This window comes from Apodemus sylvaticus, chromosome 9 (genome assembly GCF_947179515.1).
Source record: "Apodemus sylvaticus chromosome 9, mApoSyl1.1, whole genome shotgun sequence".
Lineage (NCBI taxonomy): Eukaryota > Metazoa > Chordata > Mammalia > Rodentia > Muridae > Apodemus > Apodemus sylvaticus.
In genome coordinates this window covers 18,515,231-18,659,409 of record NC_067480.1, presented here as the reverse complement: position 1 = coordinate 18,659,409, position 144,179 = coordinate 18,515,231, and the positions used below count along the sequence as shown (strand labels likewise).

Here is a 144,179-nt window from a genome sequence, read left to right as displayed (position 1 = left end):
AGAGAACTACCATGGTTTTGAGGTCTGACTTGGTTCACAAGCTACACTTGAAAGAGACACTGAAGCCAGCATGCCTCCTTTAAGTCTGCATTATCTGGAGGTGTGCATGTCGGCTTTTCCAGAAGACAGAGGACAAAAAAGTTCAGAGGTGTTGTATAGGAACCAGAGGAGTGAGTTCTCAGGACACTGTGAGGAGAGAGACCTGACCTGCTCACCGGGCTATCGGAGGCACTGATGCAAGGTCTGTGGCAGTCAGACTCTTTTTCTAGTACTCACTGAAAACTGCAGATTGCGTGCATGTGTATGCACCTGATGTCAACATTCTCACTGCCGGACCACAGCCAGTAGGATAACAGAACCAAGAGAGACACGAATCCTCAGCACACGCACCTTCCAGAGACTTGGCTTTGTTGTCCTAGCAGGATTGAGACACTTGAGAGGATCTGTCAGAACCTGAAAATGATGTATGTGATTTCAAAATCTAGTTCTTGATTTGTTTGTTTGTTTATTCTTATAGAAACCAGTGTAAAATTATAATCTCTTGTTTCTTTTTCTTTGCTTCTTCTCATATGTGTCTCAGACTCCATAACAGAAACAAGAGCTGATTCCGGAGTGGAGAAATGGGGTAGCAAGAAGAAAAAGCAGACAAAAGGGAAAATCTTAGGGAAGACTCTATTCAGCTAGCATTTATAAATACATGTAAACAATACACAGGGGAAGATACAATAATGAGAATTTAATGTCAAAATGATTGTAATTTTATGCCTAAATAGACTCAACATGGTGAAAAAATATGTTCATCTTAATTAAAAAATGATAGAGGCACTTTAGTAGCTTTCCCTAAAACTGTATAGATTCTGAAAATAATCCTTAAGAACAGTATTTAATGAAGAAGCATGATCACCAACTGATACGCTTTAAAACTTGGGTCTAAGGTCTCCTTGAATTCTTCTCTATCCACATTGTAGTAAATAATAAAATTCTGTAATAATTTTATATCACAAGTCTATTATGTGATTTTTGATATAACCGAGACAAGGCACATGGAAAACATGTGATGTTTGGAGGTTTAACCAGGACTCCAGAGAGTGTCAGAGACAGAGTGTGGCTTGCTGGCACAGCTGGGTTTGTAGTTCTTGTGGGTCTTGGTTCTTCCCTGATTGTCCCTTCTCTGAGAAAGGCACTCTTCCCGGTGTTCCTGCTGGTCCCTCCTGCTGACTCAAGCCAAGGCTGAGGCCTGGCTATCTCTGCCTAGGCCAAGTTACCACTGTTGCTAATCTGACTCTACCAAACTTGACTGCTAGTGCATCCATGAGGTGTTTGCGAGTAGGACAAGCTACCACTGCCTGCTAACCTGTGGACTGAACTGCCAATTTCCAGACGACACAGATGGGAGTTGCTCCAAAGAACATTTCTAAACAGGTCCACTTCTCCAGTATCCTTTCTTTCCCACTCCCTCTGGTGGGTGGTGGGTCACAAGGAAGGTTAAAGCATTTAAGAACCATCATAAAAATAGGATTTGAAAAAAAAATAAAGTTACAACTTTTCCCTGCCAACTTCATATGCTGTCTTTTTAAAATAGTCATATTGAAACTATTTTTCAATATTTTTTTTTCAAATTAGAGTACAATCCAATTATATCCTACCCTCTGTTCCGCCCCTTCACATCTTCACTTAAGGCTCAGGGAACACTGCACAGTTCAGGCAGGACAAATTCTAAGAACTAGCATATCTGAAAGTTTTCTGTTACATAGTCTCCCCTAGAACTGTCTGCACAGACAAGGGCAAACAATGGCAATATAAGTGGATGTGCTAACCAGTGGAAAGTGGATGGTTTCAAGAGTTTGTACTTATAGATGAAGAATTATGGGCAGTCAGTGGCTGCTGTGAGATTTTGGTTGGTGTGGGGAGGGGGTCGTTGATGGAGGTGTCCTTAGTAAAGGTGTAGTTTCCCCCAAACTAATCAAATCAGAGCAAATACCTTTTCCTGAGGAGGAGCTTGAGTGAGGCATTAATTGAGCAGCCTGAGGTATTTCTTCCCCCTTGTGGCTCTGGACCCACTTTGAAAAGGTCTTTACCAATCTTAAGCAACATACCAGGCCTCAGTGACTCTTCTTCAGAGAATCATGGACTTAGTTTTTGTATAAACTCAAATCTTGCAAAAGATTGTGCATCTTGACAGCTTTCTTAATTACTTATTTCAAGACTTTCATATACATTTCTCTGCCTTTTTAATTTGCTTGACCCATTTTCCTTATCAAATCTTCACACTGTTATCCAGTTCTATCCCACACAGTGTGTGGGGGGTGAGGTTGAGACACCCTAAGTGAAATCCATCCTAGATCAGAAAATCCGTCAGACAGAATTCGTGGGTTTTTTGATCAAATTCAGAAATCCTGCTAGAAAAACTCTAAAAGAGCCACGGATACTTTCCAAGCAGTTCTCTCTCGGTAACTCTGTTGCAGGCCAAAGACCCATCGTTTATTTACAAATCAATTCAGTCATATGTTCCCATTTCCATTTTGATTATCCTAGGAATCAGCGTCTTATGATCTTAGCCCCTTGATTCTTAGAGACAGAAAATACATTTTCTTAAACATAGCAAATGAATTTAGAGATCTGCCTGCCTACATAATCATAAACAATAAACTTAATGGGGGTGTGGGGGTGATCTTGACCTGAGATCACCACCCCTCAAATCTCTTTATTTCCTTACTTTCTCATAAGCTGGCATATAGTGCAGCTGCCTCTGTTCTCTTAGGTCCATGAAGCCCCTCATATAACTGATATTGCATCCTTATATTTTGCATAGTAGAGAAATTACACATTCTGGAACTCAGTTTTTCAGAGTTCTTTCTCACAGCCTCAAGGGCTAGACTAAAGGTCCCAGGATTTACCATTTTTGCTGAGGACATGAGACACACCCTTGACTCTTGACTTGTGCTGTTTCTAACTATTATGGGGTCATTAATCTTGGCAAGGAGAGTATCTCCCAAAGGAGAAATATAATGTAAAATATGTACATTATTATACAAACAAGCCTTACACCTAGCAACCATCAGCATTCCTGGAGGACCAAGTCCTACTAGCTCTGCTCCAAAGGCATGGAGCAGCTGTCTATGACTTGCCTTGTGTTCTATCAGGGCATGATTTTGCCATGAGTGATGTTTTCAGAGGATATATAAATGCTAGAGCCCTGAGAGGCATGGTGGGTTGTTGGTTCTCAGTTGGTTGCTCTTCGTTGCTCTTTGTTAAGTAGTTATGTGCAAAAAATGAGAAGAAATTTGATATCCTGATCATGAAGATCAATTTTGTCCCAGGGAACTCAACACCCCCAATCCTATAATGCCACCTTTTCCCCTCTGTCCTTTTTCTCTCCTGTCTCAAAAGTATCTTCAACAGTGCCTGTACATCTGCAGGATCATATTACCCTGATCAAATGCAATTTTCCTCTGGTCTTCATCCCAGGAGAAGACCTAAAAATGGGTCATTTATATGTGTAGAATTAGGGAAAAAAGAGAAAATAGAGATGAATATGTTATTTTGAATTATTTGCATTATGATAATCTAAAACTTTGCAAAACCCGGAAAGCTTGTGGCAGATTGCTGTTTCTTTAAAGAGCTTTTTATGATAAGCCAAACCAACTTTCTGGCACCATAAGAGTGCTGAGGATATTGGTAACAGAGGAAACATTTCACAATCCAGCATAAAAGCATTAATATATGGATGAATAATTCAATTATACCTGAAATTTTTCTGATAATTTTGATCATGTGAGAAATTTATGACATAAGAAGCTTGAGTTTTAACTGAAAATTTTTACAAACTTCTGAAGTGAACAATGTTGCAATAAACTCCAGTGAATAAAATTAACAAACCCTAGTCATAAATTGAGGGTTTTCTGAGTTAGAAGTATGATATCTAATTACCATTTCAATGAATTTGTCCATAGCCAGAATTAAGGGCTTGAATATTATAGTAATCATGAATTTTATTTATTTATTTTTCTCTCAGAAACTTTATAATTTGGTGCTTATGATGTGTGATAGATAACTCAAATTCAGTGGGTAGTTTAAAGAATAAACCAGAGCTCTTTCTCCTCTAGTGGAACTAGACACGAGTAACATATTATTCATGTAGCTGTTACAGTAGTGGGTATTAAAGGGAGAGTGCGAACAAATGAGAGAGTGATGATTTAACTTCAGTACAGTACAGATGGTAAGGCTTACTGATACAGATGAAACAGATAGGAGTCATGGAGACCTTCATGGGTAGTGCAAAAGAAGGGAGTAGAAGGCAAAAGACCCTGTTGCAGAACCCTGACCGATGAGTCTGGACTTCTTAGAAGTCATGGCGTTTCAGCATAATGAAAGACAGCAGGCATGAGTGGCTCAGAGTGCTACAGAGCTTGCCTGACGTTGGTTAGGAGAGATGCTGTAGAGTCACTTAAAGTGACTTGAAAAATACCCCAATCCATGAATCTATAGATTTCACATAATGTCAATGTAGCTCATTGGAGAGATTTACCTTTCAGCATGGACTCAAAGTGATGGCACATCCTGGAACTTCACCTTACTTCTTGAACAGTGAAGAAGAATCCAGCTGGATTTTTGTCACCAAACTATCTATTTTGCCAATATTCATGCAGCAGATAACAAGACAATGGAGTAGAAGCTTTGTTGTTGAGGTATAAATTATTCTAAAATGCCTAGATGTGCTTTTCATTCTGAGAAATGTCTCAACGGGCTGATGTGTGCAGAAGGCTGATAAGAAACACAGTTGAAATCAGAGTATGAAGCCCTGTGCCATGTCAGCAGGCCTCTATCTCAGAGTCATATCTGAGGTTGATCGTCTGGCATGTTTATTACTTTTCAGGAAAATCTGCAGACCAAGGGATAAAACAGACCCTTGAGAGTAAGAATTCAGAAGAAGTCGCTAAGTCCTCCCTGCTTGCTAGGTTCCAGGAATGTGGATTTTAGGACCATCCCACATTTCCCATTGCTGACCAAATCAGAATTTTGCTTTAAACAAAATCCACAATAGCAATTTCAAATGCATTGACATGTTCCAAGTCTTTTGCATGCTGTTATGACTCCACATGTATACAAACACAGCACAAATGCACAGTAAAAATTAAAGTAGCTTAGTATAAACTGCACTGTGAAATATTGTGTTCCTTTCAACATCACCTGAGTATCATTCATCCCAATACACAGAACAATTATTTGTAGAATTTGATAATTGAAACTTTAAATGAGTAAACATATTATAAAGACTATTTCAATTATTTTACTACAGAGTAGTATTTATACCTGTCAAAGAAATGTGAGTGAAAATAATACTTACTGATAACTGCTCTAGAAATTTTACTATCGGTCTTGTTAGCATTCACTTGATTTCCTGTCTCAAGATGCAAGATTTTCTGGTTACATTTGCAGATAATCAAGCTGTTTGTATAATATTGATTAAATGTTGGTTGTGAAAGTTGATACTATTGAGAGATACACTGAATGAAATAGTCAGCTCATCTGGCTTGGAGATAGAGATGGGATAGATACAGTTTGACCAATACTACTTCATGACTAACAATTACACATCTTCATGCTGTTATGAAATATTAAATAGACAACATATAATTCAAACTTCAAATATTCACTGTCATTTAAGAACTATCATTTTTCAATAAAATTAAGGGAAATAAAAGCTTCCAATTACTGTGTCATTACCACTGTTAAGTAAGTAGTGCTCTCATTTCAGAGATTTATAATTATTAACATATGTGTGTTTTGGAGATGATGAGTAAAATAATAATTCACTCATCTAAAAGTATCAAGCATTCACCTTATTATACATGGTTTTACAACTGCCAGTTTAGTCACAAAAAATGTGAACTTATCTAATGCAGTTTTTGCCTCTAAACTATCCACAGAGTTGAAAAGCCGACAGACAAATCACTGATAAAAATTGAGTTTGGACAGCATGATGGGAGAGGAAAAATGCTGAGACTGGAATTAAGGTACAATTGACATTATTTGTTGTCCAGATAATGTGTTGTGAGTGGGTATCTGGAAGTGTGTTTTAACTTAAAGAGATTAACCAAAGGCAATAGAAAACCTGTGACATACTCAAGATCTTAAAATAGTGAACCAGAGCCAGATGTGGTAAAGTTCGGGGCACATTATCATGGAGTATCGAGAAAACATCAGAAGCAGGAAGGTTCTCACCTCCCACTTCCTCCTGAAGTGGAACATAAAACTATAAGGTTATATGTCCTATTCTCTCAAGGAGCAGGCCATGAGATATTCATTCAGAAGGTACCTTTTCTATTCCCAGAAGAAGAAATATCTTACTTTTAAAAATTTATGACAAATAAAATAATCTGAAAAAGTGGTCTAGAATAAGTTTCTCCTGGGCTCTTCAAACTTACGTGTAATGACTGAACACTGGCTACCAAACCTAGACATGAAATTAGTTTTTCTCTGGTTCTCTGAGTCATCATTTTTAAGGGCTAACTATGTTGTATGTCACATATATTAAACTCATGCATTTTCCCTTGTTACTCTGTATTTTGTTGCAAGGTTCTCAGTTATATATTCATGGGCCACAAAAAGTAGGTTTTACCTTATAGCCCATAAAGTTTAAGCACCAAGAAACACAAAGAGACCAAAAAGAAGTTTCTGAAAAGTGATTGGCATAGAGTATCATAAAACTACATTTAGATCTATAATAGCTATCATTTACTACAGTCAGGGTTTTCACCTGAATGTATTTTCTCCATAAGATAGCCTGTTTCCTTTGGAGCAAATAGATTTAAATGTTCACAGTGAGGAAAAATGCTTACCTAGAGAACCAACCTATAATTAACAGAACTTTTTTTTACTTGAGATGTGCAGGTGTGCATGGGAGCACATTTTGACCCATGCAGAGAGACTGGTGTTGCATCTGGAAAGGTGTTATGAGGATGTCACCAGAGAAGAATGTTTTTTTAAAAAAAATCTGAGCATTTCCACAGAAACATACTTTGAAAATGGTTGTTCATGAACTAGAATATCAAATAAAAATTTTAAAATGGAAGTATTTGTGGGAATAGAACCCCCATGCAAAATAAGAGAAATATCCAACAGTATATGATGAGTCATGATTCAGCTTTCATTCTTGCTAAACATCGTGCAGCATAAGCCACATGTAATTGAAAAATATAAACATGCTTTAAATTATCAAGGAAAATGAATGGCTCTAAATTCTAGAGTGTTTTAATTACATGGCAATATTGCTACAATCTGTGGGATTTGGGCAGCTAGCTTTTTATATTTTCACATCTAGTCCTACTGGTGCATCATAATACTTTTCTCAACAGTAAAAATTATATTCTAGCAATTACTGAATCTTAACTGTATCAGATATTAGAGTCTCTGACAGTATTATAACTTTCCACAGTTAACAGTTTAAGCACTTTTGGTAAAGAATTCCTACATAGATTCAGACATTTCAGCACTTGGTCTTCAGTTGCTGCTGCTCTGTGGAGGATATGGAACCTTTAGGAAGTAGCCTTGCTACATTCCTAAAGCACTACATTAGTAGTAAGTACTCATTGGAGAGGTTTGGGGGGTTTGCAGTTTTGATGTGCTTCTCGTTCCTTCTCTCAACTCCTAGTCTGTCAATGAGCTTTCTTCTCTGGCTGCCAGAAGAAATTTCATCTTTGCCATTATGAACTGTTGGATAGAACTATAATCCCAAATCAGTCCTTATTTCTATAGGTAGCATTTGTCAGGTTGTTTTTACCAGAAGCAGATAGACAATTAACAAAACAGGAAAGAATTTTTAAAACATAGATTTTGTAGCAAATGAGTGAGAAAGACAAATTCACATTAGGCCTGTTGCTCTCCCTCTAACCCTGGCGTATACACATTCTGATTCTGTATTAGGAAAGTCCCCCAAAATAAACAAAGAAGGCATGTGCAATCCTTAAAATGTGCTGCCGTTAACTAAATGAATGTACTCCAGAAAAAAAATCAGAAATATTTGGGAAGATATTTCCTTATGTATTGTTACCAACTTTTTCCCCTTTCAGGGATTTGATGAAGCAATCTCCTAATCTGGCGGTTCCTCCGAAAACTGGGCACCTCACTTCCAGAAGATCCTGCTATACCACTCCTGGGCATATACCCAGAGGATTCCCCACCATGTAATAAGGATACATGCTCTACTATGTTCATAGCAGCCCTATTTATAATTGCCAGATGCTGGAAAGAACCCAGGTATCCCTCAACAGAAGAGTGGATACAAAAAATGTGGTATATCTACACAATGGAGTACTATTCAGCCATTAGAAACAATGAATTCATGAAATTCTTAGGCAAATGGATGGAGCTAGAGAACATCATAGTAAGTGAGGTAACCCAGACTCAAAAGGTGAACCATGGTATGCACTCACTAATAAATGGATATTAACCTAGAAAACTGGATTACCCAAAACATAATCCACACATCAAATGAGGTACAAGAAGAAAGGAGGAGTGGCCCCTGGTTCTGGAAAGACTCAGTGAAGCAGTATTCGACAAAACCAGAACGGGGAAGTGGGAAGGGGTGGGTGGGAGGACAGGGAAAGAGAAGGGGGCTTACGGGACTTTCGGGGAGTGGGGGGCTAGAAAAGGGGAAATCATTTGAAATGTAAATAAATTATATCAAATAAAAAAATTAAAAAAAAAAGAAAAGAAAAAGGGAAACTGAAAAAAAGAAAAGGAAAAAAAAAAGAAAGTTTTGTCTTTCTAAAGGATTGTTCTGTCCCACTCTCTGGGCTAGTAGCTGATTAGCTCAATCCAGGCATGTCCTTGCCTTCTCAGTACAGAAGTAGAAGAGTGTGAGCTGTATGAATAGACTAATATCTGCCTCCCTACTTTTTGTCACGTGTTAGCTAGCAATATGTTTTAATTAGTTTTCTAGTTCCACCACTTATTTTACTTAAGAGTGACCTTTAAGATTATTATAACTATTTCCTCTGTACTTGTCACCCTGTGCCATCTAAATCCAGTCAGCTACCCAAGCGAGACAATGGTATTACATTCTTTCTTTTGAAATTATAAGATAATTACAGGATTTATGCTTCCATTTTCTATTGACAAACCCTGTCATAGAAGTCCCCTATTCTTTCTCAAATTTGAGATGTTGAGAGTACAATTGAGTGATTGAGCATTTGATTGCATATTGGTGACCCTTTGTTTTTTCATTGATTTTTGTTATACTCTCTCTCTCTCTCTCTCTCTCTCTCTCTCACACACACACACACACACACACACACACACACACAGAGAGAGAGAGAGAGAGAGAGAGAGAGATCTAATTCTGTTTATTATTACTTATGTATAATTTCAGAGCTGTCTATTTGCCATAGATAACAAATTGGTGTGCTCTTCCCTGAAGATGACTACTTCTCCCACTCTTGGATTTCCTCAGTTGCCCACAATTGTGGAGAATTGAGACTTTGGGAGTTTTCCCTAATCTACTTTCATATGTTTCCTATTGTTATCTTTGTTTACCTCAGGTTAGGTAGACATATTGATGAGACTTTATGGGATGTACCTTCTGATAGTAACAGAAGATTCTATCTCATGGCAAATGCCCCAATTCTCTGCCTCTTCCAATACTTCTAACGCCTCTTGAAGAATTGTTTTCAAGACTTATGTGCAAGATGTGTTTTGTAGATCTATCCAGTGGGACTGGGTTTCATAGCTCTGCACTTTGATTGGTTGTGATTTTTGTAATGGTTTCCATCTGCTGCAATGAGAACGTTCCCTAATAAGGGACAAGGACTACACTTATCTCTGGACATAGGTACAAATATTTAGAATGTAATGAGAGATAGTACTGATTTATTAAGTGATGGTTGTAGGTTCCTCTACATGATTTATATCTGCACTATTCCTGAATAATTGGCTAGGGCTATCATACCAGGAATAGTTACCTTACACAAAAATAGTTTTGTGTAAGGCTTATATTTAATTAGAGTGCTATTTGTTATCACTGGGGAATGCATGCACTATTATATATACTCTTAGGGCTAATGTGCTGTGCTTGCTGTGTTGTTTGTACTGATGATTCACAAGCTTCATACCTCTGTAGGCCTGTTGGTTATTTCCCCTCTGTGGAACCTTGGATGGTGATTTCTGGTAGCATGAAAGATAGTCTTCAGGGAGGAAGAGTTCATGTTTGGTCTATATCAGTGACCTCTAGTTCTTGTGCCTGAAGTCCATGGTGCAATTAGCAATAGAATCTTATCTTCCGCAACATATGGGATGGTAACTAAGAGCAATAACAAAGGTTGTATATCTTAGTAGTCTTTTGAATAGTTTTGACAAAATAACTTTAAAGATGGCTTCCCATGTTTTTTGGATCTTGGTAGATGGTTTGTCTCTTGGAGATGGTACTGTTAGCATGGATGAGAAAATTTTATTTAAACTATTTATATATAAAGGGTCTAGTGTATTACAGGATCATTTTTAGGCAGGTTGTTAATAGAGAGGTTGGCTTGAGAAGTTTTTCAACATCTTTTCTGTTATTTCAGCTCCTTTTCTTCTGAATTGATCTTCCTCCTTCTCCCTAATTAAAGGCTCAGGCTTTCCTCATTGCTCAATCAGATCACTTATACCCCGTCTTCCCTACTGTGTCTCTTTCCCCCACAAACTGTCTTCACGAAATGGTCTCTTTTAACATTCCCGCTTTCCATTTTTACCCAAGAATTTTTACTCACATCTGAAGATTGAGAGCTAGGAGCCTCCAGTTAGAAAGACTACAGTGCACTGGAGTTTCTGGATCTGGGTTACCTCAATCAATATGATCTTTCCTAGTTCTATCCATTTACCTGAAAAGTTCATGATTTCATTTTCTTTATAGCTAAATAGTTCTCTAAATTATAAATGTACATTATATATTCATTGGTGGTAGAACATTTAAGTTACATAATCTCCTAACTATTATAAATATAGCAGCAATGATCATGGCCAAGCAACTTTCATTGGAGTAGGATTTTCAGCCCTTTTAGTATATATATATATATATATATATATATATATATATATATATATATATATATTCAAATATATATATGTGTGTATATGTGAATGTATATATAATATATGTATGAATGTATATACATATATATATGTCATATATGCACATATATTGTGTATATATAGTCTGATATGGATTGATCATATCACACATATATATGTGTGTGTGTGTGTGTATAAATGTATATATATATATATACATATACATATACATGTATATATGTCATATATACATATATATTATGTATATATAGTTTGGATTGATCAGGTTGGGGTAGAAGATAGGATTTTTAGAGAAGTTGAGACTAGGGGTTGTAAATAAATAGAGGGATAAAGTCATTTGTATAGGAGAGACTTGATTACTATTGCAGATGCGTGTCCTTGTCCAGACCTGGAAAGTGAGAGTAGAACTGGCGTTGTGGAGAATTTAGATGTTTCAGGAAGCTGTCTTCTGGGTACAGACAGTATTCATCCTGGTGGAAGACTATAGAGGCTGGTTGCTATGCAAACAAGGGTGGCCAGACTAGGTCTAGGCACTGGATATAAGACTAAGGTTAGATCTGGATTACTGAGGAGGTGGATGAAAGGGGTCTTTGGCAGACTTACCTGGCTTGACCTAGAATGATAGGATTTGGGTGGATGGAAAGGTTGAATATAGGGTGGTAGGGGTTATTGACATGGTCAGGTAGGATGAATTCTGGGGGAAGCCTAGAAATTTCCTTGCAGGACAGGAAAGGGTGACCAAACTAGACAAAGGGACCCATGCTAGATCTAGTGAGTTGAGGAGGGTGCATGGACAACAGGGTTAGGCAGACTCACAGTCTAGACTTTGGAGAATAAGTACAGAACGTGGCTTTGTGGTGAGGTTGGATAGACCATCAGAGAGGCCCATGGATGAGATATTTTAACAACTCAATTCCAGTTTATATCCATTTGTGCTTTACTTATTAAGGACAATGAAACAGATCATCTTTTCTGCTAAAAAACATTTTTAAAATTTTATTTCTCATCATCTTCATCACCAACCATAATCTAGATTCTCTTGAAACAGGTCCTTCAATAGACCTGTTAGTTTTATTAGACAATGATGCCGGTGAACTACAAAAGGAATTATAATGAAAAAAGAGAAATACTACACACTAATGGAGCTCTTGGCAATCACATAAAGTGTATATAGGTGCTCCAAACGTATGGAGTGTATCTTAATTATCTTATGTTGATAATTGTTATCACATATTCATAGCTCAAACTATCACTGAGTATGGAAGGCCCTGATATTTAGTAAGAACTCTTTTCCAGGTGAGGCAAATCATACATCACTGACAGCAGCACCAATCCTCTACTATGACAGTTAAGTGGTCCTACCTTTCTCCTAAGTTTCACATATCTCTACTTATCACTTTAATTTCCTTCTTCCAGGTGCTCAGTACAAAGCTGAAGCATCATCCTTGATTCTGTTCCTCTCTAAAATTACATTGAAATATCTATCAAAAACAATTGACTTTGAAATTCTACAAATATGTCTCTATTATCCCACCACATCTCTCAAACGCTGACAGTACTAACTTCTATGCCAACATCACCTCTAAGTGAGTACAATGGTTTTCAAGAGGTCTTGCTGATTTCAGACTTCCTCAATGGTGTCTGGTGTCAACATTTGTATCTTGGTTGTCAACTAGACACATGTGGAAAGAGGATGCTTTGGTTGAAGGATTGCCTCCATCATATTGGCCTATAGGTGTGTGTGCATTCCATTTTATTTATTTGCATTTGATATATGAGACCTCAGTCCACTCTGGGCAGTACTGTCCATAGATATGTGAACCTGAGCCGTGAGGAGATACAGGCAGATTAATATATCTCAAGGAATAAGCAGTAATCTGTGTATCTCTATTATTTCTGCTTTCATATAATGCTTGAGTTCCTCCCTTGGTTTTCCTTGATGATGAGCTGTTACTTGAGAGTATATGATTGCCTAAGCATTTTCATTTTAAACTTTCTTAGACTATAGTGTTTTATCACTGAAACTGGGCACAATCTATAACAATATTGAGGCCAATGTCATTAATGTGCATATGTTACTATTTTATATTATTTATGTATTTATTATTTTATATATTATATATACATATATATGCACTTTTTGCTTCACAAGAAAGAAAAGAAGAAAGGAAGGAAGAAAGGAAGAAAGAAAGAAAGAAAGAAAGAAAGAAAGAAAGAAGGAAAGAAGGAAAGAAGTAGGTTTCCTGTAGCACAAATGGCAGAGCATCCTCTTCCACCTCTATGTAAACACTAGGGGTTGTGCAGCTGCAGAAGCATCTCCTGCAGGAGGATCTAATTGAGGACTGCCTACAACACCAGAATTTCTACAGGAGGACCTAATTGAGGACTACCTGAAAGAACAAGGATTGCTGGTGCAAATAATGCTGGCCAATCGGGAACTGCTGTTTAGAATAGATACTTTCTTGGAACCAATGGGGGAATGGGTGGAGGGTCTTAAAGGAGCTTGAGGCAGCGTTCAGATGAGGTTGCTGCAGCATTCTCACCTGCTCCTGGAGTCCGTGTTGTTGACTCTGTGTCAACTCGCCCCCAACCTCTAAGGGCAGATAGGTTCGGGCAGAGAGCTGTCCAGGGCACAGGCAACAGTTTCCTACTGTAACCTAATTATTTTCACGACTTATGGATAATACCAGCTTTCTCTCTATCTTCCCATCCAATTGCCACGTCCTTACTTCATCTCTCATTATTGCTGACATTTTTCATTCTACTCTTACTGCTCCACCCTGTTGGCCTCCTACTGACTCGTCCTTTCCCCAATATTCCATCATTCACTGTTCTCTCTCTCTTTCTCTCTCTTGTTGGTTGGGTAAACTGCCAATGGCTCGAACCTATGCCAGGCTCCCCAGGATGACAGCAAGATAAGTTGGACCACTTTAGAGGCATGTGGAAATGAGAGGAATGGTATTATATTAGATCAGTTCATGTTGGAGGAGACAATAATCTAACCTTATCAGAATTCATAATTCCAAATGCAAATTTTATATGTAGATAAAAGGCAATTTGCTATGCTTGCCATATAGGTTGAAGGTACTTGCAATTAATTCTACAGATCATTAGAAAAAGATACTATATTTCATTTTTTTCTGAGACAAATGGACAGTGTCTTAAAAACTAAAAAGAGGCAAGGGATACATTAGTGTTGCCGTGGGATACATTTCTTTCACTATGTACTTTCTCAGCAAAAAGTGTGATAGCGTAATTAATAGAATAGCATCAAATCTTAACTACTCAGCAGAATGACGGGGCATGGTCAAAACATACATGTTTACAAGGATGTGCTTTTCAGATTAAATAAGGATGAGATGAACAGCCTCCATTTCTAGTTTCAGCCCTTATAAGCATGGAATAAAAGCAGTATTAAGTATATTCTTATTACTTTAAATAATGCATTTTTTTGAAACTTGTTTCTATTCTTCATGATTCAAACTCCATTAAATTAGATGCGCTGATTTCTTCCAGGATACATAAATATCTCTCTGAAGTTAAAGCTAACACTGCAGCTTCATTAAACTGGGATTTCTCTCGACACTGTGTCAATAGTCAAAGAAGAAGAGTTCTCATTCTGGCACAGGTGACTGACAGTGATGTTAACAAGAAGGCAGTTTATTTGTACAATACGTAGAAAGGAGAGAGAGTCTAAAACTCAGAGGATTCATTTAATATCTCTGGGTGATTAATTTCTGGAATGAACATTAATCTACAACTGTGTCTGTCAATGTCTAGCAAATAAATCCTGGTAAATGTTCAGACTCGTGAAGAACTATGAGGGCTAAAATAAGAACATGAATACCAACAGATGAGGTTGTCTACAGGTAATGGGATTCTGGTTTTCAACCAACCATCTTTAGTCTTCTGTAATTTAGCAAGCTTGTACCAAATCATAAAACTGGTCCTTGGATTAGATTTGGTAGAAAGAACAGTGCTAATCCAAACAATACCTTGGATTTAGCATCCAGGCTCTCAAATACTTTTTCCTTTTCCCTGAAACATCTGGGATTCAGAAACTGTGGTAACAAACACAATAAATAAGTGGCATATCTTGACGTCTATATTTGTAGACCAAGTGAGATATTTAGAGTTTTATTTTAAAAATAAAAAAGAATACGTGGGAAGGGCAGGATCTGATGAACAATTTGTTTATTGTTTTTTCCTTGAATCAAGACCTTATCACAAAGCCCCTCAATTATTTTTTTAATTTATTGATATATTTATTTACATTTCAAATGATTTCCCCTTTTCTGGACCCCCACTCCCCGAAAGTCCCATCAGTCCCCTTCCCTCCCCCTGTTTTCCCACTTAACCCTTCCCACTTCCCTGTTCTAATTTTGTTCTATACTGCTTCACTAAGTCTTTCCAGAACAAGGGGCCACTCCTCCATTCTTCTTGTACCTCATTTGATGTGTGGATTATGTTTTGGGTATTCCAAGCCCCTCAATTATTAAAGTATGATTGAATACCAGCATAGAGAGTCAATTTACAACATGTCTTTATGTGTACTTTATCCCACACACTGTCAGAGTTTGCCTGGCTCCTCACTTCATATTCCAAGGAATATTTGTCAACTAAACTATCTCTTATAAAAACCCTTCCTGCTACATATTAAGTGAAACCTAAAAATAAGGAGGTTTATTTTTTGACATTCCTTACTATATATTTAACTGGATAGATAATTTGATTTTACTCTGGGTGTTCTTTAATCTATTAAGCTTTATAAATACTCAAAATTGATAAGAACATTAAATGAATTCATATAGAAAACAGGAAAAAAGATTCAAGTAGTCTTCTAGAAACACAGTTCAGAAAACATGTTGGGAATCCCACGTAGGAGAAAGTAGATGTGACTGCTAAGACAAAATTAGCATTACCATGCTCTTATTCTGCAGTCTGAGAGTTGGGAATGGTGGATTTTCAGGTTATGAGTATTAGTCTATTAATACCTTAAAAATCACAGTAAAATGGCTAGAAAATTAGTTAAAATTTTGTTGCTTAGAACCCAGACATTTTCTTTTATGGCACATTGCTTCAAGTTGCTAACATAAAATATATACTAAAATGGTCAAATTGAAACTTTTATTATGGAACATTTCAGAAATATTAATTTATTTTGATGGTAACTCCTCGTTTTAGGTTGGACTTGATGTTTTCATTATTTTTAACTGTTTTTATTATTTGTTTTATTTATTTACAGTCTAAGTATGGCTCCTGGTTCCCCCCTCAGAGTTCTTCACCCCATTCCCCTTCCCCTTTGCTGCCGAAGGATGCTCCCTCCACCCCACTCCTGGTACCCCCCTTCCCTAGGGCATCAAGTCTCTACGGGATTAGGAGCATCCTCTCCCACTGAGGCCAGACAAGACAGTCCTCTACTACATATGTGCTAGGGGCCTCCGACCAGCCTGTGCATGCTCTGTATGCTCTTTCTTAGGTAGCTTCGTCTCAGGCCGCTCCCAGGGGTCCTGGTTAGTTTGCATTGTTGGGCATCCGATGGGGTTGGCATTCCCTCCTTCAGTTCTTCTCCTAACTCTTCCAAAACGGTCCCTGGCCTAAGTCCAATAGTTAACTGTAAGTATCTACATCTGTCTCAGTCAGGTGCTGGTAGAGTCTCTCAGAGACCAGCTAAGTTAGGCTCCTGTCTGCAAGCACAACATAGTAACAGTAATAGTGTCAAGGTTTGGTGCCCTCCCATTGGCCTTTCCTTCAGTCTCTGCTCCATTTTTGTGCCTGAATTACTTGTAGACAGGAACAATGATGGGCCAAAAATTTTGAAGGTGGAGTGGTGAGCCCATCCCTCCACTGGGAGCCTTCTTTATATGTTAGAGGTGGTTCTCTTCAGGTTCGTTATCCCCGCTGTTTCAGCTAAGGTCACCACCATTGAGTCCTGAGAGCCTCTCACATCCCAGGTCTCTGGGACTTTCTAGAGGTTCCCCTCATCCCCAGCCCCAGAAACTGCATATTTCTATTCATTCTCCTGGCCTCTGGGTTTCTCTCCTCTCTCTCCCAAACTTGAATCTGCCCCCTTTATCCTTCCCCTTCCCCTCTCCCACCCAAGTTCCTTCCTCCCTCTGACTTTTATTTTATTTAAAGGTAAAATTAAAAAATGAATCCAGGAAAGTAATGTAAGGACAGAATCTATAATTTTTATAAAGAAGGATTTGACAGGATTCTAATTCTCTAGGCTAATAGCTCTTTCTTTTTATAACTGTACCATTTATAATAATGGAAGAACAATGAAGGGAGAAACTACTTCTTGTCATCTGTGTTTACACAACATTTTTTGGTTTTGTTCTTTCTTTAGAATGCAGACTTCTGCCCTTGGTATCTCAAACTTCAGAGGACAGGTCCTGGTCTATTAATCTTAGATCACTTCTGAAGGTTCTTTGTTTCATGTCCTGCCAAATCAACTATAGATAATCTGTACTCTATGTTCCTTCTTATTACAACAACTAAAACACAGATACACATATAAAACTATTATTACATCTTTATTGATATAATCAACAGTTAATGAATGCTTGTCAAATTGACTTAACAGGGAAGCAGCCACTGCTCAGAAGATATAACTAATGCTTACTAGACTATCTCATGGATTTATTTTCATAAACAAGCTGTAAATATAATCATTTAATAAAGTGTTTTTTAAATTTTTATATGGAATCAAGATTTGCATACATATACATTGAAAACAAGTTGATAAACTGTGAAGAAATATATAAACATAATCTGTAGAATAAATTTATGCCAAGAAAAATACCTAGCTTTTTTTATATTCTGAGAGAAACAAAAATTAAAGTGATGAATATAAATAATTTTTAAGACTATCACTGAAAATCACCAACTTAAATTGTATTGCTAGTGTAGATATTTATCTTTCTTTTCTTTTTTCCAGGCTTTATATTTTTGAAAGTATATCTCCATAAGTTCTTAAAGTTAACATAAAGGTTTATTAATACAACCCAGCGACAGAAGACATCAACCTACAAGGTTATTCTTTATTCATATTTCTACATACCTGTGCCTGACAAAATCCAGTGAATGAACCTACATTAATTCTGTTACTGTTCTAGATGTGAGAGTCAAGCGATCCATTTGGACAAAAAGGCCTATGGCCAAGCATGAAGCATTAACTAACATAGAAGCCAGAGCCGAGCAGCTCTGATGGTAGTGACCTTTCCTGGAGAACATCTGCTCCCAGCTGAGAGTGTTTACATCTTGGCAACAGTGGCAGATGTGCTTAGATTCAACCCATCTGTGTGGTGTTGGGAGCCTGGGGCTGAGAAAACAGTGATGGGCAGAAGGTGGAGAGTGAAAAAACTGCAAGATCCTAAGGTGCAGAAAATGCAAATTAGCACCTAATCCTTCCTGTGACACTATGTTTTCTGTATATAGGGGAGCATGAGGAGTAGTTGGGCAATATTGCTTAATGGTGAGATTCCTCATAAATGGCCTTAAATCAGAATCAATTTTTCTTTTATTAAAAATAGCTTTTTCCCCCTTATACAAAGTATCCTGGTTGTAGTTTCCCCTTCTATGTCCCCCTAGATCTTCTCCCAAACAGCTCTTCTCTAGATACACTCCCTTTCTCTTTCTCATTAGAAAAGAACAGGCTTCTGAGAGATAATAACTAAGTATGACAATATAATATATAATAAGATGAAGAAAAACACTAATGGGTTAATAGTTGGATGTCATGACCAAAAATGAGGAGAAGCGTTCAAAGAGCAGATGTGAGAGTCAGAGACCGACTCCTTCTCACAGTTAGAAGTCCCATAAAGATACTAAGCGAGTAGCTATAATGCATATGCAAAGGCCCTGGTGCAGACCCATTTAGGCTCAGTGTTTGCTCTTTCAGTCTCGGTGAGCTATACACACTGTGCTTAGTTGATTCAGAGAGCTGTGTTCTCCATCACCTCTGGCTCTTAGACTCTTCCTCCTCTTCTATGGGATTCCCTAAGTTCTGAGTGAAGAGGTTTGATGGAGACCTCCTACTTAGTCTGTCTCTCAGAAAATGTCTCACTGTTGGTCTCTACGTCTGTTCTTATCTGCTGCTGGAAGAAGGCTTTCTGAAGATGACTGGGTTAGATATTGATACAGAAGAATATCACTGGGAGTTATTTCATTGTTATACTTTGTTTTGTTGTTGTTGTTGTTTGATGAGTAATGTTTAATTTCACCCTAGCTCTCTGGGCTATTTAGTCTCTGGATCTTGGTTATACAAGCAGTGTCTGGCTGGGGTTCCCTCTCAGGGAGTGTGCCTTAAGTCAAATTAGACAATGATTTGATATTCCCACAAGTTCTGTGCCATTTTTGGACCAATATATTTCGCAGGCAAGAAAGATTGTTGGTTGGTCAAAAATTTTGTAGCTGGGTTGGTGCTCATATTTCAGTAATGAGGGAGAATGTAAAATTAGGGAATTTTTTTTGAGGGGAGGGATTATTTGTTTATTTCCACCTTCCAAGTCTAGCCTATGGATAGTTAGAACAGAAAAGGAAACTCTCTAAGCTTAGCCCAAGTCACATATTCCCACAGCTTGGGTCTGGCTCTTATCTCACCACATCAACCGAGGAAATAAAAATGACATTTACAAGAGACTATCTCAAAGTCAGGATATCGTACATGAGAAACCACACCAGGAGTTCCCTACATATATGTACGCACACAAGTGTATTTACACTCTCCTAAGGCCTGGGAAACTGGCGCCTGTCTAGCCAGGCATTTTGAGCTGTTACTAATGCTACAAGGAAAGTTTCTTATATACTGTTACTAGGAAACTTTCTCATGCCCTAGTTGATTGCATATCTGTTACATTCTGTGCTTTGGTGTTCTCGGAAACCAATTACGATAAAGTCAGTTAGAACTGCTTTGTGTAGTTAGCCACAATAAACTTAGACTCCAGCCACCCTGAAGCATTTCTCACATCTATGTATAAATTTTTATGATTTCCTGCCTTTATAAACTGCTCTTGAGGTGGACCCCAACATAGGGAAAACACCTGTGACAATAGAAAAACCACTGGGAGTAAAATTTTCATTTTGAGAAGGGGTAGAATAAAGTTTAAATTCCCAAGACCTCCCTTGGAATTGACATCCTGCTCAACAAAAAGGACCATCTTGGTTGGCAAGGCAAGTCCCCAGCCATGCTTCAAGACTCCAACCAATGAGAACAGGTTAAACATTCACTGACATGTTCCTAAGGAAATCCTTTATTCCCAAATTCTGATTGGTGGAACAGCTTTTCACAGATGTCTGTGGGTTTCAGGCTTAAATACTCTAGAGGATTCTAGCGGGGTGTCACAGTTCAGCTCCTGAGTCTGCAATGCATCCCAGATCAATCATTCTTGGAGTGCTCATTGAATAAACCAAACCTGTTTGACCGAGGTTGGTGTCTGAGTGGTTTCTCTAGCAATTACTAGACCCCTACACACACATGTAATTTTATGCAAAGTAAGACAGGTACACACATATTTTATTAATCTATTTTTCAAAGTATAAGAGCAGAATTTATTTACTCTCTTCTTGTAATTTTTCTTCTTATGTTAAAATTACTTTGAGAGATCTGAGGGGTCCAAATTAATTGAGACTACTGGTCCTCCTGTGGGTTGCCTTTCTCCTCAGCTTCTTTTAGCTTTCCTTAGTTCAACAACAGGGGTTAGCTTTTTCTGACCATTGGTTCAGTGCAAATATCTGCATCTGACTCTTTGAGCGGCTTGTTAGGTCTTCTGGAGTGTGGTCATGCTAGGTCCCTTTTTGTGAGTGCTCCACAGCCTTAGTAATAGTGTCAGGCCTTGGGACTGCACCTTGAGCTGGATCCCGCTTTGGGCCTATTGCTGGACCTACTTTTCCTCAGGCTTCTCTGCATTTCAATACCTGTAATTCTTTCAGACAGGAACACTTATGGGTCAGAGTTGTGTCTGTGAGATGACCCCGATCTCCCTCATTTGGTGTCCTGCATTCCTGCTGGAGGTGAGCTCTATAAGTTCCATCTCCCTACTTTTGGGCATTTCATCTAAGTTACCCCCCACCCCTTGAGTCCTGAGAGTCTCTCATCTTCTAGGTCTCTGGTGCATTCTGGAGGGTCCCTCCAACATCCTATCCTCTGATGTTGACTGTTTCTATTCTTTCTGCTGGTGCATGTTTGGTGGACTGAAGCCCTGAGGTCCCCAACACACACACACACACACACACACACACACACACACACACACACACACACACAGTAGAGGACTGCTGGATCTGTATTCATTCAAAGATGATGCACCTAACCCTCAAGAGACTGGAGGCCCCAAAGAGTTTAGAAATCAGGGAGGGTGAAGGGTGTGGACATCTACTTGGAGACAGGGGGTGGGGGAATAGATATGGGATGTAGAACAGTTGGAGGGCAGTCAGGGGTGGGGGAGAATAAAATATAGAGCGTAAAAAATTAACTAATTAAAAATATCACCTAAAATTACTTTTCAGAATGTGGTGCTACAAAAATAATACAGCTAATACAACTTATTTAAAATTATCTGACTTCTGAAATTAAAGAAAGAGCTCCTGCTATTGCCAGATATCAGCTCTTTCATTGTGTTAATAAATTTTCCGAATTTTCTTTGAGAACTATAATGCTATTATTCATAGAATAGGATATGGGGGAAATTCATTGATTATTATACTTCCATATCTACTTTGGAAATTTGCCTTTGGTGACTGTATCAAAAGTCATTGTACTGCCTGGTTTTCTGTGACAACCTGACACAGCCTGGAGTTATCACAAAGGAGCTTCAGTTGGGGAAGTGCCTCCATGAGATCCATCTGTGGGGCATTTTCTCAATTGTTAATCTAGGGAGTTAGGCCCAGTGTGGGTGGTCCCATCTCTGGTCTGGTAGTAGTCTTGGGTTGTATAAGAGAGCAAGCTGAGCAAGCCAGGGGAAGCAGGCCAGTAAGTCACATCTCTCTATGGCTTCTGCATCAGCTCCTGTTTCCTGCCCTATGTGAGTTCCAGTCCTGCCTTCCTTTGGAGATGAACAGCAATGTAAATATGTAAGCTGAATAAAGCCTATCCTCCTCAACTTGCTTCTTGATCAGGATGTTTGTGCAGGAATAGAGACCCTGACTACTAAGACAGTCAGTAAGCAATAATAAATCTGTAATGTGGAAGAAAAATAAACAATTAACTGTATGCATACTGGTATTCAACACTTTTATTGAATCTTGCTTTTGGAATTTCAGGTATTGAACATTTAACTGTTTATTATTGGAAATATCTATAAAGTGAAAATAGCCTAGATATCCATCAGCTGATGAATGCCAAATCAAACATATATTGGCATAACTCAATATTATTGAAGTATTAATGAAAATAAAATTATGAAATGCAGAATTAGAGGAATGAAGTAGAAAGAATGATTCCGAGGGAGTTAGCCCAGAACTTAAAGGATGCATATTTATTTCTCATTTGTTGATGTCAGCCTTGAATCTTTGGATGTGTTGCTTCATTTGGAACACTCAGAGATGTCAGGAAATTAGTAAGGAGTCATGGAAGCAAGAATTTTTCAAGGGATGGAAAATAGAATTCGCTGGTTTAAACAAAGCAAAGGAAAGGGTGGAAGGGGAAGGGTTGAACTGGGATGTAGGAGGGAAGGCAAATTTATAAGAGGAATACAAAGAATGACAGCACTAATGACTTTTCAAAAAAGTCATGGCTTAACCTACTGCAGTAGAGTCTCCAAAAATACTCATGGGGGGGGGGAGTGTTGTTGGCTTAAATGTTGCCTCCCTCTACTGGGTGATATGCTCTCAGTAAATACTAGAAGCTAGCAAATAAAAACCCCAGTACACACAAAATGCCTCAGTGCCATGTATGTGCTACCTCTTCTGAGTTGTCCAGTGATGACCCACAGACTCAAAATATCGTACATTATAGACTTTTGATCAAATAGTCAGAACTTGACAGTAAGACCATCATGGTGAACATTTCTAAATATTTGAGTCATGGAACATGGAGAACAAAAGCTTGTACTCATCTGAGAGATTCCTATTAACCCTTTTCTTTGCTATCTATCACACATAATGTACTTTTATTCACTTACCCCTCAAGTCTAATTTGTGCTGCTGAAGTTAGCTTGGAGAGGTGGTTTTAACTCTGGAGAATACTGGAAACTGACTAGAGAAAACTGACAAAAGCATAAAGAATAAATGAAAATGTCATATAGACTTATCAGCCATCCCTAGTAGTCTCAATAGTGTCCAGTAGGCATTTGACTCATGATTGTATAATATTGAAAGGTACCTCATTAAATGACTTTTAAAGTGTTTTCTCAAAGAGAGGTTATGACTAAAAATATAGATTTGTATATTATCAAAAGGTCTGGAAAATGATTTAAGTAAATAGTCCTTCTAAATCATCTTCTGGGAGGCAAAGAGCAAACGGCAGCAATTTGTAGATGAAGTCACATGATAACAGGCAGCCCTAGGAAATGCTATGTGTAAAGAGTCAGCAGTGCTCTGGCCAAGGAGGGCAAATGACTCAGCTATAATACTTAGAGGAAGTATGAATTAGAAACAAATTGCAGTAACCTATGTAGTGAATGCCCCAGACTCCAAAGCACGCGAAAGAATATTCCATCCCCAAACTCTTGAGTCCTTCCTGATATTCATGATGGTATTGAAATGACTCATATATCCATGAATGCATTTAAAATAAATGTTTAAACCAATTGCCCATCAGTGAGGCTGAAATTGGAAGACTCAAACAGTAATAAAACCTTCATAAATGCAGTCACCTAATATTGACATGTGCCGTGAAATCGAAGTCGTAGATACAGAAGGTAAGAGAAAAATTGAAAAACAAGTAATTTAATTTATTATACAATTGTACAAATGATAAAGCAGAAATAGCCCATTGCTATGCACAGACAACAGAAGACATTATTGAACAGAATGAACCTACAGAGTAAGCGGCATCCTTCCTTTCCACGGATGGTATAAGAAAGACTCAGTAGCAATTATCCTATGCAGCAAAGCTATCTGTAAACTTTTTTTTCTTCTTGCTATATACATTAAAAATAGTTGTGCTTTCACCCACACACAAAAAACCAGTATTTCTTAAAAGGTGCTACATAGAGGAGAAACACACAGCCTAGACCCACAATCAGAAAACTGCAATTTAAATACATTGCCAGCTTGAAGATACTTTTTTCTTTACTTTTGTTCTGAAAGATTTGAACATACTAGTTGTTTGCTATTACTCTAGGAAAGAACACATAATCCAGCTACAAAGTAGGTCTTTCTTAAAGCAGAGCGGTAAATGAAGTTTCAAAAGAACTTCTATTTTTAAAGTGGTCATGATCTCCAGGGCAGTTCACAGTGCAGACCCTGAAGATATCAATATAACACACATCTACTTGTGCACATATGACAGAATCAGTGTGTACACACAGATATACATATATAACATGGTATATATGCATCACACATGTCTATTTGTACTATATAGATATATTTATAGCACATATATAATAAAATATCTATTTCTAGATGGGTTGTATTTGGAGTTTATTTATCAAATACAAATAGTTACCCTTACTTGCTTTTTTTTAAAACCTTGGTATATCGATAACATTTAATGGGGAAACTCTCAAACTTGTAGAGACACCAGCTAACTATACACAACTTTTTCCATCCCCCTTCCACAACTATAGATAGGCCTTAGAATAATCACATGAAAACAATTCTGTGAACCAAATATCATATGATATGTATTATGACTAATTGGCACAACTATAAATAAATTACTTTGCTTACCCTTTCTTGAATAGTAACTGAGTAACTCACTTGTCTGTACACTACCCTTAGCATTTCTTAAATAAAGCATTTCTGTAAGGACATATGTGGAGATTTTCATTAACAATCAATATACAGTTCATATGATATACAACACATGAAGACATTTGAATGCCCAGCACCTTCTCCCAGTGAGAAAAACTTCCACAGCACTTTCATTGTTTCTGTGGGCTGAATCACTAGATTTGCTCTGAAAATCTATTATTGATTCATATTTTCTTTCACCAACTTATATGTGGAGTAGCAATAACGAATATATTCCCATGGTCTGTTTGTGTCAAAAGCACAGTAGCAATCATGTTGGCTCAGTGACTGGAATATTTCAGTCAGCTGCCTGGGCATTCCCAGGTGCATGATTAAATAATACAAAAGGGGAAATAAAACAAGTAAAGCTGTTAGTATAGCATATTAAGGAAAATACAGATAGTTCAAGTATACGCTTATAATTTGATTTCATTATGATCCCTTATGCCACCATGTGTGGTTAAATCCTCTTTTCCCTACTCTTAGTCTTTAATTCTCTCCATGCCTTCTTCCTATAAGAAAGCCATGCTAGGGATTGAGCTGTAATGACAAATGAAAGGGTGTGTGTTCGAGAATGAAATAACCTCACAATATTTCCTCTTTGAGTACTAAATGTCTTTAATTGAATTCATTCTTATGTACTGAAAGTTCCCTGAGATGAACAAAAGTAGTTATCTCCCAAATCTGAAGCCCTTTTGATACTGAACTTTTCCCTAACTGGGCAAGCATCTAGGAAACACAAAACAGAGGGCAAAGAATCAATGTGAAGACATTAAAAGGCACTACCCCATGCACGAACAGTGGATGGCTGAGCTGTGCTTGCTGTGGTCAAAATGTTGCTTAAACACATGGTTTTTTTTTTCTTCTTAAAATTTCAGTCAAAATGGTATACTTCTGCTTTCCAATACATACTCTGAATGAGTGCCAAGATAGTATTTACTTGTCAGAATTTACTTGTGACTTCTGGGTTTCTAAGGAATGCATGTTAGCTGTTGGTGGGAAAAATGAGCTGCACAGAGTTCAAATAAGTATTATACATTATCCAATGCTCGCCTAACCAGTGTAGAAAACTTCTAACCTCACATTTATATAACGTGTACTTAACACTTTCAAATTTTGATTGAAAAGGAATTTGTTGATAAAGGTATATTGAGATAATTTATGCTAATTATGAAACTCCCGTACTCATTCTCTTTTCCTTTCTGATAGATACATGGATTCTCAGGGAAAAAAAAATGTTATTTTTATCCTGAGATTCCATCACCATTTTAAAAAATATTGCAACTATTATTAAAAATTTGGTAACTGTACTACGTGACTATCCTTGTCTATAAGAAGAATACATATATAATATATATGTATACCTTTGCTGTGCTCTTCATTCATTTTAGACTGCCTGACTTAGAAAAACAAAGCACACTCATTTTTCATGCTGTTTCTGCTTTCTTCTGATTGTCTTCCCCAAGAAACAGGAAGTCATGTTAAGTTGCTGTAGGCAAAAGCAGAAGTGAGAATATAGTTCTGCTTTCAAAAGAAACAGAAAGTCTGGCCACCAGTCAGGTTAGTCACGTATATAAGTTGGTAAGCCACTCTATGAGTAAGTTCATGTTCCTTTAAAAAATGCAGTCAGAATGGAACTGCACTTAACTGCAGAAAAATCATTGGCAACTGAATTCACTTTAAATGTACAATGTTGATGTATTACTGTTAAACTGCTTTGAATTAATCATCCATGAAAATAATGCTCTGCTAATCATCTTATTTTGTAGGGAGAAATTTTAAAATAATATGAAGTGGTTCATATTGGTCTCTGCACCGGAATAGCCAAGATGATTTTACGGAATGAGAAGTCCCACTTCAGTTGTATCAATCCAAAATTTACTCTAACATGCCATGTGTTTCTGCAAAATTATAATGAAATGTGAAAGAAACAAATTAAAAATAATGTTTGATTTTGAAACACGTTAACTGCGTAAAGCTAAGTTTCATATTAACAGCATATGGATGTGTTCATGTAAATGATATATTCTTTTTATGACAGGAGAGTGGCTTACTGTGTAGGAACATGATATAATCTTTGGTACCAAGAGTGAAACTTTTCTGCTATTTTTTTTTTTACCATTTTTCAAATATCACTCCTTCATAATAGTTTAAATACTACCAACTGGTATAGTTTGGCTGGTACCTGCTACATCACTGATCAATAATCCGGAGATTTAGATTGTGCAAAGTAAAAGAAACAAACAAGCAAATTTGGTGTGATGGCTGTTTAAATATATAAGAACTTTAGAAAGGACTGATTGATGTTTATTTTTCTTGTTCATATATGTTTCCCATTTCTGTATCTCAAATGGTTTTCTAAGCACCCCAAACCCAAACCAAAATAAATGTCAGAAGACAAACAAGAATATAAACAAAAGGTAAACATGATCATTCTCAGTGTCCTGACTGAAAGCATTCCTTCAAGTGGCTTCATGTCATAGGTTTCACTGCTTGAACTCTCTTCTTCTTCTTCATTTCTACCATTAAGGATGTTTTAACTTCCCCAGGGCTGAGTTATGCTCCTGGGTTCCTCTTCCAGTGTGCTTGGCATTACAGTGGCTGCCCCACGGTGATGAACACATCTGCTTTGCTAACTGATGATGAGTGCACTGTTGGATCTTGTAAACACTACTGATAATACATTCAAACTGTATTCTTCATGGAAGTGGCACTTACTAGGACCCTTGAAGTCAGAATATTTTAGAGTTAGAGCACTTTGCAGGTTTTTCATCAGCTGGTGGTGGATTCACATAGACTTCCATTTCAGCTACTCAGTCAAGTGGTGGATGCTGAAACCCAGCCTTGTTTTGGATCCTGTTTCTAAATCTCCAGAAGCATCTTTAAAAAAAAGTTTGTGTTCGGTTTTTAAATCCTTCAACGTGAGCCTTATTGCTTCATGCACTTTCCTGTGGTCAGTTTTAGAGCTCCTCTGTTATGTAGCACATTCAGTGTTTTAAATTCTAATGGCATCCTGTGAGGACTTGCGTTGGAAAAGTATCTATATTTTAAATCATCATAGTAATGATATTTGACAGCTTTTCCATTCAGATCTTTAGGAAATGGCCAGAATCCATAAAGGTGAATTTCATCACAGAATCTGGTAGCAAGTGTATACATGAGGAGACCTGTGCTGGGTCTTTTGATAGGAACTTTGTTGGTCAGCCAGTAACTAGAAGAAACAAAAACAAAAGTAAAACAGAGAAAATTCATAGTAATATACACCAATACATTCTATAGGAATCATATCATGTAACAAACATAATGCATAAATACAAATAAACTTTTCAGTGGTTACTGAAAAATAGCGTTTATGTAGGTAGAAAATTTTATTCTTCCACATTTTGTTTTATGTTTATTTCCTTACGTATTCGTTACCCCATAAGAAACAACCAGAGGACATGAAAGCATAGGTTAATTCTATTCTAGAATATGCAGTTCCAAATTAATTAGGAATAAACATATATCTGTTATTCAGAGTAGAATATTTGCATAATGGTGTAAATGTCATTGAGATTTCACATCCATGACCCAGATTTAATTGTCAGAAGTCACATGACAGCCTTGGCGTGGTATGCAAAGGAAGAGGGATTCTTGAGTCTCACTGATCGCCTTGTTTGTAGTAGCTGCACCCAGCACTACAACCTCCAGCCTCAAGCCTACACCAAAACATTCTCAAACACACAAAAAGAGCCAAATGAATGCTTAGCTTGAATTATGATAGCTGACCTTTACAACTCTAATCATAAAACCGTATTTTAATGGAGAAAATTTAAAGCAATACCTCAACAAGCCAAAGCAATAACAACATAAATAAAATCTATTTTTATAATAAATTAATAAAGAGTTCACTATATAATTTGATATTTTAAAATTCTTTATTGGTAAAGTGTTCCCTGACAGCTTCATACATATGTACTGCTTTCTGTGTTCTCTTACCTCTTCCTTCTTTTCTTCATTCTCCTATGTCACCTATTAATCCTCCATTCAGGTCTTTACTCACATTCCTGTCTTTTTTCTTTTTGTGATTCATTGTTTTTTAACCAGGACCATCTGTGACCATGGATTTCTGCTTAAGTATGTAAGATGTAATCTCATAGTGAAATATATTTCATAATATTAACTTGTAACAACAATAAAATACTTCAAAACACTCAGGTCCATGTTACTTGCCAAATTTTGCTGGCCTGAATAGTATGCAAATCCACAGATAATAATCACCCTTAGAGGAAAGGGAGTTTCTAATACTTTTGGACACATCATTTCCTTAAGGAAAATGATGTCATGTGAAAACAAGTAAAAGAGGAGGTGTGTGAATTTCCTGTGACTATAAATGTGTCTTGATCAAATACAGTACACGTAATATATGAAAATTTTAAAATTATTATTATTGCTTTTACTATCATCTCAAAAGTTTAGAAATATGTTCTGCCTTCCAAATATGAAGAGGTAGTTCCCATGGTTTCTTTAACGTGTTACCTTATATTTTATGTGTGATTTTCTATTTATATTTTTTAAAGTTTTTATTTAATTTAAAATATGTGTTTTGCTTGTATGTATATCTAGATGCTAATTCTCTGTCAGATGTATAAGTGGTAATGTTTTTTCCCATTCACTCAATTGATGGTATTCAAAAATAATAGAGCTGAAAAGGTTAAAGTATATATGGAATGGGAGTTTAAGACAATGGAAGAAATATGGGATAGATAAACTAACACTAAAGGCTTATTTAAGTGATATAAAAATCTAATATTTCATAAGATTGCTAGACTACATACATGAAACACATAAAAAGAGATAATATAAATCATTTTATACTGTGGTGATATCAACCTCCAACTAGACACAATAGTCTAAGAAACAAAATGTCCAAGTACAAGTGCCGGGGTATGTTTTAGAGTTGCTGGACCGCTGTGGTCTCTCCAGCCCCTAAACACTACAGGCTGTTGCTATTCTTGATTATCCGCCATAAGTTTACAACAAAACAGTCTTTCTAAAGTTGAATGATGGAGGATGGAATTATCAAGATGGCACTATCTCCAAGCTAAGCTCTGCAGGCTAGCATTCATAGTGCTGAACTGAAAGGTAATCTGCATACTAGCATAAGACAATACTAAGTATCATTTTACTTAGCTACGAACCTTGTGAATTACACAATGACTGCCCTTGGAAGACATGACCAACAAGGCAATAATGACACAATTGTCATGGAATAAAGATCCTTACATGGGGTCCAGAACACAAGACTAGACAAAGGGTAGGCCCTATGAACACATGCTCCACTATGTTCATAGCAGCCTTATTTATAATAGCCAGAAGCTGGAAAGAACACAGATGTCCCTCAGTGGAGGGATGGATACAGAAAATATGGTATATTTACACAATGGAATACTACTCAGCAAGTAAAAGCAATGAATTCATGAAATTTGTAGGCAAATGGTTGGAACTGGAAAATATCATCCTAAGTGAGGTAACCAAATCACAAAAGAATATACATGGAATGCAATCACTGATAAGTGGATATTAACTAGCCCAGAAGCTCTGAATACCCAAAACACAAGTATCATATCAAATGACTCCCGTGAAGAAGCAAGGAGAGGGCTCTGATCCTGGAAAGGCCTGATCCAGCCTTTGGGATTGTAGGGGAGTACCAGGACAGAGAAAAAGGAGGGAGGTGATTGGAGAATGGGTGTAGAGAAGGCTTATGAGACTTATGGGGTTGGGGGGTGGAACTGGGAAAGGGGAAAGTGTTTGAAATGTAAACAAAGAATTTAGAAAATAAATTATATATATATATATAATCGCATCTATGAACTTGATAAAGTGTGGTTAGAGGGAAGTGAGGAGCAGTTTATAGTATAAGGTACATATGTTGGAAACTTTAATTATAAAGATGATACAGTAAAATCTTGCTGAAAAGTGAGAGAAATTTAAACAAAAATATCCAGAAGGACAATCTGCCTATATATGTATATATATATATATATATATATACATATATATATATATATATATATGTGTATATATATATGTGTGTGTGTGTATCCCAGATATATCTATACCTATACCTATACCAATATATACATATATATAATTTCTATATCTATCTATATAGAGATAAGTACATATATCTATCTATTGATATAGATACAGATTCTGAGAAGGATTAAATTGAATTTATACAAGCAGCATGGATGGCTTAGATCATCACTAGGATAGATATTGATGAAGGGGGTATTTTTAAAGCCATCATCTATAGACAGTTTCTAATTGTACTTAACAAAATGTTTAAAAAATAATAATTGAAATTTGAAACCAGCAAATGGAATCAATAGTGATATTTGTAAAGATGTCCTATCATACCACAAGTTCTATGAACTCTTTAACTCAATTTACATCAGAGAGAAAATTGAGTACATAACTAAATGTGTGAAATGAAGAAGTGTTAACATAAAAAAAAATCAATCTACAGATTCAATTCAATCCCCATCAAAATTCTAACACAATTTCTCAAATACATGGAAAGAGCAATTCTCAATTTCATATTGAAAAACAAAAAATCCAGGCCAGAGAAAACAATTCTTAACAATAAAAGAACTTCTTAGGAAATGACCATTCCTGAACTCAAGTTGTACTACAGAGCAATAGTGATTTTTAAAAAAGTGTATGGTATTGGTACAGAGATAGAAAGGTTCATCAATGGAATAAAATTGAAGACAAAGAAATAAAACCCATACACTTATGGACACTTGATCTTTGACAAAAAGTTTAAAAAGTTACCATGGCCGGGCAGTGGTGGTGCATGCCTGTAATCCCAGCACTCTGGGAGGCAGAGTAAGGCGGATTTCTGAGTGCGAGGCCAGCATAGTCTACAGAGTGAGTTCTAGGACAGCCAGAGCTATACAGAGAAACCCTTTCTCGAAAAAAACAAATCGAGAGAGAGAGAGAGAGAGAGAGAGAGAGAGAGAGAGAATATACAATGGAAAAATGAAAACAGCTTCAATAAATGAGGCTGGTCTAACTGGCAATCCATATATAGAAAAAGGAAAATATTTGTTGCCATGCACAAAGCTCAAGTCTAAGTGGATCAAGGACTGCAACATAAAAGCACATACACTGAATCTAATAGAAGAGAAAAATGAGAAAGGGACTTGGACTCAGTGGAACAGGGGAAAAATTCCTAAACAGAACTCCAGTGTCTCATACTCTAAGATCAAGAACCAATAAGTAGGACCTCATGAAACTGGAAGGCTTCTGTAAGGCAAAGGACATAGTTGATAGGACAAACCAGCAACCTATATAGATAGGGGAAAATCTTCACTCACCCAACATCTAATAGAGGCCTAATATTCAAAATATATAAAGAACTTAAGAAACTAACCACCAAAACATCCATTCACCCCAATCAAAAATGGGGTATAGAGGCAAATAGAGAATTCACAACAGAAGAATCTTGAATGACCAAGGAGCACTCAAAGAAATGTTCAAAGTCCTTAGTCATCAGGGAAATGCAAATCAAAAGAATACTGAGATTCCTCCTTATACCAATCATAAGGGCTAAGATCAAAAATTCAGGTAAAAGCACATGTTGGCAAGGGATGTGGAAAAAGAGGAATGCTCTTCCATTGCTGGTGGGATTGAAAACTGCTACAACCACTCTGGAAATAAATCTGGAGCTTTCTCAGAAAATTAGAAATAGATCTACCTGAAGACACAGCTATTTGACTCTTGGGCCTATAAAAGATGCCCCACCATACCACAGGGTCACATGCTCTACTATGTTTATAGTGCCCTTATTTGTGATAGCCAGAAGCTGAAAACAACCCAGATGTCTCATAACAAAAGAATAGATACAGAAAATGTGGTTCATTTACACAATGAAATATTATTCAGCTATTAAAAACAAGGACATCCTGAGTTTTGCAGGCAATGGATGGAACAAGAAAATATTATCCTGACTGAGGTAACTCAGACCCCAAAGTACATGCATGCTATGTGCTCACTAATAAGGAAATATTAGCCAAAAACTGCATAATACCCAGGATGCACGCCACAGAACTCAAGAAGTTTACCAAGCAGAAGGGGCCAATTGAGGATGTTTCAATTCCCCTTGTTAGGGAGAAGAAAGCAATCATGGGAGTAGAGGAAGGGAGGGAGGGACGGAGGGATGGGTGAGGGAGTGGTAGAGGAAAAGGGGAATATGATCAGGTGTTGGCGAGGGGACAGGGAGAAGCCCTGAGAGCCAGCCTAATAAATGGAAGTATTTAATCTTGGGGAAGGTGGGCAAATCCTTTTGAACGTACTGGAGACCTGGGAGGTGAGAGACTCTAAGGAATCAAAGGGAAAGATCTGAGATGAAATGCCCAACAGAGGGGAGCGGGAACTTGTAGTGTCCATTTCCAGTAGAAAGACTAGGAATCAAGTGGAGGGATGGGGTTGCCATCCCACAGTCAAAACTCTGACACAGATTTGTACCTGTCTAAAACAACAGGTACAATTCTGCAGGGATAAAAATGAAGAAGAGTCTGAGAAAAAGATACAATGACAGGCCCAACTTGGAATCCAGATCTCAAGGGGACGCTCCAAGGCCTGTCACTATTACTAATGCTATGGTGTGCTTACAGATAAGAGCCTAGCATGGCTGCCCTCTGAAAGGCCCAACAAGCAGCTGACTGTGACAGAAGCAAATACTTACATGCAACCAATGGACTGAAGTCAGGGACCCCTGTGTTGAATTAAGGAAAGGTTGGAAGAAGCTGAGGAGGAGGTCTACCCTATAGGAAGACCAGCAGTCTCAACAATCTGCAACCCCTAGATCTCTCAGACACTGAACCACAAACAAGGCAACATAGGAGAACTGGTCTGAGGCCTCCAATACATATACAGCAGAAAACTGCTTTGTCTGACATCAGTGAGAGAAGAGGCACCTAATCCTTGAGGTTCCAGGGAATGTGTGTGTGTGGCGGGGAGTTGGCAAGGTGGGGTGGGATGGGGGTGGGGACATCCTCTTGGGGAGAGGAGGAGGGGGATTGGGATGAGGAAATGTGGGAAGGAGAACCAGTAGGGAGGTTATTGACTAGACTGTAAAGGAATAAAAGTTAGAAAGAAAGAAAGAAAGAAAGAAAGAAAGAAAGAAAGAAAGAAAGAAAGAAAGAAAGAAAGAAAGAAAGAAAGAAAGAAAGAAAGAAAGAAAGAAAGAAAGAAAGAAAGAAAGAAAGAAAGAAGCAAGGAAGGAAAGAAAGAAAGAAAGAAGGAAGGAAGGAAGGAAGGAAGGAAAGAATGAAAGAGAAAGAAAGAAAGAATAAAAAAGAAAGAAAGAATGAATGAAAAGAAAGAAAGAAAGAAAGAAAGAAAGAAAGAAAGAAAGAAAGAAAGAAAGAAAGAAAGAAAGAAAGAAAGAAAGAAAGAAAGAAAGAAAGAATGAGAAGTGAAATACTGGACCCATCCTTTGAGACAAATGGGGTTAAGTCTAAAGTATTTCCTCAGTGACATTTATGTAATGTCCTTTTGATACACACAAAAAAATCATGAAATGTGTGACAAACCATGCATTTTTCCTCCCAAGACTGAAAGGAAGTAAAAACACAACCACTTTTATTGAGACATGGATTCCTATATAGAAAAAGGAAGGGAACTGTGGCAGTTAAACCACCCAAAGATTTACCAACAAGAGGTTAGTATGGGGGGAAATGGACAAAGTACTTATCCATGTGAATGTTTCTTTCTCATAAACATTTCGTCCAAGAAGCCACTTTGAGGTCATAATTGCAGTCATGAGAAGGAGGCTTTCCCCACAAGTGTCAGTCAGACTTACTCTGGAAGCAGGGTGTAAATGACTTTTAAAAACCGATGGTTTCAATTTGATGTAATAATACTGTTTACAAATGACAGACCACAGCTCAGTTCAGTAGGTCAGGTTACCTTAAGCTCAAAGCCCAGAGCTCTGCTGAAATCTATTTCAAGAGGAACAGGGACCAACAAAAGTGATCCTTAAACCTTTTCAAATTTGCAAAGTTCTGACCAGCAAGCGCCACAAGTTCTGCAAACTTTTCCCAACTTTAAAGTTTCCTGTCTGAGGGGGCTCACTTTAGGCATAATGCTCTGTGTTTATACTTTCCATAAAGGATTAGAAGATGACAGAAATGCTCACTTAGACCACTCTGCTGTCCTCTGAATTAATTTATTTCTCAATAAAGGACTACTCATGAGGATGTAAATGGAGATGAGCATTTTGGTTGGGTGAAAGGCCCATGTATTTTGCAAAGATATGTAAGTCTCTAGGCATGCTGCTGCTGCTTATTCTATCCCACAAGGTGACTGGAGGGAATCATTGATTTGTGTTTGAGTACTGAAATCTGCCAGGCTACAAGAGAGCATATAAGAGTTTGTAATATCGTATGTGAATTAAATAATTTTTTATGCCACGTCCAGGTCTTTATTGTTCCCATGCTAGTTTCGTGGGCTCAATCTTAGTTTCCCTCTCTTTTCACCTTTTCAGACCAAGTCACATAATATACAAACCACATCTATAAAATAGCTGGGGAGTAGTCAAACATCGCCATGCATTTAAAAATATAATGTTCCCGTAAAGAAAGGAAGCAATCAGTATTCTGACTGAAAAGATAACTGCATTATAGCATATTCTGCTTTTGGTTATGGAAAACTGCAAAGTGAAAATAGTTTTGTGTGACCAACTGTTCACTTGACAGACATTATGAGGTAAGTTTCCCTTAGTAATTTCCATTGATCGATCTGTTCCTTTGATCCGAATCTCCATTTGTGCCTTGCTATATTCAGAAGTCAGCTTGACTACGTTTGGATTTAGCTTCCATCAGTGTTAAAACATTCTGAATTAGGTCCTATTTACTGTTATTTTGAATCTTCTCTTACAAGACTCCAAGAATTTAAAAACTGTGTATCCGGGATACAAATTTTATTTAACATTCTGAAAAATGGAAGCAATTTACATTTTTTATGAATAGATGAGGTGTAATATATACCACAGGAGAATGTTATCTGCCATTTAAAATACAACATGCTGGTCTGTGCCATGACACATTCCAATTCTTATAAAGAATAGTCAGTGAAAGACAGATGTTATACCAAAGGTACACAGCATGTGATTCCATTTATATGAAATATGTAGGGGGCTCTAGTTTCTTTAAACAAAAAGTTAATTACACATGGCCAGGAACTGGAGTGAAAGACACAGAGGATTCTGGGGAATGGCTGATGACACACAAAGACTTCCTTTATGATGATAAAATCACCCAAAATTGATTGTGATGATGGTTAAGTGATCTTATCAATAAATGAATATCATCTGATTTTTTTAACTTAAATGTGTGAGTAAAATCAATCCAGAAAAAAAAAAAACTGTTATAATAAAAAGGTAGCCTTGGGTGTTCATGCCTAAACTTTCTGTATGGGACACAGTACTTTCTTAAAATGTCACAAAATAGCCTACAGCACTCAAGAACTACTTGGGAGGGAAATATGAATATAATTATAAATATAATATAGTCCTAAACTTACAGAACAGTAATATTTGTATAATTGCTATCAATCAGCCATCTATATATCTGTCTATAAACTGTATTCACAGTTTTATGAGTCCTATTTTTCAAAGTGAGAGTTAAAAATCAAATACTTCGAAGAGCACATACCTGGCATCCTAGAACCGGGGAGGTGAAATTGAGAGGATCTTAAGTTCAAGGCCTCCCTTCACTACAAAGAAATACTTAATAACAAGAGAGAGGGGATGCAGGAGAGGGAGATTTTAAGGGGGTGAGGGGTGAAAGAAAATTTTTTCTAGTGTCTTAATTAAGTGGGAAGCTTTGTTTTGTTTTGCTCTTTTAATGGTGTCTCACCAAGTGTCCCTGACTAGCCTTGAACCTGTGATCCTCCTGTCTACTCATTCCTGGTATGATAGGTCGGCCTCACATTCGAATTTAGCAACTTTGTTGCAATGAAAATCAACTTTGAGTGAGGGCCTTATTACTGTGCTCCAAATTCCTGACTGTATCAAGTTAAATATCTTACTTCAGGAATGTAGAAAGAACTGAATCATACAATAGAAGCAATAGTTCACTGAATTATAAAGTAACAGACATGTGAATTTCAATACACCACATTGTGTTGTAGCAATTGCATTATGAAGATTTAAAACAACAGTATTACACACATGTATACATAACACATAACTATGAGTCTAAGTTGAGTTTAGCTTGGTTTTTTTTTTTTTGATATTTAACAGATTCTTGCCTATAATATCCAGCTAGAGTTTGAAAATTATCTGGCAAAATAAAACAAAACTAATGATAAAATAAAAAAATCCAATACTTGCTTCTTTGAGATTTGGGAAATTTCAACAAGCCAGAAAAACAATCATGAGATATCCATCCATCTTCACTGTGAACTATGTAGTTCACAACTTAATATACCAATCATAAAATTCATGGGAATTTAAAGTACACACTCTTCAAACAATTTGATTTCCTTTAGCTATGCAGATAGAGTAAAAACTCAGCAATGAGAGTCACAAACATCTATTCAATAGACACTTTGGAAAAGAATATAAGCTGATGGAGAAAATTAGCTCAGATTTCATAACAATAAAACTTGAAAAGAGTGAAACAAAGCTCTATTCACAAAGACAATGTGATTGAAATGGCTTTTTGTTGTGATTACTCAAGAGGAATATTTCCATGATAAAGAATCTCTACTCCTTTGTTTGGTGATTGGTTTACATGGGAAAATTTCTGAAGACAGGCAATATGGGGGTGTTGCTTTACAAAGAACGTGCACAGTATTTGTGACCATCTTTCTATTGGTAGATTTATGGACTATTATTTTATATTTTGTGACAAGTTCCTTGCATAAAATCCTATAATCACAGAATATATGTAACATATAAAATATAATAGATGAATCTGGGTTGAAGAAGGGGTCAAAAATTCATATTGGTTCCCCCTTAATATTAAAACAAAAATATTTAAAATTTTGTTAAACCACACATTAAAACTTTAACAATTCAGATAATAAATATATCTTAGTGGTTATTGTAATATTTGTTCTCTGAAAGAAATTATAAATTTAATTCAGTTATAATGAAAAGCTCTAAAATGTGTGGGAACATCAAGAATTGTGCAGAGTCTGAGTTATGAATGGATAACATGGGTATGGCTCTGGTTAAACTCAGTGGGTCATAGTATACATAAAATGATACAATAATAAAAACAGAAGGGATGCTGGCAGGAAAGATAAGGAAGGCACAGGAAAGAGTAAAGGAGAACATAGGATAAAGAGTAACCAAAGGCATGTATGAAATCCTGAAGGAATATTATAATCATTTTAAAGGTGTTTGCCATATCTCATATAACACTTGTGGATTAGATCAAATTCAAGATCTCAGTTTGAAAAGTGTTTTGGCTATATAGAATTGAAGAATTTAAGAGATAAAAGACCACAAGATAAACAATTTCTTTGTCTGATATTAATGTGAAAAAACACACAAAAATGTATTTATTAAAGTAGCTATATTCACAAATGAACTGGGGCCTGGCAGATATACTATTGAAGGAGAGAGCAGGTCTAACAGATTCAAGACCCTAAGCTCAACCCTTAGTTAACCCTACAGGAAAAAAGACACTAGCTGGTCCCCTATCAAACTGTTATTTCTCTTATACTATGTTATCAAAACTGCCTACGCTTTCAGAGTTGCAGTATATCTGAAGGACACTCTGCCTAGAGAAGATAAATTTGGAGTTTTGATGGGTCTAGAAAAATCTAATGTTTGTGTGTAGACTTACATAAGGTAAAGGGTAGGGAACCGCAGTGCAACACTGCATGACACTCAGTCACCTTTGGCTATGGTAGTCAACCCTAGCCAGTCTTCCTGACTTTTGACTCTGGTATACATTTTAGAATTGACTATGGGTCCCAGTGTTGGAAACAATGCTGGACCACAAATAAGATCTCTATATCCGTTTCAATCTCTAGGTGATTCATCAACACAAAGCTAGCATATAAAGAAGAAAAATTGCAAGTTGCTTAAATATGTTTAATATAAAATATGATTCATGATCTGCCAGGGTTGATGTTTAAGTCTTTGGGGGGATATGTGTATGTCCAAGCAAAGTCAGTCATTGTGCAATAAGGAAAGTTTCAAGGGTATTTCATAGTTGGATGCCAGCTTTCCCCTATTTTGAGATACATAATTTCTATATTTATATACATGAAAAATATAAGGACTTATCTCTGAACATAGTTGATGGCAAAGTTGAATAAGCTGTTAAGTTGATAAATCTATTGTTGAATTCAATAGTTTCCAGGATAGATAATAAAATAAACCTTTATAGGTTAACATGTAATAAGACACAGCATTCTAAATAATAAAATTATTGAAAACAAAATACATATTTCAATGTATTCAAGTGTCTTCTCAGTGCAACAGGACTGATGCACATGTGAACTCACTGAGACTGGCAACATGAACAGGACCATACAGGTCTAAAAAAACAGGATCGAAGCACTGAGAAGGGAAGTGGACATATATCCCCATCCCTAATGAAGAAGGTATCTCCGATTTTAAATTGTTCACAAAGGAAGAGCAAAACTTCTCCAATGGAGTATCACCGGGTAGAAGAATTTTAGCAACATGGCTACTCTGATCGCATCCAAAGTCCTAGGTCTTTGTGATCTGCCTACCAAGCAGACATGCCATTAGTACAGTCCTTTAATACTTCTGGGTATTTAGTATACACCTTTAATCTGAAGCAACAATATCTAATCGAGGGTCAGACAAAGTGATGAATTAGAGAAAGATCTGACAGAATGAGTCAGAGATAGGATACACTCAACTCTCCTGAGGACATCACAGGCAAGAGAAGCTATTTAAGAGCAGCACTAGGAGAGAGACAGAGTCAGTTGTGAGTCTGTTCAGTGAGTGCAGTGCAGTGGAGTTGGGTTCTTTCATGAGTTTATGCACTTCAGTGCAGGTCAACAGGGGAGTTGAAACCAGAGAATAAAAAAGAGCCAGAAGATAAGAAAAATTGCTAGAGTTAGTTTGAGGCCAAGCAGGGCAATTTGGTGAAAAACTGAGAGCAACCAGATTGAGTTTTTTTTTTTTTAAGAGTTTTAAAATATTAAATCCAAAGAGTAAAACCCTCTCCTTTTCAAATGTTCCACTGAAATGCATCACATATCCTATATTTATTTTGCCTACATTGAGGAAAAAGCACTATAACTTCAGAGTTTAAAAATGAACAACATGCAAATGTTCCCTTTTCCTCTCAAACGAGGACTAAGAACAATCTACTTCCATAAAGTATTTGGCAGTCGATAAGCTTAAAACATCCTGGGGTCAGCTCTCTGCCACTCTGCATGTCTAATAAACTCCACGACGTAGGAGGAAATGTCACAGTCAAATCATCTTGTTCTGCGCCATTGTATTCATCTCATGATGGAGGCAGTTTGAGGATTTTCCTCAGGAGATGTATGTATCCCTGTGACAGCTGAGTTGCCACAATATGCCAAAGTGGCTGGAGTTGACAGGCCACATCCTGGATCTCACATTCTAAGTGACAGCTGGGAGATGCCAGACGTACTTTCTCACAGTGCATCGGCTCAGCATCAAGTATCCATCTATTACGGCTCTCTTGGCCTCAGAAACAAAATGTGCTTGTACACACGACTGCTAAGAAGCTCAGGTCATATCCATATTACTCTAGTTCAGCTTGCTCCAAGTAGCAGTGACATTCCAGGTCCAAATATCTACGACTCTACAAGAACAGCCCAGTGCCTTTCAGGATATCCATGTCCTGTGCTTTATTCCCTTTTTATGTGACCGCCTTTGACAAAGGACAGCTCCAGTGTTAGCACTATGAACGTGGCAGATATGGTGAATAAATGCTGCTTAGTAGCACAAGCTTTAGACTGAAACTTCTGAGTATAGTAATGAGTGTGTTTGTGTGTGTGTGTGTGTGTGTGTGTGTGTGTGTGTGTGTGTGTGCGTGAGAGAGAGAGAGAGAGAGAGAGAGAGAGAGAGAGAGAGAGAGAGAGAGCAAGAGCCAGAGAGAGAGAGAGAGAGAGAGCGAGAGCCAGAGCGAGAGCAAGAGAGAGCGAGCGAGAGCGAGAGAGAGAAAGAGAGAGAGAGAGAGAGAGAGAGAGAGAGAGAGAGAGAGAGAGAGAGAGAGAGAGCACAAACTTAAGATACAGTCTAAGACTATTACTGTGGCTACAACTGAAAAACGTGAACCCACTCTCACCAGTAGAAAATAATTCCCTATCTTAGTCTTGTGTCTCTTGTATAATACCAACTGGGACCATGTAAGCCAAACACCTTACTAACTATAATTGGTCAATGGATCATAACTTGTTATGTGTTAACACAACGGCCATTTCAGCTCTTCAGTTTGTGCCAGGCATGCAACGTTTTAGTCCACTGCAAGGTTTCTGCTATTCCTCGCTGGCAGTATGATTTTTGCAGGATCCAAAGCCCTACTTTTCTTTAACAAGACCTTAAGTAACAGCATTTCTTTGAGGATTTCTCTAAAAGTTGTTCTTAAGAGAAACAAATATTTTAGCATAGCTGTAAAACCGTGTTGAGTTTAGAATTTCCAAGCAAAAGTTTGCAAAAATATTCTCTCAGGCAAAAGTCCTAGATTAAGTCCTAAATTCCATCCCTTGCAGGATTCTAGAGGTCTTGAGCCATTTCACTTGGATAAATATGAACTCGATTTCTTGAGATTTTAGTTACGTGGGTTATTGAATTAGTCAGATAGACCAACAGACTGCAAAAGTGCATGGCAGATTCATTACCTACAACTGTAGTATCGGATCTAGAGAAGTGTGACTTTACTGTCTCTTAGGAAAAGTTTCAGAGCTGAGGTAGAGTTCTTAGTGAAAATTCCTCATGAGGAATTGTGGAGACTTTCAATTATCTTAACTGTAATAGGACAGGAATAAAGCCCTGCCAACGATTCCTAAACAGCTGCAAATATTGATGCAGGTAGAATTTAGACAAAAAACAGAATAAAGGCTTTGAAAACTGGATAGCCATTTGTAGGCATAGGATACTTCCACATTGTGCTTTTGGCTATGACATCTGATCAACATCCTCTACACAAGAATCTCCATGTCCTACATATTTAGTCTCACTCCAATGCTACGCTCTGACATATGGCCAATCTCTCAAAAGTCTCAAGACCCTGAAGAGCCCAGGAAGATCTTTGTGAATGGGAAACTGTTCTTCAGCCTCCTAATTTAAAACAATTTTCTTTAAGCTTGATAGTCTAGATTATGTGCTGTCTCTCCCATACTGATTATAAACATAAACTCAGTCATTTCCCTAATATAAACACATGCATTGTCTTATCAATTCTTTCCTTGGCTTTGCCCAACTAAATGTGTAAAAATTACTCATCATCAGATACACCTTAGTTGAATTCTATTTTAACATAATAATGAAAAGGCAGAAAAACAAAGATGGATAATAGTGAAACATCTATAATAGAAGAATAAAAATTCATAAGTGAATAAGAAAGTAGACAGTGCTTTCTTAACCCTTAAAGTCCTTGACATTCTACTATACCCTATAGAATGGCAGCATTTCTACTTAGGTATCCTTTTGTTATTTAAGGGGACCCAACATTTCTAAAGCATAGTTCAATAAGATGAAGCTACAGAATCTATTTATTATTGGTTTCATATTACTGAGAGCATAGTCGTGATAGTCATAGGTGACAGCCACAGATATACAACACTGAAGTAAATTATTTATATGGTCCAGCTTTGAAATGCAGTTTAGCCATTCCTACAATTATTGTAATAAAACCATCCTCAGAAGACAATACATCAAAGGCGTTAGATTTTAGCCTGGCCCATTGTTTTTGCAAGTGATGAGCACTATCAGGCTAATGGTGTTGAACACCCAGATACATCTGTTGTGCCAGTGTTTTCAAGATATCTACATCAACCCTTCATTCCATTATTATAATTAGAATGATATTAATTTTATAAATTGTTATGATGATTAAATTTATCAGCTGTACAGTGTTTTTAATACTACTTGGAACAGAGATAGCGTGAAGTTGGGTATGTTTGCCCTCATCTGTAATTTCAGCCATTCAGAACCTGAGGGAGGAAGAGAAAGAACTTGAAATCAACCTGTGCTACATAGAGAGACCTTGGATAAAAGAAGCCAAGAATGTGATGCAACAGTTCAGTATAGCAACATTCAGACAGATGTCCTTCAATATCTGTATTATAGGTGTCTCTGTTTGTACAAGGAGATTCATAAGAATGCAAATATGACAGACACATACAAAGGCAAGTATATAATAATTAAACGTCAAGACCATCAACTTTACAGATAATTCGACACATTATCATTCATAAATTATCTGAACATTGCAAGTTTTCCAATATAATGATTGTTGATTTTGTTTATCGAGGTCATCACTAGATGCAATGTTTCAATAACATCTTATAAAAATAAGGCCTGAGGATAGATTGCATCTTAACATTTAAATTTATAGTTTTCCAAAATAAATCTATATAAATGTTGTTCTCTTATTTAATATTCACCGACAATTTTCATTATAAGTTATCATTAAGACTTATTGCTGAATTAGCCTTGACAAGACACTCAGCAGATATAGGCATTACCTCATGAGCCTGTCAACCTGGACTGGATGATCAAACATCACACTGAAGTGGAAAAAGAGAATCAACTATATGATGTTCTCCTTTGATCTCTACATGTGTGCTAAGGACACATATACAACAATAATAAACATATTTATTTTTAAAAAGATTACTGATTTGCCACAGAACTTATAGTAACAATATTCTATTTATCTACCTAAATTAGTTTTGCAGTTATTTTTATTTTTACTTATCTATCAACCACTCCATTTTGAGGATCTATATTCACCAAGTACTCTTCTGGCAAACAAAGAACAGAGTTTATATCCAGCGCAATCTGATTTCTGTAAGCTGTCAGTCACGTGCAGAGAAAGGATTTTACTGAGTGCTTATATGTGCTAACCAGAACACCTCCCAGAATGTAAGACAGAAAATATTAGGATTACAACTTAAGAAACAAAGCACCTTTTAAGGCTACGCACTCTCTTGTCTTGAGCCTTCATTCTTGGTTCTGGCCCTGAGTTCTTCTCATCTTAATGGGAGACTCATAAAACCTATTGGTTATAACCCATTAATGACAAATGCCTGTTCTGTGTTTGAGTTAGTCCTATTCATGCATACAGACCGCTCTTCACCATTTCTAATCGTCCTGATCCGAAGCCATCATCCATCCTTATCCCATTCTCCTCCAGTTTTTCTCCTCTGTTTTCATTTCCCACTGCAGCTGCAGTCTAATCTAGCTAATTAGACCTTAGAAAGTCGTGTTTGATCACGACTCAGGAAGGTCCAAATATTTAAACAATTTGCCTCATGAAACTCTTGGTTTAATTTGTCCACCTTATCTTTTTGAGCAGTTTGGAACAGATAAAATAATGTAGGTAAAAGTGTGATTAGAATGTACTATAATCATGTATAAAATTGCCTATGTGGACATGTTATTACATCACTTGTAAAGAAGACAGGGTATATACATATACATATATATATATACATATACATATATATACATGTATATATATATATATATATTTCTTAATTGACTACTGATGATAGGAAAGACTGTTTGAATAAAATTAGATATCCATAATAAAAAACAACACATGAAGAATCCATGTATTTATGTCAAAAATACTTGACACTATTACTAGAATCCAGAATTAAAACTATAATTAAAACACTGACCCTGTGAAGTACTTTGATGAACTCCAGGACATTTTTATGTTAATTCTACAGAGGATCTTGCCTAGTCAAAATAATTAAATAATTAAATATTGTAGTACAGTTTAAATAGATATGGAATGCAAACAATTAATTGAATGTTTTGTGCTTATTCACACTTAATGCAGGAGTTTTGACAAAGAAAATATTTTATAGTTTAGGTTTCATCTATTTTCTTGCTAATTCTCTATGACCCAGTCTTTATTTGGAGGGGATTGTAATACATCACTGTCTTTGCAATTATCACTAATATATAAAGAGCGTTATCTAGGGCATATGCCCAAGGGAAGTCTTCCCAAAACCTACAAAAAAAAAAGATTGAAGATATTTCAGTATCACAGTTGCTTCCTTTTGAAGATATTTCTGTATCACAGATGTTTCATTTTCAAACATGCTTTAGACAACAGACACTGAAATAAAAATTACAAAGATTTCCTGTTGCCATCCATGACATGAAGGAAATAGTTATTTTCACAATTTTATAATCTTTTTCAGTTTCCTATGTTCTGCACTAAAATATATATTCTGAAATTCTAATTACTCAATAAACCATTAACTAACCTTGCTCTGGTCTTTTCCTCCTATTTATCTCTTTATTGTTCAGATCTAGATCATCAATGATTTCTAAAATGTTAAACACATCACCCAGTAAATACTTTTGTAGGATCCAGTTACCCGATAAATCAGATTTAAAAAAAAAAATAAAACTACAGCTTTGATGGTATCACTAGCTCAAAAATGTCTAAGAGTTAGTTATCCATTTTTACTAAGAATGATAGTCTCTGATTAGTAAATGGAAAATTTACAGCAGATGAACTTGTAGGATGTTGTCATTGTTCTTACTCGAATTTCTAAATGTTCCGATGCTTTTCTTCCCCTCATGCACACGCCAAGGCTCGCTCACTCTATCATCTTGTGTTAGGGAATTACAACCTGCTCTCCAGGGTCTTAAATGCCACCTTTCAATGTAAGACTCTTGATTTGCCCTAATGAAACTAATTCTTCCCTTTAGATCGTGTTGTTGTATTTAGCTACACACCACATTCTTAAGCAGGTTTCAGATTTGTACTGTGAATTCAAGTGACTAACACAAAACCTTTGCATCCTTACTGTATGCATGTACTAGTCTTTGTTTTTGTTAATTTTTATGTATTTTTAGTTATGTACATAGCACTGACTATAAAAATGATCAATAATTTGAAGACAGAGTTAAAAACAATCTTTCTTTATTTCCCTGGACTCTAGCACAGATCCTTGCATATAGAAGACCAAGTTGCTAAAGTCAACTAAATTCCTAGGTTTTTGCTGATTTCTGATTTGTGATTAACAGCACACAGGATTTTACTGATTCTCTTTTTGCTAATTTAATTATTTCAACTAATAAAATCTGGTAGCTATCATAATTTTAAATACCATATTGAGGTAGAAAAGAAAACCTAGTATAATGAATAGTTTTGTACCTTAATGCCTTTCTAGTACTTTTTATACTGGAAACTATCATAGCTAGCAATATCTGCTATTATGCTACAAAATTATTACAGGTTTCATATATATCCTTTTCTTTGCCTAGAAATAAAAATTTTCAGTTATTAATTATGACATAACTATAAAAGTTAATATGGATTTAGTAAATAAACTATTATTAAGGATATAAACATTATTTTCCTTAGGTTTTATTGTGTTTCTAGTCACTTGCTCACAGAACTATAAGAAAGGCTATTAATATTTTTAAATATTCAAATAAATGTGGTTACTTGAAATTTGAAAACATCCAAGTCTGTAAAGCTAACTGTTGAACAATCAGCTTGCTGTAGTATATAGCCCTTTTGCTGGTAGTTGACGTTAGTTTTTCACAAAATGCACATTAAGTCATGGCAAATTCCACATAGAAAGTTGTGTCTACCACTCATTTTAAAGGTTAATGCTCAATTTCAAGGTAGAGTCAAAATGAGAGAAAGTGATTGACAATTAGAATTCCAAAGACAACCTATGAAGATACAGCCATGGCTTCCCAAACACCACAGTCATCGTGTCTACCAAGCTTGAGCTGGATGTGATCCTTTGGGAAGCACACTAGGCCTCTGTATGTTTTATTTGCAGTCACCAGCATGGAAAGAGAAACATGAGCTGTATTCAGTCCCAATTAAGAGAGTTACAGAAGCAGAAAGTCAAACAAACACAGATCTCCACACTTCTTTCTGAAATCAAGGAAGAACAACACATCTCATTCCTAAGCCTTCCATCTGTTCTCCAATCAAAATCCCTTCTATTTATTTCAAGAGAGTGCTAGAAATAAGCCATTGGACTTACTGAATCCATTTCACTGACATTTTAATTTGAGCTAGGCTTTCTTTAGAAGTCAAAAATTCTTCCAAGTAACTTAGCATCTAATACAAATGCTGATGTCAGCAAGTCCTTGTTGTAGGGAATCTTAATAACTAGAAGACGGAAGACTGATGAAAAGAAGCAAGAGGATTGAAGTCACAGAGCTTAAGTCTGTGTCCCAAACAGCTGTGGAACTGGAGCGCTGCATTTATCTTAATGTAGCCACATTGTTTTAGGTGCATTATATTATGTCCAAAATAAATATTTAATTCTTAAAATGTTATTACCGGGATTACTTAGCAAATATATTGATATGTGGTAAGTAATATATTGATTAAGTAATAAGTAATAATATCAAAATTATCTTTGAAATTCTAATTGCCAATCACTTTCTCTCATGGGATATATAGGATTACTTATCAAATATATTGATGTAAGAAACAATGAATTCATGAAATTCTTAGGCAAATGGATGGAGCTAGAGACCATCATACTAAGTGAGGTAACCCAGACTCAAAAGGTGAATCATGGTATGCACTCACTAATAAGTGGTTATTAACCTAGAAAACTGGAATACCCTAAACATAATCCACACATCAAATGAGATACAAGAAGAAAGGAGGAGTGGTCCCTGGTTCTGGAAAGACTCAGTGAAACAGTATTCGGCAAAACCAGAACGGGGAACTGGGAAGGGGTGGGAGGGAGGACAGGGGAAGAGAAGGGGGCTTACGGGACTTTCGGGGAGTGGGGGGGGCTAGAAAAGGGGAAATCATTTGAAATGTAAATAAATTATATCGAATAAAAAAATTAAAAAAAAAACAAATATATTGATGTACTGATAGACAAATATACTGATAAAATTAAGGGCAATAGATATACTTCTAAACACCTAAAACAATGAAAAGTTAACGTATTTTCAGTTAAGCAAATGTTTTTCCTTAGTAAATGTAGTGTGAACTTTAGTAAATTTCACATTTCTATGATAAATGTCAAATCTGATATTTACATACAAATTAGCCCAATCAAAATTTCTTTTTTTTGGATCTTCAAGGGGAATAAATAATAATTATAAATAAAAATAATTTAAACTATTACTTTGAAATACATATAATTAAAACAATTTCTAAGAAGGTGTCATTTTTAAATTATATTTTTACTTATATTTGACAGTACACACCTCTATTCTGAAAAGAATTAAGTCTGTCAGAGTAAACTGCTACTGTATTGCATGCAGTTATTAAAGGGAAAACTATGGATACTCTTTTCACAAATTACAGGTGAAAATACCCCCATTACTCTCAGTATCAGCTGTTGGCTTTGTTCATAGGAGCAAAATCTTTGAATTTTCTCATTAGTTATCACACCACACACACACACACACACACACACACACACACACACACACACTCACACACACACACACACACACACACACACACACACACACGCCCACATGCACAGTGACCTGACAGGAATCAAGGTTCAGAGTGTTAATTCTTCTAGCCTCTTAGATGATGAGAGGAATAGGTAAGGAACTATTTTATAAAGAAGCATGGTGTAGGGAAGAGGAAACAGAGAGGGAAGGAAAACCAGTAATCAGCATTAATCTTGCTGCTTCATTTTATATATCATATTCTTTATACATTTTTTCTAGAAAATGCAACAAAATATTAGTCTAGTTTATACCTTATTTTTGCTCTCATAGAGGAGTTCCAAATTCTGCTTCCTAGACAAATCTAGAACACCAGAATGTAGACTCCCATTATTTAGTCAGAAATGCTTTAGAAGTAAGGGTCCAGTATTATACAAATGGGAGGATGAGTTTAGTACATGTTAGGTGAAACAGCCAACATTATTGTTAGTATATCTATGTAAAATCATAGTTTGAACAAAATCAATAAATTCATCATATCTTTTGACTTATGATTGCTAACGACAAATTTAGAAGGGTGTTGAGGTCATTGTAGGAGCTAGAAAATTGAGGGCAGCAATTAAGGAATACAGTGTATTAATGGATAAAATTCTCTCAAATATTACATTAAATGGATGATAAAATAGGAATGAAGAATAAAGAAAGTGACGGTGAGCTGTGTTTTATTTTACATATAAGAGTAATCAATATGATTCTAACTCATTGGCATTGCAATTTAATTGTAGAATGATGAAAATTCTTATTGCCAATATAACTCAAAAGCCTATAAGCAGATGAGAACCTTAATTAAACACGACAGTAAAACTGTTTACACTTTAAACTGTTAAGCATCTGCATTGGGCAAAAATATCACTACTTTCTGAAAATTAATCTTATAAACTTATTATTAGAGCTCTTGAATTAAAAAAAATAGAATTAGATGTGTATTCACTAATATGTATAAAACTGTAATATCTGTCTGCAAGCTACAAATGTATACACTAGTAAGAGCTACTATATGTTATGCAGTAGATATCTGCCATGTTTAAAAGCATTATCATTAATTTAAACTTACAGTTTTTGTATAGAAATATATCAAAGATAGTTTTCCTTCCAAAACTGTTTTACTTCTTTCTAAGTGAAGTAAACAATAATTTTATCTTTTCAAGAAATCTTGAACCATATTTACTACTGTATCTGATTTCAGGCTAATTCCTTAAGAAATTAAAAGTTTTAAATTATGCATGTAAATTTACATCTTATGAAGGCTGATAATGTCACAACAATCATGTTTCTAGAGCAAAATCAAAAATCATATCAACAAATCATTTCAAGTATTTATAATATAATAATTAGTGTCTGAAATCTGTGTTTAAGAGTGATGATGAATCCTTGAGATTTTATAGATTGTAAAATATAATAGGATTAGATGAAATAACCCTTTCTCAAAATCACTATAAAATTTAAAAGCTATTCAAAAGCATGTACCTAGGACAAGTACACTAGCAGAGGGAACAATTTAAGTACTTCTTCTTTGGTCAATAACACTTAAAGAATCCTTATTAAGGATCAGTATATGCATTTTCCATTATGCATCTTATATTCAATTAGCATAATAAGCCAAAGGCGGGGATTAAATAAAAAAGACTGGCTTTTCATTCCCAGACATCAGTTGGCCCAGGTTTTCTGCTAGCCAATCTAAGGTATAATAACAGATGTAATAAAAAAAGTTCTACTAAGTGAAATAGATATTTCTGATAGAGTGTCAAGCGCTAGAAATATTTTTTTCTATAACAATACATTAGTGGCTTTATTTTGGTTTCACCAATCCCATTCAAGTCTCTCCTTAATATGCACATCTATTCTAGTCCTGGTACTTGCCTTCAGTCATTCACAAAGTAGCTGTCATTTTTTTTTTTTTTTTGGAAATTAGCAGACTATTTTGTATTTTGTCTTTAATATGAAGTCAGACAGGTTAGGTGCATTTGAAGTATGAATATGAACTGATATTATAAGTCCAGATTTTTCTTTTTCTCCAGAGAGCTCATCGGCAAACCGTCACTGTCACATGTTGTCTTACAGGGAGAGGGAACTTACAGAGCTCACCTCCAGCAGGAAGACAGGGCATCAAATGAGGGAGGGGGCTGCTATCCCACAGTCATAATTGTTCCTGTCTGAAAGAACTGCAGGGATGGAAATGGAGAGGAGCCTGAGGAAAAGAAGGACCAGTGACAGTCCCAAAGAACAATTCAGCTCAAGGGGAGGATCCAAATCCTGACACTATTATGGAGGCTGTGGAGTACTCACAAAATTGGACCTAGCATGATCACACTCCAGAAGACCCAACAGGCAACTGAAGAGTCCTATACAGATATTTGCACCCAATCAATGGACAGAAGCTGATGACTTCTGTGGTTGAATTAGGGAAAAGCTGAAAGAAGCTGAGGAGGAGGGTGATCCTGTAGAAGGAGAAGCAGTCTCAATTTAGACCTCCAAGATCTCTCAAACACTGGACCACGAACCAGGCAGCACACACCAGCTGATATGAGGCCCCCAACACACATATGGAAGCAGACTGCCGGGTCTGTGTTCCTTCAGAGATGATGCACCTAACACTCAAGAGACTAGAGGCCCCAGGGTGTGTAGAGGTCAAGTGGGGTGGGGGTAGGGACATCCCCATGGAGACAGGGGGAGGGGAGGAGGTATGGATGTGGAACAGTCAGAGGGTGGACAGGGAGTGAAATAAAGTCTGGTGTGTAAAATAAATAAATAAATAAATAAATAAATAAATAAATAAATAATTTAAAAAAATTCCATTGATGATATAGATGCTGCCTAACCTTCTATAACTCATTAACAGCATGTTTTCTACATTTGTGTAAAAATAGGTGTATAGTAGACAAAAATCTTTCATACTTAATAATTAACTAACCACCCCCAGGACTATGTGATGCCACTAAATAAATTTTTAAAAATCCCCAAAAATGCAGAAATAAATGAATGCGTGTTTACAGAACTTGGAAATACAGAGACCTGGATAAAAGACTCATCTGGTATAATGACGGGCTAGGGAGGTGTTTAAACCAACATGTAAAACTTTGTGTTTTAACTCTGCCTCTTTTCCGAATATCTCACAAAGATATTCTGATTTTATTAGAGTAACTAGAAACTGACATTTCTATTTAAAACCATGGGATTCTCTAATGTTGTCAATTAGTTCATTTAAAAATATCTGTGTTGTTAAATATGTCAGCAGACTGAAATTATATTGTGAATGATTGATCTGTTACTCTTGTTCCATAAGTGGAAAAAGGAACACAAATGTGAGTAGAGGGTTTCTGGAGAATCAATCAGGGAGAGAATTGACAATCAACATTATATGCTTTAAATTGCTACCAAGTAAAAAAATATATATAATATACCTATTATATATATAAATATATATATATATATACATATTGAGTTTCAATGATAACATATTTTAAAGTCTTTCTTGATCATGAATAATACCTAGACATTACATTGATCATTCAAGTGCAAACAACATTTTATCATACTGACAAGAACAAGAGCATTCAAATTAAGCATTGAGCTAAAAGGCACGCCACTGCAAGTATTTTCTCATAGACTTGCAACTGAACTTAGATAAATACAAATTTCTGTTTGTTTGTTTGTTTGTTTGTTTGCTTTTTGAGACAGGGTTTCTCTGTGTAGCCCTGGCTGTTCTGGAACTTTGTAGAGCAGGCTGGTCTTGAACTCAGAAATCCGCCTGCCTCTGCCTCCCAAGTGCTGGGATTAAAGGTGTGCGCCACCATGGCCCCACAAATTTTTAATACAAATTAAAAATCAAGATTACTTTTTGCTATTGCAGAAACTCAGTTCAAAGTCACCAACTTAGAAATTCAGATGTAAGGTGTTTAGGAGACATTCTCTAGACATTTCCTCAAATGTCATCATGAATATTTGTTTCTGACATAATTCTATATATTTACAAGAGAAAACAAATTTGCCACAGTGCATTTCAACAAATCAAAAAAATCTGGGTTTTCTTATACTATATCATAATTATTAAACTTCCTAGACATAAAATCAATCATTAAAATAATTTAAATCATGCTAAGGTATATTCTATATACATAAAATTTTATATAAATTTTAACTGACTTAAAAAGTGTAAAAATGGCTATTTAGTTCTTATATAAAATTTACTTGCTCTCTGACCAAATACACACCATAAACTTCTTACTTTGTTTTTAATTTCATTTAGAGAAAATTACTTCAAAAGAGAGTGGGTTGAGTTCTGTGAATAGCACAGTACACTATCCATCAGTTCTCCAAAAGAGAGCTTGATTTTGCTCTGCAGACGTCAGCTGAATGTCTAAGCAGATAAATGAACTTGGATTTAATGAAATGCTTCGGAACGCAGTGATCGAAATTGTGCTATTTCTTTTTTTAGTTGGAAAAAATAACCATTCAAATTCTATTTTTGAATTATTTGAAAACTTGGGCTTGTAGTTTGGGTAATAAATCCTTAGTGAGGAAGACAGCTCTTTTTAGTTACTTCTACTTGTCCGTAAAAAAACAAAAACAAAAACAAAATCAAAAAACAACAACAACAAAAAAACTTTTTAGGAGATGGTGGCCTGCACCTCTAATCCCAGCAGTTGGGGGACAGAGTAAGCTGGAAGATAGCCAGGGCTACACAAAGAAACCCTCACTCGAACCCCCCATGCACCCCAAAAAGAAAATGTCTCTTTATTTTTTTCTCCAAGAAACAAACACAAGCCAGAAATTGATCAAGATCTGGTAAACCTCCTAAAATAGAGATGGATTCACCTTTAAATATTATTTTGGCATGATAAAAGGTATTTGAATCAATAGTATTATATGGAAAACTTAAAGAGGAATAATGGAATGGATAAAGAGTAATATGAAGTTCTATTGTTCTGAAAGGGATTGGTAGATATAGACCTAATCCTTAAATCATAACTCTGCATTTCCCATTAAATGAGGATATATTGCTGGTAAGTAAGGCTTCAAAATACCCGGTAAAAAATAAAAGATGTAATTAGATTATCTCACAACTTATTTAAAAGTTCTGTATATATTCATCAGCTGTTCATAAGGTACTGATATATTTACAAAGCAATGCTATATTAATATTTTAAACATATCTATATTTGAAAACTATCCATCCCTTATCCTGAACTTTTCTATCATTCACATTTATATTCACTCTTTTCAATGCTAATGACAACTCATGTAACAACTAAAATAAAATATTGTCTTTGAATGTTCTCAGATATTTCAAGGACTTACACATTTTTCTCATCTGACTTAACATTTGAATACATTGTATACTTGTTTTGTGGGGAACAGTGGTTACTACAGGGTCCTTAAGACAGTCTGAGGTATATGGCATAATTGCATGACCATATTCCCACCCACACTCACACATGTGATCAGTTCTTGAGGTTTCTTAAGGTAAATGATGGGGGAATTTGGAAGATTGCAGAACTAGTTTCCAATGCCTGAGTATAACAAATAACAAGACATGTAAATGTTTCCTAACATCATCCATGGCCAGCTTAGGAAGTCCCACCTCAAAAGGTTGAGATCATTCAAGTGGCAGCAAAATTCCCCCAAGCAATTTATGTTGCTTACTCACGCCCATCATGCCTGGTGGGGGGTTAAAGGAGTCCTGATCCAGAGGGCTGGAGAGGATTCTGAACGCCAGCATCATCCGCTCCTAGCTCTGGGTGGCATCAACTTGTAGAAATGATTGTCTAAATAAATGCTTTTTCTATTCAGCTCTATTGGAAACTCTCAGAACCCTGTGATCCCTGCATTTTCTTCACGATGCAAAACCCCGATCTTCACCAATGATCTCATTGTACAGATCTCAGCAAATACAATGAGCGAAAATAGTTTGTCTAATTTTCCGCTTTACAGTGGCTTTTGCATGTTCTATTCTCTAAGCACCCCTCCCCTGGCAAAGGCAGCACGCCTCCTCATTATCAGACTCTGTCATAGTGCGTACTCCAAGGACGCATTTCCTGTGTTTACAAAGTTAAATGAGAAAACCAGAAAGGGGAAATGCCAAACCCACCATATGTCACAGTCGAGAGAGAAGAGGGATTCATGAATCTATCTTGGTCATACTTTTCCAACTAGAAGTATTTCAAACGATATCCCTTTTTCATAGTTGTTTTGTGGGGTTTTGGGGGTCTTATTACACTGTTTTTTATAACTTTTTAAAGCATAAACTTTAGCATGTAGCATTATACCTTCGATCTTGGACATTTTAATAAATGGAGAATTTTAGTATTCAGCATACTTTATACTAAATTCAGAAGGGCTACTATTCAGTACATGGTTATGACACAGCATCAGAAGTGGAATTGCTGCAAATATTGGTCTGTACTGCTATCTGACCTTTAATCCTGTTTGGAAACTCCTTCGTGACTCTCTGACCAGTGAAAGCTCACATATCCCAAAGGATGTAACTCAAGTCCTTGCCAAGTCCCTTAAGCTAGTAGTCCCAAATTACCTTCCCCACATTCCTCACATAAACAGCTGCTCTGTCAATCTTAGAATTCTGTCACTCATGAAAGTACAGAAATTTGTTATCCTTCTTGAACCTTCAGTCCGGTCACAGATCCAGGCCAAAGATACCATCTACATCTTTCTAGTGAAGAAATGGCTGTGCTATACATCAGGGTTGCAAACTTTTATAATATATGAAGGGAATCAAGTAATTTTTACCACTGCAGTAAATTTTCTTAAAGAAAAAGTATCATTTTTTTGTCATTTTGTACATGATAAAAAAATTCTAGAAACATAGTTTATATCAAACATTTCCTGTAAAATAAGTATCTTAGCAACATTTTTGATATAGGCATATTTTTTTCAGAAAAAAAGAAAAATATTAGTTGTCTCTAATTAAAAAATGTTGGCAGTGCTGATCTTTGCTAGTGGGCACTTTTCTTACATGATGGGCTGACTGGCAATGGGATACACCAGTAAACTTCCTAATTTATAAAAGAATGTTTACTCTTCACAAATACAATTAAATGACTAAGATGGTTTCCTCAAATGTTAATGAATTCTGTATAATGGTTTCAAGCTCAGCTAAGAAACATATTTTGGATGCAAAATCAGTGTTTGGTATGCAGATATTTTCCATGTGACAATAAGATTTCAGTGGCCTTGGGGTACTCTATTGAGAATAGTAAGGTCTTCAATGCAATAAAGGGTTAAATCAGAAATTACGTGCAGTAAATCATCTCACTTTAAATAAAATAAATTTGAGAAAAGAAAATTACATGATTTTCTATTAAACTAGACTTTGAAAATATTAATAGTGAAGCATTGGTTCTCTGGTTCCCAATGCTGAGCTATAACTAGCAACCATTTAATAATTGTGGCTGTTCACCTTTGCGGTTTGTGCAAGTATATTTTGAATCTTTAATAAGACAATTCGAGCCTAAACTCAATTCTTGATATTAATATTTAAATAGTTCTGTCAAGTGTTACTGATATTTACTGCCTAAATATGAACTAAACAAGAAGATATCAATGAACATGGGAAACTGAATGCAAAACAATCCCAGGAGGCCTGCGCTCTATAGGAAGAACTGTAGGCAGCTGAGTAAAGTTGGAAATAGACTAGGTGGCCCTCTCATGGGTAGAGCACACTAATTATTTTACATTGAAAATAATTGTCCCTTTAAACATACAGGTAACCTTATATAGAATCAATGTTTTCTTATGAATATATGTATGTACAAATACAATATTATGATAATGAGAGAAAGAGGCAGTGAATTTTAGAGCATGCAGAGAAGGATACTTGGAAGGGTTTGAAAAAGGCAGAGGGAAGAGACAAACAGGATTAAAAGACAATCTCAGAAACAAACCAAAAGAAACATGAAAGCAAAATGCACCCAGTGTTTGCTTCTTTTCTTAGAACAGGAGAGTGATTTATCACCCATGTGTTCCTGGAACTGAGTCCCACCTCGATGCCTTTGAAGCAGTTGTCTGAAGCTAGACAGTATCAGAATTGTTACCAAGAACGGGAATCTGAAGAGCCAGGGCTTCCATATACGTTCAACGTCCTACACCCCCACCACACAAATACATCCATAAGGCCTTTGCAATTATTTTTCTTTTACCCCAAGAAATTAATTACCCTCTACTATGAATGTTTTATAGGTAATTTACATTTCACAGCTCATATATATGAAGTTTAGGTAGTAATTCCAAAATCAAAACTAAAAGCCTTCCAAGTACTCTCTCACTGAACCACCTGCTAAACTACCACTTTTAAAAGTCTCGTTGGATGCTTGACTCATAATCCTTTTTAAGATACTTAGGGAGTACGTACTTATACTCACTGCATAAGATCATTAGATACATTTTGCTCTTTGCTTGAAGCCCATAACTGATAACTTAATGTGCATATGAATGATCAGGGAAGCTAAACAACCACTCTCTTATATATAAATTAGACTAGCTGTACAGATTAATTCAGTGTTCCACCTACACCTTATTGCTCCTCCTTCTTTCCGAGAGTTCAGAGAAACAAGGGAGTTTCTGGGGTTGTCTGTAAACTTTACCATTATTAGAAGAGTGACTTTTACAAGTAAAAAGAGGGCTTGCTTTTCTTTCTCAAGACAGAGAGTGAAAGGACTTGCAGTAAGATGAGTGGGGGATGGGAAGGATCTTGAAGAAGTTATGGATGAGAAACCATGATTGCAATATATTATGAAAAACAATTTTCTTTTCCATAAGAAAAGAAAAATCGAGTGACAAGCAGTACAAAGATAGCATGAAATAAAATCATGTCATGGATATAATCCATGAACCAAAGTCATCTGTTTCCTATAGCTCTTTCGAAATACATAGTATAACGTCTGCTCTGATGACTAAATGGCAGCCATGGAATTTTAGAAAATTTTAAATCAAGGTCTCCTTTTGATTTTTGGTGGTGTGTGTGTGTGTGTGTGTGTGTGTGTGTGTGTGTACATGCACCTGCATACCTATGGGTGTTTTTCAATACATTAAGTACAAGCTGTTTGGTGAAGTTTGTTTTGTATTCTTGTTTGCACATTTTCAGGACTGACCTTTAGGTATTGGAGAGCCGACTGACTGTGCTAGTTGGGAAGGAACACTATTTACCGCTCTCTCCATCTTCCGTGGACACTTGTATTTATTTGTCTGAGATTGAGGACTTATGGCCTTTGCCCTTCCATGTTAGGGTGCAATGCTGTCATCATTGCCCAGGTCATGTTTAAGCATTACATGTGAGAGACTTCTCTTACTTCTAGGAGGCATTGTGAAGCCCAAGCCTCAATACATCCACTAACTTTTAAATTGTAGTTTGCTCTTAAATTGTATCACTACATTAACATAGGAAGGTAAAATTTGGTAAATGCCAATTTTACACCTGAGTATATACTTAGATCAAATTGATCCCTGTCAGATTTATTAATTAAATTGTTGACAGAGAATACAATTTGAACATGAATTAGAATATGATTTGATTTTCATTTTTGGGGGATTTAAGCCCTTGAGGGAAAGTTTTCCTCTTCTTCACTGTAATTCTTTGAGGAGAAAATAATTGCTTATTCTATGCAGGTTAAAAAGTAAACCATTCCCTCACAACTTTTAGTTTTGTTGAATCCTTGATTACTCTATAATCAACTCCCAGCCAAATTTCAAAGTTCTGGTTGTGTGTATCTTTGGCCCTTTTCAAGACAACATCCTGTTTCTACCTGGATGCCCCACATCCAACAAAACATATGTACATAGATAGTTTAAGGTTTCCTATTAGCGTTTAGAGATATGAGTCAACTGATCCCTGCTCTTATGAAAAGTAGAAACCCATTTTAATGACTTAAAATATAAAATGGACAGGTGCGTCTTGTGAGAAAAACATAGAGAAACAGAACTCAAAAAAGTCTTGGGAAAGGGAACAGAAACAAAACATGTGTTTAGCTGGAACTATTAAAATGAGATTGACAAAGAAAACCAAAACTTGGCATAGAGCAGGGGGACAATGAATGTCCAGGAAGTAGCTAGAGTATGCTCAGGACAAAGATGCGCAGTGAAGGTTCTCTCTCTCTCTAAATAAATTTTATAAATAGAATTTTCTCTTTCCAAATAAAATATGAGGTCTTATAGTCCCAGTGGGAAATGAGTAAGAGTTTTAAAAATATGTCATTCACATTTCATTCACATTGACTCCACCCACTATGAGTGTCTTTTCAGATATCAGACAACTATACAGTCATATTTCCTAGTATACTGTAAATTATGATAGCTGCAAAGAAATAATATTGTGCCTAAAGTGTAACGACATTAATTCCTTATGAAAGGCTGTTACTCTTATATGCATATTGAATATTCCCAGAGAAATGGAGATATTTATCCACAAAATCTGTCTTTAATATAAATCACCTACTATCATTGCCTGGCTAATCAAAAAAATGTTAAGTAATGGCACATGTTTTATGAAGACATATTATAGCTATGCTCTACATAGGTCAAAACAGAAGTCATATGGGAATGTTTTAGGACAAGCTAAAATTAAAACAAAGAAGCCATTTTTAAAAATGGCTTTGTATGTGTCTATGTATATGTATACATATGTGTATATGTGTATATGTATATGCATATATTAACTTCTGTGTGTGTACACATGCACAAGTTTGTATACATGGGTGTGTGAACAAATGCATCTCATTAACAATGGGAAAATCATTTCGCTGAGAAGTTTAACTTGGTAATAGTTTTGAAGTGAATATTTTCATTTTATTTGGAGTGAATATTTTCATTTTCCAAATATTTTTCCTTTATGTGACTTTGAATTTATTCAATACTCCAAAACAATCTGTTTTGAATGACTACAATGAATTCCTCATGTGTACCCAGGAGATATTTCTGCCTATGCTTGACTGGACACTCTGCTGGGATCTGGCCTGATTCAAACTTCTGAAGTGATGCCATTTTTTTCCAGAGAGAAGTGCTTTATATTCACACAGTATTTCATCTATCTTTGCACACGTTTATGCGGGCAGATTGCCACATCTGAAAGACAAACTCAATAACAGAAATGTGAAATAGGTGTCATTAGTAAAACTGGAAAATAAGTTTGATTGTGTAAGGCATGTGGAAGTGTTTTTGTTGTTATTGTTAAGACCTATAACTCTCATGGGTTCTAGCACAGTAAGTACTGTATCTTTTTTTCTCCTTTAATAATCTACAGCACAAGGATAACTTCTATAGAGATATGGGGCCAAAAATGGTCTACATTTTCTTTCTTTTAACTTCATTTTTCTTTCCTATTTTATCTAAGAACTATGTTCCTATGACATTTATAATGTAACAGTATGGGCACTTTTAAAAGATGACAAAGGAATACATCAATTGCCCAGTAAAATTCCTGAAAATGTTAAAATAAAACTGTCCTCTTCAACAAATTTTATATGAAAAAAACATGTAAAACAAGAAATACCAATGCTATTGACAGAACTGCAGATGAGTGAGAATATCATGTTCAGTGCTGCATGAGAAAAAATAATAAAAAAAAATAGTGAACTGAAGTAACCAATGTAAAAGAAGATATTTTAAACAAGGGATGAAATTACCAGAAATAAGTTCAAGTAAACAAATACAATAAAGACAACATAATTATGAAGTGTGGGAGGGATTTTTGTTACATGTTTGACATGAACAAAATGAATGTCTGAGAAATGGGAGAAATTCGTTTGCATTTGAGTCGGCAACTATCATGACTGAGGGAACTGACCACTGACACTATGTTTCACATGTGTGCTTCTTAACACATGTCATTTTGCATACTGTACAGCCCTGTATGCAGTCTTTCTTGAAAGTGAAAATTCTACTACCTCAGCATTCGCAGTACTACTCTATTATGTAAAATAGAATTAATATATAAAATATATTAGTGTATTAGTAACAGTATATTGTGTTATTAATGCTATATTCATACACAAGATCTATCTATCTATCTATCTGTATGTATATACATAAGTAATTTATGGAAAGAATGTATATTTAATTTTATAAACATGTTTACTGCTTTTCAATATTTATGTTAGAAATAAATAGATATGCTTCATGAATTGATTTTTCCACAGACTTATGTTTATACATAGAGATATGATCTCTTAAAAGTTACTTTTATAGATATCCACAGGAGAACTAAATTCAGGAACAACATATCTCTCTGCCTAGCATCTGTCTGTCTGTCTGTATGTATGTCTATTATATATATGTATATATATGTGTCTATGTCTATGTATACGTATACATATGTGTATATGTGTATATGTATATGCATATATTAACTTCTGTGTGTGTACACATGCACAAGTTTGTATACATGGGTGTGTGAACAAATGCATCTCATTAACAATGGGAAAATCATTTCGCTGAGAAGTTTAACTTGGTAATAGTTTTGAAGTTTATGGACCATCCTTGTGAGGCGGGGACTCTAAGAGCAACCCAAAAATAGACTTTAAACAAAAATATTTATGAAAGCTTCATATGGTTTCATAATTAAAAACAACAAAAATTCAATCCCTTTTAAGAGGCTAAGGATAAGTAATTCCTGAGAATATTTAAAAAGACTTAGCACAAAAGTGAGCGTAACATGACAATTTATGTACACAGATTTAGAGTTTACAATCAATAAAATTCAGAGATCAAAGGAATTTAAATATTATAAATATGGATGCTCATAGTTTAATGGTTATAAATCTGAGACTTAAAATCATAAACAGTTTTATCCCAAAGCAGCAGGAATATGAGTTACACATTCCATAAAAATAAAATTCCTAAAAATATCCTAAAATATTCTCTCTCTAAAAAAACCTCATTTGAAAAAGAGAACAATAGCTCTAAGAGACATTAATTAAATTTTATCTTACTCTCCCCCCACATGTGTATATAAACTTCCATTTATAAAACACTACTGTGACTTAACAAATGATGATTAAGACTTTAAAATAAAATTTCTGCTTCCAGTGAAATGTGAGAAATTAGATAGTTGATTTTCCTTCCTCCTGCCCAGTAATCTGGCGCCTTTAGATTTTAATTCAGATTTGTTCATCTCTCAGATTGTCCTTTCGTCGTGTTTGCAAGAATCTGCTACATAGTCCTCTGATTTCACTTCATACGACATTCAACATCACCGTACCTTACAACAAATTCTAAGCCTAGCTTTGTGCTTTTGCAGTTAATACTTTCTTTTCCTGTGCGAGAAACAAAGCAAGAATTAAGTCAGTGTGTAAAGTTAGAAGCGTCACTGTTTTCATAGGATAAAGTTTAAATACTGAAATCTTGCTGTGTGGTGATTTCCAAGTCACCATTATCTTCACGAATCCTGAGGTCTATCTATTATCACGTACATATTTTTACGTTGAACAACAGCACTCAGAAAAGCCTAGATATGCTCTGACAATGTGTATTCTGGTCCTTTAACCTTTCAGCAATAGTTCAACCCCAGTAGGCAACAGAGGATCTGAAACTATTTTGTAAAAGCTTTTCACCATGGGGTTTTCAGATTACTAAGCCAGTAAGACTTACTGCTCAGGAAATAAGTAAGACTTGAAAGGTGTTTTGGAGTTTGATCTTGTAAATTTTGGTGTGACATATTCTTTTATCAGCGATTTTCATTCTTGGCTTGTCAGTGTTTATGTTTTACTGTTCTTTCTCCACATTCTAGCTTCATAAAACTATGCTGAAATAATTCACTACCAATAGTATTAGTTTTATAATTCCATAAATGAATTTGCTTTTGACATGCCATGTGTATAAGTTTCCATGCTATTTGAAATTTGATTGGCTACTCCAGAACTAGTTCATATGTATTCCACCTTTCAGGAGTCAATCTCTTTACCTTACAGGAGGATATGCAATCATATGAATAAGAACACAGTGACCCAAATTCTAGCAAAGTCAAGAAGCAAACCAATCAACTGGATAAGACATGGTAATCGCAGTTTAACATGGCACACTTTGTATTTACAAGTTTTATCTAAAAGCCCTTTGGATTGTAGCATTTACTAATTATTAAGTCACTTTTCAAAGTCACTATGAGACTAAAGCAAATAAGATGAGACAAAATACTTATAACTGAAGTAAAAGTAACTGGCATTTTTTTTTTGTACATTTGAATGTTTGCACAAGGTTAAATAGATATGCTGGGTTTATTAGTTACTAAAAAGGTGAGGAAGAAGAATCACTTGGGTGACCCAGGAGTTACAGGCCAGCATGGGAGGTAGCAGATGGTTACAAGCACAGAAAGAAAACAAAGTAACACATGAAAGTATCCATAAATACTTTCATTAGTATTTTTAAGTACATGTGTTTCTAACTGGCTAGTGACTTCAACTGTGACTCCTCTTTCATAATCTGCCTTTGCTATTGGGTTAAAAAATATTCATCAGATTTTAGTGATTATATTTTAATTTAGTGGTTATACTAAATTTCCATTATGCTTTCTCTGATCAGGGAGTTGACTACATGCCTTTTAGCCCTAATAATCTACCACTGGAGAATATGTATCTAAACTTAAAAGGAGATCTCTTTTTCAGAATAATATGATGTGAGTTTATAACACAATATATTCTTACTCTCTTCTTTGTTGACTATATGACCATTCTTTTGGATCAACTTTTTAAATCAAATAATATTTACACATTTAGAAATAGGTCTTACCTTAGTTATGATCTAACTGTGTGTGTGTCTGTCTGTCTGTCTGTCTCTCTCTCTCTCTCTCTCTCTCTCTGTGTGTGTGTGTGTGTGTGTGTGTAGTATGTATGTGTTCACTTCTCGGTGAATACAGTGGTGACTGTTGAATAACTTGATCCAATCATGTAAATTTAGTTGTGAACAGAAGAGTATAGTGTATGAAACTTTTGAGGCTTAAAAAGGAAATGGTGAATCTTTGCAGGGAAATATTAGAATAAAGAAACAGAAAATAAAAGCAAACCAAAAAGAAAACTAAAACTGTTTGAACATGGTTTCTATTATACAAAAAGGCTATTTTAACTCTAGACTTAGATATTTTTCTTCTTCTTTTAGAAATTCTATCACTATATTTATCTGTTATCCTAAACTTTGGGTTGTTTTTGTTGTCATTTTTCATATCCATCATTTCCACCCCATATCTTTGTTTTTCTATGAGCAATTTAATTAAATTATTTGTTCAATTATTTGAAATTGTTCTGAATCTCAAATTCAGAAATGTCACCGTACTTGATATGGAACAAATGTGTCTCCCTCCCAGCAATATCCCAGCTTGCTTTAGTAGCCTGTGTTTCCGTGCTCCTAATGGGCTCTGCATACACTCATATGGTCTCCCCAGTACTCTCTCTTTGCCCTTCCTCCTTCCCCTCCCTTCTCTCTTATCACTGTGTCTCTCAGCTTCCACCTCCATCCCCTCTTCTGTTTCCCTTCCCCTCCCTCCACATCCCAAATTACTTGTCACTCCAGTCTGTCTTTTCTCCAGATTTTTCCCATCTCGCATTTTATTAATCATTCCAATTGTTATTATGTTTTCAAATCTAATCAAATAGCAAGCCTACCTTTGCAGCCTTGAGAAGGTGAGGAGGAAATGACATATCCCTAACCGATATGCTCTGTGACAAGGTCACTGGAAGGTCATATGCCCATGTGTTCACCAATAAGCCCTGCATTGATTTTTGTATTTACAGTATACAATGATACTTAAAGTACATTCCTAAGCCTACAGACGTATCTATCTTTAATCTACTTATTTAACACACTGTGTTCATAAGTACCCTTGGCCTTTTTGTCATTTCTCATACTTAAGCAATAGATTATGCCTTATATAGTTTCAATTACAACATTTTTTATTAAAAGGGAAATGGTACCTTGAGTTGTACCTCTCCTTCTAGTTGGACTCTTAGCTACAGATGGACATTAAATGTTCTTCAAACATAGTTCTTGTGTGTTCTTGTATGTTCGATCACATTTCCTACCAGACACTTAGTATTTCTGTCGAAGCCTGTCACTCTAAATCATCAATTTTACCATGCATTATTAAACCTTTTGTTGCAGGAAAAAACCAAAATCAATAGTCTGTTCATAAGCAGGCATAAATGCCAAATCCGCCAATTTGCTTTTTCAACGTGGGAGAGCAGAAAGACTAAATACACAAAATGCATAGTTAAAAATATGGAAAGCACTCAGTCCCATGGTTGGCTTTGAGACGGGGTCCCCAACGGAGGAGATAGAGAAAGGACTAAAGGAGTTGGAGTGGTTTGCAACTTCATAGGAAGAAAAACAATAGCTACCAACCAGACTCTCCAGAGCTCCCAGGGACTAAAATCATCAACCAGGGAGTACACATGGCTCTAGTTGCATATGTAGCAGAGGATTGCCTTGTTAGGCATCAATAGGAGAAGAGACTTTTGGTCCTCTGAAGGCTCTACAGATGCCCCGGTGTAGGAGAATAAAGGGCAGGGAGGTGAGAGTGGGGTAGTGGAGGAACACCCTCATAGAAGCAGGGGGAGGGAAGACGGGATAGGAGCTTTTCAGGAGGGAAGAACTGGGAAAATGGATAACATTTGAAATGTAAATAAAGAATATATTCAATAAAAATTACATTAAAATCAATGAAGACAGAAAAAAAGAAAATATGGAAGGCATTGTAATGAAAATGTATTTATTTCAGAGGATTTACTGGTGTTCCTTTCCTTAGAGATACCTTTTAGTTACACTTCCTGTTGTGTCAAGGACAGACTGGTCCTTTCCAGCCACTTACCCTCTGACTGCATGAATAAGTCTAAGTGATGGATAGGCAGTTCGCACTTGCAGTTTGTTCTTAAGGATTAACGCATTCACCCATTCCACGTGTTTCTCTCCTCCTTTGACCATGAAGGCAGGAATCCAAAGGACGCTGTCATTCAGCATGGAGAGTCTATGCACAAATTTTTCTCTGTCACTCTCATTCCGAAAGCCTCCAAATGCTCTTTGTACAACTGATGGATTCATGGTAATAAAATCTGATTTAGTCCCCACATCCGCAGCGAACTCCACCACAGGAGCTAGATTACACCTGAGGAAAAATTAATGGAAAAAAATGGAAAATAAATACACAAAATTCTCTCACAAAATGGCATGGATGAGGAGAACGAGAAACCATCAGGTTTTCATCAATAGGTAGCAGGAAAACAAAACAAAAACAAATCTCCCCCATTAATCTGCCTGGTAAAGTTACATGTACAATAAATAAATCAAATATTAGAAATATGACTTTCAATAAAGATGTTAACTCCTAGTAGGGCTCCATTTATCCAATCTGTTACTTTTGTTTTGTCTTCACAAATCCATACATTAGCAGTTCTTAATAAATGAATTTATAATTGTGAGTGCACAAAGACTTTGTTATGCAACAGGAAACCTTAACTGTCTGCTGTATAAGTAAACACAAAGTACTCACTGGTCAGATTTGTCTTGTGCCAGGCTTGAGTCTTTTCAACATTCCTGGATGTTCCTGAATAAGTTTGACTTTTTAATACTCTGAGATAAAGGAGCATATTTTTGCAGTACTGTACACAAACATACTTTCAATTGCCTTTGCTAGGCCTATACATTGAACACAATGAAAAAATGTAATTGACATCTTTAGTCTGCTTTTCAGAGACTTTAAGGTGTGTAGGAAAAATATCCTTGCTATTTCTTTGGATGCTGTAAATCCCTGCATCCTAGGGCCATCTGCATCCCTGTGTGCATATGGAGAAAAGGTATAGAATCCATGTTTCTAAATTTTATCATAGAATCATGATGTTATAAAAACATCCTATACATAATTTTATTCATGCAATATGATCTCATCTGTTTATTGAAAGATAACTTTGGAAAGCTTCTTGAATATATGCCCAACTGATTTGTGATACTTTATTAACTCTTTCATATTAATCATGGATACTTGACTTGAGATATCTTTAAATACCCTTACTTTAGCTTCCTTAAATGTATGTTTTAATTAGTTTGCAAATGAAACCTTAGATTTTCTTCAAACAAGACTTAACTATCTATAAAAGAAAAAGGTCTTTCAAATGTATTCAATCTATACATTCATGAAAACAAACCTACACATATGTAAAAGACAGTTTCCCCCCTTTTTAACAATCTTTCAGAACAATGAATATAGGGTATTATAGCTCATTAGTTTTGAGAGATTCTTTAAATTTCTTTATGTATTTTGTTGCATTAAAGAAATTTTCAAACAACTTACACTTTAATTAAAGAAGAAAGTGTATGTGCTATTGTAAAAAGTATTATATTGTATATCCTTCCATGTATCTCTTATATATATTTATTTCATAGATCTCTAACAACTTTGCCTAAAATAATGAATCTTTTCCACCTTGTCACACTATTGAGTAAAATCTTTAGTATCCAGCCTTAACTTTTAAGAGGAAAAAAGGAAAACATTAAGAGTTATTTGCATATTAGAGATTTAGGTTAATCTTTTAATGTATATGTCATTTTGCACACTAAATCAGACAAGAGAGTTTAGCTTTTCTTCCTCCATGACACTGAGAGGCTATAGAAATCATTTCCCTTATCACAAAGACAGTAAGAATAGTATAGTCCTGAAAAGTTATTAAAACTCAGGTTAGTAGGAATCTGAAGGGTGGTATGCACAGGAACAGAAAATATATTTCATTGACACATCCTACTGTGAACAACTATGAAAAACGTACCCTGCCTCAATATTCGTGGGGTACTGAGAATGCGATTATCGCTTGCTTGGATTTACTGGCTCCACAGTGGTTCAGCCTTCACATTGTTCTTAAACACTAATATGTACACTTTTGGCTTTTAACATATCTATTGTAGATATGTTACCTCTACCCCTACCTCTCAAAAACTGAGAGATCAGATGTCCACAGAAGCATTCTAACATTGGCTTCATACCAATATAAAAAAAATAAGCTAAACTCTTAATAAACCTGGTTTTAATAGGTATTTGGCTTCTATAGGGAAAAGGGTATTCTAAGGATTATTGTTCTAGATACTACCTCATGTAACATCCAAAAATATACATTAAGGGTAAAATTGACATGACCTTGTCATAAAAGATGGCAACATCCTTAGGTCATTGCTAATATATATAAATTGGAAAACACAGAAAAAAAAATCACAGCACTTTGCTTTCTCATTGTAAATAGAATCTTTTCTTCATGAAATTAATAAAATTAAAATAATCATGACCAATTATGCTGAAGAGAGTAAAAAGTATATACTGTTAAATCATTTTTTTAGGAAAAAAATAATGATTTACTCTGTGCTTGTATTCCCTTACAGGTTAAAATTCTTTTCCTCAACATGGAAAAATCAAAGCAAATGTCTCCTGACACAGTAAGGCAGCTAGCTGCATTCTGAACTCAGCAGTTGAAAGAGCATGAACAACTCCCATGCAAGCTCAAGCCAGAAAAAAAATCCCAGAATGGAGAGGGACAGTTGGCACAGATTCCTACCCCAGGAGCTATTGTCAACTGATAGCTTTTGGAGAGGGCGTATCAGTTCCTTAAGCATATTACACTTGGTAAGTCACAACACAGTGGAACACAGTGGAAGACCGCATACCCAGGAATATATGAGTAGCACAGTTTGGATGTGATAGATGGGAAAAGGGCCCAAGGTTGGGTGGGCACTGAGGGAGGGTGTATCGAAAAGAGTGGAGACTGGGTCAGAAAGATCAAAATCCCTTGTGCAATCAAAGGACTAATAATAAGCAAAAAATGCTAAGTTTGAATAGAAACTTAAAAAACAGTTAAGTGTTAAAAAGAAATTTATCAATTAGAGCTAGTACCAACTGAAAACATTTTCTATTTTGGAAGCAAAGAGAATCTTTTATTATGTTTTTGTTTGTTTGTTTGAGAAGAGGATTGAGCTTAGAGGAAAATAAATCCATATATTTAAATGTGACTAAATATAGTTCAATGAGGATGATGCTTACTTAAAGACCATTGTGTCTCCCAGCAATGTCAACAGATGTACTCATGAGTTCATACCACCATGACTGCATAAACATGAGCTGAATGGAGCAATATCAATGGAAACGTTCAAGGGGTGACTGTATATGGGAAGGATCCCAGGTGGGGCAGTTTCTGGATGGCCTTTCCTTCAGTCTCTGCTCCACATTTTGTCTCTGTATCTCCTCCCATGAGTATTGTGTTCCCCCTTCTAAGAAGGACTGAAGGATCCACACTTTGGTCTTCCTTCTTCTTGATCTTCATGTGGTCTGTAAATTATATCTTGGGTATTTCAAGATTCTCAGCTAATATCCACTTATCAGTGAGTACATGCCATGTGTGTTCTTTTGTGACTGGGTTACCTCACACAGGATGATATTTTCTAGTTCCATCCATTACTGTGGAGGCCAACAAGTGCTTATGGAGAGGACCCTGATAGAATTGTTTCCTGAGAGGCTCTGCCAGTGCTTGACAAATACAGAGGATGACACTCTCAGCCAACCATTGAACTGAGCACAGGATCCCTAATGGAAGAGCTAGAGAAAGGACCCAAGGAGTAAATGGGTTTGAAGTCCCATAGGAGGAACAACAATAGGAACCAACCAGTCCCCCCCAGAGCTTCAGGGGCCTTTACCACCAACAAAAAAGTATACAAGAAGGGACCCATGGCTACATATGCTTGGGTAGCAGTGGATGGCCTGGTTGTATATCAATGGGAAGAGAGGCCCTTGGACCTGTGAAGTCCCATTGACCCAATGCAGGAGACAGTGACCCAGGACAGGGAAGCAGGAGTGGGTGGGTTAGTGAGCAGGGGGCCAGGGAGATGGAATAGGGGGTTTTAGGAGGGGAAACCAAGAAAGGGGATATCATTTGAAATGCAAATAAAGAAAATATCTAATAAAAAATGAAATGCTTTCATTATTATAATATACATCTTTTAAGATAAAAAAGAATTAAAAGTTAAAGTTAAAGTAAATGGAAGTGGACCTGTCCATGCATAAAGAACTATAGGGATGAAGACAGTGGGGGATATAGTCATCTCTAGAAAAAAACACTCCAATCTTATTCCAATTCCAAACAGTCAGCTCTGAACACAGACATTTGAGTAGCATGTTACAGACTTAGCATGTTAGATCTAGGAATATATGCATATATATATATATATATATATATATATATATATATATATATATATATATATATATACCTGTAATGAATGTTAATAAACCAAAGTGGTAAGGGTAGGAACGAAAGCAAGGTGGGGGTGTACAGGAGGGTTTGGGCCGAGGAAAAGAGAGGAAGAAAGATGTCATTATATCATAATGTCAAAAATAAAACCATGAAAGAGTAACTAGAGATGGAAGAATAAATAATAAATTCACATATAGTATTTTGACAACTTGAGCATAGCCCCAAAAGACTTCAAGATGAGTGACAGAAAATGTACTGACAGTAAGACAGAAAGATACATCAGAAAATGTAGCTTGTGTTGGCTAGAAAGGGGCAATTTGTCACTCTTCTGGGAGTGAGTAACATGCTTTTATTCCACTGTAAATGAAGAATAGAGCCATGTCTACAAGTAAGCTGACAAATGACTTTGTGGATAAACCAGGTATCTGGTTATGTAATTAGCAAAATGTGATACATTCAAAGACAACGTAAACAAGCCACCATAATGAAGCTGTGGGGCTTCTTGGCAGCATTTTAGCAAACAAGTCCATGTTGGTGAGCAGCTCATTTGCTGAGAGAGAAAGATTAAAACTATTTTCTCAGTAAAAAGTCTCAATCTTTCTAAATATCTTCTTTGAAACTGAAGCTTTCAGAATTTAACAGACAGTGACACAAAAGTTTAGGAGCTGCTGCATTGGGTTTCTCAGATTTATTCTTAACGTCCTTAAAGTTGGCCAATTTCGAAATGAAACTCTTTTTTTGTTGTTCTTTTCAGTCAATCTACTGTGTGGATCTGAGCAGCCAATAGCCATCAGTTCCTTTGTCTTTAATCAAATCAATTTTTGCACTTACCATTTGTTCTTGACAAAAAATATAAGAGATATATACAAGAGATCTTAATTTATAAGTTCTCTGTTAAGGCTGGTCCTACATTATTGATATAGCATTGTCAGGAGAAAGGATGACCCCAACTTTAAGAATTTGACTTTTATTCTGTGATCCCATACTTACATGATTGATTTTCTACATACCTCATGTAAAGTGAAAATGTTTCCATTTTTCAAGGCTGTATAAACTATTTACCACATAATCCACAAAGAAAACAATGCTTGCTACCTGTTTGAATTCTAAGTATCATGGGTTTCCTTAATAAGAAAGAGCGTTGTGGATTTGTCAATCTCAATATTTTCTTTATATTCTCTTTCTACAATCTAAACAAATAGGATACCTGTCATTTATCCATTCATTGAGTGCTCAGTATTCAAAATCAGCACTGTGCTCAAAATGCTTCCCTAGTTGTTTTGATGATCACGGATATGATAGATCCCAAATATAGCTATATATTACCAACATCTATAGCTATCTAGAGATAGATACTGGTTAGATATTACCAACACTCTCAGCAAAATATGGGCCATTTATTGAGCCAGCTGTGTATTCACTCCAATGGTTTTATTTTCAAGTTTATATTATGTACAAAATTCATCACTGAAGACATTTAGGTAAAGGATAGTGTTCTATGTAATTGGGTGTTAGTTAAATACTATACAAAGTCCACTCAATTTAAAGAAACAGCATTGAGTGAGTAGTAGATGGTATTTTTCGATACCTGTGATTAACATCCAAACAAGCTGCTGTAAATAATTATTTCTTTTATCTGCTGTGGCTAAAGCCACCAAACCTTCTTTGAGTCAACATTAATCTCTCAGCCCAAACTAGTGCTACCATTTGTCAAAACGGGATTTTCTCCATTCTTTCCCTCAAAGGAAGCATGTGAGCCTGTCTTAAACCTTCTATGAAGTTTGGAGTGCCAAGTAAGGGGTCAGAGCAACTCTTCTACCTGTCTGATTTTAGACATTGCTTTTATCCTCTCCATATCAGTTGTATAATTGGGATATATTCTCTGTCAGTCCTTCTGTACTTCCTGCATCGATGATAGGGGGGTCTGAATAGACTTGAAACCAGTCAAGTCAAATGCCTCAAAAGTTCTGAAGAAATTCTTTTTTTGGATTAATAAACTTTGAATGACCTTATGATAAGACTTTTTAATATATGAATCACATATCCACTTACAGGTAGGTAGCATTATATCTAAACAAGGTGTAATTAAAACTAAAACATGAAAACTCACTTTTAATATGTGTATTTTTAAGTACAGTTGGTGATATACAAACATACAAACACAGAGATATCCACTACTGTGAAGGTAGCTATTAATATTACAATTGGCAAAACACTCAACTGGATATAAATGAATATAAACATATCATCTCATGAAAAGAAAGATAACATGAATATAGACAAGATTATTTTCACAAACTGAAGAGGTATTCTTTTACATTACTGAAGAGGGTGTTGAGAAGAATGGTCTCCAATGTCTCAGGAATCAAAGTTTTGATTTCCTGATCAAACCATCAAAGTTTTGTACACTCACTAAGAAATATGTTAGATTGACATTTTAATATGTTAAATGTGCTATAATCACAAGAATACTGTAGAAGAATTTTATTTGACAAACTTGGGGAAAATGGATCCTACATGGTTGTATGCCAAGCAATAGATGTATATATTTCATTGAAATGAAATAAAATGCTAAATGCAAATCTGACATCTGTCCAGGGCTGTCATTAATGTGAAGGATTATCAGGAAGCCATCTTGTTTTTAATCATCAGTCTTCTGTATCACTACAGTCTAATTCAAACCTGCGCAAATGTTGTTTTATGTCTGAAAAATTGTAATTGTTCTTTTTAAAATTTCCTTTCTTTGTAGAAGCACAGGAAAAAATTAGAAAAAAAATTCACAAAATGATATGTACCTGCATCTATATATCATCTACATGTCTGGGCATATCATAATTAAACAAAGTGGTTCGTTGAGCAATGATGCAAGTTTAAAAGGTCATTCACATGCTCTATTATACTTAAAAATGAAACTACAAATTGAAGTTTATGTAACTAGGAAAATAAAGCTGTCACACTGAAACTGACTAACTCACGAAGAAAGCATTGTATTGTGAATATGAGAATGTTTATGGAGTCCTTACCATTTGCCGGACACCATTCTATTGGCTTTGTGCATTGTGTGCTGTGATGCTCGAGTAATAACCTAATAAAGACACGTTTGTTACATATTTCCATTGGTATAAAAAAGGAATTAAAGAAAATCTTTCAAAATTTCATGACTTGTCTACAGAACAGGCATGTTTTAAGTTTCTTATCTTACCACTGTGCTCTGGGCAAGGGGAAGTACTGAAGCGAGAGAGAGAACTTGGTAACAAGTTCCTCTGCACTTGATGGTGTGAGTAGATGGGATTTTCATCACGTTACTGACTCCAATGTGTTGACCAAAAAGGAGGTCTATCTTTCCTTATTCTCTGATATACTTTTCCTCCAAAATCAAGAGATTTCTCAATGCAAGTTGGCTTTCTTTGGTGAGAGAGATAAGGAAATCTTATGTGTAGAGTTTAATTTAAAAACATATATAACACATACTTGTGTTTCTATTACTCTTTTGCAGAATTTTATCTTATTAAGAGCCTGGATATTATTTTTAAAAGTTCATGCAGTGATGAAAGAATAATTAATATTGGAATGCATGTATTTACTAGATGGCAGATAATAAAAATGTCAAAATATTCTGTAAAGTATATGTAGTAATGCGTGTATAATATTAAATGTATATCTCTTCTACAACTTCATCCAAGGAACTTCAGTAAGACAAATTGTTCCACAATTTTAGATAAGGGCAAACCAGACCACTTACACTAGCCATTTTTTAAGAGACAGGATCTGGGGATTCAAGCAGTCATTATAAAATGTCCCATTAAACATCCAGTTTTAATCAAAGGCAAGCTTCATTGTCATCATCTTTGGGGCCTGCTTAATTTTGAGTGGTCTGGCAAATTAAATCAACATTTGTTTTTGGAGAAAGATTGAAAAAAAATCGGGAATTGAGGGAGATCGAAACACAGAAGTAAATCGAAAAAAAGGGAACGGAGACACAACATGGACAATGATTTGCAAAATTTATGTTCCTCAAATTAAATCTAACAACAGGTTATTTAGTAATGCAAGACTGTGCACTAAGTGGTATCGGAGACAAAGGATAACTGCTGTGCTCTCCGTGTGTTGCGGAAATCTAAGGAAATTCTGAAATGCTAACAGTCGGTAGACTTATGGTGGAGCTGCTAACTGTCTGGTTCACCTCACTGTCCTTATTGCCCGAGAGTCTTGTGGTCTGAGCCACATTCTTCTCTCACTCATCGGTTAGGGATGAGCACAATAGTTGCGAGAAAATCTGTAGAAATCAAATTCCAAACTGTTAAGAGTAGTATTTTGAGAAAGCAAGGAATACCAAAAGCGTTCCTTAGTGAAATGCTTTTCCTCTTCCTCTGATGTCTATGTTCTCTGAGAACTGTTTTGTTTTTGTTTTTGTTTTTAATTTTCTGCTTCTATTCTCACGTCTCCTGTTTGTAGAAAACAGCTAGAAATCATCTCTTAGAAACTTAGAAGAAGAGTGCTCTCTTCGAAGGATGGTAAATATGTCTCTTCAGTCCCCAGTGGTATCCTCAAGTGTTCTTGACTGTCAGAGCACTCCTAGACATTTGGAAATCTCCGTCTCTACAAGGCTTCCTCTTATTGTTGAAGTCCACAAACAGGAACATCTCTTTACGACACGTTTGGTCACAGAGCCATCTAAAGAATTAAACTAACCACTTTGTTTTCGTTTTGCAGTCGACAGCATGACCTTCCTATGTAAGTGGATTTATCCCAGATAACAAGACTGGTGAGTCAGACCTCAAGCACTTCCGGAGAACAAGTCCCTACTTAGTTTCCATTAACAGTCGCTGCCATTTTCTAGAGATTCAGTGTCTGGCATCCCGGTTGTACACACGTTGCCTCTTAAGTGAACTGAATGATTCATCCTCGCCCTTCAATTAGCACGCTGAGAAAAACTTCCACCTGTAAGGAACTCTGTAGTGTGAGGCTCAAACAGCTTGTGAACTCCTCTGGTGTGATCCCTGAAACGGATCAGCTGAGCAGGTACACAGAAAAACACTGCTGAGCTTTCTTTACTCTTCCTGAGATTGTAATTCTCACCTTTGTTACTCCAACTATGGAAACATCCAATAGGCATCTTTGTTTTTCCATTTTTTTTTAATTTTAATTTATTTACATTTCAAGTGTTCTCCCCTTACGCAGTTTCCCCCTTTTCCGGAAGCCTCTTCTCCTATCTCTCCTCCCCCTGCTTCTATGAGGGCGTTCTTCCAACCATCCACCCACCCACTCCCACCTCCCTGTCCTCCATTCCCCTATACTGGGGCACCTAAGGAACCTTCATCTGACCAAGGCCCTCGCCTCCCATTGATGCCTGGCAAGGCTGTCCTCTGCTGTCTATGCAGCCAGAGCCGCGGGTCCTCCTTGGTTGGTGGCTCAGTCACCGGGAGCTCCAATAAGTGTCATACACTCCTCTCTCTTCTCACTCTGCCTCAGATAGAGCTCTGCTAATGCTCCCTGGCACCCTCCCTGTCACTCACCGTGGTTCCATCTCAGGCCCATCTTGCCTAAACTTGTGCTGTAACTTTAGTGATTTTTGTAATTGACTTTGCTCATTTGCCCACGTTTGCGACGACGTGTGAGCATTCTCAGTCACAAGCCTTCAAATAAGAGAGATTTGTGTTTCTGCGTTTCAGAATTTATCTCAGAGTTCTTTATAAATGCCAAACTACTTGGTTAATCATGAGGATTAACCAGAAAGATTAGAACTTCGGACTAGCTAGTCTCAAATCCCTGACTAAGTAAATTAAGAAGAGAGTCTAGGGAAGATGTCTTCTTTCTTGCTTTTATTTGAGACAATGGTAACAAACTTGTTAAAACAATGATAAATAAATGGGTAAATAAATAAATAATAATTGGGAAAAAGTCATAATCAGTTGAGAGTACATTGCTGCACATGAGGTTTAGGTAGTTTTTCAAACTCGGGGTCTCCTGCAGATATGTAAGCTAGACAACTAAAGGTTACCCTACTCCCCGGCTCTGAAATGTTTAAAATGGTGTGAATGCCTGGCTATTTTATTCAGGCATCTATTACATATCATCATCATGTTTTTACATATCATCATCATGTCCTATTCTATATAGTCATTTTATACCTGTATATATTTAATTTAAATATAATGTATGGATTTCATGTATAGGTGTACAACCTCGACCCTGTTTACACGATAAGAACACCATTTTAACAGTTTGAAACTTTTAGGGCCATGAGTGATGTAATTCACACGGGGGACTGGGAACTGGGCAGCGGATTCTGAGGCAGTGTTACTGTATACTTGGCCATGATTGTCTGAGGCCTGAACTCTTCCATTGATCACAGCTGCTGAGAAGTTACTATTCTTTCATAGAAGTGAGGTCTGATTCAGCGTTAAATTTGTGACATTAAAAATATTCTCTGTACTAAACAGAGAAAAAGAACATATGTGGCATATTTCTGTTGCTACTCTAATTACCCATAGTAGAAAACCTATGATTTTTCCTTTGAAATTCAGTGTTATACTGTGTCCTATGTATATTATATACTGTATACCATGAAGTCATTAGAAAGCTTGTAGGAAGTGAATCTGAGATCTCTGACTTTTAGTGAATATAACATAAAACCTAAAACTACACTGCTTTGACTTTTAAGTAGGTTATTTAGGAAAACTTTGATTTTGAAAAATGTTTTAATCTGTCATTTTTAAAGACATACCTTTTCCTCTGTGTGCATGTGCATGCGTGTGTGTGTGTGTGTGTGTGTGTGTGTGTATGTGTGTCGGAAGTACAATAAAAACTTGAAAATGTGATCTTACATGCTATATATGATTTATTTAAAGTGGGCCCCAGAAAGACAGTATAACTTTCAGAATATTTATAAATTCTCATACTATCTAAGCCTGCAGGAAAATATCAGATCATAAGTGTGGGATCAAGGACATTTTTATTTCTAATGTCACAATAGCTTCACATCCATTACATCGTGTTTATTCCAGCAGCATGTTGCTTAGGTATTTTAAACAGTTTCATACGAACAGGACTGAAAGGCCTTGATCCCTCCCCATATTGTTTTTCTTGGCCTATTTCATCCTTTACAAACATCTGAAAATTCCTTGCAGAAAAAAATTCCCTAAATACATTTTGTCTTTTTTAGTCCTATTGATATTTTCTAGGGTGAGGCACCCTCACATTTCTTTGAACTTTTATTGCAGTTACTTTCTAATTAATTTTGTTAACTAAGCAAGATCCATTGGTGGATCATGAATTAATTGGGGTCATGAATGAACAAGTTTGGAGAATTGAAGAATACAGTAGATTAGAATAGAAAACGACAGTGTGCCATTCCCACACTTTATGAAAAATTGGTATAATCATTTTCATTACTGTATGTGTGTCCTAATACAGCAGTTGCAGTAGTGGGAAAGATGGTGGGAGTGGATGATGATGTACAATACATTATTTATAATTCACCATTTTTAAAATTATATTTAAAGTCCTGGCTCTGAAGAACTCTCTGTCTTAGGAATCTGCTTTAGCAGTAGAGTTCTGCTAGTGAAATGCACACTTCATCATGCTGTTCTCCTAACTCAAGTTGTCAGTGACTGCAACCAAGGCTCTAATGATGAATTTAATCACAGACCTCACATTTTCCAGGGTTTTCTCTGCATATACATTTTTTTAATTGATATATTTTTATTTATATTTCAAATGATTTCCCCTTTTTTGGGTCCCCACTCCCCGCAAGTCACATAAGCCCTCTTCCCTCCCCCTATTCTTCCATCCACCCCTTCCCATTTCCCTGTTCTGGAATTCCCCTATACTCTTGCACTGAGTCTTTCCAGAACCAGGGGCCACTCCTCCATTCTTTTTGGACATCATTTAATTTGTGGATTATGTCCTGGGTATTCAAAGTTTCTAGGCTAATATCCACTTATCAGTGAGTGCATACCATGATTGATCTTTTGAGACTGGGTTACTTCACTTAGTATCATGTTCTCCAGCTCCATCCATTTATCTAAGAATTTCATGAATTCATTGTTTCTAATGGCTGAATAGTACTCCATTGTGTAAATATACCACATTTTTTGTATCCATTCCTCCGTTGAAGGACACCTAGGTTCTTTCCAGCTTCTGGCTACTACAAATAGGGCTGCATACACACTTTCATATCTGATATTCTAATGGCATTAACTTGATCCATGTGTGATACAGTTTCTATCCCTCTATGCATATCAATGCATATATATATGATCCATTAACATGAAATAAAATAGCCTGTGCATTTCTAAAAATAAGCATTAATACCTGTTTTATCATTTATGGTGATTTATGAAAATGTGATTGCACTCATTTCTTGGCCTACTCTCAATTATATGAAAATGACCAATATAGCAAGTGTAGAAAAATATATTTAATGAATTAGGAAGACAAAACAAAATGATGACCATCATCTGATGTATTTTTATGTGGATGTATTCATTGAATAACCCACAAGCACTTCTCTTTAATTTTTAGAAGTGCTATTTATGTTCCAAGCCAGATGTTGCAATGCCTATTTCTACGCAGATGTTAACATAGCTCTTACAAAATGAGTAACTTTTTCTAGACTCACCATTTAAGAAAAAGACATGTCCTTGACCTTGTGTTGAGAATGGCCAATAAAGCAGGGCTACCACATAGTTGGGGCCCTAGACCTCCAGTGTGGAAGCCTGCAGGAATTCTTCTCATTCTATGCACAACCTTGTCAAGTTTTTGTCATAACTTTATTCCTTTAAATCCCATATAGGTGTATATGTCTGCATGTAGGTATATGCACATGAGTGCAGGGGACCACAGAGGCCAGGGAGCTCAGTATTACGGGAACTGCAGCTACAAATGGCTGTCAGCTGCCTGATGTGTGTGCTGTGATTTGAACTCATGTCTTGTAAAAGAGAAGCAAGTGCTGTCCAGCACAAAGCTATCTCTCCAGCCTGTGATCCAGGCTTCATCTTGTTTCCAGTGTGCATCTCTGTGCTGTGCACAAAGGAGTCATGAGCCCACTTTAGTCTTAAAAGTAGTTTTTAATGGTCTCAGAAGTGATATTCATGTAGATCATAATGATTTAAAAAACAAACAAACAAAAAAAACCAAAACAAAAGCTGTGTCTGGAATAGTTTAAGTTAAAACAAAATGTACCTATTATAGGTGACAAGCTGATTCTGCAGGTGTGTGCAGGATCATTCAAAGCCAGTCAAGGAAACTAGACAGTGCTAAGAACGGTGAAGGCTTCCCCTCAAACCCAAATAAAGCAAAGCCAAGATGAAAACCCCTCTAAATCATAATACATCCTTAAGAAGAGTCAACATCTAAGTATTATCAACCACTGTCTGGGTGTGATGACAAGTAGCCAATACGTCACACTTTTTAAAGTAATGCCAATTTTCAGGATTTCCCTTTTATTATTAAATTGTTACAGTTAAACTGTCCTTTTTGCTCCTTTTTGAAGAATCTAGTTAATTTCAGTGAAACTGGACATTTAGAAAAACATCATGCATGGTCCCTTGGTTGCTTGGGCTTTCTGCCTCATCCTGTGATCTCCTCCACACATATTCACATCCCTGTGATGTCATCAGCCATTGAACTCTCTACAGACATCACATATGAGCAGCATATTCAGAGGAGAGATGGGCAAATTTCTATTTATTCCAGAAAGGCCACCTGTGATAGACTAAATCAGTAAATCCACTGTCTATCAGAGAACCAGGGAGCTTAGTGAGATTTCTCATGGGAACATAGATGAAAGGTTACCGAAACATGGGGTACCTCAAAAGAGCCATATCACAAGATTTTCAGTCTGGAAAATTTGATGACTTCCACAATTGCATAGATGAAGTCTCCTTTAGTTAAAATCACACCCTCTAGATACTCCACCATTTCCAGAGACTGTATGAAAATGGAGGAGTACATCAAGCTGTGGTAGGCAGGAGAGACAGTGGAGAACTAGGGCAAGGGTCTAAAAACCATCTGTCCTGGTTAGTGGTTTTGTCAATTTAACTAAAGGTAGAGATATGAGGGAGACAGAATCTCAACTGAGAAAATGACACTATCAGATTAGACTATAGGCAAGTCTATAAATCATTCTTTTGTTTAATGGTTGACGTGGGAGTGCCAAGTCCTCTGTGTGTTGTGTCATAGATGAGCAGGTGGTCTGCAGCATAATGGAGCAGGCTGAACAAACAATGGAGATCAAGCCACTAACCAGTGTTTCTTCATGGGCTCTGCTGCAGTTCCTGCCTCTAGGTTCTGGGCTTCATGATCTCTGCCTGGAGTTCCTGCCTTGCCTTCCATCAATGATAGATTATAGCTTGCAAGCCGAAATAAACTGAGTCTTTCTCAAATTGCTCTTGGTCAGGATTTATCACAATAGCAGAAGCAACACCCCAGAGACCTATCAAACTTGATGGAGCCCCACCTCTCGACATCTCCACCTTGAAAATCAATCAACCAGCATATGACACCCATATAAACCCTATCCAAATATAGTAATGTTCAACTAGGCAAAGGTTCAAGTCTCCTTAACTATCTCTCAAGATTTGAGTTAGCTGTCTTCCTAATAACCTTGGTCCATTGCTAAGGACAATAAAGGTTACAATTCTCATTTTTTTTTTTTAAAAGTGTGCTTTTTAAAGGCAATACTCCAAAGCTTCATTTACTCAATACTGAATTCTGCTGTGCCAAACTTCACATATCAGCATACAATATTGAGATATAGTTAAAAAAACAAACTATTACATTAAAAGGAATTGTCCAAGACTTGGAAATCTTCTTGGCAGATAATTAAAGAGGTGAGAAACAGCTTCATTATAATGGGCACCAAATGGGCACCAAATTAATCATTCCAAATACTGATAATTTTCCTATACTGCATATAAAAAATTGTATCTGAGAAATCTAAGGAAATTAAAAGAGATCAAAGGATGTATTTGCAAAGTTAAAATTGTAACAGTTTCGTGATGCTAATGATTTGTAAGCAAAACTGAAAATGTTTAAAAATTGTATGTTCCTGAACAATATTCCTTCAACATGACATATACAAAGAACAGCTAGCAAGGGACACTGCTGATTTGTAAAACTAATATTATTTATAAAATTAAAGCAATAGATGGGGAATTGTGAGAACTTTGTTGAAGTGCTGTTTCTTTTCCATTTCCTACCAGAATCACCATCACATACAGAAGTCTCCTTTTTATAATGGATTCCTCCGTCTTGTTTTGAATAATGTACCATTCTATTTTAATTTCTGCTGTCAGGGTAGTGTTATTTTGTTATTCCTCTCCACATGTTTGACTCCTCCAATAAAATTGAAACTTCAAAAAGCACGCATCTTTGTCTTTATACCTGCAGTACTTTTAAAGCCATCTAAAGCTGAATAGTCAGGGATAATTTGTAATAGTTCGTGAGTGAATAAAATGTGACAAATTAATGGAATAACTGCTTATACTTTAAACTTGAACCACTATCATAATGTGATTCCACTTGCAAATCTTTGTACAAAATTTAACTACAATCTTTTATGAGCTATCCATGTTTTTGACTCATGACTTCATTGTTTGTCTGATCATTTATGTAAATCACTAAACATAAAGGAATCAATTGCTACCTTATACTAGATGGTACATGTGTGAATTAATGAGATCTTAAAATCTCATTTGATGAAGAATTAGTAATCACGTTTTATTAATGCAAAACATGTCCCATTGATTTGCAAATCTTAGAAACTATGGCTTCAACTATGCACTGAATCAAAAAACATTGAACCCAAAACTTAATCTCCCAACTTAAAATTGAAAATGGTTTTCTGTACTTAAATAATTTATTCTACCTTACAAAAACAAATAAAAACAATCAATACAGTATCTACAACAGTGCTATAATCCAAGAATGAATACATAAAACTGTGGTTCATGAAATCTCAAAAGTTCAATATGTAATTAAAAAGCAGTTCTTTGGGCTAGATGGATGGCATAGCAGTTAAAAACCTTGCTACTCATGGCAGGTGCCCAAGTTCATTCCCAGCATCCCTGCTAAGTGGCTCACAAGCATTTTTAATTCCACTCTCAAGAGGACCCAATGCCTCTGATATCTACCCCACACACATTTGTATACCTCCCCCACTTTCACATAGACATATTTAAATTGAAAATAAGTCTTAGCCAAAAAACAGTGCTCAATCTCTTTGTGTAGAAACTCATATGTAAAATCAGTCCTTCTTACTCTTTATTAGGTGCAATGTTCCTATGTACAGTGTTCATAGGTTTAAATGAACTTTTTCAATTAAAGCTAGTATGTTTACATCTTTAAAAAATTGGATTCATTTGTACTGCACACAGGTTATCTATTTTACCTGCAAACACACACACACAGTTATGAGATGATAAAAATTAAGACTAATAACATGAAATTGTCTTAAAAATATGATTCTAAGTCCTTTTCAAATAATTACTTTAAAGTAATTATTTGACATCATGCTGGCTATTGATTCATATTTTTACATTTCTAGTAATAGATGAGTCAATTGGTATTTCACAACTGTGTTTTATAATTCCAGGAATTTTAATCATTGCCAGTAAAGTAGCAGATACTAGAACTAGGTTATATCCCCAAGAAAAGTGATAGGGTCTTTTCCCTAAAGTTACCCTGGGTGATGATGATGTACAACTACTTCTCTTTCTCGGGTAATTCTTGTAATTACAGGTTTTTCTTTACACCTTTCTTATAATCTATGGACTCCCTAGAACCTGATTGCATCACATTTACATCACATCTCCATGAATCATGAAATGTCAGGTTTGTTTTTCTTCATCTAAACAGATGTGATCATAGCCTGACTTACATCTTAGACAGCTGTCAGGCATTCATCAGAAGGAAGGCAACATTTCTGAACCAACAGAAACAAGAACCAGATTAGGGACCATAGCAATATGTGTTATTTCCACAACTTCTCTCGTGGGGAAAAAATTTGCTTTGCACTGCGGTAACAAGAAGGAAAATTTTCTAAACAATGTAAGAACAGGGTTAGAGAGTCAAAAATGAGTTCAGAAGGCCATTGAATTCCACTTCCTCATTAGGTGAGTCAAGAAAATGAATCCCAATGTGCATTGTTTCATTTGTACATTTAACTGCTATACCAGCAGTAGTTTCCAGAGTTCTATGTTCTGAAATGACCACCCTTTCAACTGTTATTTCTTGTAAGTGGTTGTCCTGTATAGCACAATAGGACTATAAATATTGGCATCATCTGTGTTTAGAATAATCACAACACAAATGTACCATGTGTTAATCAGAAGTAATCCAAAAGATACGATCTATTTATAGAATAACTATGCTGAACCATCAGTTCATGCTGTATTTGACCTAGAAACCTTCATTATGCTCCTAAATACAGACAGAATTATTATACATAAATTATTTTCTTTGTATTATTTGAAAATATCTATGGCTTAGTTTGAATTCATGTTAAATCAGTGATCTAATATATAAATACTTGATTTAAATTGTTGTATAATATTGACTCAGACCTAAAGGCACTTAACTTAACGCTCAGAAGTTTCCTAGTTACTCATCTTCAAGATATTTAAATGTATCTTTTGTTCACAACAATAACTTAACAGAAAGACAGTCTCATGGTTAGACCATATACCACAACAGAAAAAAACTATTCAACCATACACATTTCAACTTGGTGATTTTAACTTTGGGTTTCATTGATTAAACAATGTTTTATACTCTTAGTCCACACATCGAGGAATTACTGCTGCCCTTTGAAAGCAACAGACTTAAAAGTGGGATTCTTCCTTGTCTCCACCATGGTGTGACCAAAAGTTAGGATATAATTTAGACATGTCCTTAGTTTCACAATAAGCACAAAATTAATGTTTCTCAATGTAGAACATTCCTGACTTGTCTTGACCATTCAAAGTTCTAAATGTTTTTAGTCTGCTTCAAAAATGTTGAGATTTGTTTAGAAAGAAGGATGTGCTGCTCTTTGTTCCATGTACCAACTACCTACAAGGAAGCACTAAACTTTTGGGTCTGTGAAGAAGTATACAAGATTGACCTGTGTGTGAAGCACCTTAAGAATCAGTGCAAATTCAAATTCCCCGTGATCTATTTAATATATGTCCTCTACTTAATATATGTCATAAAATGTCTAATCTTTCCTTAGAGTTTCATACTCATCTTGCTGATCATATTTTTCTTATTTTCTCTTCCCTACATCTGTCCTTCTGTTCTTCTCTTATTTGGTATCCACCAGATTGTTATCACCATCATCTTCTGAACAACCCTGAAATACAAAGCCCAGATGCTCCAAACCCTTCTTCAAGCCATTTGATATCTTCATGATATTACAAGTGATTCATCATAGTCTAGTGCTGTGCTCTGCTAATGTACTAGAAACACCTTTAGGCAACTTCTAAAAGGTGGTATGTAAGACAGAAGTGTCTATGCTCAGATAAGGATCCAATGCTGAAAACATCTCATTGAATGTATGCAAATATTCTTAAATTTGAAAAAAAAACAAATCAAATTGCTATTGCAATACTAATGCTATTGCATCATTGTATGATAATTCATTTTAAGCCTGGATCAATTGTATTTCCTTTGAGTTAATTGAGTTATTGGTCCAAACATCTTCATAAACCTCACATTTTCTCCTGAAATTATTTTGACGAATGACTTCCCAGAACAAGTGTAAAAGCAGGGTCAATCTTCTTTAGCCCTTTCACTCTGTATTACAAGTCCCAACACCCTAGTCAGTCTTATGAGGTCTCAATAATCAATATACTCTTGCATTGAAACACACTAAAACCACTCTCCTTGTCCATAGATAATGACAAAGATTATATCATTCGGCCTGTTGTCCCTTCTGTAAATACAAGTTGATCTTCACAATTCAACTCAGACCCAGGCCTCTTAAATAAACCTTTCCCAACTTCACATCTCCTCCTCCTCTACTTCATCAGTGCTGTGTTCTGGGAGTATTGTCTTACACAGCAACGTGTGTATCATTACCTTATGAGCTTATGCCCTTGCCGAGATTCTGATCTCTTCGAAAGTAGACATTTGTTTTCTTTAAATAAATCCACTTCAGCATGACTCTTCATACTTGGGTGACTGATTGACAGGAAATTATTTAAAAATCCAAAGCTATTATGTACTGAAATTTTTTGTTTGACTTCGGAACAAAGTTTTTAAATATAGCATCCAAGTATAGAGGTAGAAGAGGTGAAACTTTTAGTTTTAAATAAAAACTGAAATCATGTTTTTAAATCTGTGGAAGAACTAGTAAACTGGTAGTGCTTCGTGTCCAAGACGAAATTTTGTGCCAAGATGAATCATGCTGTCCAGCTCAATTTCTTTGTCCTTCTCTACTCTGACCTAAAATGCAAACCTGCTTCCTCTAGTCACCCTTATTGAAGGGCGTTTTTAAAAGCTGCTTTTATGGTGTTTTCTTTCCATTTATAGATGCTTATGTCTAGCATTATGAATCTATTCTTTTTGCTATCATTCATAGCAATTACAAATAGAATAAAACTAATTAAACCAAAACTCCAAAGAACCATAAGGATCTTTCTTGGAATATTTCAAAATGTCATGAAGATAGTTAATATCACATATTTTTTCTTCAACATCTACTTCCAAAATTACCACTTCCTCTTTCATGTAATCTTCATTATGAATCCAAAAGAAAAGTAACCCCCAAATCACATGATATTGTATGACCCTTGAAAACACTTATTATTTTACTATTCTTGGTTCTTCTACCTCATTTTTTCCTCTACATGTGGAATGACTAATGTCCAGTGATTTCTCAGTTCCTTTTCATGCTTAAACAATGCTTTTGTGCCTAAACAGGATTTATTAAACTAAAAGTGTCAAGTATAAATAATTTTAAGGTTCTTAGAAGATATTATCGACTTGATTTTGGCAAAGATCTATCTATTTATATATCTGAATATGTTTTCCTGAAATATCAGTTAATCTTTTACTACATATTATTTTTTGAAATCACTACTATATATATGTATGTAATCTTTATTTTTAAAAATTATTAAACATGTTTTAAATAATTTTAGTATTTTCTATTTCTATTTTCAGTATTATTTCTTATTGAAAATCATTTTCTCTTAGTACTGACAGAATTACAAAGATTAACCAATTCATACCACATAACAATCCATAGTAAACTTCCATTTTGCCAGTGTTTACATGTAAAATGATTGATCATAATAAAATTAAATTCTGACACACATAAAGTATAGATATTATAATTAAACTTGGTAGATTAAACCTATTAGATGATTATTTTAAAGATGTACAGTTCCATTGAGCAAAAAACTACAGAATTATATTAAGCCAAAAATAATGTAAAATATATATGAAAAAGTTCTGTAAGACACCATCATCTCTGAAATGCAAGTTGTTATTTGAATGTATACACATCCTTGTCATTTTTTGGGGATGCCTCTCAGTGATACAACTTGCTGTTTTCTATTTGCCATTAAGAGATGTGTGCACAGGTGTGAAAGAATTAAAGACATTCTTTGCATTACAAAGAAATTTTGTTTTGTTTCTCCTAGAAAATAGTCTACTTTTTGTAAATAGCAGCATGCAGTGGAGGTCAAGAGTGTGATTTAAAATTTGTCATAAATTATCCAGCAGTAGAAAAATCAAAACTTGATTCATTCTCAACAGTATCTGATTATTCTGTCTCTTTCTTTTGTGCATCCTCCCCTCCTTGCAAAGATGGATCATCATTACTATATTGCTTCAGATTACCCAGGAAATATTTACCTGTAAACATGTAAATCTACATTGACATATTCATAGTCTATTGATACTCAGCTCTCCTGAGGCAATATCCTTTTATCCCCTCTGATCATGTTCTTCATTTCTGATTCTGTCTAACTCAGATTGCCTTATCCAGGGTCAACTTGACAAACTTGGGTAAAATGTATGTGATTTATACTGGAAAAAAAGAGTATCTTTCTAGTTACTGAGCTTCCCTTTGCCATCATCGCTGGACAAAGTACTTGTAATTTAATTATACATATAATATATATATTATATATAAATATAATAGATATAGATATATGTATACAGGGTGAAGGAATAGCTCAATGAACAAGGTCACTACTGGATGCTCTTTCAGGAGGCGTATGTTTGACTCTCAGCTCTCATATTATAGCTCATAACAAACTGAAACCCAATTCTGAGGTGTGGGAAACCCTCTTCTGGCCTTCAGGGACACCAAGAACAGATGGTACATACATACATATGTAGGAAAAACACACATAGCCATAAAAGAGAAATAATAACTTTTTTAAAATTATATATGTATATTACTTTGTATTTGTCTTTTTACTTCCCTTTAGAACTCATGATTCTTTTGATAAATAATACAGCTATTAATATATAATACAGAAAAGGCTTCTCTGACTAATTTTCAAACCCAATATTGTATAAATTGTATGTGAAGAGATTTAGTACAAGCTAAATTTGATCAGATTTACTTTTTCATTCCATGTACCAGTGTTGTTACCAAACCCTAAATATACAGGCCAGAGAAATTATACATGATGAGGTGTTCCAGCTTGCCTACAGGACACTGTAAGCCAATCTCAAGAACCACATGAATACATAATGTTACACACATTCTGACTCAGCAGCCTAACTCACGTTCTGAGATTTTATACTCGTAACAAACAAGCCAGTCCTGAACCACAATTTAAGTTCAAGCATTTTGTTACATTTTCATTAGATAGCTATAGTCAAGAAGAGTTTCATGGCACATGCTAAGAGCAAGAATTACTAAAAGGAAAATGAGTAAATTAAAAGCAAATGATTTAGATTATTGCTAAGAAAAAGGTAGACTGGAAAAGGGAAGTACTAAGGAATAAATTAAGAAAATTAAGAGGAAATCTATACTCATTTCTCAGAATTTATAGAAGGTGTGTTTCAGCATGCAGTTAACAAGTGCTTATGTATTCACATCAGATATAATATTTGTAACATTTTATAATACAATACACATTTTTCAGATAACTGAAGAGGTATAGTACCCAACAAAAGCTGTATTTAACTTTAGAAACATTTAAATCACTTCAAAAACATTTTTATTAATTATGTTCATATTATTTTTGAACAATATATCTTTAAATGTATTATTATTTAAAATTCAGATCTCTTATTTATTATGAATTTTTTATGAAAAAACCCAAAATAACTTCCATCACTTAATCTTCTTGAATGTTGGAAGTATATTAGAAAGTGAGTAAGTACCATAAATATATGACAAAAGTTGGTTTCTAACCCTACTTTACATTTAGTAAAAAATAAACAATTATTTTTGCTATAAACTCTACATTGACAAATTTGTATAATATTTATTTATATACATAAGTATTCAGATTGGGTTAAACAGTATTTTTGCCTGGTTTGGAAAGGGAAGATAATTTTGTAATTCTCTGATCCTTGTAACTAGTTAAGTTGTAACATTTTCAATAAAGACAAAGAATTCCATGCTAATTTCAGGCTCTGAAATTGCAGCTCAAGTCTGGGAAGGCTGAAAATTGATATGAGTGTGCTGCATCTATAACCCTAACACTTTGGTCCTGGAAGATGCAGGATCAGGAGATCGGGGATTTCCTCAGTTGCAGAACATGTCTAAGTCTAGCCTAGCTAAACAAAGTCTTAGTCTCCTAAAGACACTAATTGATATGAAAAGTCTAGGCACTTTATTCAATATCATGACTAAACAGTGAGATTTGATGACACTATAGGAGTCACTGTATCTACCTATAATATCTTAAAATTTGGATAATACAAACTTTAAAACACCTATATAGTTTAACATAATGAGAGGCTTCTGTTGTCATGAATTATGTGTGTGGTGCCAAAAATACATTTATTTGAATTCGATTTGGCTTTAAAACACTAAAATCTACATCTGAGTTTATATGGAGTGGCTAAAAATATGTTCCACTGCTATTCTTTAAGCATAGCAGGAACCATGCTATTTGGATTCAGGTAGTATATAGTACTTTGGAAAAATAAATGTCTTTCAGTAGTATGACTAATTCTGTAGCTGCACATTATCTTGTAGTGTCTCATAGACTAGATAAAATTCTGAGGTTGTATAACCCTATTCAATAATAAAATCACACCTTATTTCTCTAGACCATTTTATAAGCCTTTCTTTGTTCTTTGAAACAATAGTAATAGACATGAAAACATATTTCAAATTTGTCATGTGTCTTCAGAGATTTTATTTCAGTCATTACCTCTGATCTTACCCTGTCTCAGTCTCCCATAATTTGGAATATAGACACTCGGTACTGTAATCATATCTGCTTTTGACTGAACCACATATCAAGTATTATTTTGTGACTAAGAAACATCATGTTATATTAGTGTTTTGCTAAAGTAGTGTTCTCTTGTTTAACAGATTATGTAGCATGGCTACACGAATAATACAAAGTTGTTATTTTTTAAATCAATGTAAGTTGAAGTAATGTGAAGAATTGTTTAAAGCAAATTTTTAAAAATGATTTCTAGTGCTAAATTTGTTGATACTTTAAATATTAAAAGAAAAGTGTTTCAATATTCTACAATTTTGATGTTACATATTTCTTCTTTCTGTTTGCAAACAGTTCTATTATTGATGTTAACATTGTAGGTAACCTTAGCAAAGCCAATATTTGTGATGTGTCTTTTATTAGATAATAAAAAAACTGTAAGGGCTCAAATTAAACCTCACTATACTTAACAATATTAGAGACACAAATGCTTCTTGAACAGCAGTAGTGCTTATCCTCAAGAGGAAAAGAAAATATTAGAGATGAAATCGTGCTAAGAATTGAGTTCTTTTGTATAGGTCATGGCAAGTGCCTATAATTCAGTCTCATAGACCATAAGCATTGCTCAATGTAGTTTTAATATAGTACATCTAGCGTGAGCAGAAGTTCTATGACTCTTTTAGGAATCAGTTTCTAAGAAGTAAAGTTGAAATAGTATTTCATCTTAGGCTTTTATTTGCTTTTATCACCAAGCAGGTGGTATGTTGACTCAGTACATAACTGGTACATCAGTGTCTGGTTCAAATAATTAATTCTTCCTCCTGCTCAAAATGGCAGAATAGCTGTTGCCATAGGACCATTATTATTTCAGTTGCGGCCATCTCTATTAGAGATGTTAGGACAAGTTATTTTCAATTTGCAGCAGAGACTGACTTCCTTTGTCCTAATCAAGATTTGCTGAAACATAAGATGTGCTTACTAAGGGAGCAAGGACCAGATATCATGAGTTTTGCTCATGAAGGAACATTAATCATAATACCCTTAACAGTGTCATTAGATTTATGGTTTTACAGATGTTTATTAAGTATTTTCTCCTTCCTTTTATTGTAAACACATATGATTATTAAATTTCTATTATAGGAATGGGTTGAATATTTAGTCACTCCGTAAGTATAAAAGAAGATTATTGGGTGAAGAACCTCTGGTTAGACATTTCACAAACCTTAGAGGAGAACTTAGAGTATTTTGCTACTAAATAGACATAGTATTAAATTGAATCTTAATGAATTATTGTTGTACCCACACATAAATAGGTGCATACATCTCTCAACCCTAATCTAGGACACTTCTAGGTGTAGTAGTTTGTGATTACTACAGGTGTTGAGAAACCCACAACTGGCCAAGGAGATGAGAGTAAGAGACTTCATGCAGAAGGCTCAATCCATTAGGGAACACATTTAACACACCACCCTACCAAGGCTCATGGATCATTGTGGATATAGGAGAATAAGTACTGTAAAATCCAGAGGTGGTGGCGTACAGTGACGCTTTATCTTCTGTGTACAGGAGGGAAGCAGTATACATGGATTCATTGTGGGTGCAGGAGCATGCAAAAGACTTGGGCAAGAGGAAGGCAGGAACATTCCAGCTCAGAAAAAGGAACTGGAGTCAAAATCCCATCCCTGGGAGTAAGGCTGCTGACATTTCTTAGATGCCAGGAGAGGCAAAGGCAGTTTTCTCTAAGAGTGTAGTTACTGGTAAGTCAATATGCTTTAGTATAAGGGCACACATCCGATAATATTTGTTCTACATTAGTCCTAAAGAATAAAAAGAGACATACAAAGTTGTGTGGGTCTGGGAAGAAATTGGGAGGGCTAGAATTTGTGACCAAAACACATGGGAAACTCTCAAAGAACTGATGAAAACCATGGTACGTAAGAGAAAATCAACCTGTCTTTAATTTTTAATTGATTTTCCTACTCTCATGTTTTTCTTTTCCTTTATACTTCTAACATCATGTAGTCATCTGATTACAGGTCCCTGTTTTACAACATCTATTTGATTTTTTTTTTTTTGACACAGGGTTTCTCTGTGTAGCCCTGGCTGTCCTGGAACTCACTCTGTAGACCAGGCTGACCTCGAACTCAGAAATCTGTCCGCCTCTGCCTCACAGACTGCTGGGATTACAGGTGTGCACCACCACCACCTGGCTCAACATCTATTTGAAATTACTGTTAAAGCAATGATTTACTGTAATAATTGGTACTGTGAGTTCCATTTCCAAAACCAGGTACATGCTCTGATACCTTCCATGCTTATAAAATGATGGGGGCATTTTGTTTTGCTTCTCAGAAAATTTGTGGAGATATTCAAATTCATAGTCATCATCAGCTCACAATAAAGAGACTAATACCATTTACTCTTCCCTTTTTTTTACAGAAACTACTTGACGTAGAAGATTATTCTTTGTGTTCTATGCTGTACACTATAATGCATAGCTAAGAAAAATGTTAATTTATTTTTTAATATAGGAGTAAAAACAATAAAAATATAGTTGGTGCCAAATAAAAATTTATCTTAAAATGTGTTAGCATTTTTTTTTTTTTTTTTTTAATGCTCTGAAATTTTTAACCACTAAATAAAATCTCATGTTTCCATACAGTGAAGCAAAATCTTAACTTGCTGCTATTTACTTTTATATTTACTCTAATGTGCCCCTCAAATTTCATGTCATCTTTCTTTTTTTTTTTTTTTTTTTTTTTTTTTTTTTTTTGAGTATTTTTTTTTATTTGATATAATTTATTTACATTTCAAATGATTTCCCCTTTTCTAGCCCCCCCCCACTCCCCGAAAGTCCCGTAAGCCCCCTTCTCTTCCCCTGTCCTCCCTCCCACCCCTTCCCAATTCCCCGTTCTGGTTTTGCCAAATACTGTTTCACTGAGTCTTTCCAGAACCAGGGACCACTCCTGCTTTCTTCTTGTATCTCATTTGATGTGTGGATTATGTTTTGGGTATTCCAGTTTTCTAGGTTAATAACCACTTATTAGTGAGTGCATACCATGATTCACCTTTTGAGTCTGGGTTACCTCACTTAGTATGATGTTCTCTAGCTCCATCCATTTGCCTAAGAATTTCATGAATTCATTGTTTCTAATGGCTGAATAGTACTCCATTGTGTAGATATACCACATTTTTTGTATCCACTCTTCTGTTGAGGGATACCTGGGTTCTTTCCAGCATCTGGCAATTATAAATAGGGCTGCTATGAACATAGTAGAGCATGTATCCTTATTACATGGTGGGGAATCCTCTGGGTATATGCCCAGGAGTGGTATAGCAGGATCTTCTGGAAGTGAGGTGCCCAGTTTTCGGAGGAACCGCCAGACTGCTTTCCAGAGTGGTTGTACCAATTTGCAACCCCACCAGCAGTGGAGGAGTGTTCCTCTTTCTCCGCACCCTCTCCAACACCTGCTGTCTCCTGAATTTTTAATCTTAGCCATTCTGACTGGTGTAAGATAGTCAGAGGTCAAATTAAACATGATACTTAGGCAAATTCAAAATTATGAATTCACGAAATTGACTAGTGACCTATGCAAGCAAAGTAGATACAATTCACCTCTCTCCCAACAAACCTATTATCCACTAGTGAGTGACCCTTGGAAACAAGAAAAGAAAGTCAAAACACGGGTGCGGCTATTCAAAAAAAGCATCAACTATTTGTACAGCTCTGCAGGTATATAATGCATCATCAAGTGCGCCATTTGTCTGAAACACTCTAAAAGTTCTATCCAAAAGCTCAATATAGACAGGGAAGTCTTTTAAGGAAGAATGAAAATTTCAATAAATTCTAAACAAATAATTTTTTGGACATTTAAGGGAAAGAAATCCACTATTGTGCAATGATACAATAACAAAGGTCCAGGGGTATTTGTTGAGTGCTCCCAAATGATAATATTATAGAGAGAGGACAACAACTCGGCAGTAGGATCTCAGAAAGGCGTATAAGACATTATCAAATAATTTGCTTGTTCAAGAAAGAAATTAGGACTTAGTTTTCCTAAGAGTATTACCAGAATCAGGACAGCTAAGAGTAACCCTAATGTGTCCATTAAAAACAAAAGAAAGATAGTAATGCAAAATGTATATATATATGTATATATATATATACATATATATATATACATATATATATGTGTGTATATACATATATATATATATATATATATATGCTGATTCTTTTCAAAAATGTAGAGAAGTTATTCATTTCTATTAAGATAGTCACTATCTCAATTTCTGGCCTGTGTGCCATAGTGTGTATTTAAAATTCTCATACCCACATCTTTCACTTATCAACTACACATCAGTATCTTTGGGATGAATTCAATTTACTTTCACATTCTATGGGAAGATACAGTTACATTTGTTCATTTTACTTTTGACATAATTCCTTATTTTCATTTTCCTAGGTATTTCAAACAAAATCAAGCCATAACTAGTGTGGCTAGTAGAAGAGGCTGCTTCTTCAGATACAGGAGCAGACACAATAGCACTGCACTAGTTTGAATGAATTATTCTCATTCTTAATGTGCAGGACACAGCATGGCATACCCCTTGGTTACAGTCTTTATTCACAAGTGATAATGATTTTTTCTTCTCATTATTATTCTTCCTTTCTTTTCTTTTCTTTTTTCTTATTCAGAATAAAAGATTTTTAACTGATAAATGATCATTGGCAAAAATCAACTGGTATTTCATGGTAAACAATTGTGAATATCTTCTTCATTGTTTCATTTAATAAATCTCTAATTTCCTTTTCTGAGTAGTGAGATCAGGTTCCAAATATGTCCCTTTGAATATTCTGTAGAGTATAACAAATGGCTTCCCTACAAATCCCTAATAAAGTAAAGATCAAAGGAATAGACTGAACTGCTATTAAATTAATGGCCCCCTTCTTCCAGTGTAGAATGCTTTCTAAAATGTGCATTTTAAAATTGTTTCTTGAAAAGTCAGGTAATTTTTTTCTCTTGAAAAATCAGAAAAAATCTGAACAATATTTTCATAGTATACCCAGAATTGGAGTGTACTGACTTTAATTTTTTAATTAATAAAAGTGTGCAAAATGGGAGAGAAAGGTCATTAAGATGTTTCTTTCATTTTCTTTATAAACATGTCTTATTTTCTAAATAATGCAAATAAAAGCTTGTATAATTTGTTATTATTAAATTCCTACTAAACACTAAGTAAGCATAACTTGACAAAGAACAGAAGCACTTCTAAACGTCTAGAACTAAGGGCCTTGACCAACTCAAATACCCAAAAAGCAGTCAATTATTTGTATGTTGAAAGGCTGTATAAAGTCTTTGTTCAGCCTCAACCTAATATATAGTTGACTTGTGCCTCCCAATAGATTTGGCCCGGTTTTATTATCATCTTTAAAAATTCTATGACCTTAAGGGAATAATGTTACAGAGATGAGCACAACTTAGAAAAATAAATCAGCTATGAAAAGACTTCAAATATTCACATACACATTAGCCTTTTTCCTGCAGACTAGCTCTAGGCTAAAGAACACTAAATTTATGTAAATTCAACTTCATAAAAATTGTTTCATAACTCTCATTTTACAAATTTCAACTGAGAATCTATAATACTGTTTGAAAATGTTTTCATGAGAAGGAAGAGTCAGTTCACAGAGTTCTTTGTATTTTTGTGAAAAAGCAAGTTAAAAAAAAGACAAGAAATGACCAGTTCTGCAATCGTTTACCCTAGAAAGACACAGTTTATGAATATAAAACTTCTCCCTTATCTTCTAGTTGTGAATGCAACTAATAAAGGCATAGATTTCCTTGACATGGGGTTTTTTGTTAGTTAATGGCTTTTATAGAGGGTATTATCATCCCAAATGGAATAATTTCCTTTAATTTTAGGCTGTGTGTTTGTGGGTATGTATTCATATATAAGTATATTGTAGTCAATATAAAATATATATAATACATATTGCAATATATATGTACACATGGGCTATTTCTCTTGTCTTTGGTTGTCTCTCTGAGCTTGTAGAACCATATTGCTATGGACATCCCATATATAGAACACAAGATTCAGAAGGTTTGGCTGTATATATCATGAAAGCCTCCTTCTTTCTTGGGGTCTAGATTTTATAATACCAGAATTTACTATGCAAGCTGACAAAAGAGGCATGCAATGACTAGTGTTACCCATATGAACCACAATAATAACCAGTATGGCAATAGATCCTACAAGGTACAGTAGTGATACACAAATGTCAATGGTAGTCAACAATTGACTAATTGGGCTTCTGGCCTACCAACAGTAGGAAAATCAAGCCTTATACTAGAAACTAGAAAACTACCTGGAGCAAGTGAAGTAATGAATCCCACTAGCATCTACTAACACTGCCTTGCTAGAGCAGCAGGATTCCTTACTGTACTCTAAAGCATAACTTTAAACCCACAGAAAAGTGTAGCTCTTAAGCCTCATCAAAGAAGAGCGTTACCAAAACTACCAGTTGGAGTTTTCTGTGTCACAGACACAGATCTCTGATATAATAGAGACCAACAACTTTTGCATCTAAGGCTTCATAAACTCAAGGAAAAGGGAACAGAAAGAATATAAGGGTCAGGGGAGCAAAGAAACAGTCATAATTTTGTCTCCTAGAAATCACAGGGATGCTACACCTGTGACGCCCCAACAATGTGGCTAACTCCGTAAGACCTGAATATTCACAGTATTAATCAACATGGTAACATGGGAAGTAGAAATCTCACTGGGTATCCCCATTAGAAAAAGACTACAGGCAACTTATTAGGATGAGTCCCCCTAATTGATTATACAATTCCAAAGTGGTCAGCCGTGAAAATATACATATACAAGCAACAAGAACAGGCTCACAAGGTTATGCATGTATGTGTAACAGTAGTAACAAGAGGCCATAGATGTGTGAGGGAGTGGGGAGGCATGGAGAGAGGTGGCAGGAGACAACATTGCAGGGCTTCAAGGGAGGAAAGGGAAGATGGAGTTGATGCAATTGTATTCTAATTACAAAATATTAAATCTGAGTGTGGAAGCACATGCCTTTAATCCCAGTACTTAGGAGGCAAACTCAGGCAGATTTCTGAGTTGAAGGCCAACCAGGTTTACAAAATGAGTCCAGGACAGTCAGTGCTACACAGACAAATCATGTCTTTAAAAACAACAAAACTAAAACTAAAACAGCAACAACAGAAGAAACTTCAAAATGAATGAATAAATCGAATAAAATGGGAATTTAATAAAAAAAGATGTATGTATATATGCATGTGTGCACATTTAAATTTGTTTTAAAGTCAAAGGCAAACTTACAGAGGCAGATTTGAACAGTGATAGTGTTTCAGATGATGTGTAATTAAGGTGTTGTCAGAATAAGGGAATAAGCATGCAACTAGAGAGATAAGTTAAGGACTAAGTCCTAATTGGTCTTGGAGGATGAGTGCATGGGGAAGTGCCCTGTAAGGGACAGAAGAAGCTACCAGTTGTGGTTCACTAGTGGAGATCTGTTGGCCATGTTGTGTCCTTACACATTCTTCACAATAGTATTTCACCATAACATCAGTGTTAAAATCTCACTGTGGTCACTGTATATATTCTTCGTACATTCACTCAACTGTTTCACTCATTCATTATTTTTTCCTATGGATCTAAGACACAAGAAAAACTCTACAGGTACTAGGAATGGACATTAAAAATTGCTTAATGTCTTTAGATATGATCTGTTGTTACTTACTTCTTTAAGTTAATAAAAGGTTAACCAATTTCAATAGAACAAATAATGAGTAATAAAGTCAATTTGATTCAGGACAGTAGATACAAACTCACAAACTTAGCTTCTTTGAAGCTGCAAAGTAATTAATAATAAATAGTAAAATTTATTTATGTCTGTGACAGCACTACATAATAATCTTCAGTCAACATATAAAACTAAATGATGGGATATTTCTCAGCCATTAGTGAAATAAGCAATTAAAGCCTGATTGGATTATATTAAAAGCAGGTTTATTGGGAAGCTGCAATGGGCCTGGTGAGTTCACTGGCTTCATGGACCAAGGCCAGGGAAGTTGCCTTCACAAAAGGGGTTAGGGGAGGGAGAGAGAAAGAGGGAAAGAGGTCTGAGCACAGATGCAGAGATGGGGGAGGCAGACAGAGGAGATGGTAGAAGGGAGAGGGGAAGAGAGGAGGAGAGGGAGAGGGAGAGGGGGAGGGGGAGGGGGGAAGATGGAGAGGGAGAGGGGGAAGGGGGGAAGAGGGAGAGGGGGAGGGGGAGTAGAGGGGAGGGGAGAGGGAGGAGAAGAGGGAGGGGAGAGGGAGAAAGGGAGAGGGAGAGGGGAAGGGGAAAAGAAGAAGAAGGGAGAAGAGGGAGGGGGGGCAGGGAGAAGGAGAGAGAGGGAAAGAGGGAGGGAGAAAAGGAGAGGGGGAGGGAGAGAGGGAAATGGGGAGGGAGAGAGGAAGAGGAAAGGGGAGGGAGAGGAGGAGGGAGAGAGGGAGAGGGGGAGGGAGATGGAGGGGGAGGGAGAGAGGAGAGAGTGGAAAAGGAAAGAGGGGGAGGGATAGAGGAGAGGGTGGAAAAGGGAGGGGGAGGGGGAGAAGGAGAGAGAGAGATGGGGGAGAGGAAGAGGGAGTTGGAGGGCGAGAGAGAATGTCCAGATTCTATAGGGAACAGCCTCTATGAGAACGGCAGCCCAGCCCCTGGGATGGAAAGTTCAGGGTTGGGGGCGGGGGTATGCCAGGTAGGTACTGAGGGATGCTGGGAGAACCTGGAGGCCAGGTCTGCTTTGATATGTAAAATTTGCATAGCTGAAGTCTGAAACCAAACATTAAAGATAACAAGGTATAAGAAGTTATTGATTGTCTCTATACGTACTAATATAATTAACTTATTCTTGCCCATATCTTTAAAATCTTTTGTGAAGTGTGACAAGGTATTCGACTTTTCTTTCAATGATACAATGATTACATTTCTAATCCAAAAATAAAGGGTTGTTTGTATACACCACTGTAACGGACATCACACATAAAAACGGTAGCGTTCTCAATCATTCTTCATGTTAACGTGAAGTTTGAGCATGTCTCACGGTATTCTAGGTAAAACGATGGTGAAAGTACTAGCGGGCTCAAACAGCAGAAGGATGCTCACCTTATTACAAAGTTGTGGCTATCAATCTCCTTTCCACATCCGCTGTCCAGTAGAATGCCGGAATTTCCAACAACAGCACAGGTCTTAAACCTGCGGTTTTTCATAGGTGAAACTTCAGGCAGGAGGCTATGCAGATCGTGAGAAATGTTGAGTGTCCGGCGTCTGTCCAGCACATAGTGTATGACATCACCCGGCTTAAAACTGCTCTTGACCACAGATACATCGCGTTCCGCATCTAAGAAACGGAGAATGTTCTTCCTGTATTTGGAATGCAAGCAAAACTTTAGATTAAGGAATGAGTATCTAAGAACGGATGTCTTCATTTCTATCTCAGTACATGCCTATATAAACAGGCAATTATTGCTCTTAAATTATCAAGTGGTAAATACATCAAATAATGTTATAGGAAATAAACTTTTGTTAAATCCTGTGTGGAGAGTTCAGAATAGTTTTGTAAATAGATATAGTGTATACATCTATTGCTCAAGTGAGGAAATCACTTCATTTGTGAAAATATACTTAAAAAATATTTCACTAGGTAAAATATTGTTCATAGGGACACCATTTGTACCAAGAAGATTGTTGCCTGGTGTTCTCAATTTTCTAGTCAATGTTTTTGTTGAATATTGTACAATGAGATGAATGGTATTAACTTGAAGTTATTTTGAATCAGAACATTGACAGAAATGTTAAATTATTGAGCATCTTTCCAAAGATACATTTATCCAAATGGCATATTAAATATGTCTGTAAGTTTTCATTCATGTTTACAAGTCCAAGATGTAAGATGAATTCAGTCTAAGAAATCCTGGTTAGAGAGAGCACCAATACTGCATCTGAGAGATATTTAGTTACTCTTCTTGTTCTTTCTTACTTTCCTTGTCCTTAGACATTGACTTTTGTTGTTGTTTGGGTTGTTTGTGTTTGTCTGTGGGCCCTGGATAATTAGTTAGAACCTTCCCGTGATTTTAAACAAGTCTAGTCATTTGTGTTGTTGGGCTGATCTTTTTAAATTGGATGTAAATGCTCTTGTGTGTGACTGTATGAAACAAAATACTAACTCATCTCATCACTGCATTTCACATTCATCTTTTATTAAAATTTAACCCTTCCTATATATATTATACAGATTAATCAGAAGCTGTAAGATGCTGAGCAAATAGAGATGTGTGCATATTCTAAGTAGATGACAGACTATGAGAAAATAGTCATAACTGGATGGAGGGCAGGGGAAATGTGGCCTAAGGGGAAAATGTACCTGATTATGTAGTTTGTCTTTTAAACGTTGGCAGCTTCATATTGTGCATAATACATTGACTGGTCATGGAAAACTGATTTAAAAGTATTTAACTGTTTTTCTAAGGCGCTAAAATCGGAGAATCAAACATGAAGTAGCCAGGTGGCAGGCAGTGAGGAAAGGAATCTTGGCCGAGACAGGCTCTGTGATCCAAACTGTAAGGTATGCAATTTGTAGCTGTCATCTTTCCCTGAACCCTGCTTGGTAAGAAATGTGAATATAAATTATAACTCTCCAAAAAAAAGTGATACATTATCTTTCCATGTCCAATGAGAGATTTAAGTGATCCAAAAGGGGTACCTGTGATTGAATTATAGGATGGAGAGCTCACTTAGTACAGTTTTAAAATACTAAAAAGAAGCCTGTGTTCATGAGAAATCTTTGGAAGGATTCATTCATACTTGCAATTAACATTAGGGAAGTGCACCAGGATCAAGTAGCTTTGGAGGAAATGATATTGACAAAATCTTAGGATGTGGCTTACAGGAGTTCAAGATTATTTAATTCCAAAGCTACCCAATCATAAAGCACTAGGAAGTAATCTGAAATATGTAGCAGAGGCTAGAAAGACAAATGCTATTTAGCACTGTGCTCTAAGGTTGAGCTGCCAGCTTCACAGGGATACAAGTCGGTGCCTGATAGTAATACATACGTAAGATAAAAGAGGCATATTTCCCTTTTGTGATAACATGCTGTATGCTCTATGACACTGACAAGTTTTGTTGCTAAGAACAAGGACCTAGTTATTCTCCACAAACTGTAACATCTACTATAAAAATGGGACCCTAGTCTTCCATTAATTAACTTCCGTTTAATTACCTGGGATCAAATGAGAAGAGCTTGCCACCTATATTTTAACACAACTTCTTGTTTGCTGTGAAGGTGACAAGGTTGTCTTAAAGATAAGGACTGCACGGATGTGGTTAAATCATCGAAGAGGGTGATGTTACCGTTTCCCTTTGAACAAAACTGAAATAGGCTGTCATAGATGCATTTAAAGATTCTGCTCAAAAGCAGTAGCGTGTTTGGCAGCTTGAGATGAATAGATCAGAGCTGTAGGTATTAAAGAAGGTTCTGTAGCTTAGAAATCCAAAAGCGAAACTCCCTTTCACGGCATCAAAAACGTTACACTGGCTGGCATGGGAACTGACAAGAGGGACTTTCCTACAGAAATGTCGTTTCTAGGTGATGGAAACTTAGAAGCCAAATCATTTCAAAAGTGATGCACAAGTAAGCAGAACGCCAATGCTTTATACGCCCTTAGGGGAAAAGTCTGAACTCAGCTTCGAAAGTTAAACAAAATGTTAAAATGCGTAAGGCTTGCTAACTTTCGGGAGAAAATAGCAGTCGAGATAAACAGTTATTAAGCACATATGCCAATGTTATGAATCCTAATTTAAAATGATAGGTTTGGCAGTAATCTATTTTTACAAAGCATCAGTCAAGAAAAAAAGAAAGTACCTTTTAAAGCAACAGAAAACCGAATGTTATAGACTAATTAAAATTACACTTAAAGAAGCTTTTAGACAAAATCTAAAACATTTTTAATGTAGAATGTGTGATTTTAACCTGAAGTTTTGAAAGAAAGAGCCTTTGAAATATTTTAAATGATTTTTGAATGTTTTTCTCCTTATGTTTAAAAAACATTTAAATCCCATTTTTAGGGCTGAAATTTATGCAGGAAAAGTTATTGAAGATAGGATTGTTGATGAAAGTGCACAAAGTGCTGATGATAATTATTATGAACGAACAATATTGTGGCCTAGAAGCACAAGCACTTTTGGAACCAGTGAGGAATGGTTAGAGTCTTCACACTTTAGAAAGCTAAGATCATTTTATTAGCTTATATACGCATTGGAACATAAGAAATTCTGTGAATTTCCTAAACATAGTCTTCACTTAAAACCACAAAGTATGGAGCAAGAACAATGTTACCTAAATTTAATTATCTGAAGGCCACAGGAATCAGGAAACACTCTTCTTAGAGTAAATTGAAAAACTTTTTAAGTTTCATCAGAAAGACATGAATGGTTTACTTTAGAACACAATATGAATTTAATTTTGTTTAACAGCAGAGTCAGCAAAATTGCTTGAGCAAGAAAGGGAAACCCAGCTTAACATCTGAGCTTACAGATTCAACATTCGACAAAAGTATATTTAGTGTTCAAGCTGTAACCTTGCAAGATTTCTGCATAGGCAGCCAAGCCACTAACATATTTAAAGTCATGGATTGTATCTGATATTAAAATAAATAAATAAAGAAAGAAAGAAAGAACAGATTTCTTAGATTGTCAGCTGTTATTTGCTCTCTCCAATTTAGACCTTCATGCCTTCTTAGTTAAGCCAACATCAACTTCACAGCAACTGATTTTAAGTGAATGGTAATGGGGAAAAAAAAAAAAAGAAAATGTTTCGTTTTCAATGAGACTGAAAATATTAGTCACAAAAAATGTATTTTTTTTAAAAAGGCAACGTTGGTTTCAACCCAAAGGCTTGTGGACTGTTAAACTGCCAGGAAAGATTCTATACAGAAACTGCTCAACTGAATCTTCAACCAGAACTTCCCTTTTGATACCAACCGCACCACGGTTGCAACAGCAGCTGCAGGGCCTAGAGGTTTAATTTACTACTCATTGTTTTTATTTGTGAAACACTAAATATAGCTAACTCACCACCATATGCCACTCTTCCTTCTCTTTATATTTTGTACCAACAATTGTGTTGTAGCAACTGAAATTTCACTGAAAGTGCATTTTGTCTTACCAGAAGTAATGAGCACATCATACAGCAGGAACACATTAAAAGTTGAAAGTCAAACTAGGTTATATATACAAACATACATATCATAATGTAAGTAGTTTCAATTTATTAGAATAAATAGAGGAGAGAATCAGTGTGTCTAAATTTGATGGTTAAAAATAACATATTGATTGACAATAACACAGCTCACTGAAAAGAACTTTGAAATTCCTGTGTGCTTTATTGAGCCTATGAAATGAAAGAAAAATCCTTACATGACTTTTCCTAAATGAAGTCTTTCTATTACTTAGTAATTCAGGGCTTAGAAAAAGTTTACGGGAAAGATATTTTAGTCTGAAAAAGAAAAATCCTAAACAACCCCATCACATGAAAACTAAAATTATTCCAAAATATGTGAAGAATACTTCTTTATTTTTTTTTTAACTTTACTATTTCATACGTAGCTGTGAATTTGGTAAAAATTGGATGATCAAAGTTTATTTTCATTTTCAAAGTGAAAGCATATCCTGTGCTTCATACAGACATGCTCTATATTTAGTACTAAGATATGATCTTTCACAACTTGCTCTATTAAAAGATGGGCACTTTAAAATAAAGCACTGAATGGGAATATTTGCTCCTGGTAAATAAGCTTCTTCAGTTACAAGCAACATTATTGTCAGTTTCTGAGCAGAGTAAGTAGAAGATGATATAAGATTGCACGTGCCATTTTTCTATCAAAGAAATCTATAAATGTAGCAGCATGCTACATTTTTACATGAAACACACAAACCTGCACTCATGTTTAATTAGCCCATCTTATATGTTTAAGAAATATTACACTAAGAATCAAAATATTTCACTAATTATTGGCTAGACTGCAGGAGGGAAGCTGAGATCATATGTTTCTACACCCTAATTTGGCATTGCATTTTTTTTAGGGTTTTGTTAATATATGAAAACTGAGAAAATAAAGAACCAAAACACAGAAAATAGGTTGAGACAGATGGTAGACAGAAGCTGACAACATTCACAGATTTAGTCACAAGTAATGAAAGTTAAATGTGTCATCTCTTAAGAAAATAATATTAACAAAGTCTTCACAATACAATGAAGCCTTGAGAACAAGGTAGTAGTATTGATTGTGACTATGCCTGGAAAGTGCTTTGACTCCTTAAACGTTGTGGATACTTCAAAGTACAATGAATTCCAACCACCTGCAATGATTCTCCACCATGCAGTTGCTGACTAACTGCACTTGATGTGTTTGTGAACCCTGCAGACCAAACAGTGGTAGGACTAAAGAATACAAGCAGAATTCACAATTAAAAATAGAATCAAAGGATCCACACAGCTGTTACACATGTTAATGCAAATTAACAAATAATTTACTAGAAATATCATCAGAACATTATTAATATAATGGTAATTCAAAGTAAACAAGACCTTAAAGCAGGATTCAACCATTTAAAACAAACCAAAAAAAAAAAAAAAAAAAACCAAAAGTCAATCATATGTCATGCCCCAATCAAAACAGAGTTTTGAAAAACTGGAATGTGATCCAGCCACCCTCTCACAGACATGCTTGCTAACAACAAACTTGTAAAACCTGAGTCTAACAACAAGATATTTTCATATCCTCAATCTTTTATTACAAGTGTCAAACTGATTACTACTCAATAGTCACTGCTGCCAGAGGCAATTGTAATTTTTATGAACTGTTTGCACATTGCACAAGAATGAACTTACGAATTGTTTTTTTTCTGGCAAATGACAACTTTGTATATATTATTCAATGTTTGTTCACCATTGTATTGTTTACTTCTTAGCCTGTGACGAGGAACAATACAAACATAGCGGGTACCAACATTTCATTCATATTAACAGCTCTTAGCTAAAAGAACTCACCTTCAGAGCTCCAGTTGCTGCCTTCATTTTGTACAGTTCCATAAGAGGAAGCACTAGAGTCTGTTTGGGTTTTTTGTTTTTGTTTTTGTTTTTTTTTATTGAATATATTCTTTATTTACATCTCAAACATTATTCCCTTTCCTGGTTCCCCGCCCCCAAAAAACACCTAACCCTTCCTCCCTCCCCCTGCTTCTATGAGGATGTTCCTCCACCCAACCCACTACTTTACTATAAAGCAAACTGTAAATTTAATGTCTCATGAATAGATACATTATTCAAATTTGAAAATAAATTAGGAATGCGTGGACTGATATATTAATTATGAAGGAGGACTCTTCAATTAATAAACTTTTTAAACTTTCACCTACATGGCACATGTTAAGCTTGGCTAGACATGCTAATCGAACTATTGTACTTTTGTTTTGTATGTTCTTTACATCATCCATGCAACCTCACCTTCTGTGACTCCCTTGCCTGACCACTGTTTCTTTTAAGTCATGATTGTCAATAACTTCTTTTCTTTACAATCAACCACCTTTTTTCTTTTATCAACCTCTGAGATTTAATGTTATGCCCGTCTATCACCTCATTCCTAATAATTAATTCATGGCTAACTTCTTTTACATTTAAATGAAGAACTGGATATGGGAGCCAGAGATAAAGAGAGGTGATACAGGAATCAAGTGAGGCAAAAATGTGTCAAGCTGAGCAGTAATGAGACCCTCACCTTTTAATCAATCATATACTGTTAACCAAATTTCTATGTTAATATCTCACCAACAAGCGTTAGTATTTTGTAAACACTAAAAAAAGCAATGCTTTTATATGCATGTTTTCCCGAACTTCTCAAGTTATGAATTACCAAAATGCTCTAACTTAAGTATACCAACCAAAACAATGATGGGATGAAAGAAAAATAAGATTCTTTTCTCCTTCTTATTTGGGGATGCATAGCTCACTTTCCCATTAATTTTAGGACTGAGATAGAAGAGAGTGATGCAATGATGTGAGGAGTCATTGGGTTTGTTTCAATAATTCAATTTCACTAAACTATTTTTCTGGCAAAGACCAAGTCAGAACTGTAGCAAACTTATTTTCTGACTTGGTGTTCTCCTTTCACATGAGCTTATGCTGGCATAACCATTTAATAAATCAAATCACTCTACATTTACAACACAATAGGAGTAGGGGATCCTCTGTTCTATGTAGTTAAATGTCAGATCAAATTGAAGTCTCAATACGAAAAAGTAAGGCAATGATTCCTAAAATGAATGTTCATTCCATGCAATGGAATAAAATTATATTAAAGGTTAGTTCCTAGCTCAATATTTTGCTCTATTGATAATGGGATGGCATATTAAAAATTCCATCATCCTGGGGAAAAACAGTGACTATTCAATGACTTTGTTTTTATGGTTTCATATTCTTCCGTGAGGAACATTAAATATAGCTGATCCACTTTTTCATTAAACGTTTACACTTAAGCCATAAATCAAGTGTTCAGTGTAAGTTTGCCAAATCCATCTTCTTTAAGGACATGATGTGATGACTTTTGGCTTATTAAAGAAAACTCACCTTATCTCTAGGACTAAAGAAGAATTGATTTTCCAGCCTTGTACGGAGTGTTGGAATATGGTGGAGCCAGCCTTCCGAATGATTTTATCAGAGCTGTTGACAAGTGATCTGCTCAAACACAATTCACCATCTCTGAAAAGACAGATAGGCCAACTGTGTGAAAATCAGAAGCGTTTTGCTTAAGTGACATCATACACGATTATATTTACATTAAGATGTAGGCATGAGATATTGTTTTCATAAGTTAGTAGAAAGAGAAGTAGAATGGAAGTTGCTTTAGAAGTCACATGACTGACATCACAGTATACCTCTACCCCTATTTTTGTGAAAAATATTATCTTTCATATAAGACAGACCTCAAGATATTTAAGAAAATAAAACTCTCATTAAAGTTACAATACCAACTACCCCCACTGCTACTTAGACAATAAGAGGCAGGATGTTTGGTCAGTTACTTCCACTATAAGCCTATGTAGCCTTTGCTGCCAAGATTAATTCTTTTTCAAAGAAGACATAGAAAAGAACTGGAAATAGACTTTGCTGAGGACTACTAAGAAAATCATGTGCATAGCAGATCTGCACATGTGATTGATTTCATAGTGCATTTGTGTTGTGCTCTTGGGCACTACCTCACTAAGGTCATTGTGGTCTTAACCTTGACAAAGAGCAATAACATTTCATTTAATTTGCAATGACTGTGATGGTTACGGGGCTTTCTGTGTAACGAAGTAACTTTTCAAGCATTGTCGAAGTGCCAGTTTAAAAAGAATTGATTTCTAACGTTGTAAAGACCGGACCTCACAGGAAACAGAGAAGAAAATTCTTTCAGTTCATATGTCCATGGCCTTTGGTTTGTGTTGAAAGCAACAGTTTCTTACAGTCAGTCATCTCTAGCATACCATTGGCTAGCATACCATATGACCTGGTAATATTAGGAGTTTGGTGCAAGTATGATGGAGAGGCACATCTTTCATGTCATTTATACTATGAGGACCTGTAGATATTAGCAGTTCATGATCGAATAGATGCTGGCCTTTGTGATTTTGGGTTAAAAAAAACTGATTCAGATAATTACAGAAGGCAATCAACTATGGCAGAGGAAGAGTTTTAGTCTTTTTAGTATTTGTATTGGCTTTAATTATTTCCTTTCAATAGCATTGCTAAAGAGTAATATGATTGTTCAAACCCGTCAAGTATGAATGTGTGTGTATCACCTAGAATATTCTCTCTACTAATATAGACACTGCCTTTTAACAGCTGTTAGATGATTCTAAAACTGGAGGATTATTGTTTGGTACTTGCTCTGCATTATTTTCTTAATATGTAATTTTAATTTGAAGCAACTCCCTGTGCTACTTATGAAATCATATGAAACCACTCCTTGTGAAATTTGAAGCTCTATAAAAATTAATATTTTACACAGTTCTACTGATGAAAATTACACATTTGCATGTCTGTTCAAGGGTAATAATAGTCATTTTACAGAGGTCATCTAGGGTGTTAGGAAACAGACTATATTTTACTATGCAGTGATAGCGCTGTCAATTTTCATATTATACTTCTAATGATAATAATTGCATATGAGTAATATTGTGGATGTGCACAGAAGTTAACCTTCACACTTTAGTGTACACCTTTAAGCCGGCATAAATTATCATCATTTTTTTATGGGAAGAGGCAAAGATCTTTCCAATCATCACTCCATTAATGACTGCCAATATCATTTCTTTCTCCTATAGGTTGCAAAGGTTAGAATAATAATTTTGAGACCTAGTATATTTTTATGGAAGTAAAATTATTCATGCGATTGAATTTTTAAAATTTATATAGTATTTTGACACCTAATTACGGGTATAATTTCTACTTGTACAATGGTTTTTATGATGATATACTTAGTCTTGTGGAACCTTAACAGAACAAATGCATGTTCTGAGCACACTGTACACGTCTCTGTTTGAGCAGCTTGTATTAAATTGGTGATTGGCTGCAGGTCAGGCTTTTTTCATTGGAAAGAACCTTGGATGGAAATGGGCATCAGTAGTCAAACTTCTCTTTTACACTTAAAGGAATCATCTGACCCTACAAAGCACACTTTTGTTGTTGTTGTTGGTCCTGCAAAATTAAACAGCTCCAAAGGATATTTTTGCACATGTTCTTGGTTGTACTCCGTCTGAAGAAAGATTCCCTGCCCATGAATTCAAGGCATGAAGAATATTGCCACCCACTGCTTCTCATCCAACTTTGGACGTGACCTCTGAACAGCTGCACTGAAAACATTTTTTTGCATAGAAATATCTACAGAACATTCAACATGCAGTTTTAAAAGGGAAGAAACAGAAGACATCAAAGAAATCACTCAGAACTAAAGAATGTGGTTTTTATAGTGTCCCTGCTGATGTGGTGTTGTGAACATTCAACAAAGATGGTCATACATAAGACCCCATGCTTAGGAATATCTGCACTTAACACCGTTAATATCTACAAATTTTTTGTTATTGTTTTCTCTTTGATATGAGTTTCTCCCTTTGCAATGATTTATTTTGTCAGTTCTGAGACACATAACAAAAGTAATTAAATACCCTTTTGGATATTAGGTCTCAGTATCTTAGTATTTTCAGATACGGATTACTTAGCTTTGGAATGAATGGGACTAGATTAAGCTTCTTCATTAATTTAAACTTAAAAAAAAACACATCAACAAAAGACTTGAATCAAACTAAGTCTGAACTGAAACAGAGGGTAATTCTATATTTTATTCTGAAAGTATCAAACAAATAAAGATGAGATATAGTGTAGTGTAATTATAAAATTAATTTGGGAATTAAAGGGCAAACCATGGGATACTGGTTTACAAAGCCATCTTTTACTTTGAAACAATTTAAAAGTTGTTCTATGAAGCTATAATCAAAGCCCTGGTATTTAGCTTTACTATCAACCTTATACATGGCAGAATTCAAAACTGTTGATTGTTTAGTAATATAATGTAAGCACCCTTGAGGGGGAAAAGGACAAGGATAAGTATACTGGAGTCTCAGTTCTGCCAAGCAAATTTGGGACTCTGATCAAAAGTGGCACCTATCCATCATTTAACTTTGCCGCACTTTCAAATTCTCCCCACACTAGACAGGTTTGCTCATGCAGTGTATGCGGGAATCTTAAAACCTGTTTCCGGTCTATTCTGGCGAGCATACCAAATGTGAAAAAGTAGGACAAACGTAAAGCGTGTGGGAAAAAAGTAACTCAAGAATGACCCAATTAATACTACCAGGGTCGGAGATAAATTCGTTAACAAAATTCATCTATCAATAAAGTTTATCCAGAAGGAAATGGCAGCTTCAGGTGGTCAGTGATTATCATTCAAACTGTTGGGAGTAATCCTGTACTCTTGGTGAACATACAGTACCACTGTACCACTGATGTTCCTCTGTAGAGGACAGCAACCTTTCTCACCTACTGTTTCCCTTTCTGCATACAATGAGTGCTTGATGTTGAAGAGTGAGTGTTGCATCCTTGGCTGGGCATGGGAAGCTCTGCTAAAGGAGAAATGGTTGGCTAGAGAACCCCCTACCTAGTGAGAAATAGTCACGGTGGCGGGGATGGACTCTGAACTCAGAAGAATGTAAGATGAAAGGACTTGATTGGAGCTACAGCCAGCCTGAATGGCATGCAGCGCCCCCCAAAGACTGTAACCCGCCTCTATGGTCTCACTTTTAAATGAAGCTTTGATCTGGCCTCCAGGGCTTCTTTACTCTTTAAGTCATTTCAAAACTGGCCCCTCCTTAAGGGGAGAGGAGGTGATGTGCTAGCTGATGAGTCAAGTGTTCCACTAGGGCACCGTGGGAGAGTTGAAAGAAAATCAGCTCAGGTCATAAGCCTTCCCCCAGCCCCTCGAACTTTTCATTCGGGGTGGGGGGGAAAGGGGGATGAAAGTCCAGAGATCCCAGCTACCCGCACTGCTCCTGACAACACTGGCCCCACCCTGTGTCTGAGTCTGGAGGCCCAGAGCAGTAAGGATTTCTCCAGCGCGTGTGTGAGAACGGTCGGTCTCCACAACCCGGTCCCTGCCTTGTTCAAAAAAGCTGCAGTTGCGGGCTTTAATTAAAGAGGAGGAGCTTTGAACGTGAATTTTTGTTTGTTTGTTTGTTTGGATGTCACAAAGAAGGCAGAGTGACTTCTTTCTGAAATGATGCTCTCTCTCTCTCTCTCTCTCTCTCTCTCTCTCTCTCTCTCTCTCTCACACACACACACACACACACACACACACACGCACACATTCTCATTCTCCTGCTCTCACTACTAGTTCTCTTAGAAGAAAGGGTAGACACGGGCATGGGCACACCTCTCTTCCTGTTTTGATAACTCAAGCCGCCTCATGCCTTCTCATAGGAACTGGGAAGAAAGAACGTCAGCTCAGCTTGCAAAGGGTGCGGAGGCATAGCTCAGAAGAGCTAGCTACTCAGCCACTCTGTAGCTGAGGGGAGGCAGCTCCTCTGATGCCAAGGCTGTGTCCACCCTCCATAGATTTCCAGGAAAAGGCCACAGAAGAAATGTCATTGTGATACGCGGAGTGTCCTGGATCTGTTATTTTCCTTTGGGGCACCCAGGGGTATTGGCCTCCTTCCTGGAGGCAATTTATCTGAGCAAGGAAATGATTCCTTTGCAGCATTAGGACATAGTGCTTATCGCCACGCCCACTCCTGCTAGCTAGGGTCCCAAACCACCGGAGTCCTGTAGAAGCTTGGCCGCTTTGTCTAGGCGCCGGCTCCTCAGAACCCAATCAGTTCAGAAGGGAACAAAGAGCCTCGATTCGCAAGCCCCAGCCTCCACCTCTCCCAGAAATTCCCACGCGCGGGTTCACCACCTTCAAGACCCCTTTGTCTGGCTGGCAAAAACAGGTCTGCTAGGGATATCCACACCTTTCCCAATTTTTCTTTTCTACCCTTGACATGGATTTTCAAACCATCCACTTCTATGTAAACGACTTCACATAATGCTTCTAGTTATTTATTTATTTTCTGATACAGACCTTGAATAGGTTTGTTGAAGCATAAGGACCATTCGGCCCACTCCTTATTAGCTTTCCTTTTTCCTACAGTCCCCTTTGAGCCTAGTACTGTTAGGCTAGCTTTATGCAGAATAGCAAGTCCTTCCGGGGGACACACCTGCTTCTTACTCACTTAATTGTGGCTGATTACTCAGAGAGGGGAAGGGGTATCAAGAAAAGAGCTGCGTAAAGTTTCATAGTGTGTGTTTGAGAAGCTCTGTGCCCCGCCCCCACACATAACCGCGCGCGCGCGCACACGCACACACACACACACACACACACACACACACACACACACACACACAAACACACAAAGAAAGGCAAAGCATCTTCCTTCGTTTGAAAAATGTCAGAGACCATTTAAAAACAGAAGGAAATCTCAGCCGGTGCAGTTTCCCGACTGCGGAAACCTCCGGACTTGGAAGGATTTCCGAAACAGGACTTTTAACAGAGTTAACACGCAGGACCATATCCTCAGAAAAAGCTCTTCCAAGCCTTGTCAGAGACACGAAGTTACAAGGCGCTCTGCTCTGGATAGACTTCAAAGGCAGAGAAGCCAGGGGAGAGAGGAAGGAAGTGAGATATTTACAGAACTTAATGGGGCGGAGATTTTGAACACATCTTGACGAACTCAAGAAAGAGCAGATATCATCTGCAAAGGCACAGTTCCCAGTTCCCTTCTAAAACTGTAAGCATGAAACCCAGGAGTTTTATCCATGGAGGAGTGAATAAGAAATTTTCCTTATTGACACTGAAATGTCTAACTTGAAAGAAAAGAATGAAAGAAAGAAAGAAAATAGATCTTACAGATGTCCCCTCCCCCAACTAAAACAAACAAACAAAGGGTAAAGAAGACTCATTTCACTTCTGTGAGCATAAACTTTGGAGAACGCCGCTTTTTACAGTGTCTTCATAGACTAGCAGGACACAGAAGAAAAGAAAGAGAAGGCTTGAGGAGTAAAGACATCTCTGAATTCTCTTCAAGCGTTAAAATAACAAGGGCACACGTTCTTTGTTGACACTTCTGCAGTGACTTCTTTGGTGAGCAGCACCCTGTGCCCATACATCTGTGGCCACCACCACCACCACCACCACCACTATCACTACTACCAACTACCACCACCACCACCACCATCACCACCACTGCACAGGGCAAGTTAAACTCATCCTGGAACCAGCATGGGAAAAGCGCACACACACCTCCAAAGAGCCTTTGTTATTTAATTCATGACACTCTGCACAAGCACGCCCAAACCAACACATGCAACACTCCAAACGCCACTCTCCTGGCTCTAAGCCCACGCTTCACACGGCTTGATTTGGTGTCATATCGTTGAGCATGCATTTACCCGATGAGTTGCGTCTCTTGGTGCTCCTCAGTTCTGGCTATTTCTTTTGTCTTATAAAAGATCAGGAGTAGACTTATAGTGCAGATAGTCCACCGTTTTCTAATGGAGCGCATCTTGGGTGCCCGGGAAAGTCTTGGTTGTCCCAGCTCAAGCACCTTCTCCTGGTATAAAGGCTCCGTTTTGGGGAAATAATCAAGGGGGAGAAATCTGAAAATTGCGAAGAGAGCGTGGAGCCGAGATCCCAGAATCAGGTCGCTAGGATGTTCAGCGGTAGAGCTCTCCGGGTTCTCCAGCGCTGCCCAGCGCCCTGCCGCGCAGTTTGCCCTAGCCGGGCCGGGGTCGCTCTGCGCCGCCTCCCTGGGGCTCAGGTTTCTTTTCAAATGTGACACCTTGTGCATTGGAGGTGGCGGTTGCTTCTGCAGCTGGGCTCGGGGGCGTCACTGGCCCTTTCCTCGCCGTAGCAGGGAAATGATAAGCAAGGCCAGCCAATCACCGTGCTGAGGGGGCGGAGGCTGCTGTTGCCTTGCGTTGCTGGCGGCTGCTAGGAGAGTCGTTGTGAGCTCGGTCTGCACTAAGCCGGGGGAGGAAGCTCCCAGTCGCACGCGGACACGTTCTTGCGCACATACTCCCAAACCACAGGCACACACAGAACCATACTGTCTCCTCGGACGCCTAAATGTCAAGGCTCCAGATCCGCCAGCTTCGACCCCAGCTGATTACACGGATGTAAAGAGTGCATCGTATAAGAACGTTGAGAGACTCATCCCACTAGAGGAATGCAACGGCTAGGGCTAGGGATGGCTTGAGAAAGCAGCCAATCATTCAAAGCGTGCTCGCTAAACATACGTAAACGCACGAGAGAATAAAATCAACCGAGGCACAGTGAAATCCAACAGGGAAGTGGAAGGGGAACATTCATTATTCAGTGCACAACTCCGTCTGGAAAATACAGATTATTCACAGGAGCCAGTGAGCTGATCTCGCCGGCAGAGCGGATGGGTAATGGGGATCCCAGCTTGAAGCTTGTGGTAAGCAAGTGAAGTCAGAGGTATCCTTACGAACATTATGGATACTTTGTGACCCACGCCTTGTCATTTGGAAACTCCTCACGAAGTTAAGGCAAGTCCAATGCCATTTAAACTTCACTGCTGAGAACCAGAATTCTGACAAAAGGCAGGGTCCTCAGGCACACCCACAAACACAGCCATAATCCTAGGGAAGGAGAAACGAAGGATAAAAAGCAGGAAAGGCAGGCTCCTCTTGAAAATCTAACTGAAGTGTATTGGACTCTGATTTTCACCCCTCCTCCCGCCTACCATTTGCCTTACTCCTAGTGTATTGTGCAGCTGGCGCGCTTTCTGAGTATTCTAGGCAAACACCCCTCATTCCTAGCTGTTAGCACTTCCAAGAGAGCTGACTGCTCAGGTTTATCACACCTAACATCTACATACACTCTTCCTCAGCAGAGAAGAGCCTGGAAGCCAGAGTCCTTCCTATCTGTGTGCCTTGTCCCCCAAGATCCCAGAGGCTCTGAAGTCTGACTTCCTGCTCCTTCACACTGGGCAGTGCCTTTGGTGGTCCATTAGCCAATTAAATTTGTACCTTCCACATCAGGAAATGGTATGACCCATCACCAGGACTTGGGTATCCTTGGACTTAGAAGGGATTCCGAGTAACTCAAGGAACAGCATTACATAAAAAGATGTAGCCCTTGCTTAAAACCCTGAGGTTCAAGAACCTTTGCCTAGCTGCTGAGGTCTCTAAAGCATGTCATTCTCTATTTGAGGTTTAGGAAGTTAAGACTCCTAAGTTTTGAGAGCCTGGTCTCTACAGGACAGCCAAGCAAAGGACCCAGTCTAAAATGCATCAAGGAGCAAATAATTACGAGTCTTTATTGACCGTACAAGTGGACTGCTGGGAGTCCTTCCAGTGTATTGATGTCTAGGCAAATCCTGCTTACCTTAATGAATTTTTGTTTCACAGAGTTATCAACTAGTAGCAGGGAGAAGAATAAAACAGTTTCTCATATGAGTTAAAGGGAAGTAGTTTTGGGCTGGGGTGTGTAAAAATGCTGTTTGTTGCAGGGAAATTCATGTTCACATGCAGAAAATATCATTTTCATTTTTTCCTCCATAAGTTTATTTTCTCTCACATAAGTAACCAACTTAAAAAAGACTTTTGTTTTTATATATTGGCCTTTGCTTGGTTTCCATACATAGAACCAAATATTAAGTGTCCAATCACAGAAGATCTTGACTTTAGCTAGAATGCACAGTCATAAATGAGTGAAAGTTCTCCCAGCTCAGGAAGTCTATCATCATTATTTTCAATTCTTCAGCTTTGGCAGGTTTGGGTAATTGGTAATACTATTCTTTTGCATACAGTGTAATGATTTGTAAGCAAGCATTAACCTTTTACAATGGACCACTGCTTACAGACTATCAATTAAGTAATCTTCAATTTGTAAAACTCAATTCGGATGTCTTGTGAAATATATCTTTTTCACTTGTGCTTTTCAGAAACAACTCCATTTGTAAGAACCACGTTAATTGCCCAAGGCTCACCTTCTAATTGTCTGTAGCCTCTTGTTTCAGCCTAAGGGTTTTGTTGTTCCATTACTATTTCTTAGCACACAGGCTTTTAAGATGTTAAAGATACACAGAAACTATGTGTGTGTTCATGTGTGCATATGTATATAGCTGTGTAAAATTCTCAAACACACACACACACAGATATACACCACTGTATCCATGTAGTTCTGTCTCTCTGTCTCTCTCTGTCTCTCTCTGTCTCTCTCTGTCTCTCTCTGTCTCTCTCTCTCTCTCTCTCTCTCTCTCTCTCTCTCTCTCTCTCTCTCTCTCAAAAATATGCTACGGAATTTATAAGCCAGACTCAGGCCACTGAAAAGACTTTGCTCGTAAATTTACTCAGCACGAGACCTAAAATGGAGTTGAATCCTTTGGATTCACATGGTAGAAAACAGAATGGATGTCTGCAAGTGATCCTCTGATCTCCACAACAGAATATTTATATATTCTCTCTCTCTCTCTCTCTCTCTCTCTCTCTCTCTCTCTCTCTCTCTCTCTCTCTCACACACACACACACACACACACACACAAACACACCCCACCAAAAACAAACAAACAAAACCACTTAGACAATTTTATTCTTTAGGTAACAATTCTGTGGAGTTGAGTAGCAGTTGTCTGATCTGACATTTTATAACTTAGTTTTCATAATTTTTTATTTTCTGCTCGTATCTACTGAAGACAACTCAGTTTGTATTTAAATATATAAAGTACACAATTCTATTAAAGGTTTCAGACTATATGCCTTTACTGTTACTATACTATGATTGTACCAATCTCAATTTTCAGAAAATGAGTAATACACAAATGACTAAATATAGTACTTACAAAGGAAAGTTTGAATTCCAAGCATAAAGATGCCTAATCCATTAGCAGGGACTGCTTCTGGGGAGAATGGATCAATAGACACTTATTGGAGAGAGCCATTGGGAGTAAGAGAAAAATAATGAGTCTATTTCACATCTGACCTGTAACTCCCCAACATAAAATAAATAATTGATCTTCCTCTCTATTACCACAATCATAATTTCCTATATCCCACTTGAGAATTGGTCAATACTGATAGATAGCTCATGCATTGTGGTTAAGCACACATTCTCACATCCATCATTTATGCAATTGTGATGATTTATATTAGCTGCTGTTACAATTCTGTCATTAAACAAGCATTGCAAAAACTGAGTCACTATACAAGGAAGATAGAAATAGAAGAATTTTTAATTCATATATGCCTCTTGTATGACCTAAATATAGAATCATTTATTTCTTCAAAACATGTTTTAGAATATGGAGAACATGTAGTGGATTTATCCACTTTTAGTCTTCTTGCCAGGAGACTACACCTACAGTGGAATCTCAGAAATGAATGCTGATTGTAGCGTTATATGTAATACCCTGTAGAAAGTGTCCTGAAATTGGTAAAAATTTCAGAGAAGGCGTGTTCCACTTCATGGAACCTGCATGTTTGTTCCATGGTGCTTTGCAAATGAAGGATTTTTTTTCAAAGATTTATTTATCACATGTAAGTACATTGTAGCTGTCGTCAGACACCCCAGAAGAGGGCATTGGATCTCATTACTGATGGTTGTGAGCCACCATGTGGTTGCTGGGATTTGAACTCAGGACCTTTGGAAGAGCAGTCAGTACCCTTAACCGCTGAGCCATCTTGGATGAAGCCTCTTTGAAGATGGAATAAACATCAAAAATATCAGGCAAGCTACACAGGAAAATAAGCTAAAAGAAACAGGAGTTTGTATAAGGCATCTTATAAGATACAGAATTCTGCGATAATTTCATAAAAATCCAAGAAAAGAAAATTTAATTTAGGCATGTAATACTACTGTATCTTTGGGACCTAACCTTTATTTTAAGAAGAGCTACCACTGGGTATTGTGATGGTTTGTATATTCTCGGCCCAGGGAGCAACACTATATAGGAGGTGTGGCCTTGTTGGAGTAGGTGTGTCACTGTGGGTGTGGTTTAAGACCCTCATCCTAGCTGCCTGGAATCAGTCTTTCACTAGCTGACTTCAGATGAAGATGTAGAACTCTCAGCTCCTCCTGCAGCATGCCTGCCTGGACACTGCTATGTTCCCACCTTGATGATACTGGACTGAACCTCTGAACCTGTAAGCCAGCTCCAATTAAATGTCCTTAGAAAAGTTGCCTTGGTCATGGTGTCTGTTTACAGCAGTAAAACCCTAACTAAGACAGGTATGTGTGATCATGTTCAATAGCAATAATTGCATCAGGTTCCAGTTACAGGAAACATGTATCCCTGTGATCAAGCTGTGTTGATACTTTACCAGCTGACTTTTATTAAAAAAAAAAAAAAGAGGGAACATATTGCAATAAAACTCTTAATGTTAAAAGACAAACTCATGTTTAATTTACAAAACCAGAAAAAGTTAGATGCAAATTGTGAGATCTGAGATCTAAATCGTGAATCGTGAGATTCAAACTTCAGTGCAGTACCACCTCCATTTTAAAGGGACATAGAGAAAGTAAGATGAACGAACGGCTGAGGACCAGTGCCCCTTGGATTTCTGGGGTGTGAGCAAACCGGAAGACAATCTGAAGTGAAACCAACTTTGCTACAGGTGAGAAAGTGAAGGAGCACAGAGAGATTGCAGGTCACCAGAAAGGAGAGCAAGAGAGAGTACTAGCAGCACAAAGGACACTTAGTCATTAAGAGTAAATGGGTTAGTAGGAGTGAGTGAGCCGGAGAGGTGGAGGGAGCAGGGGATCTCCAAGGGCAGCACTGCCCTGGGAAGTGAAGAAGGTTCTTGTTTACATGCTGGACCATAACCTGCCAATTACAGCTAACAAGGCCAGAAATCAGGGCATGCTGGGGAAGGAAAGAGCTCCTTAAACGTCCGTTGGCAGGACTAGCTGATTACTCTTCAGATTCACAACCAAGGGGCAAGGATATTCACTTCATAACTGGATTGTATACTATGGCATCCTTATCTTGATTTACTGTCAAATGTAAATGATTTTATTTTGTTTTTTATTTTTGTTTATGCAGCACAGTTGTCACCCAATACCTCAGTTCAAGATTAATTCAAATTTGTGAGTTTTACTTGGCATTACAATACTTTATTTTGACATTTTTCTAAGCTAGAATATGAGCTTTATTAGTAGGTTTTGATTTGATTGACAAGCCACGTTCCCAACCATGAAGGTAACAACATATACTAATTTCTGATGGATGATATGTCACCAGCTTGTTCCTATATCTCGGCAACACTGGTCTCTTCTCCCAGAGGGAAACTCCACCTAAAACATCAAAAGTCAAAGTAGAAACGTCATATGTAACCCTCAGTTTGTTGTTTCCTAAGATAAGTCTGTATGTGATGCCTGCTCTCATGTTTGCAAAAGTTTAGCATATGGTCAAGCACAATGTCATTACAATAGTAAAACATCAACTCCTTCTAGAGTTTCTCAGTTTCCCACGCATCAGGAAATGGGTCAGTAGAAATTTCTACTAGGAAAAGAGAGAGTAAATTCTTAACAAAAAAGAACAGGGGAAAAGGAAATAAAAACAGAAAGAGAGAGAGAAAGAAAGGGAACTCAGATTAAGCCTGGAAAACATAATACAATAATTTTTCCACATTATACATACATACATATATACATCACACACATACATACACACAGACACACACACACACACACACATTCAAAACTAAAAATAAAAGCCACAACAAAATAAAAGCCACATGGTCTAAAAAGAGTCAAATTTCAGAGTCTATAATGGCCATTTGAGATTTAAGAAGATACAACTCTTCCTGTAAACTCTTTAGGCAATAAAAAAGTAAATATGATTGGAACATCACTGTTGGAATAGAAGACCAGCTATTTTGTCTTTTAATCTCCCCTGGCCAAAAATCAGACAAATACAAACAGGGGCAAATTTTTATGATCCAGAGTCTCATCACTACTAGTACTAACTCAGTCATACCATTTTATTATCATTTAAAGTATTCTACATTTCCAAGGACAAGCTTGTATTATTTAACACGTACAGCTAGTGGCTTTTCTGATTCATCTCTGCATGTGGGCACATATGCATGTCATATCATTGGGCTTGAGGGGTACAGTCTATATTCCCTTTCCATAAAGATAATTGGATTGGGAGTAAACAAAATTTTTTGTTTCCTTGCTCTAGAGTTTTGGTTTTAATTTTAAGCCTTTCTTGTTAGCATATTTATTCTGTAGAATAATCTGTGTGTGCAATGTATATACAGCTATCATGACTCATTCATATGTCATGATGTTTTTGCTCTTACTTTTAAGGAGTTCTTTGAGGAAACAACTATTCCAGGAGCTGCTTTCTAAGCACAGAGGGTTTCCTTCCCAAGATTTCTAGAGAACAAAGACAGTGCAGGCATAGCCCTGGAGCCTTTTACTTTGTAACATACCCTCTTTAAATTAATAATATTTTATTTGGAAAATATTCATCATCATATATTCTGAACATAAAATCAAGAACCCCAAATATTTCATTGATAAAGTAAAAAGAATTAAATCCAATATCAAATTCTATTAGATGTGGATCCTCAGATGTTCAAAAGTCCAAAGAATCAGTTTACTCTTATCTTCTCAGAAAGGTAACTAATAACTTTTACTTTCATTTATATAGCTTATATTCAGTAGATATTTGCATTTATTAATCTTCCTATTTGTTTTGATACTTAGATACTATAGGTGATTCCTTGTTGGAAGAGGCATGGCCCTCTAAGGAGACTTCAGGGTTACAAGAGACTCACACATTTCCTGTGCCCCCTTTCTGCCTTGTGTTTGTGGATCAGGATATAAATTCTCAATTGTTTCTTAATTCAATGATAATGAGTCTATAACCATAAGCAGAATTTAACACTTTCTTCTTTGAGTTGCCTTGGTCATGGTATTTTTTTATCACAATAACAAAAGAGTAACTCAGACAGAAGTATATTTATTTTCATGTATGACTGTTGGCATGCATATGTGTGCATTATCTCAGTGCCTGGAACATGCAGAAGCCCACAGAAGGCTACAGAAGTTCTGGAACTGTTATTACCATGTTCTTAAGGGTATGACAAAAAGCAACAGTACATGTACAAATCCCAGAAATGAATAAAACAGATAACTTGTTAAGTGTATTTTTTAACCTGTGTGATTTTTGAAGTTGTATATTTTCTAAAATAGCTGTTAAGTTTTTATATTGGATTTAAGTAGAATCATAAAATAAGTTGCCAAATATCTCTCTGATTTTACAAAAAGATTTTGACAAGAGTATTCTTTTTCTGATTCTGCAGTTTAGTTATAGAAATGTCTCAAATTAATCATTTTATAGTAAAGAGGCACAGCCAATATTTGTTGATTTTTTGCATATATTTTATTTTGCAAGAAAATTTTAATTTCATATATAGAGTTACATAGTATTTTGTTGGCATACTATTTAATTTGTTGGTTAGTTGTCTAGCACTGGCATCCAACTATTAAATTTCATATTAAGCATTTTTATTTTTGAGATAAGATAAGCTGTGTAACCCAAGCTTGCCTTTTTAAAAAATTATAAACAACTATTCCAATATCTGACTAATATTTTGATTTGACTCTAATTTTGCTATTAGTCATATGAAACATTGCTGTTTTCTATGTCATGTAGGTTAAACAGAGAGTTTGCACTGATATATTTGTTACATTCATTTTGTGGTAGAGCGTTTGAGATAGAACTGTCATTGGTCTACATACCTATAAAGTCAGGCCTGACAGACTGAAGCAAGAAGATCATAATTTGAATACTGCCTGGGATGTATAAGAAGAACTTTACTAAAGCAATCATCAATCAATGACCCAAACAAGCAGCCAAACAGAATAACACTAACAAAGACGATTATTGCTCATAACTTAGTATCTGTTCCTTTACTCTCATAAATTTTATCTTTTCCTAAATATATTTTAAAGTCCAATTAGAATAAAGTTGTACATGTGTATATTCTTAATAGATATTTCATTATTACTGTGACTTTTTCTTTCATCTCATAATATCAGCCCCCTTTTAAAAGTTATTCATTTTATTTTAAGTGTGTGAGTATTTTCTCTTCAAGTATGTGTGTTCAGAAGACAAATGAGAGATTCAAATCTGGATCAGGACTGAAGCTGCAGATACTGTTTTCTTTTTCAGCCATCATGTAGATGCTAAGACTTGAGTCCTCATCCTCTGCAACAACAGCATGTGTTCTTCTCCACCGAGCATCCTTCAAGCCTCCCAAAGTACCTCTTCTAATATTCTCATAGCCTTTGATATATGAAGGCACACTTTGGAAGTAGTCAGTCGATTGAAAAATATTCTCCTTAAAAATTTTCATCTGTATTATCTGTTCTTTACATGTATCATAATTATTATTTTAAAAGTATTCTTTTATATTGCATAATATTTAGTAGTTGTATCCTTGAGCCAGAGTTCTACATTCCCCTCAGTGATGTGGTCTATGATAGGGATTTACAGTGCCAAGATTTCATAAATATGTTCTGATTCTACTTTCAAGTTGTCTTTGCTTGTATGTTTAAGAAGAATTAATTTCTACAGATTATTGTTGAGTCTTGATTTGTTAAAGTCAAATATTTCTTTTTGATCATACCATTGAGTAAATCTTACCTTAAGTATTTCCTTTTTCTTGCAGCTCATATGTTGTCTATTTTCTTTGAGAAGAAGACAAGACAGGATTAAACATAGAAAAGGTATTGGATGAAATGTCGGGGAGGAGCAATGGTATGCATCCTGCAGGAGTGGGAGAATCATCTGATGTTTATGTCTTACTGCTATGAATGTCAAGGAAGTTGTTCATAGGAATGGTAATCTGAACTTTTGTATAGTGTTTGAGTCAAACACATAGAAAGTTTTAAATCAAGTTGCCCATCAAAAAAGTTAAGTATTCAAGCAACAATCAGTAATGGATGGTAGCACCCCCCCCACACACATGAGGTATGACATAGGTGGAAACACAGAGTCAGAGAATAAAGTTGGTGCTTCCTGTCGACTATTTTTGCAACAGACATCTGTTAGGGGTTGGTCTGGTGCTGTGGATGCAAATGGTAAATTCTGATCCCCAAGATATGGTTGCTCCCAGAAAAATGAATGTTCATGCACACCAGTCTTTGTTGTGCAAACTTTACTCTGCAATGCATTTTAAAGCTACTGGCTAAGTTAAAGTGGCTATAGACAATCACTGAGGAGAATATAGGTATGTGGGGCTTTTATTACAGGACTCACCAGTGCAGGTAGAGACCTCAAGAAGAAGGAAAGAGAAGAAGGAGGGAGAAGGAGAAAGGAGTCAAAGAGAACAGGAGGTTTCCATTAGACATAATGGACCAGGAGCACAGGACCAAGTAAAGTGCCCCTGAGGGCAGTCTGATGGGGCAGAAATAAGCTGGGTGAGACCAAAAACAGCAAGGAATTGGGAGCATAGTTGGGGAATTAACAGTCTTCTTTATAGAAATATATATTATTCTATATATGCCCAATAATGGCACTACATCTGATTTTAAAAGTTCTTACAACTCTGCCTCTATTATTGGAGGTTTGCTTGGATTATACTAATAACTAATAGAATTATTAAATTAAAAATATAATTTACAGACACCTGAGTGGCATGTATCATGTCCTGACATTTGTGCCTTCCACAGAAACCTACTTTTTACCACATGTTCAGAGAAGTACCTCTTCTAATATTCTCATGGCCTTTGATATATGAAGGCACACTTTGGAAGTAGTCAGTTGATTGAAAAAATATTCTCCTTAAAATTTTCATCTGTAATATCTGTTCTTCACATGTATCATAATTATTATTTTAAAAGTATTCTTTTATATTGCATAATATTTAGTAGTTGTGTCCTTGAGCCAGAGTCCTACATTCTGTTGGGGTACATTCTCTTTGCTTATTATATAGCCAAATGTCAGCTCCAAATATTCATCTTGGCACCTTTTAATTTGGACAATCCTTAGTACCACTTATATTAGTTAACATTGTCTAAGAGTGAGAAAACAGAGAAAGATCAGACTTTAAAAATGTGTAGTGGAGAAAAAAAATTCCATGACAAAGATAGAAAGATAGAAACAGATAGGAGAGAAAGGAGAACCCTATAGGATAAAACAGGAAATACGGAAAGTGTAGAAATACGTGATTCAGGCAATGTTGTTCTGATATGTTTTCTTCAGTATCTAATGTGAAATCTTTGAGTGACAGTTGTCTGCTATGTCTTACTGTGAATGTCTAGTCATTTGCTGAAAGCAGCTTGTGAGAAGGAAGGCCTCAACATGGACTGGGCATTGGATTTTGCCCATAGCCTCCAGAACTGTCAATCTTCCATAGACCCTGAAGAAGGATATCTGATAGCTACTGCAGTAATATTTTTCTGTTTGTAATGCTTGTATTCAATTGTTTGATATTTATTTATAAATTTTACTCTTATTAATTTGGGACAGTAAGTTTGACACATTTATTACAGCTGGAAATTGTAGCCTGTCAGTGTTTGTAGTTTTACTTATTATTCTTCATGACCTTGAATATATATACCACGTCATGATTTTGACAAGTAAGAATGACAATGGAAATAATGGGGAATTGTGTGATTAATGTTGTGTACCATCATACCACACTACTCTTCTTTTTTAATTGAATTTTCTGATAAATACCTCATTCATCTAATCTTATCTTGATATTTTCCTGTAAGACAGCAGTAATAATGAGATGGTACGAAGTTTAACCCATCACAGAAGAGACAAGCACAAGAACGGTCTATTTCATCCCAAACCAGTGATAAAGCATAATGAAGTCTGGAGTGTCAGGACTTTATTTGGAATCTTTCTGTGTTTTGAATGTCCATGCACCTATTCAACAATACTCTGACCCTCATATGGCGAAAGTTTAATCTGGGATTATGATAAAAATGAGAGATGGCAGCCTCTGGAAGCAATGGTATCAGTGTCCTAAGGAAAACAGAAGCTGACTAACTTCTTCTACTGTGTGTGCCTCTGAGGTTATAGGAGAAGGAGGACCTGCATGAGACAGTGTGCCCTCACTAGATGTGATTTTTTTGCCAGTGTATTGATCTTGAAACCACCAAGCCTCAGAACTATCAGAAATAAATATTGGTTATTTATTCTATGCCTTATGCATGTCCCAAGATAATTATGAATGCATGAATGATATCAGTGAAAACATGTCACCTGATATGATCCTGAAAGAGAAAGGCTTGCTCCAGAATTATAAATGCTTACCAGTTTTTATTATAATATTTTTGTTTTGAGATTATAATAGAATAATATCATCTTTCCCCTTTACTTTCCTCCCTCTAATTCCACTTATGTTCTTTTTCAAATCCATAGCCAGCTTTTCTTTAATTTTTATATACATATTAAATATATCTGTAATACATACTATATGCATGTATTTATGCATATATGTGTGCATGTATGTATGTATTCCTAAATACAGAAATAAAACTTGCTGAATCCAATTAACTCTATTTGTCATTATATATTTTCTGGATATACCACATGGATAACCAATTGATGTGGTCGTCCCTGGGAAAGACTATTTCTTCTGCTCTCAGCCTTCCTTAGTTGCCTATAATTCTTTGTCTCTGGTTGAGGTCTCCTGAGCTTTTCCCTTTCCCCTTTAGCATGTCTATTGGTATCATCATTGCTCAGGTCATGGGTAGAACCGTGAGACTCCATGGGTGTAGCTTCACTGGCATTGCTAGGAGGCACAATCTCACAGAAAATTTCTTGTTCCACTGACATTTATGGTCTTTTTTCCTCTCTTCCGAAATGATCCCTAAGCTTTAAATGAGTAAGTTGGGTTGTAGATTTATCAGGTGGGGTTGGGTTTCACAACTCTGCATTTAGATACGATGTGACTTTCTGCAACTATGTCTGTTGTAAAGAGAACTTCCATTGATGATGGGGAGAATTGAACTTATCTGTGGATATAAGAAGAAATATTTCGAATACAATTATTCAAATACTGGTTTAGTGAAGTGATGGTTTTAGGTTCTCTTTCAAGATCCATGACTTCTCTAGCTCTGAGGTAAAGATAGCTCTAGCTCTGAGGTAGATTGAGTATGAGTTGGCTAGATTTCCAGTAGCCAGCAAGAATTCCCTCTTATTGAATGGGCCTTAACTGTAATTAAAGAGCTGCCTTTGGGGGCATGGTCTTTTATCTTCATTTGCATGCAAATCACAAATCTAGGAAGAGAGCTGTGTTTAAATATTAAGAACTATGATGCCTTTGAGGCAGAGAACCCTACATCTTTTTTTTTTTTTAAATATGAACTCGGCAAGCTTTTCTTTACTAGGAATGATGAGTATTGTCTTTAAACCCATGGTAGTCAACAGAACTGAAGATAAAGATTTTCATTCATCAACACAAGATTCACCAACTCTAAGATCAAGGTCTTAGATGGATCTCAAAACTGGTCCACACCCTCTGCAGGAGACCTACCTAAGGACATTGAAAGAAGGAAGACTCATTCTTGCCTGCTTGCCTTGTGGCAACTGCTATATCCTTGGACTTCCATCCACTGTTGCTGCTGACCATTGCTGGGGAACTGAACGACAGACTGTAAGTCATCAACAAATTCCCTAACTACATAGAGACTACTCATACATTCTGTGACTCTAGAGAATCCTGACTAATACACTGCCATAAGCTTTTACAGAAAACCTGAAATTTTAAACTTCTCTAGAAAACAATTCCTGAACTGAAATTTCACTTTCCCTTGAAAGTTTAGTTCATGATCATTATAATAAACCATAGATGGTTTTTGAATTTTGTACTTTAGCTCCATCAGTGGCTAATCACATACAACACTTTTTGAGGCTTTTCTCCGATGCTACTCAGTAATAATACATAATTTGATTTCCATTAGTCTCTAAAGATATTGAAAATAGGAATTTGGAGTTCATTCACTTGTACCAGTGGACCATTCTGCCTCAGAAAAAGTGAAAGTGTTAATAATTGCCCTCCTATAAATTCAGTGTTTTCTCTTCTGCTAATTACAGCATTCTCCTGTATGAAAACTATGCTTCTCATTCCATATAAATCAACCTGTTTCCTTTGACTATTACTCATGCCAATTGTGGTAGATTGAGTATGCTTGGCCTAGGGCGTGGTATTATTGGGAGGTGTGGCCTTGTTGGAGTAGGTGTGTCACAGTGGGAGTGTGCCTCCTAATCACACCAATGCCATTTTTCTTCTTGTGGCCTTCAGATGATTATGTAGAACTTAGATCTTTCTAGTATGCCTGCCTGGATGCTGCCATTCTCTCTTTGATGATAATGGACTGAACCTGTGAACCTGTGAACCAGCCCCAATTAAATGTTCTCCTTATGCTTTGGTCATGGTGTCTGTTCACAGAGGCAAAACCCTAACCAACACAGAAGTTGGTACCAGGGACCGGGGTATTGCTATAACAGACTTGACCATGCTTTCTTTTGGAAGAATGTGGACTTGAGAATTTGATTTGAAAAACAGTGGAATGCTTTAAGTGGGGCTTTATTGGCTATTCTATTAGGAATATGGAAGACTTTGTTGTTGAGTGTGATTTGAGTTGTGCAGACCTGGCCCAAGAGGTTTTGATGGAGAATAATTTCATTATGTGACTTAGAGACTATTTTTGTAGTATTTTGATGTAGAAAATGTGGCTGCTTTTAGCTCTTGTCTGAAGTATTTACCTGAGGATAAGTTAAAGAGATGTATATTAATTGCATTGACAAAGGAAGTCTCAAAAAAATAAAAAAAAGTCCAACAGAGATTTTGTCCTCTGGTTTAGTCTCATGAAGAGAATTCTGATCAAGCACAGCAAGCTCAAAAAAGAAAAAAAAATGTATTGTTCAAATAATAATAAAGGGATACCAGGAAGTGAAACTAGCCAAATCCTGTGTTCAAAAGAGATTAAGGGAAGAGTGATCTTGGGGCAAGGTCCCAATTATTGTTTGTGTTTGCAGTTGAACAAGATATAGTTTGGACTTTTAATCCTGACAGTGCCTATGGACAAGCAAAGGAAATTTCTTAATAGAAATATATCTGTTCAAATGTCTATTGTTCATCGCATAGAGCTATTATGAATAGCACAATATTGCTTATGCCTTGAGATCATGCTTATAACAATCTTAGGGTCTTTTATTTCAGGTCCTCTATGTAACTGTTGAAAGTATATGGATGAAGCCATTCCTTACATTTATTCTCCACTGTCATTAATGGCGATACATGTGATGGCTATTTTCAGGGAAAATATGGGATTCTGTTATTTGAATTTCTCTGAGAGGTACATTATTTTAAGAAATCCACATTTCTACTGTGAAAGGAATTTCCATCATGTTTCTAACACCTAACTTGAGCATATTGAATATCGCTGAAGGATTTTAGGAAAATAAGTGTGTTGAATTGGTACTTGGAGGCTTATAGGAAAATAAAATGGACTAGAAGAAAAGTAAAACTCACTAGGAGATTTTATTGAACAAGTTATGTTCGAACAATATATTCTGATCACAGTTTTCTCTACCCCATCCCCTCCCCACTTTACATACTATTAATTTCTCTGTCTCTCTCTCTTTAGAAAATGAACAAACTGGAAAAACTGCTCCAAAAACAAACAAGTAAGAATAAATATTAAGGAAAACACCCAACACGTGCGAGTGTGCCTGTGTACATATATGTGCTCACACATACGTACACACAAACACACACACACACACACCATTGAGTCACACAACTGGAAAGAATAATATATAAGTAAAATATCAGTTAGATTAAGAATTCCCAAACAGAACAATGTAAGACTAAAAATATATATCTACAAAAATACCATTGAGTTCTTTGAGTTTCCCATCTACTGCTGGGCATAAGACCGACCCTTGAAGGTTAGGCTAATGTACTCAGTGAGACTCCATTGAAAAAGCCAATTATTTTCTTTGCAAGCATATGTTAATTGGACATAACTCTTTTGTTAGTCATGGGAGTTTGTGTCTATTTCCCACTCTCAGTGCTGTGGTTTGAACGTGGGACGGCCATAGTTTCTGTGAGTTTGTGTTTTTTTTTTTTCCAGGAAACCAATGTTTCCTTAATGCCCTCCTTCCCCCCTGAATCTTCCAGTATTTATGCATCCACTCCCACATGCTTCCCTGACCTCTGAAGGGTGTGTTTGATGGAGATATACCATTATGGCTTACTGTTCCAAGGTTTCTCACTCTCTCTCCATTTTCCAATTGTGGATCTCCATGTTAGTTCCCACCTCCTGCAAGAGGAAGCATCTCTGATTATGCCTGAGTGAGGCAGTCTATGGGTATAGAATAACATCATTAGGAACTATTTTATATCTATGTTCTTTTAGCAAAACAATAGTATTTGTTTTCCCCTAGATTCCTATCTAGTCATAGGTTCTTGGCCACCCAAGCCCTATTAAGCATGGTGTGAGACTTAAACCCAATCAAAGAGTGACTGGGGACTCCTACCCTTTGTGGCATTATTTCATCAGCATATCACCCAGGAAGTTTGTACATCACAGGATCTACAACTGAGTTGGTGGTTACCACTACTCTGTATATCATCTCTGTATTTGTACATATTGTAAACACATATATTGAGGACTTGGAAGCTATCATTCACATGTAAGAAAATACACATCATATTTCTCCTTTTGGTTCTGGGTAATCTCACTTGGGATGACTTGTTTTCCAACTCTATTCATTTACCTATATATTCCATGATTCCATTTACAACGACTGAGTAATATTTTATAGTATAAATGTTTCACATTTTCCTTATCCACTTTGATATCTTTAGATGTCAGCTTTGTGAAGCATGATAAGTTTGAAGTCTTCTACATGAAGGTAAGTATTTGGCAGGCCCATTTGTTGAGGATGCTTTGTTTTTCCAGTGTGTAGGCTCGACTTCTTTGTCAAATTAAAAAGGTAACCTTAGGTGAGTAAAATTCTATTGATGTCTTTAATTCCATTCCATTACTTAATATGTCCGACTTATGGTGATACCATGTTGTTTTATTACTGTAGCTCTCTAGTCCCTTGAGAGTGGGATGATGATACCTCCATCCATTCAACATTATTTTACCTGTTCTCTCCTAGCAATTTTAAGTGAATTTTGCTTATCTTGCTGTTTGAAACATGTGAACGATTCATTTTGGACACTTTATAGAATTTATTTCTAAGATCTCTTTGAATGCCAGGCCAGTGGTATTTGCTGTCTGGATTGAACACTAAGAACAGTTGCCTTCACGGCAAGCATATGTGTTCTGATAATTTCTGTGCGATGGGGAATAAGCCTCCACTGATCAAGGCATCAGTACATAAGGGCATCACATGGCTTATAGCACAATATCCTGAAGATGATGTGCAGAATCACGCAGTAATAGAAATATTTAATAGCTCCATAGGAAGTTAATGTATAACATTATGATTGGAAACGGGAATACTTTCAGCAAGAGATTGCACATGGAGACATATTGAATGCTCAATATGGCATTTATGTGCATGAGCAACGAGCAGTTCATATAAATGTTCACAAATGATCACATGGCTGCACATAATAGCATTGAGTGGCACTTACTTGAATGTTTTCATATTGCTCCGAGACACATCCAAACAGCAAGCCTGAAAGCATACATTAGAACTTATGATAAATGTAAATAGGTCCTGTTTATAGGATTCCAGATCATCTATCTGTATAATTTTCTGTTGGTCTCTGAGTCATTTTTTAAAGCAAAATGCAAAACAAGAATTACTTTAAAGGTCTTTCCTGAAGATGTATGACACAAAAGTACAAAGGATATAGTAGTCATCTTAGTGTATTTTTATAGTGTAATGAACTATAATGATAGACTTCACATAATATTTTAGAACATTGTGAAAACAGATATGATCCATTTACCTTGAAGGATGTGGAGAAAGCTGGTTATGTGCAGTGCAAGGCATGAAACATAAGTTCTGGTTCTTTGTGCCCTTCATGTCCACCCACGTAGCCTCCTATCTGGACTAAACTGTTCCTGCCACTGATGCAAGCACTAACGTGCTTTGGGGAGGATAGCTTAGATCCAAGTCAGCACAGAAATTCACAAATGTACGGATCCTACAGGGAGGAGAGAATTCTACAAAGAATGCACTTTTATTTATTGTTTTTTCTCCAGCTTTATTCATTATTTTTTCAGTTCATAATTTATCAAGTTAACACATTTACAGTCTTGTGAAATTACAATTTGTGTGTGTGAAAAAGCATTTAAGAGCAAATGTTTTAGCCAATTCCAACTGTAAAATACAGTCAACTACCAGTACAAGGCTTTATAATTTGCCCCAAGGACATGTTCTTTTGTAGCTAAAATGTTTTACCACTTAATCACAGCTACCACTCCACTCAGGACCTGTACAAATTTGTGTATTTGAAATTTCACATAGACTTGAAATTATGCTGTTTTCTTTGTCTACTTTTATTTAGTACAGTGTTTTCTATGTCCATACAAGGAGTCGCATGCCACCTTCTGAACTTGAAAAGTGCTTCATTGTGTACAGACAAACACACGTGCATGCACATGCACACACATGCACATGAACACACTCATTTATACTTACTTTACACATCACACTTTCTTCATTTCAATTATCAATAAATATACAAATTGTGTTGCATCTTGAAAATTGTGAATAATTCTATACTATGGGAATCGTTACTTATCTTTTGGCCTATGTTAGATATACATCTTGAGGAAGGTTTTGAATCATCTGCAAATATAATAAATATCCACTTTTTTCTGTAAGGGTGGTAACAATTTATATTTCCATCAATTGCATACAAGAAATCACTTTTTTTCCTGTCCTCGTCTATGTTTGTTAGTTCTTGTCAGTTTTAATTACAAAACCATTATAAAAATAGGAGGTGATATCTCTTCTGGTTTTTATGTTTTATTTATCTGATGATACTAACACTTTTCCATATACTTGGTCATTCATATTTTTCTTTTAATATAGTGACAATAGTAAAGTGCTGTCAATTAAAACACATGAAGGATTAGAAAGATGCAAAAGCAGTTAAGAGCACTTGCTCTTAACAAATCCAGAGAACCTGGATTTGACACAAAAAATAAACCCAAAGGATTCAGGAGTCATTTTAGGATTAGTTTAATGAACTACAATGATAGACTTTCACATAATGTTTTAGAAATTTGTGAGAACAGATATGACCTGGATTCAGTTCCCTGCACCCATGTAATGGATGACTTACAGTTATTAGCTTGATTTCAGATAATTTGGTGGCTTCTTCTGATTTCAGTGGACACCAGGCAAGCATGTGGCACACATACATATAGATAGAGAAAATGCTCATGAACATGAAATAAAATAAAATTTAAAATAAGTTTTAAACAGATACATAGAGGAATGAAACAAATTAGAGTCCACAAATAAATCCATATTTTAATGGCCACCTGCTATTGTTACAGCTACTAAAACCACACTTAGGTTAAAAGATAACGTGTTGAATAAAAATTCAAGAAATTTTAATAGGTAGAAGAAAATTATATACTTTTACAATAATCAGAAATCAACGCAAAACAGATTAAAGGCTTATGTATACAATCCGTAAACTATCAAACTATTTAATTAATACAAAAGGAAATTCGCTTTGAAATTTTTCTGGGAAATTACTTTTTTATACAGAGCCAAAAACACTAGCAATGAAAGAAAAAAATAGGCTAGGGAGATCCCCTTTAAGCTAAAAGTCTTCTGTATAGCCTAAAGAATAAATATAGTGCAAAGCTATGAATAGAATGGGAATAGATTTTTGAATTACATATCTGAGAAATGATTACTTTTCCAAAAATATATATGAACATCATACCATATAGTAACAAAAAACAAGAAATATCCTTCTTATAAAAGGCACAGATTCATGAGTCCTTACTCTAAGAGAGATGACAGGGTAGGTCCCAGCTTTGGTTGACCTCACAGAGGATCTTGGCTCCGTCCCAGTTCACACATTCGAAGTTCAGTCTCCTATAATTCCAACTCCACAGATTCTGATTCCCTCTTTCTACCTCTGTGGTTAACTGCACACTTTAATTACATATGCATACATTCAAGCACTCACATTACACATGCAATTTTAAAAATTTAAAAATTTTAAAAAATTATAAATGAATAAAAGGATCTTGATTACATAAATAAATGAATAAATAAATAAGTAAATAAGATTCATGCAGCTTTGGGCAGCAGAATGTGATTTTGTTTAGGAGAATATAATTATTTAATTACTGTATAGTGTTACTTTCTTTTGTATGATAGTTACATGAAAGTGTATTTTTTCTTATTCCTTATATGATTATACTTTTCAGTTAAGACATGCATTGTAGTGATTTTTAACTGTTTTTCTTTGAACTATCAGGAGTCTGTGCTCCTGACAGTCACAGTGTCACTGATACAAGTCCTTTGGGACAACAGCAAGCTCTCTAGAGATTTACCAGGACACTGGAATTTCAGTCCTATTTCCATGATCTCAGTCTCTTTAGTACTTCCTATTTCAATGAATTTCATCTAGAATATTTCTTCTTCATCACCACCACTGCTTTTTCACTTGATGAAAATAAAATTCCTGCTTGGCTTGGGTTTACCAGTCTTGTCACTTGTAATTTTTCAACCTTCTTTGAATATTTTAGTTATCTACAAAGGAATACAAATGTGTTTTGTTAATATTCATTTGTCAATAATTTAAATGTGTCTGTTTCAAAGGTTACTTTTGATGAGAATAACATTGAAGGCGCTTGTTTGGAGTAGCATAGCGTATACTCACTACTGTAGTGGGCTTCATTAGGAGATTGGAATATGTAACCATAGCTGAATCCAGCCCCTGTGTGCAGATGTGCCTCTGCAGCCTGCGCTGCTATGTAGTAGCCCAGGCCTTGATCTCAAGAGTTTCTTTCTTACTGGCTTTTAACTGAAGTGATTCTTTGTCTCATCCATGTCTCAACTCTCCCAGTTCACATATAACACTTTGGCTTATCAGCCTCTATAGTCACCACATGAATCAATTGCTTATGGTATATCCACCTACATGCAATTGTTTTATTGTTTTCTTTGTCCCGGAAAATTTTACTTACTCAATTTACATACCTCTCACTGCCCCCCTCCTGTTGCCCTCTCCCAAAATCTTTCCCCCATCCCTCCTTCCCTTCTTCTCTGTGTAGGTAGGTCTCCTGGGTATCCCCCAGAACCTCCTATCCTGGAACTTCAAGTCTCTGCAAGGCTAGGTGCTTCCTCTCCCACTGAGGCCAGATAAGGCAGCCCAGCTAAAAAAACATATACCACATGCATGGGGTCACTTTTGGGTAGCCCCAACACCAGTTGTTTGAGACCCACATGAAGACCAAGCTTCCAATCTGCTACATATATACAAGAAGGTCTAGGTTCATGCCATGTATGTTCTTTGGTAGTTCAGACTCTGCGAGTCTCAAGTGTCTAGGTAAGTTGACTGTTTTGGTCTTCCTGTGGAGTTCCTATACTCCTCAGGGCCCACAATCTTTCCTCCTACTCTTCCATAAGAGTTCCCAAGCTCAATCTGCTGTTTGATTGTTGGTGTCTGTATGTCTGGGTTAGTCACTGGGTTAGTCTCAGAGGACAGTCATGCTTGGATCCTGTTTTCAAGCATAACAGAGTATCATTAATAGTGTCGTGGATTGGTCCTTGACCATGGGATGGGTCTCAAGTTGGACTGGCTATTGGTTGGCCATTCCCTCAGTCTCTCCTCCATCTCTCATCCCTGCCTTTCTTGTAGGCAGAATAAAATTTGGGTTGAAAGTTTTGTGGGTGGATTGGTATCTCTATCACTCCACAGGGGATCTTATCTAATTATATAGGAAGTAACTAAGGTCACCCACATTAATTCTTGGGAACCTCTTTATCCAGGTCTCTGTCTCATCCTGGAGATGTACCCCTTCCCCAGCTCCGGCCACCTCCTTACTCCAGTCAGTTGAAGATTTTCATTCATTTTCATGGTCATCTGGCCATCTCTTCTGTTGTTTCTCACACTGGTTCCTGACCCACTCCCCATCCCCATCCCCTCTACCTCCCAGTTCCCTCTATCTGTTTTTTATGACTATTTTATTCCCCTTTCTAAGTGAGATTTAAGCATACTCGCTTGTGCCTTCCTTGAGCAAATATTTCTTAATGGAAAGAATAAGACTGTACTTGCCTTGCCAGGAGATGGTTATAACTGTACGTAGACTATAGTTCTCAAAGAAAAATGACATTGAAACTAATTTGTTTTATATTTGAAATCCAAGAATGGTAAAAGTATCAACTGGAAAACAGGGCAAATAGATTATTTAAACGATTAGTGGTATTATTCTTTAGGAGGATGCAAACATGAGATTATGGAATGTCTAGATAAGGTCAAACCTCACTAAGTCACTGCTCAAACTTGACCCTCCTCTCCCCATAAATCTACCTAACATCATTCATCTACAGAATTAGATATGAAACACAATTTTGAATTTAGTAACTTTTTGATATGACTTAAATCTCTGGCCCATAAACACAAACAATAGGTAAGAATATTTGATTCTTTTAAAATCATTCTTAAGATTCCTTCAAAAGTAAAATACTTTTACTTTTATTTATTTAAATTATTTTATTTATTATTTAAATACCAAAAATTTTATGCATATTGGAACTTTATAAAAGATATGAAGTAATGAGAATATAAATATATTAATGTTTTAACTGTGTCTAAAATTTTTCCTCAGGAAAAAATATATTTTTAATTAGTTTTATGAGAAAATGTTTCATCTTTAAAATTATATAAGAAGCCCTGACTTTTAGATAGAGTCTCATTTCAGTTCATTATTAATTAGAAATTCAGAAAAAAAAAATTTAGCTACTGGCCAATGACAGATTATGTAATGAGGGAAACAAAACACCTCCAGGAATGCTATACATCTGAGATCAGAGGTGTCCAGTGCACAAGAACTGTGATAAATATTTGATTTTAGAAGATGGAATTTAACATATGACAATATTTTTACTAGATGGGGTATCTTAGGGCCTATCTCCAATGAGGGGATTTAAAAGAAAGAGATCTACAAATCTTCACAGGGAGACTAGTTGAATGTCATTTTTTCACATCAAAGTGGAGTTCTCTGAAGTCCATGCAAAGAAAAAAAATTAAAGAAATAATTTTCTAGTACACATAAACCAAACAAGGTCTGCACCTCACACAGTGCCTTGGGAATTTCCATGTTCCAGCAAACAATATAGAACAGCTTTATTACACACATGAGCATTAGAAAAGAGACAAGAAACATCACAAAACTGTAACATGCCCTAATCCAGTAAAAAGCAATAAGCAAAACCATACAAAATGGATGGATATTGCCCAATTGCTTACAGTCCTAAAATTTTGAGGAATTGAATATTTATGAAATATCGCATTAAAAAACAGTATTGAATCTTTTAAAAACCTGAAACAATTAAACCACTTACAGCCTTACTACAAATTCTAATACAATTTAGTTCACAGCATTGCCAGGTTGACACGTAAGGTAGTACAATTGGCTCTCAATACTTACAGAATCTATATCAGGTGTTTTAAAATATCTTCAGTAACAAAACTGCCTCTATGCTACATATGTACAGATAACATTTAGTTTCATCATTAACATCCACCCCCAAAATGCAGTATCACACCTGTTTCCATCTTAGTGTATTAGCTATCTCTAAATAATTAAAAGAGATTACTTGAGCTCATGTAAGTACCACATGTTTTATCAAAGTTGTAGATACTAGCATATGTAGGTGTTTTAGAAACAATCTTCTATGGATTTCATCTACATTTTTTTTGAATAATATAAAGCAACAACATTGAATTGGAAGATTTTGATTTTTGGTTCTGTGATGATTTTGATGACAATGACTTCCATTGTCTCATATATTTAAGTATGCGTTCCACAGTTGGTGGAACTGTTTGGGATGTATTAGAAAGAGGAGATATGTCACTAGCAATGGGATTTAAGACTTTAAAAGCCCAGACCATCATTTTCTATCTCCCCCTTCTTCCCGTCCCCCTCCCCACTTTCCTCCTCCCCTTTTCCTCCCCCTCCTCTGCCTCACTTCTGTTATATCCTGAGATGTAAGTTCTCAACTATTGTTCCAGTACCATGCCTGCTTTCCTGCTGACATGTTCATCTTCATGGTGACCATCATCTCATTTTCTATAATTCTAAGACCCCAATAACCTCATTCTTCTATAAACTGCCTTGGTCACAGTGTTTCCATAGTAATAAAAATGTCATTATGACAAGGTCTGTTTAACAATGTAGGTGCTATTGATCATTTTATATGTTTTTTTGCACTCTTCAATCAAGATACAATCTAAAATATTTGCTTATAATGATGTAGAACTGGTTTAGTCTTCTTATAATTTTACTTAACTTCTTTCCCATATAGCAGTTATAAATTATACAACCCCAATAAGTTGTGTTTCTGGATAAATATTCTATGTTACACTATTTAGAAGATGGCTTCTTTTAGGTAAATATTTTGTCTGCCCTTTAGAAAATTTATCCTTGGAAAGTCAGGAGATTATTAATACATATATTCCTAAAATGCAACTAATATTTCTCCCTATAAAATACTACTACAAAAAAAAGTGATATGGCCTACCCAAAAGTTAAGAATCTCCATTATGCCCATGGAGAAAGTTTTATGTGTATAAACAACAGAAAAGTATCACAATGAGTAGTATAATATCGGTTCTTGAGATTTGAAGACAAAATGTGCAACATACTCAATTCATCAGAATTTAAAAAGAGTTGAGTGATCGATGTCTGTTTTACAAAGCTTACAGCAATCTACTTGTTGGCAGTCTGCAATTAAAATATCATTATCTAGCATATTCCTTTTTGTTTAATATTGCCAACAGCAGTCCTTAAAATTTGCAAGTAAAGAGTTGCATAGTCCTGTGCTTCCTACATAGCCATGCAGAGCTCTACAAGTACAAAGTTCTCAATCTGCAACTTTGTACTAGGTGTGTTGGGATGTTGCTATGGTTCCATATCCTCTGCCCCCTCCCTCTCCAGATTTCCAGAAGATAATACACGCTGAGGTGAAAGAATCAGAGTCCAAACAGGTGTGATCTGCAGGATCCCAGTCTGTCTGGGAATGAATGCCACAGCTGGGGAGGCAAGAAAGGGGCTTCTATGATCTTAGTGTTACAGCTCTTTTAGACAAATGCCTTCTCTTACAATCTTCAGTGACCTGAGGATGCAGATCTTAGTTTGTGTGCATACTTTTATTGGAGTGGGTTTACATGAATAGACCTTTTTTTTCCTTTGAGACAGGGTTTCTCTGTATATATAGCCTTGGTTGTCCTGAAACTTACTCTGTAGACCAGGCTAGCCTCGAACTCTAAAATCCACCTGCCTCTGCCTCCCAAGTGTTGGGATTAAAGGCATGTGCCCACCGCCACTGCCCAGCAAAATAATTTATTTTCATTTTATGTCTTTGGTGTTTTGCCTGCACTTATGTCTGTGTGAAGGTGTCAGATCTTGGAGTTACAGACAGCTGTGAGTTGTGTGTAGGTGCTGGGATTTGAACCCCAGTCCTCTGAAAGAGCAGTCAGTGCTCTTTAATGGCTGAGACATCTTCAACTGAAAAGGGGGTATATATAAACTTTTCAGAGAGGGAGTAGTTTTCAAGGTAAATGAAAATCACTGGCCAGTGTTTGAAGTTTTAGAAACACCTCATTTGCATAGGAGAGGCTTTCCAGGAATGCCAGTTATTTGCTGGGCGGTTCTTATCAAGAAAAGAGGAAGTTGAACTTTGTAGGTCTGCCAAGGACTACTTGACCTTCCCCAGGCCAAGGGTGTTGGACATAGAGCTTCCCAGAAAAGGTCAGAGAAGGGGAAGCCCTGAAGGCATAGGAGTCCTCCTTTGCCTCAAGCTCAGAGGAACTATCTGGTTGTGGTAAACTGATCTTAAGTAGCAGGGTTTCCCCACAGAATGTTAGCTGAGTCTTGACAGTAGCTATGCATTTATTTTTATACTACTTGCTATTTGGTTATACTATACTTTTTCTTTAAGGGAAAATTACTCTGCATGTCCTCTTTCCCTGATGAGTTTTGTATTTATTTAACTTCTTTATTTTTGCAAAGACTGTGGCCAGTGCCTGCACCATCAATAGAAATGAAATGTACTAGAATTGGGCTGGTGACCAATAGAAAGCTTTATGGCCACTTGCTGCTCGTCATGGTGCTGGGACACAATTTCCCCACCACTGAAGGAGAAAAGTAATAATCTACTCTATCCAGCTATAAAACCTGTGACATACAAAGGAAACCTGCATGTAAGATATAGTGGTCCAAATGGCATAGGAGTCCTCCTTTGCCTCAAGCTCAGAGGAACTATCTGGTTGTGCCCCTGAACTCTCAAAGTGGTAAACACCATCAGAGGTTGTTGTGCTGATCTTCTTATTCAACACTTACGGGATCCAAGTCAACTTTTCTGTCTTAAGTTTCTCAGCCTACCCGAGACTTTTAGTTTTTTAACACTTTCTTCTAGAACCTGAGGCAAGATTTAACGAACAAAAAAAGAAGGTAATGTATTCTTTCATTGGTTGCTTCCTGTTGAGGGGAGACAGGGTCTAGAATGGGCTTTTCGAATCTTGAAGCCCAACCCCAGTGACAAACCTCCTCCAACAAGGCCACACCTCCTAATCCTTCCTAAACTGTCCTCCAATTGGGAACAAAACATTTAGAATATGGGACTAGAGTGTCGATGCTCTTTCAAGTCAACACAGTTATCTATTTCATTTATGAATACTTATATTTAGCATTTTAAAGGTCTTACATGTCAAGTATTACTTATATGTACTGATTTATCTCTCTGTTAGTTATTGAAATCCTTTCCTGATTTCTTAGATGCTAGTTTTATCTTGTCTAAAATCTTGCAATAATTTTTCACTTCTGCCACTGTTTTTTTTCTATTAGTTTTCATGAGAGTTTTTGGTAATTAGTAAAATTATTTTAACAAACTAGTGATTCTATAATGATTACATAAATTTAACTAATAATTTAAATCAAACATTCATTGATGTATTATCACTAGTTTAACCAGTATTTTGGAAGTTGTATCTTAACACCATTTTTGATCTTGTTGGGATATTTTTAATATATATATTTTTTAACTTTTTATAAATTTTTTGTGAGTTTACATCATGTATCCTAGCGTTGATTATATTTCTATCCTTCCTGACCTTCTTCCCCTAAAGAAAACACACACACACACACACACACACACACACACACACAGCAACAAATCACAGAGAACATCTAATCCTGGAAGATGTAGTATGTCAGAGTGTGTCCCAGAGTACATCCCACTGTCCACACATCTTCACTTGGAAATGTTGTTTGCAACAAGTCATTGGTCTGGACCGAGATCTCTGGCTTTTGTGATAGCATCAATATTAGGTCCTCATTGGGACTTCTCCCAATTATCCTGTTGTTGCCCTGTGTCATGGAGATCTCACAGCTTTGGAACAGCAGGCCTGGCCTTTATATGAATCAGAGCCATTCACAGATGATATAGATTTTGCGGTGGGCCAATTCAGAACCCTACATCTGGGCCTGGATTGAGCTGATCAGCCTGTCAACGGCTCACCTGTCCCCCTGCCTCCAGAGCCAGCTCCACTGTGCTGCTTACTCCAGGTGTGTTACCCACTCTCCCAAGTGTTACAGATGTAGGTGGGGTGGAGTCTAGGTCTTCTCTCATGACCCAGAGCCCGCTCTCCGAGCTACTACAGGTGGCAACATGGGCAGGAGGAGGTCACACCTCTGCACCCATACCACGTCATGCGAGACAAGTAGCTGTGCCAGTTCTTCCATTCTTTCACCATCAGGACCAGCTTGCCTGTGCCCTTCTACCAGAACCAAGACCAGTCCTACTGTGATGCCCAGGAATGATGCAGGACCCTCTCTCCCTATTGCTTCAGCCAGAGAGGAAGTGGGGTATCTCACCTACTTTCATGACCCCCAGGTCAGCTCTCTGGACTACCTCAGAAATATTTTGCTCATATTTGTATACATATGGTATATTTGGGAGACTATGATAGTTATTAATTTATCAGACTCTTACAAATTTCCTCTCTCTATATTTGACATCTAATTTATTGACATCATAGTTGGTTTAAATTAATAACTCTATGCCCATCTTTAAAAATACAGTTCTTTCCTCCATCCCTCATCCCTGCATTGCTTGTAGACAGGATAAATTTTGGGTTGAAAGGCTTTTGTGAGTGTGTGTGTGTGTATCTGTCACTCCATTGGGGCTCCTGCCTGGTAATAGAAGGTGGCCTCTTCAGGTACCATATCCCCAATCCTGTGAGTCACAGCTAAGGAAAACACCGCTAATTGTTGGACCTTATCCCAGGTCACCATAGCTTCCTGGAGATGCCTCCTACCTCTGCACTCCTGTCAATTGGAAATGGTCAATCAATAACTGCCCAACATGAGACACATTCCATGGATAAGCACCAGTCCTTGACACTATTAATTACTCTCTGTTAACCTTGCAGACAGGAGCCTAGCATAACTGTCCTCTGAGAAACTCCATCCAGCAACTGACTAAAACTGATGGAGACACCTACATTGGGTCAGGGACTCTTATAGAAGACTTGGATGAAGTATTGAAGGGGGACAGAAACTCCAGGAAGACTTACAGAGTCAACTAACCTGGGTGCTTGGTACTGTCAGCGTCTGGACCATCAACCAAAGAGCATACACAGGATGGACCTAGACCTTCTTGCACATATATAGCAAATGTGAAGCTTGGTCTTCATATGGGTCCCAGACAACTAGAGTGGGGGCTATCCCAAAAACTGTTGCCTATATGTGGAATATGTTCTTCCAGCTGGGCTGCCTTGCCTGAAATCAGTGGGAGGGGATGGTCCTCGCTTTTTAGAAACTTTAAGTGCCAGGGTGGGAGGATGCCTAGGGAGGCGTCCTCCTGCTCAGAGGTGAACAGGAAGTGGGGGATGGTGGGAAAGATTGTGAGGAGGGGTGACTAGGAAGAGCACAGTGAGTGGAGCGTAAAGTGAATAAGTAAAAATACATAGATACATACCATTTTTAAGTAAAATAATATAGAATATTACTATTAATACTAATATTAACAGAATGCCAATTGAACAGACATATTCTTTAAACATTTTTTTATCTTTTGAAGATATGACAATAAAATTATATTATTTTATTAAATATTATAATTGTCCATTTAGATAATGTATAAATTTCATGCTAACATGAGTAATAGAATTATATTCATATTTACAACAACATTTAAACATTTTCCTAGATTATGTATACCAACTCTCTTATCTGAAATGATTACTACTGACATGTAAAGCCTGATCTTACACAGCTTTGCATCTTTAATTCTTGTCATTTTACTGGGAGAAGGTATATTCAATTACTAATATATTTAAATTGAGTTCTAATATTTAGTTTGAGCAATAACAGTGTAAATGATACCACTGGGATGATTTCTCTGATCGACTAAGATATTAAGAAGTGTTATAATGCTAATTGGAACAGGTGGTACTTTTATAATAAACAAGCTCATCTCTACACTGGATGAGGTAACTGTAAAACAGGCTGACAATTCCTACTTAGTGAGTCATCAGCATGCAAATTCCCTATGTGAACATGCTTTTTGTTTTAATCAATAGTGCTAAGATGCTAGCCAGAATTAAATGCTTGAGTGGTATTGTGTATTTTTCATTAAATGCAAGATTTAAACGAAGCAAAAAGAAACAATATCTAACAATGTTCATCCACTTAAATTCTCTCTTAGCGAAGGCAGTGTCTATTCTACATCATAAAAACAAAAAAAAAATGCTGAATTTCTTTAACAATGCAAAAGTGAACTTAACAAAATATAAGTGTCACAAATAACAAAACATCTAAGTGGTTAGCATCTTACTGTGTTAATTTTGTTATACGCTATATTCTGCCTCAGTGGCTCCATACATACTGAGGAGCAGACCAAAAAAGTGTAAATGTGTCACACAAAATGTGTTGTCATATATTGTCCATTAACTAGTGTATTAGTCAGGGTTTCTATTCCTGCATAAACATCATGACCCAGAAGCAAGTTGGGGAGGAAAGGGTTTATTGAGCTTACACTTCCATGTTGCAGTTCATCACTAAAGGAAGTCAGGACTGAAACTCAAGCAGATCAGGAAGCAGGAGCTGATGCAGAGGCCATGGAGGAATGTTTCGTACTGGCTTGCTTCCCCTGGCTTGCTCAGCTTGCTTTTTCATAGAACCCAAGACTACCAGCCCAGGGATGGCACCACCCACAAGGGACCCTCTCCCCTTGATCACCAACTAAGAAAATGCCTTACAGCTGAATCTCATGGAGGCATTTCCTCAACTGAAGCTCCTTCCTCTGTGATAGCTCCAGCCTGTGTCAAGTTAACACACAAACCCAGTCAGTACAACTAGGTTTGAGGAAAACTGCCGAAGATTTAATACAAAATAAAGGTCTGAAACATTACCCATAGTACCAAAGGCAATACTTCATCAATTCAACATAATAGAGTAACTTTAAGATGAGAACTTATATTCAAAGCTTTCAATTATAAACCTACATGGCAGTTTGTTAATAAGGAGATTAGTATAAAATAATAAACCTTAAACCATGACACAAGGATGATTACTTCTTTCAATAGAAGGTTAGGACTGCCTCCCACCAAGGTTAGACACTACTAATTATCAATACCTTATATCTGTCTGCTTCATCCATGAACAGCCTTGTTATTTATCCTCAGGACCAGAACACTTTTACTTCTACTACTTAGTTTCACAGAAACTACCCCTTGGTAAACTCATAAACATATGAGATCTGCTAGGAATACCCTTGGAGACAATAAAGATGAATCTTTCCTCTAGAAATACCTTTGGCTTCAAGGAGCTGGACCACCAATGATCAGATTACACCTTCGACAGAGGTAAAAAGAATCCAGAGAGTGTTAATGTGGGACTGGAGAGAGCAGAGGATTGTTATTTCCTTGATGGGTCATCCCGTCAAGGCATCCCGTCAGGCATTATATTGGATTCTCTGATGTTTCTGTTCCTACTTGTCTACTCACTCCTCTCCCTCTTCTCACCTGTGCTTCTTATTATCTCTTGCAGATATTGTGCCTCCAAACATAGCCCAATATACTTCATTTATGTGAATCTAACTGCTCATCCATACCTGGTCTGCAGGAAACATAATAGTTCTATACAAAATTATTTCAAACTAATCTTCCAAACATTATCTATTTTGAGTACATTAGAATTGATAAGACCAAATATAAGAAAGAGAATTCAATTTCAGTTCTAAACCCAGATTTTAAAAACAAACAAACAAAAATCTGTCTCTTCACATCACACTTAAATCACATGTAATGAAACAAGGCAATGAAGAAAGTGGGGACTTCCAAATATAAAGGTTGTTCTTAGAAAACAAGCATATAGAGTGTTGTAGAAACTCGGGGAAGCTAGTCAGTCAAGCAGCACAGAGCTTCAGAAGGATGTAATTTCTCCATGTAAATAAATTGATCTAAGGTTACAGTGGTTTGTTTTTATGATTTCAACACCTAAGTATATTCAGTGGCTTATAATATCATTGTTAGAGGGAATCGAATTGCTGCAGTTCAAAATTTTACTTAATTCTAAGTAGAAACATACTAAAATCTATTTGTTTTCACACTGTTCGACAAAGACCAGGGGTTTGTTAAACCAAACCTTTCGAAGATTCTATGTATTTATTTGGATATTAGGTCTGTTCAAGGAGAGGCTCTATGCGGACCTAAAGATATCTCAAAAGGAATTATTAGGTGTTTTGAACATGGAACAAAGCAATGTAATTATTAAAAAAAAAATCTTCATTGTTTCAACTTTCACATTGCGGGGACATGTGGAAGTTTGAAAACATCCTGGTAAACAACAGAAAGCCCATTAAGATAAAGACAAAACAAAATAAAAGATTACATTTTATTACTGATGATAAACATTAAAGAAAAATAAGATAGATAACCCTGGACAGAATTTGTGATTTAAATTTTCAAAGACGAAGAGGTGTCATGCAAGCTCAAACAAGAATTCTTGAACAGAGGCTTGAGTCTGATTAAAACACGCTGATTAAAACTTCAATGACTGTGAAGAAGTTACAGTGTTCCATGTTCAAAACACCTAATAATTCCTTTT

General features: G+C 36.3%; 1 protein-coding gene and 1 non-coding gene across 2 annotated transcripts; both read right to left on the bottom strand.

Moving 5' to 3' along the window:
- Window positions 1-2,368: 2,368 nt before the first annotated feature.
- LOC127693113 (U7 small nuclear RNA) lies at window positions 2,369-2,431 on the bottom strand. Its single transcript, XR_007979590.1, has one exon. It is a non-coding gene; the product is annotated as a U7 small nuclear RNA (small nuclear RNA).
- Window positions 2,432-23,942: 21,511 nt separating this feature from the next.
- St8sia4 (ST8 alpha-N-acetyl-neuraminide alpha-2,8-sialyltransferase 4) lies at window positions 23,943-112,749 on the bottom strand. Its single transcript, XM_052192231.1, has 5 exons — window positions 112,295-112,749; window positions 105,902-106,033; window positions 98,383-98,640; window positions 65,430-65,723; window positions 23,943-28,180 (listed from the first exon to the last, which is right to left on the bottom strand). Exons 1-5 carry the CDS (start codon window positions 112,690-112,692, stop codon window positions 27,898-27,900), a joined length of 1,365 nt encoding a protein of 454 aa, XP_052048191.1. The 5' UTR covers window positions 112,693-112,749; the 3' UTR covers window positions 23,943-27,897.
- Window positions 112,750-144,179: the final 31,430 nt, after the last annotated feature.

Coding starts and splice junctions, on each gene's coding strand:
- St8sia4 (XM_052192231.1), bottom strand. CDS start 112,692: ATGCACAAGGTGTCACATTTGAAAAGAAACCTGAGCCCCAGGGAGGCG. Junction 106,034..112,294: donor CAAGAGACGCAACTCATCGG/GTAAATGCATGC, acceptor CTGTCTTTTCAG/AGATGGTGAATTGTGTTTGA. Junction 65,724..98,382: donor AGCCACAACTTTGTAATAAG/GTGAGCATCCTT, acceptor ATTTTTCCTCAG/GTGTAATCTAGCTCCTGTGG.